Genomic DNA, 138122 nt, shown 5'->3' on the forward strand with positions numbered 1-138122 from the left:
AGTCTCCAAAGTTCCCTTTAAAGGTCATTGCTTCTAAGGTTGCTGATAACGAGTGGCGTTTATTGAGTATCTCCAGTGTACCAAGGACTGTCCCAAGTATTCACATTAATTGTTAAACCTCGTAATAACCTTATGAGGTCGTTTTGTAAATAAAAGAACAAAGGTGCAGAGAGAGAGTAAGGACTTAGTTGGAGCTGAGACAGGCTGGGACCTGGGGCCCTTTGCTGCAGTGCTTACACCTGGACACACATCTCCTCAAGCAACAAAACACAAAGAAACTATAAGGGACTAAAAATAACTGCATGCGTGTGCAGTTGGGGCAAACTCTGGACAAAAAGACCCCCAAAACCCAACCGCCACTTCTGAAGAGCTGGGAGCAAAAGCAGGGCACTGCGCATGCCCCCTGCGCACAGCACCACCAGTGGGGTGGGCGGAGACCACCTAAGCCACCCTTCCAGCTGGACCCCCGGACACACCCCCACCCTCACCCCATATAAGGAAACAGCTCAGCTCCCCCCTTTTCGGGGAGCAAGCAAGGGAACCTGTTACTTGTTTTCGCTCTCTCCTGCTGCAGCAGGGGCCCCAATAAAACCTGGCCTGAATTTCTTGTCTGACCTCTAATCAATTTCTATTGGTCAGGTAAGTCCAAGAACCCTGGTCGAGAACAGAGTGTCAGAGCCGGGAGTGTGTAACCCAGAGCCCCGGCTGGGCACCTCTGTGCCATTACATGGGCTTGGGGCGGGTGTCGTGCGGCGGGCCACCTCTCCCAGCTTTGCAGCGGGTCCCTGCTGCCTTCTCCTCCTAAACTCTTCACCTCCACGGGGTGCTGCTATGGGCCTGGGCGCCGGGGATGCACAGCGTCTTTCCAGCTTTCTTTGCAGCATCTCATTTGTCCGCTGAACACCTGGGCCAGCCTGGGAGGGCTGGGCAGGCCGACCCCAGCTTCCCGCCCATGGTCCTCAGCTACTGTTGACTTTCATGCAGCAGCTGCGCTCCCAGAATCGACCGTGTTTCAAGCCTTTGCCGGGAACAGGCGTGTGTTTGAGGCTGTCGTTCACACTTATCCCTATGGAGCGGCAGACGGAGTGGTCCCTTGTGCACTGTTGGCAGGAATGTGGAATGGTACAGCTGCTGTGGATAACAGTATGAAGGTTCTTCAGAAAAATTAAAACTTGGGACTTCGCTGATGGCGCAGTTGTTAAGAATCCGCCTGCCAAGTCAGGGGACACGGGTTCGAGCCCTGGTCCGGGAAGATCCCACATGCCACGGAGCAGCAGCTAAGCCCATGCGCCACGACTACTGAGCCTGCGCTCTAGAGCCAGCGAGCCACAACTATTGAGCCCACGTGCCACAACTACTGAAGTCTATGCACCTAGAGACCGTGCTCTGCAACAAGAGAAGCCACCGCAATGAGAAGCCCGCGCACCGCAACGAAGAGTAGCCCCCACTCGCCGCAACTAGAGAAAGCCCGCGGGCAGCCACAAAGACCCAACGCAGCCAAAAATAAAAATAAATAAATAATAACTTTTTTAAAAAATTAAAAATGGATAAATTCTATTAAGTAAGTAGAATTACCATATGATCCAGCAATTCCATTTCCCAAAAGAATTGAAAGCATGGTCTCAATATTTATATCCCCACGTTCATAGCACCATTAGTCATAATAGTAAAACGTGGAAGCAACCTTAGGGTCAATAGACGAATGGGTAAGCAAAACGTGCTCTATCCATACAACGGAATATCACTCAGTCTCAAAAAGGAAGGACATCCTGACACTTGCTACAACGTGAATGAACCTTGAAGACATTAAGCCCAAGTGAAATAAGCCAATTACAAAAAAGGAACAAATACTGTGTGATTCCACTTAGACCAGTCGAAATCATAGAGACAGAAAGTAGGATTGTGCTTGCCTGGGGCTGGAGGGGGGCCGTGGGGTCTTATTGTTTAACGGGAGTAGAGTCTCAGATTTGCATGATGAAAACAGCTCTGGAGATGGACGGTGGTGACAGCTGCATAACACTGAACTGTGCACTTAAAAATGGTTAAGGTGGTAGATTTTATGAGTACTTGACCACAATAAAAACTTGGAAAAAGAGGTTGAGGGGACAGCAGTGCAGTGGATTGCGGACTGGCCTTGGGGATGTCCAGGGCCAGGGGCCGCTCTCAGCAAAGAATTTCGGTTGCCAGTTCTGCTGTGATTGAGCAGAGATCTGAGAGACCATGCATTTTTTAAACTGGATCCTTGTGCCTACTTCTAATTATATGCTCTATTGCTGGCTTCCCAGGGTGGCTGAGACGGGCTTGCACGTGGGTGCCACCTGTCTTCCCAGTGAACACAGCCGCATGTTGGTGGTTGGCAGCATGCAGGCTTTCTGCGGGGGGGCGGCGGCGGGGGGGCGCAGATCGGGAGCCTGTAATAAATCATTGCAATAATAGGAGAAAGGAGGGGGCAGTTTTCCTTTCAACTTTTCCCATTTCCCCCTTTTCCACCTCTGCCTCACTTCCCTGCCCGGGGCATAACGTGTGTGTAGGGAGCCTCAGCTTCCCAAGGCTGGGGGTGGGGTGAGGAGGGCACCTGGGACCACAGTCCCAACCAGCCAGGGCTCCAAGGTGGAGCCAGTCTTGACGTTTTGTCCGGGTCTGATTCACATCTGACCACACAAAGCCGGTTCAGTGGGGCTTTCAGATGCTCCAGCACCCAGCCCCCATCACCCCCCTCGGCATCCACCCTGAGGGACTCCTTGACTCAGAGAAACTGGTGGCGGGAGTCGAGGGGAGGGGCGGTTGATGTCAGCAGTCACTTCTGGGCTCGCCTTTGGTTAGTGCGGTTGGGCAAAGTGCCGTCTCAATGGCAATTTTGTTGCACCTGCCCAGTAGTGGTGAGAGCACATTTATGGAGGAGCTGGGGAGCCTGAGGGAGGGAATGTTTGCTTTTCTTCCTGTACTTTCACAAAACCCCCAGGAAGCTGGCCAGGCGCCTTAGACTGCCTCTCGGATCTCCCACAAACTGGCCCCAGCTGACCTTTGCAAATTCATCTCTCATTGTCCCCCTGCAGGGACTCCAGCCCCCCAAATGCCTTTCTTTCATGACAACAGCCCCTCCTTTGCTCACACCAGCCCCGCCCTCCCCTCAATCTGGAATCCTCTCCCCACTTTTTCTCCCCTGCAGCTCATAACCGTTTTTCAAGGCTTGGCTCCAACCTCAAATGCTACTTCTTGGATGACACATGGTCCGCCCCACTCCAAATCTCCAGCGCCCATCCCTGAACTCCGATTAGATTCCTTGCCGTCGGAGGTACAGAGCTGGCCTCCCTTCAGATGCCGGCTCTGCGGTCAGCTCCAGCCTGGGCACCCTGCCGCGTCAGCTCAACTGGCCCTCCCAATTATCCTAAGTACTGCCACTGTCCCCTCCCTTTGCCAACGAGGATGGCTGAGTCAGAAAAGGAAAGCAACTAGCCCAAGGTCATGCGATTAGTAAATGGCCAAACTGGGATTTAAACCCATGTTTTCTAGCCCCAAATCCCCTTCTTTTAGTTTACATTATTTCCCCTCATTGCCTTAAACCATGAGAAATTCATTTTATTCATTCATTCATCCATTCGATAAACAGTACATGTTTACAACGTGGCAACCAAGAGCTAAGCTGTGGAAACACCCAGTCCCTACTTTCCAGGAGTTTCCATTCTGGTGCTGTAGTCAGACTTAAGATTATTATACAATGTGCAGGGAATATGGTAGCAGAAAGGAGGCTGGGGATTATAATTCCCATTTAGTAGACGAGGACCTGAAGGAAGGAGTGGTAAAACGACCCGCCGGATTACGAGCAAATAAATAGCAGAGCCCCAACCAGGGCGCAGGACCCGGAGGCGCGCTGAGAACAATTTGCATTTTCTCAGGATCTTGCCAAATGCATATTTGTAGACTCGGATAAGCGCCTTGGCAAAGACTCTACACACGTTTATCATTACCGGTGCTTGACTAACTTGGGAGGGACCGCTTGGCGCTTCCAACATAGCGGGATGGCGGGGGTCACGTGCTCCGGCTCGCCTTCCGCGCAGCGCTGCGCGGCACCGCCCCACGCCCGGGGCCAGCCAGGGTTGCTAGGCAACGGGTAAACTCCGAGACTCCGAGCCGTTTGAGAAGCCGGGAAGCCGGCACCGCCGCTCGGGTGCTTCCCCAGCGGCCCAGAGGCAACAGGAACGGACCGAGGGTAAGGGCGGGTGCGAGGAGGACGTCCGCGGCTGAACAGGAGAGTGGAGAGTGAATGGGAGGGGGAGTCCCCAAGTGTGAGAACCACCGCTAGTGCAAGAAACTCCTCGTGGGGCGTCCTTCGGGGCTAGCTCTGCCGGATGGTGGATTCCTGGACTAGCTCTCCTAGGGTCTCCCGCCCCATCAGTCCTCGCTGCCCTCGATGCTTCCCGAGTCACGGGACCCAGCAAGTTCTAAACACCCTGCCTCCTGCACCCCTAGCTGCCAGTCGGGTCCTGATGTGATCTGTCTCCTGGAGGGGACGGGAGACCTCTGAAGGGTTTACAGCTGAATGGATAGAAAATACAGCCTGGGGCTGGGGTGCCGGGAGGCTAAGCCCGTGAAGAGGAGAGCTTTCTGATAAGAACAGAAGACAGGGAATTATAGTGACTGAGCCCCTACTAGGGGACAGGCCCTCTGTATCAGTTTATTCCTCAACCCGGGAGTGGGCATACTTATGCCCCTTAGGGTATCACGCTCAAGGTCACACCGTTAGTTCCTTCTTCCTGCAACAGGTTCAAACTTCATCGTGGTCCCTTGAACCGCAGAAGGGCACTCTTCTCGAAGCTTTCAGAACCGGTGCTTTCCTCTCTTAAACTGTTACCCTTGCTGTGCTTTGCTTTTCAAGCCGCAAGAGGAGTGGAGGGAGAAGAGCTCTAGGGGAGAGACCTGGGGGATCGGGGTCACATCACACATTCAGCATGTGACACACGGAGTAGGGAGCCCCTCTCTGCACCAGGCACTGGGGATAGTGATGAATAAAAGACCTCAGTCTTCATTCAAGGGGCCAACACTGTGGTGGGCAGAGGATGTAGACAGAGTCCCGCATCACCCTCCGGTTCTGGGGACCTCCTCCCACTTCTGGCTATCCTCATCCTCCACCTCTTTTTTTTTTTTTGTAATAAATGTATTTATTTATTTGTTTTTATTTTTGGCTGTGTTCAGTCTTCGTTGCCGTGCGCGAGCTTTCTCTAGTTGCAGCGAGCGGGGGCTACTCTACATTGCGGTGGGCGGGCTTCTCATTGTCGTGGCTTCTCTTGTTGCAGAGCACGGGCTCTAGGCACGTGGGCTTCACTAGTTGTGGCACGTGGGCTCAGTAGTTGTGGCTCGTAGGCTCTAAAGCGCAGGCTCAGTAGTTGTGGTGCACGGGCTTAGTTGCTCCGCAGCATGTATGTGAGATCTTCCCGGACCCGGGCTCGAACCCGTGTCCCTGCATTGGCAGACAGATTCTTAACCACTGTGCCACCAGGGAAGCCCTATCCTCCACCTCTTGGAGCTCACTGCTGGTCGACCCAGTGTGAAACAGAGGAAGGGATTCAGGGAGATCAGCCTCTTTTGAAGGCGAGTGAGTCCCTTAGGACCGCAAATTCCAGAAGGAGAACAGACAGAAGAAAGAGGGCAGGAAGCCCCTCCCCCTGCAGTCCTTTGTCCAGCCAGACACAGCACAAAGACTGGGGGCTGTCCCAGGGACACGAGGAAGAGGAGACCTTGTTTCCTTTGTACCACCAGTGAGTCCCGTGGTGAGGGAAGGTGCCACCCCCCACCTGCCTGCCTGTGAAAACCCTGCACTGAACTTCTGAGCCACCCTCCACTCCCTCGTCTCCTTGCTTGGGAAACACACGTTCTCTTAAGCCAAAGGAAGTTCTTTTCCAGGAATTACTTTGCTCGCTATCACTGCACAAGACTAGTTTTGTTTCTATGTTTGGTTAAGGTTCTGATCTGACTGCCCCAGGATGCATATTTGACATTCAGATCGGCACGTCTCCGATTCTGTGCGTTCTTGTGTTTGAGATGCCGGTGGGTCTGAGGTTCCCACGGGTGGGCGATCTCCTCCCCTGCACTCTCAGAGGGCAGCGCTGCTGCTCCCGCCTTCCTTGGAAGCCCCCTCTGCAGACACTCCCGTTCAGGCGCTGCTTGGGGCCGCCCAGCCTCTGAGACTTGTCTCACCAGGGCGGGAAGAGACCTCCTGAGACCCCCAGCTCTGACCTCACCATTCATGTTCGCGCTCCACCAGCTTGCAAGAAAAAGCCCGCTCTGGGTCCTTGAATGAGCTGTCTTCCCATCACCCAGCCAGCCTTTAAATGTCCCCTCTGTCTGCCTCCAGATAGAAAACAATGCCTCTGTTCTCGCTCCTAGCTTGGCCTTAGGAAGCACCAAGAAGGAAATAAAGCTGTTAAGATACGACCTGGGCTAAAAGGATATTTTTGTCTTCCCGGGGTTTCCTCGTGCTCTTAAGACCCCTCGTGTCCCCTAGGAGCTAGCTGCCTCGTAGCAATTATCTTTTAACAGAGGGAGAGACAGGCAGCCTGTAATTGCCCACGTCTGGCAGTCCTTGGGGGAGGGGGCGGGGGGGGAGGGAGGGGGCGCAGGTGCAGCCCTGTCGTACTGCAGCAGTGTGCTGGCAGACAGGAAGAAGCTAATTGGATGTGCATCCTTTTCCGCGGGGCTCTATCTTGTCCATGTCAAATAACCCACGAGGGCAGCCTACTGTGACTTGTGCTTCCGTCCCCACCCTCTGTTCTCCAAGCCATTGTTTTAACCCTTCCCTGGGCAGAAGAGTTTCCAAACCACAAGAAAGAGCGGGAAATACTGCTCTCTGAGTCTGGTGCAGTTTGAGTTGTTCTGGGGCTGGGACTGGGCGGTTCGGAGGGTGGTATTGTCTTCAAGGAACAACATAGGTGGATGCAAAGGGACCTAGGGGTTAACCTCCCACCCTCGTCGCCCTGAGGCCTGGTCCCAGGCACGTGCTTCTAGGCTGTCACACAGCTCTTGGCCCTGCATCTCAGGGGGCAGCCGGGACCCACCTTTCTGGTCCTTTGAGGCCCTGGAGGTGGAGTCAGACACATACCTGGCCCTAACAGTCCTCTGGGGTGACTGTGTAAAACACACGTCGCTAGGCCTCCTCCCACACGTGTAAATCAGTGTTTGCAGGGGGGGGCCTGGGAATCCCTATGTTTTGAATGGACATCCCAGAGGCGAGAAACGTTGGTTGAGAGATTAAGAGCCCTCACTTTATTTATTTATTTTTTTAATTTTTTTTTTATTTTTTATTTTTTTTTTGGATGTTGGGAGTAGGAGTTTATTAATTAATTAATTTATTTTTGCTGTGTTGGGTCTTCGTTTCCGTGCGAGGGCCTTCTCTAGTTGCGGCAAGCGGGGGCCACTCTTCATCGCGGTCCGCGGGCCTCTCACTGTCACGGCCTCTCCTGTTGCGGAGCACAGGCTCCAGATGCACAGGCTCAGTAGTTGTGGCTCACGGGCCCAGTTGCTCCGCGGCATGTGGGATCCTCCCAGACCAGGGCTCGAACCCGTGTCCCCTGCATTAGCAGGCAGACTCTCAATCACCGCGCCACCAGGGAAGGCCCTATTTTTTTTTATTTTTTAAATTAATTTATTTGTTTACTTTTGGCTGCGTTGGGTCTTTGCTGCTGCACGCGGGCTTTCTCTACTTGCGGCGAGCGGGGGCTACTCTTGCGTGGTGCGCGGGCTTCTCACTGCGGTAAGAGCCCTCACTTTACATCGGTGGTTCTCACCCTTGGCTGCAGGCTGGAGTTACGTGGGCCGTTTGTAAAAATACTGCTGAGAGATGATGATTTAGTTAATCTGCAGTTCACCCGAAGCACTGTGATGTTTACAGAGCCCTCCAGGTGTTTCTAAGTGGGTAGCCAGGGTTGAGAATCATTGCTTCGGAGCCAGATGTGTGTGGGTCCTGGCTCTGTTTAGACTTAAGAACTTTGACCTTTGACCAGGTACTTTCTGAACATCATTTTCCTTACCTGTAGAATGAGAATTGTGATACCTCTTTGGGGTGTTGTAGTGGGCATGCAATGAGAGTGCCTGTAAGTGCTGTTCATAGCACCTGGGAACTGGTAGGTCTTTATTCTGGACACAGTCCTTCCTCAGATATATGATTTGCAAATATTTTCTCCAAGTCTATAGCTTATCTCTTTATTTTCTTTTTTTTAAAAAATAAATTTATTTATTTTATTTTATTATTACTTTTTTATTTTTGGCTGCACTGGGTCTTCATTGCTGCACGCGAGCTTTCTCTAGTTGCGGCGAGCGGGGGCTACTGTTCGTTGCAGTGTGCGGGTTTCTCATTGTGGTGGCTTCTCTTTGTTGTGGAGCACGGGCTCTAGGCGCGCGGGCTTCAGTAGTTGTGGCACGCGGGCTCAGTAGTTGCGGCTCACAGGCTCTAGAGCACAGGCTCAGTAGTTGTGGCACACGGGCTTAATTGCTCCACGGCATGTGGGATCTTCCCGGACCAGGGCTCGAACCCGTGTCCCCTGCATGGGCAGGCGGATTTCTAACCACTGTACCACCAGGGAAGCCCTCTCTTTATTTTCTTAATCTTGTCTTTTGGGGCAAGTCGAGAGCAATTCGTGGGAAGGGCCCACGGCCTGTCTGAGACTTCCAGTTAGCAGAGTAAGAAAGCATTGCCTAGCGTTGCATGTGAACCCTGGCTCTGCTGCTGCCCGAGATCTTGCATTTCACCTTCTCGGCATCCTAAGTGTGTCAAGTCTTGGAATGACTGGGTGGCCCAGCCAAGGTCAAGCAGCTGGTGAGTGGCAGGGCCAGAACTTGAAGTCAGGGTCCAACCCAGCCTGCTTTTCAATTTCCCACTGTGCTTTTCACGACCAGTAGCACAAGTCAGAAGGTTTCCCAAAGGTCTAACTCTTCTGCCTGCTTGGGAAGGGGTCTGACCCTCCGTCCTTCTCAGCTGGACTCCCAGCCCTGTCCCCGTTGGAGTGACGTGGAGGGGGAAGAGGTTTCAGTGGGGCTCCCACAGGGTGATGGAGGGTAGAATCCAGTAACCTAGTGGGTGAGCCTTTCTGGCAATCACGTGGTTGGATGGGAGGGTTTCCAGAGAGGCCTGGGGCTCAAATCTATATGCTGTATGATCAGGTCCAGTGTGTGGCAGGGAATTAAGTTCAACATAATCGCCATTAGTATTTCTTCCTGCCTCGCCATAAGCATACTAGCTCAGCAGAAACTGTATCATTTGGTGAGTAAGAGCTCTGGAGTCAGGTAGACCAGCTGTACCACATGTGAGCTATGTGATCCTGGGCAAGGCATTCTGGGTATCTCCAAATATCGGATTCCTCCAAAGTAAAACGGTGATTTTATTGTCCACTTCAGAGGGCAACAGTAAGAACTGAACAAGATGATGCTTAGCCTGTAGTCATCACTCCATAAATTATTTTTTCAAATGCAGATGCAGCATCTGGATAAATCCGTTAGGAACCCTCCCCGCAACCAGATTGGGAACCTGGAGCTGCCCCCGGTGGTAGGGTCCGTGGGGACCGGGAAGCAGCCAGCTGGGACCCCTCACCACACGCCCTCCCTCTGTTCCTGCAGCAGCTGGTACCATGGAGATTGTGTACGTATATGTCAAGAAGCGCAGCGAGTTCGGGAAGCATTGCAACTTCTCCGACCGCCAGGCAGAGCTGAACATCGACATACCGCCCAACCCTGAGCTGGCCAAGCAATTCGTGGAGCGGAACCCCGTGGACACGGGCATCCAGTGCTCTATTAGCATGTCGGAACACGAGGTGGGTCCCTGCCCCAGGGGCCGGGCCAGTGGAGGTGTGGTCCGGCAGGGTGGCTGGCCAAGGTAGGCAAGTGGGACTGGGTGACTCCATCCCCCTGGAAGCCAGTTAGAGTGGACCAGTGAAGATGCTGGAAGTACGAGGGCAGAACCGCTCCCAGACCCACCTGGGTGCCCAGGGTCAGGACAAGGTCCGGTACCAACCACTCCCTGGGCCGGGTGGATGTAAATCAAGATGTTCTCTCTCCCAGGGAATCTGGCCTCACCTCTAAGACTCTTACTAGAGTTGTTTTAGGCATTGGGTGCATCTGGGAGAGGTATCTGAGGGAGCCAGGGATTCACACCTATAGGACCTGCTTAGCTTGGGAAAAGGAAAGGGTCCCGTAGAAAGTGCCGGTCAGAGTGCCTCCAGGATAAAGGAACTGAGGGTCATGTCGCTGTCCAAGCTCCCAGATTTCTCCTGGTCTGTCTGAACCAAGTGATCCGCTCCTGATTATGTCAAGAACTGCTGGGAGAAGATTAGACCGAAGGGGTTAACACAACTGTCATGTCCCCGAGTCAACGGAGTGAAAGTCACACCGCTTTGGCCATCCACTTTGTGGACGGCTCCACTAGCTCACAGTTCAAACAGACTGAGTTTCTTGCTTTCCCAGGGCAAGCCACTGTCATGGGGACCAGGGTGGTTTTGTTCATGGTGTAGCCACCTAAACAAGATGGCGGCCATGAAGACCACACCACATCGGGGTCTCCTCTGTCAGCAGCTCCACCCTGTTGAAACTTTTAGCTTTTGTGAGAACTGGCTTAAAAAGGAAAAGGAGAAGGGGAGTGACCGCTCAGTGGGTATGCAGTCTCCATCTGGGGTGATGAGAAAGTCCTGGAATTAGATAGTGATCATGATTGTGCAACATTGTGACCCTTCTTAATGCTACTAACTTGTACATTTTAGTCAAAATGGTAGATTTTATGTCATGTGTATTTTACCACAATTTAAACGATGGGGGAAAACTGGGAAGGAGGAAAAGAGGTAAGTTTAAGGGGTCAAACTACATCTATGCCAACCTCCCTACAACAGAGAAGGGGCAAAGCAAGTCCACACTCTTAATCGTTTTTATGTTTCGATCCCTGTGACATTGTGAATGGTAGGGTGGAGAAAGCTTAGTCACGGTTTCCTTTGGGATCTCACAGAACCGATGGGTGGGCTCCTCCGGACCTTTAGGGGTGAGATCAGGTCAGAACTGGATTTTCCATAGCCACTGGCAGCATCTGCAAAGCTGCTAACTCCACAGGGGTGACACTTTTGTGGCGGCCTGTGACCACCTGAGGACCAGAAAGTTCCTTGCTGGACCTGAAAATATAGTGGCTTTGGCCAGGGGCACCTCACGGGTCCATCCCTGAGCACTCAGAGCCCAGGGACCCGGGAGCCCTGGGACACTGGTTTGCAGAAGTGGTCGGATGCTTCCACCGGGGCCAGGCGTCTTCTCACCTGTGGCTCTCCGTTTAGGCCAACACAGAGCGGTTTGAAATGGAGACCCGGGGGGTTAATCACATCGAGGGGGGCTGGCCCAAGGATGTGAACCCCCTGGAACTGGAGCAGACGATCCGCTTCCGGAAGAAGGTGGAGAAAGATGAGAACTACGTCAACACCATCATGCAGCTGGGCTCGGTAAGGCTTCCTTCAGCGCCAGTGGTCAGGGCCTCAGCCATCACTCTGCTTCCCCAGCTGCGTGTCAAGCTCAGCAACTGTGGCTCCTCGGGGAAGGACACAAGCTACGTTATGGAACCTTCTGTCTGGGAGCAGGCAGGCAGGTCCACACAGCAGACCAGAAGGTCCAAGGACTGAACGGGCTTTAAGAGGAATCCGAAAAGCGGGAAATCCTCTGGGCAAAGAGAACCCCAAGGAAGCCCACCCAGCAGCTACCTGCCAGTAGGGATCATTCATTCATTCGACACATTTGCATGGAGCTTCTAGTCTCTGCCAGGTGCAGTAGAGATTGCAAAAATGAAATTCACATATATTCTGCCCCAAAGAGTTTATAATCCATTGGGGGCCAAAAACAAATACAGAGGTATCACTGTATAATGTAGAAAGAAAGGCTGTAAGAGAAAAGATGCTCTGCCATTTGCCCCATAAGGAGGGAGAGTTGATTTCCTGCTGAAGGAATCACGGGAGTCTTCCTGGAAGAGGTGGCACTTGATCTTGAGCTTTTCCTTGTTGGACATTTGGAATAATGGGGAATGGCCTTCTGGGTGGAGGAAACAGGAGATGGATGCCATATATGGGGTAGTTACTAATTCTGTTTGCCTGGAGCAGTGGTGTTTCTTCACCTTTTTTTCATTGTTGTCCCCCAAGAAGCCTTTTTAGACATCGCCCCACCCCAATGAAAATGTAATACCGTAGGTGTACTATATATTTATGTACTGGATGTATATCTGTACTTTGTATAAAAAAGTAATAATATTTTACCCCCAAGAACCAATTTCCACCCTTTTGGGGGGTAGATGTTGCCCCCATTGAAAATGCATGGGCTGGAAGGATGGGAAAAGACTACTAGATATTTCTCGTCCCTCCCAGACTCCATCTCAGCCCTGGTCAGGCTGAAAGGACCTCCCTTTACTGCTAAGAACTCCCGCTGTATCCTCCTCAGGTCGTGGAGCACTGCATCAAGCAGAATAATGCCATTGACATCTACCAGGAGTATTTTGATGACGAGGATGCGGTGGAGGTGATGGAAGAGGCCCCTTCAGCTAAAACCGTCAGTGTTTTCAGGTACCTCTATAGCCAGGCAGGTGGCTGGCCAATTTCTCTCAGCCCTATGTGTGGGTGCTTCCAAAGGTGACCCCTTGCCAGTCACTCCATGCCATGGGTACAATGCCATCTGTGATCCGAGCTTAATAAGGGACAGAGCAAAATAAAACGCCCAGCAGACAAGTGGTACCTACCCTGAGGGCAGGCCTTGTTGGTGGAAAAGGAGGACAGAGTCTGGGGAAAGACTAAAGCAAATTTGCAAAGCTGTGTACAAGTGTGGTTGATTCATACGCTGTAGAGAATGTATCAAGTACCAAACGTCAGTGATCCGGCTGCACTGTGAGTAAACAAGACCCTTGTCCCAAGCTCTCAGGAGTGTGCCTGGAATAACCTCCAAGGACAGCAGAAATTTGACAAAAGAAATCTATCCCACAGACACATGTGTGAAGTCACTGCATATTCACTGCGGCAGGGTGTGTGCTAGCCAAAGACTGGAAGGAAGCTAAACCCATCGGTAGGGGGCTGGTTCCAACAATTCTGGTACGCCCACACTGTTGAATACCACGCAGCCATCAGAATGAATGAGGCAGCTCCTTATGTGCCTATAGAGAGTTTCCAAGATTTACTGTGTGAAACCAAAGCAAAACAAGGGGCAGAACAGTGTGCAGAGAGCACTACTTTTTGTTTAAAATACACCTATATGCATGTGTGCATGTATGTATGCATACGTGTATACGTGTGTATGTATATATATGCATGTGTGTGCACGTATACATGTATATGTATGTATATATGTGCGCGTGTGTGCGTGTGTGTGTACGCTCATAGATGCAGAGAATACCTGTGATTTCAGACGTGACTAGCCTCAAATGCCAGCTCTGGAGGATTCATTTTGCTACCGTGACCCACTGAGGGTCCAGGGAAGTGTTTACCCAGCCCCAGCATGACCAGTAAGGACTCGTTTCAAGTCGCATAGCTTATAAACAACAGAAATTTATCCCTTACCCATCTGGAGGCTGAAAGTCTGAGATCAGCGTGCCAGCAATGTCAAGTTCTGTGTCTGGTGAGGACTCACCAGACCCCCCTGCAGTGAAAGTGCTGAGTCCTAACCACTGGACCTCCAGGGAATTCCCAGGACTCACTTTCTAACTCAGAGACAGCCGTCTGCTTGCTGTGAACTCACATGGCAGAAGGGGTGAGGGATCTCTGTGGACCCTCTTTTATAAGGGCACTAATCCCATTCATTAGGGCTCTACCCTCATGACCTAATCACCTCCCAAAGGCCCCACCTCCTAATACCAGCCCATTGGAGATGAGGCTTCAACATATGAAGTTTGGGGGGATGCCTACAGCACACCCAAAGTTTATAGTTTACATTAGGTTTCACTCTTGGTGTCATACGTTCCAAATGTATTATACAGAATACTTTCACTGTCCAAAAATCCCCTATACTTTACCTATGTATCCCTCCCTGCCCCCAAACCCTTGCCAACGACTGATCTTTGTACTGTCTCCATGGTTTTGCCTTTCCCAGAATGTCATATAGTTGGAATCGTACAACATGTAGCCTTTTTAGATTGGTTTCTTTCACTTAGCAATGTGCATTAAGTTTCCACCATGTCTCTTCATGGCTTGATAGCTCATTTCTTTTTAATGCTGAATAATAATGATGTCTGGATGTACCACAGTTTATCCATTCATCTACCGAAGGGCGTCTTGGTTGGTTCCAAGTTTTGGGAATTATCAATAAACCTGCCGTAAACCTCTGTGTTCAGGTTTTTGTGTGGACATACGTTTTCAACTCAATTGGGCAAATACCAAGGAGCATAATGGCTGAATTCTTCACCCTCCCTCATGGTTTAATATTAATGAGAAATCAAGCCTCAGGCTCGGAACTTTCAGCAAACGAAGACATCAGGCTGAAATTTAATCTTTTATTTTCATTGTCTTAATGTTTATTAGTTTTTATTTATGGCTGGTGAGATCAGTTTTCCAATTAAGGGAGTCCTGTCAGCTTTGTTTTTAAAATAAATTTATCTGAGCGAATGTTTAAATATGTATGAATTCTTTTAAGAAAAACTTTAGCAAATACGAAATTTAGGGAGCCTGGGATTTCAGTCTTCTGCCCTCTCTCCCTCCCCTAAAGGGATCCCCAGGAAATTAAGCGGCCAGCCACACACATCTCCTTGCACCCCGATGGCAACAGGAAGTTGGCAGTGGCGTACTCTTGCTTGAATTTTCAACGGGCACCTGAGGGCATGAGCAACGAATCGTACATCTGGGACCTGGGTGAGAAGTAGAGGGGTCTGGTAGCCACAGGGAAGGATGAGGGAGTGCGGCAGAGACCTGTGAAAACCCGGGGGGAGGAAGGTAGAAGCAGCGGGACTCTCGTGGGGCTGGTCCCTCACTGGGATGTCCAGGGACCCAGGAGGAAGCCACTGTCTCATCCCTTTGCTATCTGGGTTCAGGTGCGGCCACGCGGAGCCAGACCAGAAGCAGGAACTCCCTTCATTTCCAGATCCCAGGGCATTCGAGACCAGACCACATGGAGACCCAACTCTGGGTCCCTGAAGAGCATATCAGAAAGAGTCCCCAGCAGACTGAGAAGTGACCCAAGGGGTCCTCACAGGGACGCAGGGACTCACCTCTGTCCCACCCGTCCTAGCACTTTCCCCTGATTCATGGCCAGTAGGGGCAGTGTGTCCATTCGGGAGGACGGACCACTGTTGACAGAAGGGCTCGCTCCAAGGGCAGAGTCCGGCAGGTAGCAGGTGATTGTGGTCTCCATCCATGCTCTCAGACGTCCCTCGTTGCTGTCGTTGTGAAAATAAACGTTAGCCTTTATTAGCAGGTGTAGGTGCCACGCACAGGACTGAGCACTTTACACTCCTGAGGAGCTCAGTGAGCTCTTAGCGCCGCCCCGTGGGCTGGACTCCATCATTACCCCTGCTGTACAGACAGGACAGCTGGTTCACACAAGTCAGGGGAGAGTTGACTTTTTGTAAAAGCCTTAAACCTCATTTAATACCGAACCTGGAAAATGGACTAGAATGACAATCACACACACACAATCCTGATTCCCAAAAATAAAACCAGTAGAAGAGCCTCCAGGGCTAGATGCTGGCCACTGAGGACCAGAGCTTACAGCCTGGAGAGGGGCTTCCAGGCTTCCCCCTGCCACCGCCCACCTGTAAAAGGGGTTAAAGTGTTTGACCCTGTCCTTTTTTTTCCAGGTCTGGTAGAATATATATATATATATATATATAGTTGTTGTTGTTGTTTTGCTTTGTAGAAAACCCCAACAGGCCAGAAATTGTCCTAAAGCCGTCTTCTCCTCTTGTCACCTTGGAATACAACCCCAAAGATTCCCACGTGCTCCTGGCAGGCTGCTACAATGGGCAGATCGGTAAGGAGGGACCCCCCCCCCAAGCCCGGCACTTAACCAGGAGTCAGCCCGAGTCCCCTGCAGGCTCTCAGGCAGCTTGGCCCCTGCTGCTGTCTGGCCAGGGCCCACCTGCCGGGCCAGGCTTGCCATGGAGGACAAAATGGGGTGGGGACTCCCTGCAGCTTCCAGACGTCAAGGTGAGACAGGTTTTGCTGATACCTCAGCCGTGTCTTCAGTTGTAGAAGTTCAAGTGAGGCTAAAATGAGTTCACAATAAAAAGTTAAGAAAATTATGGGCCACGTAAAGTCAAGAAACATTTACTGTATGCCTACCCTGAGCTAGGCTAGGTTAGCTAGAGGCAAAGGGGTTATGAGACAACTGGGGAGCTCCATCTCAGGAGATGCAGTCGGGGCAACCTACACGGTAATGGGTGTAAGTAATACCAGCTATATAGAGTGAGTCGGGGGGGGAAAGGAAAAAAAAAAGAATTATAGAACTAAAACAAGAGGTATGAAGACCATTTACAGGGGCATTCATTCAGTTTAGAAACTGATTCTATCAAAACTTGTTTAAAACCAGTTTACCATCTTGCTTGTTCTTTCATTAATAAGTTAAATAAACCTTCATACATTAAAAAATAAAAAAGAATGAATGGGGAAGTGTTACTCCTCTTCTGGTTTTTTTTGGAAGAGTTTGTGGACAGTTGATAGCCATTCTTCTTTAAATATTTGGTAGAATTCACCAGTGAAGCCATCTGGTCCGGGAATTTTTCTTATTGGTAGTTTTAAAGTTGAAAATTCAACCTCTTTATTTGTTACAGGTCTTCTCACGTTTTCTATTTCTTCTTGAATCAGTCTTGATAGTTTGTGTTTTTCTAGAATTTTTCCTTTTCATCTAGGTAATCTAATTTGTTGACACAGTTGTTCATTCTCTTACAATCATTTCATTTCTGTAAGGTTGGTAGTAACGCCTCCTATGTCTTTCCCAGTTTTAGTAATTTGAGTGTTCTCTCTTTTTCACTTGCTCAGTCTAGCTAGAGGTTGGTAAACCTTGTTTTATTTTCAAAGAACCGACTTTTTATTTTATTGATTTTTCTCAGTTTTTAAACTCTCCATTTCATTTATTTCCACTCTAATCCTTATTATGTCCTTTCTTCTGCTTGCTTTGGGTTTATTTTGCTCTTCTTTTTCTAAATTTCTTAAAGTGGAAGGTTTCATTATTGGTTTGAGGTTTTTAAAAATACAGATATTTACAGTTATACATTTACCTCTAAACACAGCTTTAGCCACACCTAAGTTTTAGTATGTTGTCTTCTCATGTTCATTCATTTCAAGGTATTTTCTAATTTCCCTTTGACTTCTTCTTTGACCCATGGATTGTTTAGAGGTATGTTGTTTAATTTCTCTATGTTTGTGAATTTTCCGGTTTTCCTTCAGTTATTGGTTTCTAGTTTTATTCTGTTATGGGAAGAAAAGATACCTTGCATGATTTCAATCTTTAAAATCTATTGAGACCTGTTTTATGGCCTAATGTGTGGTCTATCTTGGAGAATGTTCCCTGTGCGCTTGAGATGAATGTTTTCTGCCTGTTGTCATCTGGAACCAATAAATCTCCCAGACTTTGCTGGGAAGCTCTGTGTGCACACCTTCAACACTCAGCCAGGCATAGCTGTCAACTCTGCCTTATCCGCCGCACCGAGCCTTAAGGCCAGCCAGAGGTGAAAGCTTAGGGCCTTCTCAGTTCTTTCCTAAGTACGTGTGCAGCCCTGGGAATGCACACAGCCATACCCATGCATGTGACCTTCTAGGTTCCAGGAGCTTTTCAAAACTCCTATGGACTTTCTCCAGCTTCTCCTTTCAAGCTTTTCGGTTAGCTTATTGTTTGCTCCACTTGTTATCCACCACTGTGGGACACTGCAGAGTTAATCAGTTGTCTGCAATCATAATTATTTTCAAAATTGCCTTCTTAAACAGACCTTTTTCACTGGCCAAGCTCCAAGTCAAGGTGAATATAGACAACCTTGCAAGTAGCGGGGGGGTCTTCCAGGGAACCATCAGACAGACAGGTCAAATAATGACAATTCTTGGAATAGGAGACTTTGAAAGAGCTCCAGCTCCATTCTGCTCCATCCCTTGGCTGTCAGGCTAGTGGTTTCTTACCAGGGAGGCAGAATGTTATTTTTCAAGGCTACCATAGAACCGGAGAGTATAGGATCCTAACTAGGGCACGTCAAAATGCAACAGAACTTACTGTTCTTACCAGGATTCAGACGTTTTTCTCAGATAAACACTCTGATTTGCTGCCAGCCTTTGGCTAATTTCCAGAGTTCTGAAAAAGTTGATTCTGACCATTTTTGCCAAGGTTCTCTTGGCCTTTATGGAGGAGAGAATTCTCAGAGGTCTTTACTCTGCCGTTTTCGCTGGTGGGACACCCAGAAAACTGATGTCGGTATCCCTGGTGAGCTCAGAAGAAACCTGCCCACGTGGGCACTGAAGGTTTCTGCCTGCCCTTCACCTCTGGCCTTGAAGTAACCAAACAATTATTCCTCCTGTCTGCATCCCAGGCCAGACTCAGCCAGACATGAAAAGGGCTCCCCTTCCCTCCTGTCTTCACGAGCTCTCCTATGTTCCCCTCTCACTCCAGGAGTAGGGGCCAGAATGGCTGGGACTCCTCCCAGCACCTCTCTGTGGCCAGGCTGCCTCCTGGCCTCCTAGCCTCCTGAGGCCTCTGATCTCCCTCTTAGACCTGCTGCCTCCTCTCCAGGGGAGCTCCTGGGTTATGAAATAGACGTGGGCTCCCATAAACCTCCTGCAAATTTATCTGGGTGCCCAGGCTCTAAAAGACTGAAGCAAAGCCACTTGGCCACGATTTATTCAGGAGCCCTGCCTCGCTCATCATTCGTAACCCCTTTCAGTGGTTCTTCATGCCAGCTCAGACCAGCCCAGGCTCTAGGGCTCTGCTGTCTGTAAGAAAGACATGGTGGGACCCACCCTGGAGTACTGCTTTGCCCAAGCAGAGCGAGCTTAGCTGAGAAAACCTGGTTCTGGGCCAGACGGGTCCAGGGTCAAATGCCTTGGACTTGGATTCCATAAATCAAGACTTATGGATCGTGGACTTTTGTTGTTGCTTTACAAAACCAGCTTTGCTAGAAACAGCTCTGAGTAATAGGGTGGGTCCTCGCTATACACTCGTGGGAAAATGAAAACAGAATCCACTGGGACAAAATAATAGGTAAGCTTCGAGTCTTTCTTGGTAAAACAGAAGAAGCGACGTACTAATTATGGATCAGAAGAAAGGATAAATGTCCCTCTGTGTTTCTTTCCGATCAGATGCAGCAAAGGTACAGAGGCGAAAACGGAATGAGTGGATGCAGCAGGAGCGATTTGCATAGATGTTTTTACTCCCCAGAGCCTTTCCCTGGGGTGGAGGTGCTCTTCTCCCTTTGCCTGGCTCACTCCAACCCGAGGCTCCTCCTCGGTCTTAGTTCCTTCTCACTTCCTCCAGGAAGCCTTCCCTGACTGCCTCCATGTGTCTCCTCCTGGAGCAATCACAGCACGGGCTGTACTTGCAGATTTCCCTTCCTGTCTCCCAGGGACTGTGGCTGTCTGAATCCCAGTGGCTTCCCCAGTGCCCAGTGTGATGCTCAACACATGTTAGGGGCTCCGTGGAATGGATGAAGCACGCTTTGGGGGCTGGTAGGAAATTCAGGCGGGTTTGAACTTAGCCCCGCTTCTAAAAAGCCACATACCTGCCAGACCAAGACAAGCAGCATCCCTCTATCCCGTGCTCCCTGCACTGAGAAAGGAAGCCTGTGCCCCCATCACAGCCCCTTCATGTTTTTCCCCGCCAGCCTGTTGGGACACCCGGAAGGGCAGCCTGGTGGCGGAGCTGTCCACCATTGAGTTCAGCCACCGAGACCCTGTTTACGGCACCATCTGGCTGCAGTCGAAGACGGGCACCGAGTGCTTCTCAGCGTCCACGGACGGGCAGGTACCCACCAGCCAGGCGCTGTGGGGGGCGAGGGGGTGGGGATCAGAGCAGTTGCCCGGCCTCCCACTGAATTACCTAAGCATGTTTCCTTTTCATTCCATTTTTAAATTGAATAATAAGTAATACATGCACATGGAGCAAGATCCCAAAGGTACAAAAGGGCAGACAGTGAACGCCTTCCTCCCACCTCTACCTTCAAGCCTCCCAGTCCCCCTCCCTGTAGGCGCCCACCCACATCAGCCTCCAGGCTCCGCGTCTGCACACGGAAGCAAGCGTGTCTGTCTTCGCTCTCTTTCTGTACACCTTGCACGTTCATCTGCACTTGACGTTTTTTTTGTTTGTTTTTGGTTTTTTTTGCGGTACATGGGCCTCTCACTGTTGTGGCCTCTCCCGTTGCGGAGCACAGGCTCCGGACGCGCAGGCTCAGCGTCCATGGCTCATGGGCCCAGCCGCTCTGCGGCATGTGGGATCTTCCCAGACCGGGGCACGAACCCGTGTCCCCTGCATCGGCAGGCGGACTCCCAACCACTGCGCCACCAGGGAAGCCCTGACGTTTTTCATTTAGCATGTCTTGAAGATGATTTCCTATATCGTAAAGCGCTGCCCCATGCCTGCTAAGGACTTAATAAATTATGGGTATGCTGTAATTTGTTTAAGTGGATTTTAATATTTTGTAGTTACCAGAAAAGGTGGCAGAGAGTGTGTTTGTATATAGATTACCGCACACATGTGAAGTATACGTTCCTGGCGGTGGGATTTCTGGGTCAAAGCATGTGTGCATTTTGAATGTGGCTATATATTGCCCTGCTGTGAGGAGACTTTAAGAATACAGACTCCAGGGCCCACATCTGGCAATTCTCCTTCAGGAGGTCTGGGGTGAGGCCCTGGCATCTGGATTTTAGGAAGCTTGCTCATGACGCTGATAATTAGCCAGGCTTGGGACTGTGGCCAAAAGGAGTGATTCTCAAAGCATGTTTGTCCCCTCGGGTTGCTGGTAGTCTCTGTCAGACACCCCTTTGGCCCCAGTGACTGGCCCCAAAAAGGGGGAGGGGGTAGAGAAGGCAAAAGTCAGGAGAATTGCGGGACCTCAGGCCTCAGAGTTGGCCCCTCCTCCCATCAGGTCATGTGGTGGGACGTCCGGAAGATGAGCGAGCCCACCGAGGTCGTCATCATGGACATCACCAAAAAGGAACTGTTGGAGCGTGCCTTGGGGGCCACCGCCCTGGAGTTCGAGGCTACTCTGGTGGGTGTCCCTTCCTCTCCCTTCCCTGACTTCCACTGCCAGGGCAGCCAAAGCCAAGGGCAGACCCGTGGCTACTGTGTCAGATGGACCCTGAGGCTGCTTCTCACCTTGGGCACTGGACCATCCTCCTGTGGTCCTCCTAGACCTGTGTGGTCTTTACAACCACTTTCCAGCAGGGGGCAGCAGAGCAGAGGAAGGAGGCCATTCTAATTCACTCAAGAGTCGCCATTTGGCTAGTGTCCAGGCTGATCTGAAGGCAAGCTTTCTGAAAGGACAGGATTCCAGAGAGGCCCCGTTCTATGAGAAGAGCCCTGTCCACAACCAGCATTCACAGGCCAGGCTCCAGCTCTGTCCCTGCCTCACGTGGGACCCTGGGCCGGTGGCTTCACTTCCGCGGGGAAAGAAGAGCTGTTGGAGAGGAAAATGAGATCAGAGGAGGCTCCTTGGCAAACCAGAGCACGGGCCTATGATGGCATTTAGTAACTGAGAAGGAACAGTAAAGAACTATCAAAGTGGTAATGTGTTTGTGTCTGAGGAGGGAAGCTTCTAGAAACTGCAAATGAAGACTCCCTCCAAAGCAAGAAAACGACCTTTCCAGATGGCTCTTGGCCTGGCTCCCCCTTGGGATCGTCACTGGTTTGCTTCCAGGCCGTGTGACATCATTCCCAGGCCCTTAGGAGGTGGAGGTGTGCTGGCCTCACCCCTGCCCTGGGAGTCCCCCCACCCACCCCCCAGGCTGGGGGATCAATGTGGTGGATGAGGTGGAAGACAGTTTTACTGACCCCCTCAGCCCTGGGCATGGAGTCACAGTGGGGAGGACTCAGAAAAACATTCTGTCCTCGAATCAGAGATTTAGTCCAAGTGCTAGGTGCAATGACCTCAGTGCCACTAGCCCTCACCTCTCCCACACTGTGTGCTGGACCCTTGTCACTGCCTTACGTGATGAGCTTGTGTGATCACCCACGACCGTCTTGTGAGGTGATGTGATTATCCCTACTTTGCAGATAAACAACTTCATCTTAGGGAGGTAAGTCCCATGCTCTAGAACACGGGGTTGCTGGGGCTCAAACCGAGGGCTCTGACCCCAAGGCCCAGGCTCTCCACCCCGTGCCCTACCAAGGAGTCTGAGGCATGATGGACCACCGGGACCTGGGCAGTTTATCTCCCTTACTAGCTTGCAGAAGCCCTGGAGTTGACTTTATTCCTTACTTTTCTGGGACTCTCGAGCTGTGTCTCTTTCTTTTCCTTTTTTGTTTTGTTTTTTTGTTTGTTTGTTTAATTTTTATTGGAGTATAGTTGATTTGCAATGTTGTGTTAGTTTCTGCTCTACAGCAAAGTGAATCAGTTATACATAATACATATGTCTACTCTTTTTTAGATTCTTTTCCCATGTATGTCATTCCAGAGCATTGAGTGAGCTCCCCGTGCTACACAGAAGGTCCTTGTTATCTATTTTGTATATAGTAGTATGTATACATTAATCCCAAACTCCTAATTTATCACTTCCCCACACCTTTCCTCCTTGGTAACCATAAGTTTCATTTCGATATCTGTGAGTCTGTTTCTGTTTATAAATAGATTCATTTGGGTTTTCTTTGTTTTGTTTTGTCTTTAAATATTTATTTATTTAGGCTACGCCGGGTCTTAGTTGCGGCAGGTGGGATCTTTAGTTGCGGCATGGGAGCTTCTTAGTTGCAGCATGAGGACTTTTAGTTGAGGCATGCACGTGGGATCTAGTTCCTGACCAGGGATCGAACCTGGGCCCCCTGCACTGTGAGCACGCAGTCTCCCTAAATAGGTTCATTCGTATCATTTTTTAATTAGATTCCACATATAAGTGATATCATAGAATATTTGCCCTTGTCTGACTTACTTCACTTGGTATGATCATCTCTGGGTCCATCCATGTTGCTGCAAATGGTATTATTACATTCTTTTTAACGGCTGAGTAATATTCCATCGTATATATGTATCGCATCTTCTTTATCCATTCCTCTGTTGATGGGTATTTAGGTTACTTCCATGTCTTGGCTATTGTAAATAGTGCTGTAGTAAACATTGGGGTGCATGTATCTTTTCGAATATATGCCCAGAAGTGGGATTGCTGGATCATATGGTAGTTCTATATTTAGTTTTTTAAGGAACATCCATACTGTTCCCCACAATGATTGTACCAATTTACATTCCCACCAACAGTGTAGAAGGGTCTTCACTTTCCTTTGACCCTCCAATTTGTAGCCCAGTTGTTCTTTTTAATTGTAGTAAAAACAAAAACAAAATACACATAATGTAAAATGTACCATCTTAACCATTGTTAAATATACTTACATTGTGGGCTCTCCCGAGCTTTTTCATCTTACAGAACTGACACTCTGTACCTTTTAATCAACAAACTCCCCATTTCCCCCTCCCTTCAGCCCCTTCAACTTTCTGTGTCTATGAATTTACCTCCTCCGGGTACCTCATTTTAGTGAACACTTCCTGCGTTTGTCTTTTTGTGATGAGCTTTTTTCACTTAGTACAATGTCCTCTAGGTTTATCCGCATTGTAGCACGTGGCAGAACTTCCTTCCTTTCTGAGGCCAAATAATATTGCATTGTACGGGCAGAGACCACATGCCGCTCACATGTCGATGACACTTGGGTGTTGTGAATAAAGATGCTATGGACACGGGTGTACAATGTAGACCAGCTTTGCCGGGAGTAGTAGTTGGAGGCTGGAGGGAGCTCTTCTCGATCCATGTTTTACGTTATTGATTCAATCATTTACTTTATGTATAAACATTCAGGATCTTTATGGCAAAATGCTTAGTGGACACAGTGAGGCTCCACGAAGAGGGCTGGTGATGAGATTCTCCAGGGACCAGAAGAGTCGGGGGGGGGCTTCATTATTTGTGGGGCCCTTGGGCAGGTTTAAAGAAGTGTGGGATCTGATCCAGCGCGAGAGTGGGCGCAGCTACCGAGAAGGGGGCGGGGCACACCGCGAGCAGAGGCTTAAACTGAAGGCACGTTCAGCACCTTTGGACCCCCAGCTGTCCTGCCGCTCCACCACCCTGACTCCAGGAAACCACTCGCTCGCCTTGCCAGCTAAACCCTGAGCTGATGTTCCAGGGAGCCTTTCGCTCACGTGTCACCCCCTCCACAGCCGACCAAGTTCATGGTGGGCACGGAGCAAGGCATCGTCATCTCCTGCAACCGCAAGGCCAAGACACCGGCTGAGAAGATCGTGTGCACCTTCTCGGGCCACCATGGCCCCATCTATGCCCTGCAGCGAAACCCGTTTTACCCGAAGAACTTTCTGACCGTCGGCGACTGGACCGCCCGCATCTGGTCAGAAGACAGCCGGGAGTCGTCCATCATGTGGACCAAGTAAGGGGGGACGGGAGAGGGATGTGGGGGTTGGAGGGGACAGAGGGGGCCCAGCCCAACCCAGGAGTGCTCTGAGCCTCTCTGTGTCCACCCATAAAATGGAGAAAACACTTCTCCACGAACAGCCAAGCTTACGCTGGGAAGTGGCTTGATTCAGCCCCTTCCCAAAGGAAGGTGCTTCAAACTGCACGTTCATCTGTCGATGGACATTTAGGTTGTTTCCATGTTGGCTATTGTGAATAGTGCTGCAGTGGACATGGGCGGGCAGGTATCTCTTCGAGATCCTGATTTCAATTCCTTCGGCTAAAGACCCAGAAATGGGATTGAGGACCCTCCACACTGTTCTCCATAGCGGCTGCACCAATGTACACTCCCACTAACAGTGCACGAGGGTTCCCTTTTCTCCACACCCTCTCCAGCTCTCATCTTTTGTTTTTCTAATAATTTAGCCATCCTCACAGTTGTGAGGTGATATCTCATTGTGGTTTTGATTGCATTCCTCTGGTGATTAGTGATGTTGAGCACCTTTTCGCATACCTGTTGGCCATCTGTATGTCTTCTTTGAAGACCCATATGTCTGGGTCCTTTGCCCATTTTTTTAATCGGGTTATTTGGTTTTCTGCTATTGAATTGTATGAGTTCCTTATATATTTGGGATATTAACCCCTCATCGGATATATGGCTTGCAAATATTTTCCTTAGGTTGCCTCTGCATTTTTTAAATTTATTTTTTAATTTATTTATTTATTTATTTTAAAATGTTTAATGGCGTAGAGTTGATTTACAATGTTGTGTTAGTTGCCTTTTCATTTCGTTGACTGTTTCCTTTGCTGGGCAGAAGCTTTTTAGGTTGATGTAATCCCACGTGTTTGTTTTTGCTTTTGTTGCTCGTGCTTTTGGTGCCATACCCAAAAGGTCATTGCCAAGGTCATTGCCAAGGCCAATGTCAAGGAACTTTTCCACTACATCTTCTTCTAGAAGTTTTATGGTTTCAGGTCATACGTTTTAGCCTTTAATTCATTTCGAGTTGATTTTTGTCCACAGTATAAGATAAGGGTCCAATTTCATTCTTCACTGCAGAAATCATTGAAAATCTAGGTTAAACCAAGTAGGAAGTATAACACTCTCTTCATCTCAGTAGCATGAACTTTTCTGGGCAACTTTTCTTTCCTCCGACTCCTCTCAAGTGAGTCTCACGGCTGGGGGACTGGGCCCAAGCCTGTGCCCTGGAGTTGGCTATGGAAAACGCCAGTGACCAGCCCCTGGGAAGGACCCCACCCAAAACCCTTTATAGTGCAAACTGTGAGCTGTGGGTGGCGAGGCTGGTGTGGCTAGAAGTCAGACACAAGAAAGAACTTCCTGCCCAGCAATGAAACCCTGGAGCCGGGGCGGGGCTGGATGAGTAGGGCTGCGGCTCTCCATCCCTCCCAACCACAGAGGTCCCTGACCGGCGGCACCCGGCTCCCAACAGGTACCACATGGCTTATCTCACTGATGGTGCCTGGAGCCCGGTGAGACCAGCGGTTTTCTTCACCACCAAGATGGACGGGACCTTGGACATCTGGGACTTTGTGTTCAAGCAATGTGACCCCGCCCTCAGCCTGAAGGTCACGTGCACCTGCCTCCCCATGCACCCAGGCCCTCAGACTCTGTTGGCACAGCAGAATCACCTGAGGGGAATTAAAAAAGGAGAAAAGCAGATGCCCGGCCTTTCCTCCCGCCAGGCCTGTTCCTTCAGAAGCCAGGGCGCAGGCTTCTGGCAGCTGACCCCTTCCAGCCTGAGCTAACGTTATCCTATCAGCAAAGCCAGAGCAGAGACCTGCAGGCTAGGGCCGTGGAAAAGCGCGGGGCTGGGGAAACTGCAGAATGAAAGTGGGGCTGAAGGGACTTCCCTGGAGGTCCAGTGGTTAAGACTCCACGCTCCCAATGCAGGGGCCACGGGTTCGATCCCTGGTCAGGGAACTAAGATCTCACGTGCCCAACAGTACAGCAAAGAAAAAAAGAAAGAAAGAAAGTGGGGCTGGACTGAAGGGGTGGGTGAGGGGGGGCAGGCTGAGACGGAAGATGAGGCTGGGGGTGAAGGGTTTTACAGCCAGTCGTAGAGTGTGAACTTCATCCTGTGGGTTGAGGCTGGGGTCCCCCTCAATGGGGGGAGTCACCAAGGGCGTCTGAATGGGGCTGCTTGGCTAAGTCTCCCCAGGAGCCAGATAATCAGACCAACAAAGGGTGACATTGCTCCACTCTCCTCCCTCACCCGGGTCTGCCTGACCCTCCAACAGGTGTGTGACGAGGCCCTCTTCTGCCTCCGGGTACAGGACAATGGATGTTTCATTGCCTGTGGCTCCCAGCTGGGGACAACCACGCTGCTGGAGGTCTCGAATGGGCTGTGCACCCTGCAGAGGAACGAGAAGAACATGGTTTCCTCGGTAGGTGCGGGCCCTGGGTGAGGTGCGCACCAGCTCCTGTTCTGACCTGGCCCCCTGGCCGAGTGGGCCAGTCAGGGAAGAACAGATGCCCTTTTCTGTCACCTCCTGGGAAATGGATGGATATTTGGGGGTGGATCAGGAAATGAGCCCGAGAAATGGATGTTGGGAATGTCTGAATCCACCCTGGCTTCACTACTCAGTAGCCAAGTGGCCCTGGGCAAGTCACTTTACCTCTCCAAGCTTCAGTTTTTTTCAGCTGCGAATCCAAGTGGTTTGACTCGGTCCGTTTGTCTAGTTTCAAACAACATACCTTTGGGGCAGCAGAACCTGTCCAAGGAAGGCTTAGCAGAATGCCTGTAGAGAAGACAGCTGGAAGGGGACCGTCCTGGGGAAGGGGCCCTGGGGGCTGAGAGCCATCCACCCTGGAGGTGCCTCCCCAGAACCGTGGGGCACACAGAGAAATTGAAAACCCCTGGTGCCGAGACCCTGGGAGACCCTCCTGGCCCTGCCTGAGATTGTGGTCCCACCCATGAACTCGTCCTCTGTGGGCCCAGGCCGCCATGTTGCGCAGCCCCAGAGGTTGTTCTTCACGCCTGCATCCGTGTTCTTGGAATTCCTTGGAACTGAGTAACTTGGCACCCCTGCTCCTGCCTCCCAAGCCCCATATTTAGCCCCCCTTTCTCGCCATTAGCCTGGAGTACAGGCCTCTGTGTGGGCTGCTTGTAGTCAAGCAAGGAGAACCCACCTGGCGCCCGTGCTGGGAGCCAGCGCTGCCTGCCCGCCCCTCCCACGGCCTCTTTGTCCCTGTGCACAGATATTTGAGCGTGAGACCCGGCGGGAGAAGATCATGGAGACCAGGCACCGTGAGATGCGACTGAAGAAGAAGAGCAAGGCGGAAGGCAGGGAAAGCTACCCGAGCGAAGAGAAGCCTGCCTTGAGCCCGGAGCAGCTGGTCACCGAGGCCGAGGAGGAGTTCTTCAATGTTATCTTCACGGAGCTGAAGAGGAGGGAGGCGGAAGCCATGAAGGAGAAGCCCAAGCCTGTAGGGGCCTTGCGCGGGCTCGGGGTGGCGTGGCCGGGAGGGAGCCGCGGCCCCCGGGCTGCCTGCTTGCTGACCTCGGGCGACCGCGAGCAAGTGGCCTCACTGGGTGGACCTTCATTTGTGCATCTGGCAAGTGGGAGGAATTACCCCCTTCCTCCAGAGGAATCCTGAGTCTCCAAACACCCTTCCTCCAGAGGAATCCTGAGTCTCCAAACACCAAACACCCCAAAATCCTGAGTCTCCAAACACCCTTCCCTGAGCGCAGGAGCCGTACCCTGGGCTGCTTGAAATCCTCTCCCCACCACGATGGGGACCTTGAACGTGCATGTGACCCGGGCTACGTGAGCCATCAGAGATGAGGGAGCCTGGAGGCCCCGGGAGGAGGGGGCAGCGAGATCCGTGATGACCCCTCCTGGCATCGGGGGGGAATTTGTCCTGAGCTCAGCCATCCATGGCCCCGGCTCCAGGGCACCTTCTAGCTGTATCGCCCGGGCCCATCACTTCACTTCCTGGTTCCTTAATTTTCATCTGGAAACTGAGGAGATGGAGTGATAAAGGTAGTGTCACCTTCCAGGCCCTCTTAGGTACCAGGGGACGAAGAAAAAGGCATGGTCTGTCTGGGCCATTGTCTTTAGGGGCCCACAGATAAGACGCTAAGATGTGAAAGAGTGAAAGCACAACACAGAAGGGAAAAGAACAAGCGAGCGTGGGCCAGCGTCTGCCCTTGTAAGCAAGATTGGCTGCCTAGTTAGGGAAGGAAGGAAATCATGGGGCCCCCAGTTCAAAAGTATTGAGAAGTTCAAGGGACTTCCCTGGCGGTCCAGTGGTTAAGACTCCGCGCTTCCACTGCAGGGGGGTGCGGGTTCGATCCCTGGTCACGGAACTAAGATCCCTCAGGCCTCCTGGCCAAAAAAAAAAAAAAATGTTGAGAAGTTCAAGACAGTGGCAGCAGACACTAAAGCAAGCGTGGAGCCCTGGTCAGCAAAGGCCGCGTGGCCGCTCAGGGCGCCGGCCCATGAAGCCGGCCCGTGTGTCCAGTTCTCGGGCACCGATGGAGAGACAGGGGGACGGAAGGTGGGTGAGCACAGAGCAGCCCACCGGCTCCATCCCGTGACTACTCACCATTTCTGGCTCTCTCCCGCTGGGTCTAGAGACAGGCTGTGGTTTCTTTGGGCGCATTTTGCATTTGGGAGTACTCGGATCTGAGCGGCTCTATTCTCACACCATCTGGTGGTACAGTGGGGCTGAGGCGAGGCTGGAGTCCTGCCTTTCTGACCCACAGCGCGGGCTCCTCCCACCCATCCCCCCGGGCCCTCCAGCCCTCCAGCAGGTGATGCTGACACCGTGCAATGTGGCCACTGACTCCGTGTCTGCTGCTGGACAGCCCCAGATGTGCTCCGCACAGCAGCGTGAACACTGGATGGAGAAGCTGATCCTCAGGGGTTAAGCTACAGAACCTGGCCCCCTCCTTCTGCCCACCACACGCTTCCTGCCTGTCTCTGCGTCTCCGCAGTTGGCCAGACATTCTGGGGTCAGAGCTAAGAAGGCACTGCTGGGTCCTCACATCCATTATCTCTAATCCCAGCCACAGCCCTGCAGGGAGTCATGTCCCCTTTACAGGGGAGGGGACCAAGGAGACTCAGGAGGAACTAGCTCGAGGTGGCCCAGGCAGCAAGCGGCAGGTGCCCGAGGCCGTGCCCACCATCCGTACCCGCAGGTGTCGAGCGCCCGCTAGGCTCTCACGGCCGTGGTGCTGGCAGCGTGGTCTCCTGGGTGCCCAGCAACCCAGGCTCAGGGGTTAACCTCCCGGGTGCAGGGAGGCCTGCCCTCCACCAACAAGTCTATGCTGTCTTTCCATAGCTGAAACTACCAAGTCTGCAGACAGAAGATGAGGTGGAGGGAGAGGAACAAGGGGAGGAAGAAAGAGACGGTGAAGAGAGTCCAACCTTGGAAGGCCAGCCTTGATCGGAGCCCCGCTCACACACGTGCCTGCTTCCCACCTCTCGGCACTGCCCTGGTTTTACAAGTCGGGGTGCTGACGCCCTCCCTTAAAGGGTCTCCGGGGTAAGGGAGGGCTGGAGGAGCAAAGGGGCCCCAACCCAGCCCCCATGCCCCACAGATCCCCGGTCCCCGGTGACTCCCTGAGCCCAGCCCCAAGAGACGCCTCGGAGGGAGGGAAGGGGCAGGGTTCAATCCCGAGCTGGTCCCCTGGTCTCAGCCACACCGCAGCCAACCTCACCCAGGTCCCCCGGCCCTCCCTGTTCCCTTGGATTGAGCTTTGCAAGGGCTTTCCCGACAAGCGTCTTCCTTCACAAGCTCGCAAAACCTCCGCTGGGCTTGCCGTGGCCGTGGCCGGGCCTCGGGAAGGCCTGTGGGTGCGGGAAGCGGTCTCTCCTTCTCCCTTACTGACCTTCCGCACCCATACATGACTGGGGAACAGAAAGTCTGTCCACTTCTAAGACGTCTTCCTTCATTCTTGTAAAATTAAATTAATAATAATAGTGCTAATGGTTAGTGCTTGTTATGCCTCCCGCACTAAGAGCTTTTCATGTTATCTCGTGTCACTCTTTTGATAAAGTCCCTGGAAGGTTTCCCCTCTGATTATCCTTCCTCGGTTGAGGAAGAAACAGGTTCTGGGAGACATGTGGGGACTTACCCGGGTCACCGGACTCATGAGGGGCAGCACGGGGACAGGAGCCCAGGCAGCTCACTCCTGACACTGTGCAGGGCCCGAGGGGGCTCCAGCATGGGCAGTGGGACGCCCTGAAACCACAGCAAAGCAGAGCGTTTGGTGACCAGAAACGTTGGTAGGGCAAGAGGGCAATTCAGAGGCAGCTTTGCACCAGGAGAAATCCCTGACCGCCGTGCATTCTGTGGGTGTCAGGTGACCCCCACAGTGACCGAAAGTACTCTTCATTTTTAAATATTTATTTATTTGTGTATTTATTTAGGCTGCTCAGGGTCTTAGTTGCGGCTTGCAGACTTCCTAGCTGTGGCATGTGTACGCTTAGTTGCGGCACACATGCAGGATCTAGTCCCCTGACCAGGGATCAAACCCGGGCCCCCTGCATTGGGAGTGTGGAGTCTTACCCACTGGACCACCAGGGAAGTCCTGAAAGCGCTCTTTAAAAAATAAAAAATGACTGTGTTAAGAATCTTACTGGGGAAGGACACAGGGTCAGCCACCCCTTGTTCCCAAAGGGAAAAAGAATCCAGTGGCCACTGTGGCTAGACCTTGATAGAACAGTCATCGCAGGGCACACTGACCGAGCACTTGATCTTTGCATTAACCCCAGAAGGAGTGATATCACCACCTACAATCCCTGAGTCACAGTGTGCCAAGCAAGACACAGAGAGAGGGAGGGAATTGGCGAAGTCTCATGGGAGCAAGCGGCACAGCTGGGACTTCAGCCCACCGTCTGGCCTTGGAGCTTACGCCCATCTGCACCCCACTCTCAGGTGCCCCAGGAAGGGAAGTGGGCCGGCCCGGCTCCACTCCCCGCCCGGGGTTGCATCCAGGCAGAGGGTGCCGGCACATCCCGCCTCCTGCTTTGTAGGATCTCCTGTGATAAGGCCCCTCACTGTGGGAGGACACAGGGAGCCCCGGTCCTGCCTGAAGAACAGTGGTTTCTACTGGGGGTGGTGGTTGTCTCCAGCGGGACGCTTGGCAATGTCTGGGGACGTTTTGGATTGACGAAACTGGTTGGAGGGTGCAACTGGCATCCCGTGGGTAGAAGCCAAGGATGCTGCTAAAAATCCTATGGTGCACAAGACAGTCCCCCCCATAGTGAATTATCCGGCCCATGACGTCAGCAGTGCAGAGGTGAAGACACCATGACTTAGAGAAAAAACGTCTATTCAATGAAACGTCCTGGAGAAAGTCAGAGCTCCCTGCACTAGCCCCGGGCACACCCATGGACCCCTGGGTGAGATGCCGGGCTGATGAGCCCCAAGGGAGAACATTCTTTTGCTTTACTAGAATTTGGGCCTTTGGCTCCTGCTGGCAGGGGTTGGGCCACCTCTGGGGCCTCAAACCCTTCGCTGTAGTACAGAGGGTGCCACTGTGCCGGATGGCATTTGAGGAATGGGCGTGGGAGAGGCGGGGAGGGCCCCTCGGACATCGCGGGGCAAAGGGCGGCGTGAGCTCTGCGAACGCGATGCCCATCGCTGCCCATCCTCACCGACGACCGTCCCCTCCTCGTTCACCAGCCTCCTCTGGAGCCTGTTGCCTAGGCTTTCCCAGCAAGGAACAAAACAAAACCATAATGCATCACTGGAGACGCAGATGCTGCTGGAAAGACCCAGCACGTGGGCGTGGAATGTGGAACGTGGATGACAGGGCCTGGATGTGGGGACACATCCAAGCAGGGTCGGAAAGTGGCTGAAGCAGTGGCCGGACCCAAGCCTCCACAGCACAGTTAAGCCCCGCCCCCCCGTCCACGCACACCCAGGGGAGAGTGTGCTGCTCCCCTCGGACCTGTTCCACTCGGCTGCCTTCACTGGCTACGATGCCGCTTACTGATGACACTTCCGTTGCAGCTGCGACAGCCCCATGCGCTGCAGGGGAAGCACTGTCCCACGTTCCCTTCTGTGTGGCAACCAGATACCGTGGGCCCCAGGGCAGGACTCTGAAGAAGGAACCCCCTTTGCCCTTCATTAGAAACAAAAGAAAGTGCTCCCTGGGGTCCAGAGGCCCCTGGGATGCCACTGCCCCCCGGGGGAGGCGAAGGCGGCTGCTGGTAACCCAGCAGGGTCAGGTCAGCACCCCCTTTCGGCTCTTCTCTGTCTCCCAGAACCAGAGGCCCAGCACCGGCGTGCTGAGGGCCTGGTGGTTATACCCTCAGGATAGGAATGAGAATGGCGGACAGGAGCAGGGCTGTGTGGGGCTCAGAGGCAGGCGCGACGTCTGGGCTTTGGAGCCTGCCTCCAGCTGAGGCGCTTGCTGTCTGGGTGACGCCGACTTTGCTCCGCATCGCGCCCGGCCCCGGCCACAGGGCAGCAAAAGCAAAGAAGCCAGATACAGACCCTGCCCTCCCGGAGCTGGTACAGCAGTGGGAGAAATGGAGCCCTGACAAATACACAGATAAATGTAGAATGACAGCTGTGCAAAGTGACAGGGCCCTATGAGAGGGATAATAGGAGGAACTAACCTAGATTCTGGGGGGTGGGGGGGAAAGCACTGTCAGCAAGGCCTCCGTGAGAAAGTGACAGTGAAGCCGAGACCCAGGACGCGCGTGAGGCGGCCAGGCAGTGTGTGCGCGGGTGTGGGTGCATCCGTGTGCCCGTAGACACACACGCGTGATGGTGGAGGTGTACGATGGAGGGGGCAGTCGGGCCGAGGAGAGAAGTTGCTGGAGCTGCTGTCTGGCCAGCAGGCAGAAGTCGCTGTTGCGGAAGTGCGGTGAGCAAGGGCTGAAGAGACGGGGAGAGAGCCTGGAGGACGCGCGGGCGGCCAGGACCCTGACGGTCCCGGGAAGGATTCTGACCTTTCTCCTAGTATCTGAGAAGCGGGGGAGTGGTGTGATCGGATTTGGTTTTTTTGTTTTTGTTTTTGTTTTTTTTGCGGTATGCGGGCCTCTCACTGCTGTGGCCTCTCCCGTTGCGGAGCACAGGCTCCAGATGCGCAGGCTCAGCGGCCATGGCTCACGGGCCCAGCCGCTCCGCGGCATGTGGGATCTTCCCGGACCGGGGCACGAACCCATATCCCCTGCATCGGCAGGCGGACTCTCAACCACTGCGCCACCAGGGAAGCCCCAGATTTGTATTTTTACAAAATCACTGGGCTGCTCACGGATGATGCCGGGAGGGAGGTGGCCTGGACCCTGGTTGGAGGATATCAAGGTGTCCGGTGAGAGAAGGTCGCACCTTGGAGCGAGGCGACGGCTATAGACTTGCTTACCTCTCTGTATCTCTGTTGCCTACCTGGTTATCTGGGGGAGTCAATGAAATAACACGTCCACATAACACCACAGCTGGGTTCACCGTGAACGCTCCATTAGTGTCTACTACCCCTCCCGTGTAGAAGACTCTGGTGGCAGCCTTCGCCATGGGCAGCAAGGTCTAGGTCAATAAGAGAACCTACTAGGACGACGTGTGGAAATGGTTTGTCGGAATCCCTTCAGCAGCTGAACCCCAAACCTGGAAGGGGATGCTGGGGCTTCTTCCTAAGAGACAAATCCTCAGTGGGTGCTTCCTTTCCCAATGACTCTCCTTCATGTCCCCTCCCAAGCTATAAGTACCCTCGTCCAGCTCACAGGCAGGGGGGACTTTGATCCCTTGGGCCCTCGAGGGTGACAGGGCTTTAGAAAGTGCTCAGGGCTCATTGAAACCAGCGGGTTCCAACGGGGGTGGGTTTGGAGGACAGTGGAGAACGTCACATACCTCTGATTGAAAATACCGTCGTGTGAATTCCCTGGCGGCCCAGTGGTTAGGACTCCGCTCTTTCACTGCCAAGGGCACGGGTTTGATCCCCGGTCGGGGAACTGAGATCTGCAAGCTAAAAAATGAAAAAAGAAAGAAAGAAAGAAAATACCGTTGCTCCGTGCAAATAATAGTCATTGCCAGCGTCAGTACTCAGGAGGGCGGCGATGGCCTTTTATGCAGTGAGGGAGCTTCTGCCCACTGGAAACTTCAGGTGAAGGACTCAAGACCTCAATGAGCTCAGAAAAGCCAGAAAAGGGGGAGGGGCCCCGTGAGATGAGTTTTGAAGGCGGAGTTAGCCAGAAAAATACATGGAAGAGGGACAGCCAGGACAGAAAGGCAGGAACAAAGCCCAGGGGTGATTGAAGAGCGCGGCACATCCAGGATACTCCCCGTGGTCGAGCACGGCCAGAGCAGGGGCAGGAGGAGGGGACAGGCCAGAGACGGTGCGGGCAAGGCTGGGACTCCAGGCTAACGGGCCGAGGCCGTGTGGAAGGCAATAGGGAGCCATGGCGGGATCTCAAGTGAGCTGATGATACTGATCTGTCTCTTAGAACAATGATGCTGGGAGTGGATGGGAAGAGAGCAGAGCTGGAGGTAGAGCAGGCAGGTTGCTGCGGCCACCCAGATGGGACACTCTGAGGTCCCAGCCTGCGGGCAGTGGCAGTGGGGATGCAGAGGAGGGGCAGAAGCAGCAGGACTGGATGAGCGATCAGACCCCAGGGTGTATGGATTCCAGTACGGGGAGGGCATGTACTACGCGCTCACCCAGTGCCCGGGCCCCTGCCCTGAGGGAGCCTCCTTTGATGACTCTTTGAGGGCATGGAAAGGAGATTTGTGGAGCAGGAGAGGAGGGCTCTAATATGGAGGACAAACAAATTGAACAGAAGTTGGAAAGGGCGTAGCAGGCAGAGAGACCAGCATGAGCAAGGTAGGACCCAGCACCAGCATGTGTTTGATAGCAAACGAGCAGTCAGGACGGGGGGATGCAGACCAGTGTGTGGGTTGGCGGGGGGTGCGGGGGCTGGGGGCCTGAAAAGGGGGTAGTGGTGAGCGAGGTACCGGCTTCTACGTCCAGGTCAGAGCTGCAGCTTTCAGAAGTGGAGGAGACCGCAGGCAGGGGGCACAAGGGGCCATGATGCTGCCCAGGTGAGAAGAGGTAAAAGCTGGAGCCCGGGGCCAGGCCGGGGCAGGGATGGCCAGGAGACATGGAAGAGGAGATGCACTTGCAGAAGTAGAACCGCCAGGACTGGAACATGGAGAGGGGAAGTCAAAGATGACTTAGAGGTGTGGGGCTCTAAGGACGGGGGTGTCATTGACAGAAGCACTGGAGTCAAGTGGGGGACGTTTGAGAATAGAGATGACTTTGTGATGAGTCAGAATCTAAGTAATATGGGCTGGGACCACCCGCTTAGAAGGTCCTCTTATTTTTACCACCATGGGCCATCCTGAGTGGGATTTATGCATGAGGAGGAACAGAAAAGAGAGAGAAAATTAGCTATAGTGTAATTGATTGGAGGCCTCGTGTGTTGATCCAAATGGATCAGCCTCGGGGGTCTGAAATGCAAGCCTGGAGGGTGTTTTCTTTCCTTCCTTTCTTAACAAATTTTGGATTTTCTTTCTCTTTTTTTTTGCCTCACCGCAAAGCTTGTGGGATCTTAGTTCCCCGACCAGGGATCCAACCAGGCCCTCGGCAATGAAAGCACAGGGTCCTAACCACTGGATCTCCAGGGAATTCCCTGGAGGGTGTTTTCAACCCAAATGACACATCTTCAAACTTACCTGCTTCTCCATGCAGCTCGCCCATTTGCAAACTGGCCAGCCTCCGTGCGCAGAGCAGCCTGGGCCACAGAACGGGACAAAACGTTGGGAGCCCATGCTGGAGTGTTGGGTTTCCACCGAGCTTTACTGGGTTTACCTATTTATCAAATCCAAAGCCACCGGCGGCTTTCTGCCACTGTTTATTAATAACTATACCTAACACGAGCTCCTTGGGGTCAGCCGGGGAAGCCAGTCCTAGGACACAGGCTGGCATCATGTTCTGGACGTGCACCAGGCCGTCTGAGATGGCCGCAGGGGATAAGCGGCTCTTCCTGTACCCAGCTCCTTAAAAGGGAAGTGAACCCCACTGGACTCCCCTTGCCCAGTCTTTGCAGGGGGGCTGCCTGGCTCAGCTTCAGGGGGTGCAGGAGGAGGCAAGAAAGATGACGGCTTCTTCCATCAGAAGCAGGTGGAGCTCCACCATCACCCAGGAAACTAAGGCCCAGAGAGTACAGGAAACACTGACCCCACGTGGTTCTGCAAGTTGGATTCAGAGCCGGGACCAGAATCCTGTTTTCCTGGGGCCCCTGAGGCCAGGAATCTTTCCACTGTGCTCCCTGAGTGTGTAATTGCTGTTGTTCTCACCAAGAATGGAGGCCGCAGCGTCTGACCTGTACTTTCTTGAACGCTGTCGTGGCTGTTACAGCAGGCAGGGAGCCGGAAGGCACACTGACCCAACCATCTTGACCTAGATTCCGGGTTTACGGATCAGGTCTGGTTTGCTAGCGAGGTACACTGAGAGGCGGGCTCTTCTGTGACACAACCCAAGTGACATAGATGCTCCCCTGCACACTCGGGTGGGCAGCCGGGGCAAAGGGCCAACTCTTTGCCCGCTCTGTCATTGGACACGCGGTGGAGACACCACGCCAGCGACACGAGCCCACAGCCACGATGCACGCAGCGCCCATGGAAACACAAGGCTGCCAGCCGCCGCCCTGGAGACGCTGAGTCAGACAGACAGACAGACAGACAGGCCGGCAGAGGATGCTCGCGGCCCCAGCGGGAGGCAGCGTGTCTGTCTCTCGAGCCACGCGGCCGGACAGGCGACCCCTAGAGGGCCGTGGAAGAGGGGCCCAGGCCGCGAGCGCCGGGGCGCGAGGAGGGGGCGCCGAGAGCTACCAAACGGACGGACGCAGGGCCGCGCCGAAGGCGGGAGGGTCGCACAGGCGGACACTCGCCGGGAAAGCGGAGCAGCCTAGGGCGCCTCCCCGGCGGAGGCGGCCACCCCTCGGCAGCAGCGCGGAGGGGCGGGGGTGCGGGAGGCGGGAGGCGCCGTCGGGGCCCTCCCCCGGCCCCGCCTCCCTGTCGGCGGCCTCGGCCGCGGGCGCGTCGTTGGTTTCGGGTTGTCAGGCAGCAGCAGCGCAGGCGAGGCTGCGAGGGAGCCGGCGGCGGTGGGGCTGCGGCTCGGCCACGACCGCTGTCGCGGCCTGAGCCCTTCCACCCGCCGCCAGCATGAAGGACAGCGGGGACTCCAAGGACCAGCAACTCATGGTGAGAACCCGTCAACCTCCCCCTCCTCGACCCCATCCCTGGTCCCCCGAACCCACACCCTCGGGCGGCCTCTGGACCGTACTGGGTGCCCCCGCTAAGAGGACACTCAGGGTCAGGGGCTGGGAGCGTCCCGAGCAACTTGCTCCGAGTGGTGCATGTCAGGAAGGAGGGCATCATGGCCACCCTGCTAAGGCCTGGAAAGTTAGCCTGGCTTCAGTCCCACTTCCCCTTTACACCTTCCCAGCAGGGCCCCCCCACCCCCACCTGTGCACATGGGGCTCTGATACAACACTGCTCTCTGATCCCGAAAAGCCAGGGGCAGGGAGGGCTTGACCTACCTGCCCGGGGAAGGAAGGTGGGAGTTTCCTGGTGAACCAGGACATGCCAGCCCGGTGGCGTCAGGAGTTTAAAGGGTTTGAGGATCACAGGTAGGTAGACAAGAGGCCCCAGGTACCAGAGGAGCTGGTACAGGGTTGAAGGTAGCTGGTTATTGGGTTGCAACACAGATGCCGCCCAAGTAAGGACATTTCCGAGAAGTGCTGGAAGCAACCAAGATAGCCCCTCATAGCCCCGGGGACTGGGGCAGAGGAAGAGGTGTGAGTGGGGGGCACGGGAGACAGGTGGAGACAAAGACAGGTTTCTGATTATCAGTGGGGCCAGACTGAGTGATGGGGGGAAGACTCAGTGACCCCAAGGCCACTGCTTTCTCCCAGCCCCCTCCCCACCCCCTAACTTCTGAGATCCGGGAAAGGGCCGCCATCGCCAGCAGGTGGGTGGTAACGTAACTGGAGGATAATGAAGCCCCCAGAGACCCCCGCCTCTGTAGGGTGAGCTCGCGGCTCCAAAGACGAACCTCAGCCCCAGGCCCCCAGGCAAGCCCGGGGGGGCTCTGGAACATCCTCTCTGGCAGTTTAGAATTGTCTCTTGGGAAATGGCTTGTGTGGTGTGCGCCGTGCGCGCCCCGGGGGCAGGGGTGGAGGGGCCTTCCCTGCCACCCGTGGAGTTTGGCCGAGGAGGCCGGTGTGGGCGGCCTGACGGGCAGTGAAGCGCGTCTGAGAGTGAAGGGTTCTTACCTGGCGCGAGGGCCCGTTAGTTATACCCACACACCCCCCTTGGCGCCCCACAAGAGCGCTATTTCCCCTTGATTGGTAGAAGCAGCAGCGCCCCGTCTGGGGGGAGACCCAGGCCCAGGATGAAGACCCACCGTCTCTCTCTGGCGGGAGGATGGAGGGAGGTGGGAGCCTCCGACGGCACTGTCCTCGGGTGGGAATGCAGTCACTGGTTGTCAGCACGAGGAGGGGATGTCCCCTGGGCCCCCGTCCCACCTCCCGCCCACGTCGTCCACAGACTCACAGACAGGCCGCTCCGCTGCCAGGGGCTCCAAGTTCAAAGCCCAGGGGAGATGCAGGTGCTTAGTTTGGGGCGTGACTGATGCAGCCTGGCGGAGCAGACAGCTCTCTCCGCTGGGGCTCTCCCTGGGGCACAGGCTCCTGGGAAGTTCGTAGACTCAGACAGAGCCCACAGTCTGTGGACCTGGTACCCTCGACCTAGAGGGTAGCCTTGAACCACTGAGTTTTCCTTAAGATGAACCAGGCACGGATGGCTGAACAGAGAGGAACCCATGGGGCTGGTCCAGGGGAGGATTCCTGGGGTCCTCTCATCCTTCTCTCTGCGGCCCGGCACAGCCCTCTGCATCTAATCCCAGGGGTCTGGCCTTCCCTCCCAGGTGGCGCTCCGGGTCCGGCCCATCAGCGTGGCGGAGCTGGAAGAAGGAGCCACCCTCATCGCCCATAAAGTAGACGAGCAGGTACATGGGGCTGTGTGGCTGGGAGCTGTAGGGCAGGGCAGAGGTCTGCTCACACCTGGTCGGGGCAGGAAGGGCCCTTTCTCTACCCTCTGAACTCTTGGCTGTACTATTGACTACATCATCAAGGAAACCATAGTCCTTCTTCCAGGAAGCCTCCCTAGATTGATCCAAGGAGAGCTAAAAGCTTCCCTGGTCTGAGAGGGAGGGGGAGCTTGAGCCCCTCCCTCCAGCCCTGAAAAAATTCACACATCTTCCGTGTACCCATGACTTGACTCCCCCACCTTAGTGGGTCTGCTACCCGTAGAGCACGTGTTCATAGGGTCTAGAGCTAATGCTCACCTCCAGACTGTTCATGTTTTGCAAAGTCTTTGGATGTCTATTTGCTCTCTTGGTTCTCCTGTCAACATGATGAGGTGGGCAGGGCAAGCCCCACCTCCGTCTACACAGGAGACAAGAAATATTTATCAAGTGCCCACAACACACGCTGGGGACAGTGCTAGGAGCCGGGAAACCACGGTGAACAGAAGAGACCCTGTCCTCCCTCCGTTGCCAGTGCAGGGAGATGAGACTTAAATGAAAGAACTGAATCATGAACGTGTGAGTTTGTAGCCAACAAGGGCTGCAAAGAAATGTGTGGAGATATGAGAATAAGAGGGAACTTGACCTAGACCCAGAGGTCAGGGAGGGCTTCCTTGAGAAAGGGTGCTTGAGCTGAAACAGGAGGGATGAAGAAGAGGTCATTAGGAGTGTGCTGAAGGGACAAATTTCAACCAGAGGGACTTGCATGTGCAAAGGCCCTGTGGTGAGAGGGATTGTGATACACTTGGGTAACGGAGAAAAGGCCAGTGTGGTTCAAGCCAGAGAGAGAAGGGGCGAGAGGAGTGAGATGAGGTTGGCGGCGTGGGCAGGAGCCAGGCCGCACACTCTGTAGACCACGGCCAGAATGGTTTTTGGGGTAGGCAGTTGACTCAGGTTTGGGGTGGGGACGGGCACAGTGGTGGGGGCAGGCTTGCTCCCTGGGTAGAAGCATCATGGTGATATGGCCTCTGGGGACCCCGAGAGCAACCCCTTGCCTCTGCTCTGTGGCCGCTGTTAGCTTCTCCTGGGTGCCCAGGCTCACCCAGGTGGCTGGATGTGCTAGGAGGTCAGAGGAGTCAGGGCGGCGCAGTGCATTGCAGAGAGAGGCGTAAAGTGGGCACCTGCTGGCCTTGAGCCTGGCGGGCTGGACTCAGGAAGCCCAAGGGCCATGGTAAGAAGACCATAGGTAGACGAAACCCGCGATGCCTGCCTGCCTCGGGGTCCCTGGGGGCAAGTGCTCACCCCACCCAGCCTCTTCCTTCAGCCCCAGTGAGCTGTGGCCACAACAGAGCTGGGTAGCACCAGCCTCCTGATTTCTCTTCCTCCGCGCCCTGCTGGAAAAGGGTGGCCTTCCTCAAAGTCCTGAAGGAAGGAAGCGGGGGGCTGGGAAGAACCCATCTAAAGGCCTGGTGGGGGCAGCATGGATGCCCACAACAGCCGTGGAGTGTAGGTTCCATCAGTTACTGGCTGTGTGGCCTGGGCCAGGTTGCTTCCAGAAGCCTCAGCTGCCTCCTCTGTAAGTGGCGACGGTCACCGTAATGCCTCCTCTGGAGGGTCCTCAGCCGCAGATACGTGCACGGTGCTTCCCCAGGGCGTGGTGCCCAGTAGGCATTTAATAGCTGTGAGTTACCACCTATAAGTGACTGAGAGTGCCCAGGGCTGCCGGATTGGCTGATGAGAGGGGCCAGCCATGAACGGCCAGAGAACTCGAGAGGAGAAACCTCCTTCCAGGCAAGGCCACTCCCTGTTTGTCCAGCTTGTCCCCAAGGATATCAGGTCCTCAGAGGTGGAACAATGATGCCCTCTCTCTGGGCCGCTCCTGGCTCCCAGCCGGCGTGGGGGCTGACAGATATTAACTGATGCTGAGAGAAATGCTCTGGTCCCGGGCACAGCCCATTGTGTGCCCACGCACAGCAAACACTGGCTCCTTTCTGTCCCTGCCAGTGGAGAGGGAGGCCGAGCTGCGCCTCCGAGAAGGTCCCAAGGGCTGGGCAGTCCCAACGGAGCTGCTCCTTTGTCAGCTTAGACATGGAAAGAGTGGTCTGAGCAGTGTGGGCTCCAGGCCCTGCAGGGAGAATGCTAAGCTTCTGGCCCCCAGCATCTTCTCTCCCTGCTGGATTCAAAGATGCGCTTGCCTGGGACTTCCTTGGTCCAGTGGTTAAGACTCTGCACTTCCACGGCAGGGGGCCCAAGTTCGATCCCTGGTCGTGGAACTAAGATCCCGCGTGGGATTCTGCATGGTGGGGCCCAAAAAAACAAAAACAAAAACCCCAAAGATACATTTGCCTGGGCTGCAGTTTGGGAGAAGCCACAGCAAATGGCAGGCTCGGAACCTCCAAAAAACCAGCCGCCGCTCAGGTGCTCCGTCCCTCTGACCAGTAAGGTGACGTCCACAAAGTAAAATGGATAGCCTTGCCCTCTGGCTAGGCCCTGCCCCCTGACCTCCATCCTTCTCCGGTGACCCCCATGGCTTCTCTGTGGCCCAGGCCATCCAGGCTTGCGTCGCTGGCCCTGAGGGAGGCTGGGAGCTGCAGGCTTGGCCAGCCTCACTGATGGGCCAGCTGCTCTGGTCCTTCTCCCTGAGGTCTGGAGCCCGGTGGGCTGGCAGGGTGAGTTTGGGAGCATCCCCAGGACAACAGGGCCTTCGAGTCTTTTCCCAGCAAAGGTGCAGCTGGGCCCAGGCATCCGACACAGCACCCGGCCTCCGCTAAAGAGCTGTGTGCTTGGGAAGCGGATCTGCCCGTGACCCGCCGCTTCCCTTGCTCCCTTGGCTGTGGCCCTCCATCACAGCCCAGCCCCGCAGAAGGGCTCCCCAACCCAGCCTCTGCTGGCCTGGGGTTCTGGGCTCTGCCTCCTCTGTGATGCAGGGCTTACTTCAGCCCTGCTCCTGCTGTCCCGGGCTAGCGGGTCGGGAGCCGCCGAGCACAGCAGCCCCGAGGTCACTACTGAAGCCCGGCCCCTGGTGGTCAGCAGGGAGGCGATGCTACCAAAGCCCACCAGTCGGTGGGTTCTGAGCGGGCAGAGGTGGACCGAGGCCTCAGCCAGCCACTGGCTTGGGCCACTGTGCGGGGTCCTAGGACTGCCTTGCCTAGAGCTAGGCGTCATCCTCCTGCAGATGAGGGAGACACTGTTCCCCTAGCTTTGCAGAGGTGGACACTCACGTGGCAGAGTGTCCTCTGGGGACAAGAGGCCGGTGTGCCCGGATTCTGGGGAAGCCGGAGTTAGGGTTTGGATTTGTCACGAGGTGGTCCGGGTGCCTGTGGTCTTACCCACCCCCATCGCCCCATCTGATTCGGGATCATTGTCACGGCGCCGTCTTAGAAGTCTTCACGGGCTAACGCATGCCCAGTGCTTACCCAGCAGCTGGCACACAGTCAGCGTTTAATAGAGGTTAGTTTATCTCCAGGGCTGACACACGGGATGGTTTCAGGCCCCAGAGGTAAGTGAAACCCTGGTCCACCTCCTGCCCGCCCCCTTCTGGCTTCAGGGCTCCCTGTCTGGTGGTCCCCAATCTGTCACGGCCACACCTTTGTGTTCACGGAAGGGTCAGGCAGGAGCTTGGTCTCCTAGCATCTGGGCCAGGAATAGACCCTGACGCCAGACCCCTCAGGGATGCCACTGATGGCCACAGGGACAGCCTGAGAGGTCGCTGGGACCCAGAAGTTCTGGAACAGACGGCTCCCTTCCCTCCCCCCCACAGAGCCCGCAGCCTGCGGATCCTCCCCCCAGCCCTGCAGACCATGCTTGTCGACAGGATTTAAGTCACCTGACCATATACATGATCCCGCAGTTAGCCTTTATCTGTTCAAAGCCCAACTGTCACCCCCGCCCCGTGCCCCTGGGGTCCTATCGGAGGAGCCACCAAGGGGCTTCCGGATCCTGGTCTCCGTTTCCTCATCAGAAGACAGTATGTTAAGAACCTGCTCTGCTATTGGACTCCCCTTGTGACACAGTGGTTAAGAATCCGCCTGCCAATGCAGGGGACACGGGTTCAAGCCCTGGTCCAGGAAGATCCCACATGCCGCGGAGCAACTAAGCCTGTGGGCAACAACTACTGAGCCCGCGAGCCACAACTACTGAAGCCTGCGCACCTAGAGCCCGTGCTCCGCAACAAGAGAAGCCACTGCAATAAGAAGCCCGCACACCGCAACAAAGAGTAGCCCCCGCTCACCGCAACTAGAGAAAGCCCGCGCACAGCAACGAGGACCCTACGCAGCCAAAAATAAATAATTAATTAATTAAAAACGAAAGAAAGAACTTGCTCGACCCAGCCCAAGAGCTGTTGAGAGAGGATTAGAGGCAATCCTGTAAGGGAGAGCTGTGCCACGCAAGTGCAGGCTATTGTGAAAGGTGAATGAAGTATAAGGTGACAGATGCCGAGAGTCAGAGACTGTGAGTGTTGTGGGAGCAGCCCGGGCGCTTTCAGCCCCACTCACCTGCCCGGGGGCGGAGCCCCCCGTGCACACCCACCATCTGGATGCTTCTTGGTTCTGCAGCCCCAAAGGAGGGTGACTGGGAGAGGATTCAAGAAGTCTTTCCCTCCACCCTTAGCCACCACCCCGCCCATCTCCCCAGCCCCCTCCTGGCCCCAGGAAACCACTTTCCGTCTCTATAGATTCGCCCGTTCTGGACAGTTTGTAGAAATGGAATCATACAATACATGGTCCTTCATGTCTGGCTTGTGTCACTGAGCATCATGCTTTCGAGGTTCATCCATGTTGTAAGACCTTCCCTGGCGGTCCAGTGGTTAGGACTCCACGCTTCCAGTGCAGGGGGCGGGGCTTTGATCCCTGGCTGGGGCACTGAGATCCCCCAAGCCACGGGGTGTAGCCAAAAAGTAAAAAAAAGAAAAGGCTGCATCCGCCTTGTAGCCTGGGTTCGAACTTTACTCCTTTCTGTGGCTGGATACTATCCCAGGCTATGGTCACTCTGCATTTAGGTGACCCATTCATCAGTTGATGGGCATTTGGGTTGCTTCCTACCTCTTGGCTATTATGAATAATGCTGCCAGGATGCAAGGATTCTTCTGCTGAGTGCCTGAATGGGTACAAGGCAAGAGTGCAGGTTAAAAAGGCAGATCTGTGGGCCCAGTTCCCCAGAGATTTTCATTCAGTGAATCCGGGTAGTGCCTGGGAATCTGTATTTTACAAGCTCCCAGGGCGACACTGTAGGCCCATGAGAGATGCAGCCCTAGACGATCTTGGTCACACGTCCTCTCACCGGAGGCCTCAGGGTCCTCAGAGTCCTGTAGGCAGGTGGGGACCTGGCCAGGACATCAGCCAGGTGTGGCTCTGTCCTGAGCAGCCAGCTGGGCCTTGGTGGCTTTATGAGCTCAGCATTCGGGTCTTTTCCATCTAGCCTGAAGGCTGCCAGGGCCCAGGGACACCCTTCCTGAGATCAAAATCGCCTTTCTTGAGTACCCACAAGGTGGTACTTATACAACTAGAACTATGACCAGCCATAAATTTTCCTTCTTAAAGAAAAAAACAAAAATCTAGAAACAGCCTTACAGGGCTGATAGCCACCTCGAATCAGGCTTTTGTTTCGCTGTGTCCTGTTTACACCCTGAGAATACAGGAGCTATGGGCTCAGCTCCCGGGACTGGAAGTGATGTCTCCTAGGCTGGGGCCTCCCCAGATGCCCGTTCTCTGCTGGGGCTTCCTGAGTAGGCGAGGAGTGCTGGCATGATTTCTTCTCTCAAGGCTACAGTCTTGTTGGTCCTCCCAGACTTCCAACTGGGAAGCACTTGAGGCCCAGAGAGGTGGTGCAGTTTTCCCGAGGTCACGCAGCAGTATGGAGCCTGAACCCAACTTGCACATCCCCTTCCCCGGAGATCTTCGCTGCCAGTTTGGAGGCTTGAGGAGGAACAGTCTAGGTCAGAGGTTTTCAGCTGGGGGCGATTTTGCTCCCCAGGGGACATTCGGGAGGAGGCTGCGCCCTGGCCTCTAGTGGGTAGAGGCCAGGGCTGCTGCTAAACATCCTACAACACACCGGGCAAGTCCTGATAACAACGATCCAGCCCAAAGTGTCAACAGTGCCGAGACTGTGAAACCCTGGTCTCAGTTTAGCCGCTTGGAGGCCAGAAAGAAGCGGTTAAAACTGCAAAGCCGGTCAAAGCCCAGCAGCTTAGCGGTGTGCAGCGGAAGAACTCCCGACACGGTTTGTTCACGGTATTTCTCACCTAGGAGATGCGGGCGAGGAGCCTGGTCCCTAATGGGGACACAGACTATGGATGACACCCTCCCCCGAGCCTGAGGCCCCCTACTTCCCTTGCAGGTCTTGGGTTTCCAGGCCCAAAGCTAGAACCGCGGAAAGGTCACAGTCGGCATTGAATGAAAAACACGTCTGGAGGTGGAGGCAGTGGGGGCAGGGAGAGGGCAAGCCCGGGGGCCTCTGCTGAGCTAGCAGGCCTGGACCAGCGGGGACAGAGCCCTGCCGTGCGCCACCCACCTTCCCCACTCCCGGCCCTGCCTTCCACCATCCCGCCAGCATCGGGAGGGCCCTGTGCATCCTGTGTGGTCAGCGTGGCCCTTGAAACCTCCCAGAGTCAGGTGCCCAGCATGCCACAGGCATGAACATTTAAGATGCAGAGGGGCTTCCCTAGTGGCACAGTGGTTAGGAATCTGCCTGCCAAGGCAGGGACACGGCTTTGAGCCCTGGTCCGGGAAGATCCCACATGCCACGGAGCAACTAAGCCTGCGTGCCACAACTACTGAGCCCACGAGCCACAACTGCTGAAGCCCGTGCGCCTAGAGCCCGTGCTCCGCAACAAGAGAAGCCACCGCAACGAGAGTAGCCCCCGGTCGCCGCAACTAGAGAAGCCCGCGCGCAGCAACAAAGACCCAACGCAGCCAAAAAAAATTAATTAATTAATTAAAAAATATATAAGATGCAGGGAATTGTGAAAGAGAGCTCCCAGACTAGCCCACCCCCTCAGAGCTGAGGCAGGAGCCTGCCTCCAGTAGTGTATCAATTTGTAAGGCTGCTGGAACCAAGTACCACACGTTGGGCGGCTTAAACAACAGAAATACGTTCATTCGCAGTTCTGTGGCCAGGAGTCTGAAGGGCTGGCTCCTTCTGAGGCTGCAAAGGAGAATTTGTTCCAGGTCTCTGTCCTCGGCGTGCAGATGGCCATCTTCTCCCTGTGTCTCTTCCCGTCATCTTCCCGCCACGTGTGTCTGTGTCCAAATTTCCCTTTTATAAGGACACCACCAGTCCTTATAAAGGGACCGCACCCTAACTTAACCGATTATAGCTACAACCCTCTTTTTAAATAAGGTCACATTCTGAGGGACTGCGGGATTGGACTTTAATATTTGAATTTGGGGAGGACACAGTTCAACCAGGACAGGCCCCAGGAAGGCAGCTGTTGGTCCAGAGGCAGGGGCGGGAGGTCTGGTGGTTAGGGGCCTGGGTTCTGGAACCCAACAGCTCTGAATCCAACCAGCTCTGTACTTGGCAGTGCAGCTTTTGGGTACCAGTCTGATTCCTCATGATGATGCTGAGATGATATGAGCGCCTACTCTAAGCTGTGGGGGAAAATGAGAAAGTGTGTGCAAAGCACGTAGCACTGCATATGGTGCATTCAGAGCTCCCTCTGTGCAGCCTTATTGAGAAAACGTTCCTCGGGCACATGCTGGGTGCCAGCCTGGGTGACATTTAGGACGGACAGGAGCCTCCCAGAGCGGGGGCAGCATGTGCTCACAGAGGGGCCCCAACGTCTCCTTCTGTGGCCATCTTGGGTCTGTGCTGTCGAGATTCCTGGCAGACGGGACGGGAGGAAAAATCCCTGCCTTTCTCATAAGAATCGCCAGTGATTCGGAGCTGAGGCCGTCTGCCCACAGCCTGCCTCTCACCTCGTGGCCTTGCTAATGCTTTTCCCTCATCTGCTTTCCTCACCTCACATTCCTCAGCCAACTCTTACTCATCCTTTAAGACTCAGTGCTGGGGACTTCCCTGGTGGCGCAGTGGTTAAGAATCCGCCTGCCAGTGCAGGGAATACGGGTTCGAGCCCTGGTCCTGGAAGATCCCACATGCCGCGGAGCAACTAAGCCTGTGCGCCACAACTACTGAGCCTGTGCTGTGGAGCCCGTGAGCCACAACTACTGAAGCCTGTGTGCCACAACTACTGAAGCCCGCGCACCTAGAGCCCATGCTCTGCAACAGGAGAAGCCACCGCAATGAGAAGCCCGCGCACCACAACGAAGAGTAGCCCCCGATCTCCACAAATAGAGAAAGCCCGCGTGCAGCAACGAAGACCCAACGCAGCCAAAAATAAAATAAGTAAATAAACTTAAAAAAAAAAAAAAAGACTCAGTGCTGGTGCCACCTCTTCCAGCAAGCCCTCCTGCAGGGGAAAACCTGCATCACGGATCACATGCCCCTCCTCTGTGCTCTGATTGCCTCCTGGAGCCCGGCGCTTGTTATTACAATGATCTGCTCCCCACTCCACTGTGATGTCAGAGGCAGGAAACCACATTTCATTTGCTCTCTCTCCTCAGGGGCCCCGCTTAATGCCTGGTCCATAGAAGGTGCCCAGCAGTCGTGGTCACCCGGCCTGAACTCCCTGTGCAGCCCACAGCGCCCCACCCCACCCCAGCCCTCCGCGGCTCAGCTCCAATTCACCTGGCTGAGGGGCACAAGGGCTCCATTGTATGCCAGAGTGGACCAGGATGGGGGTGATGCTCTGAAGGGTGGGGCGCAGGCTGGGGCCCAGACAGATGGAGACCCAGACAAAGCCCTCTTTTTTTTTTTTTTTTTTTTTTTGCGTGGGCCTCTCACTGCTGTGGCCTCTCCCGTTGCAGAGCACAGGCTCCGGGCGCGCAGGCTCAGCGGCCATGGCTCACGGGCCCAGCCACTCCGCGGCATGTGGGACCCTCCTGGACCGGGGCACGAACCCGCGTCCCCCGCATCGGCAGGCGGACTCTCAACCACTTCGCCACCAGGGAAGCCCCAACGCCCTCTATGAGAGGGGATCATAGCAGCTGTGCTGACAATGTCCTGATTCAGGAGCCTGGATGTCAAAAGAACCAAATGCCGACGGTGCCATGAACTTGGCAGTGCCCAGAGGTCACTTGAAGGTGATCAGTGGGCGATGGGCATCAGTGCACACAGCTCACCCACTCCTGCATCAAAGGTCCCTAGAGGGTGGCCCTCAGGCCGCTGGCGCCGCCGGTATGCACAGGCGTTCTGGCACCGGGGGTGAGAGCTGTACATCTGGTCAAGTTCCATTGCGGTCCACTGGGACCCACACCTGGGCACTTGTGGGCGGGTGTATCTTCATTTGGGTCTGAAACTTGATCAGGGCTCCTGCTGCTGGCGTTAGGGCCTGAGCCTGGAACTGGATCCTGGGACAAGCTTACGGGGCACTGGGGCTGAAGCCCTGAGGTGGTGGCTGGGGACAGGTGGGCACGGCAGGTACAGCCGCAGGCCCCGACACCCTGCACTCAGCTCACCATGGCCACCCAGCCTCTGGCAGGCTGTGAGGGGGCCTCAGTCAGTGGCCTCATTCTTTCCCTGCACAAAGCCCCAGCCCAGCCTGTCTGGAGCATCCCCTCTAACTGGCTTACCTGGAATCCCATCTGATTGGATAAGACCTCTGGGTGAGGGTCCTGGGTCGGGCCTCCTAGGGAGCTGTCTTACCTCTTCCTTCTTCCCTCCTCCATTGAGAATCCCAGAAGGGGGCCCTGCTGGGACCCCAGGGGTCTTAGGCCAGTTTAGATGCAGTGAGCACAGCTGTGTACCTATTGGGAGGAGTCTGGTGGGAGTTCCAAGCCTGTGGTCCTCCCAGCACTGGGCCTCCTGAATCCTGGTGCTGGACGGGGGTGCACCGACAGGGACCCATGTGGATCTCCCAGGTCCATGGAGCCGGGCCGGGCTCCCAAGTCAGCCTCCTCTGTCAGTCAGCTCCCTCTGCCCCTCCAAGGGGCTGCCCCTCCTGCCTTGTCTGCTCTCAAGTCCTCTTCGGGCTGTCACTGGCCCTGGCTCCCCTGCCGACCCAGGAAAGGGGCTGCATCACTGTCTCTGCGACCTTGGGTGGCTCTAGGACAGCCCGTCCCCCTCAGTGCCTTGTCCTTTGTCAGGACTCAGTTTACCTCTTGGCCCCGGCGTTCCCGGACACAGAGCATCGTCCCCACTCCTTCCCATGTCTTGAGTGAGGAGGGGTGAGGTCAGTGGTCAGTGTTGACATTGGTATGGGCCTGGGGCTCCCGGGTGACCACCAGCCTCCCCTCGGGTACCTTTGCAGATGGTGGTTCTTATGGACCCAATGGAAGACCCCGACGACATCCTGCGGGCGCATCGCTCCCGGGAGAAGTCCTACCTATTCGACGTGGCCTTTGACTTCACTGCCACCCAGGTGAGGGGGGCCTGGGCCCAGGGACACACAAGATCCTCTCTCTGCCCTTTGACCCCCTCAGGAGGGAGTCCTTGGGGGACCCTGCCACCGACCTTCAGCCTTCCTTCCATCACTTGCTGTCTCCCCACACGTGCAAGTATGCGTGTGCCTGCGTGGTGCATTCAGATCCTCCTGCGTGGACACGCCCCGGTCAGCACGCAGAGGCCGCCCTACACGGGGACCCACACAGCACACCCCACAGGTGGCCCCTATGGGAGCTGGAGGAGAGTGCTTGAAGCCCATCTGGTGCTGGGAGGGGAGCTACGGGAAGCTGACACCCTCCCAGGGACCCCCGTCTTGCCCATCTGCGGGTGCTCCCAGCGGCAGATGTAATGCGTGCGTCCTCGGGGCTGGGGGCTGGGAGCCGGCTGTGGGGGGAGGCGTCTCAGGTGTCCTGAGCTGTCTTTCAGGCTGGCATCCCCCCATGGGGTGAAAGCAGAGACATCCATTCCCCACTTCCCACCCCCACTTCTCTGGGGCCGAGGGCTCCAGGGACAGAAGCTGCTTCTGTTGGGAGCCAGGATGTGCCTGTGGGCCTGTGTGCTCTGCCCTGCCTGTGCCCAGGCCCCTGACGGGTCTCCTCTTTCCTGCAGGAGATGGTGTATCAGGCCACCACCAAGAGCCTCATTGAAGGCGTCATCTCAGGCTACAATGCCACTGTCTTTGCCTATGGTCCCACAGGTGAGGGGGAGCCCAGCCCACGGAGAGGACTGTGTGCCCTGGTTGTCCCCTCTGAGAATCAAGCCCCCTTGCCCTCCACCACCGAGCTAGTCTGGCCCCAACCGGAGCAGGGTCCGAGGACGTGGCTGATTAAAACCACCCTCCCCCAGGGCGCTTTGGACCCAGAGCCCCATCGCCAGCCAGGGATGCCATCTTCTCCCATTCCCCCCACCTCCCTGGCCATCTGGGAGGGTCCCGCCTTGAGGACAGACCCAGGTTTGCCAGGAGCCCCTGCTCACCCGCCGCCCTGCTCTGCCCCAGGCTGCGGGAAAACCTACACCATGCTGGGCACAGACCACGAGCCCGGCATCTACGTTCGGACCCTCAATGACCTCTTCTGTGCCATTGAGGAGACCAGCAACGACATGGAATATGAGGTGTCCATGTCCTACCTGGAGGTGGGTCCTCCCTCCACCCTGTCCCGTGGGCTTGGACAAGAGGCCTATAGGACCGGGCTGGCTCACCTCCCTGTCACGGGGCAGTTTCCTGGGGTGCTCATCGCTGCTGCTCTCCCATGTGCACATGGTTGGCCTCACTTTATAAAAACTGAGGCTCAGAGAGGTTAGGCAACTAGATCGAGGTCACACAGTAAGTGAGGGAGCAGGGATTCAAACTCAGGACCCCAGGGCTTCAAAGCCGAGCCGTGCCCATTGTGCCACACCCCAAAGTAGCCTTGTCGCGGAGCACAGACCTCAGCCGTCCTCCCAGACGCCATCCTCCTGGGCACACTCCTGAAAGCCAAGCCTGTCTGCCCTGCCGGGCTACGTGCAGGCACTCAGTGTCTATAGGTACAGGTGGGAACTGCACGTACTCGGACAGGCTGGGACCTGCCAGCCTTCGCTCTCTTGCCACAGCCTCTGATGCCCACCTGTATGAGGGCTACCACCAGGCAATGAGGGGTCAGCGGGGGTGACCAGGCGGTGGGGGGGGACACACAGAGGCCAGAAGAGGCAGGAGAGCCAGCAGGCTAGACGCCATCTGGCTCCTGGCCTCTCCGGCTCCCTCCGGGAGCTGATAATCTCCCGGGTGACAGCTCAGGAAGGGCAGCGAGACAGTGCTGCCAGCAGCTGCTCCAGCCAGCGTGGCGTTGACTCAGCCAGCAAGATGCACTCTGGGGGCCTGCGAGGTGGGAGCAGGTGAAGGTCGAGTATGGGTTGCCTAGCAACAAACAGGGCTCGGCCGTGGGTCAGGCCCCATCCCCCGTCCGGGGCCTGGCCAGCCTGTTCCGTGTGGTTCTGATGCCTCTGCACCCTTGCCTCTGGCAGCCCCATGTTTCCCTCCGGGTGCTGAAGCCCCCTATGCCCACCCCATAGGAAGGAAGGGGTCTTCCTCCTTAACCAGGGTTTCCCTGAGAGGAGCCTGGAGCTCTCGGGAGGGACAGAGAACCTGGCCATTGCCTGAACCTCCTGCCCTTGGTCTCCCGTTAACATCTGTCCCCTGCCCCTCCCAACCTGGCCCATCAGATCTACAATGAGATGATCCGGGACCTGCTGAACCCTGCCCTGGGGTACCTGGAGCTGAGGGAGGACTCCAAAGGGGTGATCCAGGTGGCCGGGATCACCGAGGTCTCCACCGTCAATGCCAAAGAGGCGAGTCGCAGTAGGGAGGGACACTAACCTCCCGGGGAGGGTGGGGATGGGTGGGAGGGAGCAGCTTCCCGCGCAGCTGGGCTGGGGCTGGGGCAGACACAGACAATCCTGGATGACACGCCCCCAGCCACGCAGACCCTGGGGGCTGACCAGGCAACCAGCCTCCCAGTTTACAGACAGACCCTGACCTCCCAGGCCCCGCAGCACCCAGGGGGCCGACCCACCCCTGCCTGGGCCCCTTCCCAACCTCTCAGCTGCAGGACGTGGGAGCATCCTCACGGGTCCCCAGGAGTGGCCTCCCTCCCCCGTCCCCACCCACCCAGATCATGCAGCTGCTGTTGAAGGGGAACCGGCAGAGGACCCAAGAGCCCACGGCCGCCAACCAGACGTCCTCCCGCTCCCACGCCGTGCTCCAGGTGGCCGTGCGCCAGCGCAGCCGGGTCAAGAACGTCCTGCAGGAGGTGCGGCAGGGCCGCCTGTTCATGATCGACCTGGCTGGCTCGGAGCGGGCCTCCCAGGTGAGGCTAGCTCCCCTGGGGAGAGGCTAGCTGGGGAGAAAGCCTGGGGGGCAGGGCAGGGATGCTGGCCGCCCAGCTCCCCAAGGGGTGAGGGTGGGGACTGTCCCAGGGAGGGCGGGGATGAGGGGGACCCTGAGGGGAAGGGACTGAGGAATGTCTCCGATGAGCAAGAAGGATGGGGGGGGGACCCTGGGGAAGCACACAAGGGCTGTTTGTGGGAAGGGGCCTGGGAGCGTGGGGATTTCTCCAGGGAAGGAGACAGTGGCTGCCCCCGAGGAGCGGGGAACAGGCAAGAGAATGAATGGGCCCAATGAGGAGCTGGGGCAGGGGGGAAACAACGTCCCCCGACTGGGGGCACCCTGGGCAGAGCCCGGGAGGGGGCCCTTGCCAACCACATCAGGGAGAGAAAAAGGTCCATCACCCATTTCTCAGCATTTGTCCCCCATCACTAAGCCCTGTCCGCCTGGCCCTGCGCCTGGGCCCGGGCCCCCTCCTGCAGGCAAACTTGGAGGTTTCAGGGTCACGTGAGTGCTGGGGCTGCGTGATGTCACCGTTAGCACTGAAGCAAATGCAAGGGACAGGACAGCGCCAGGGAGATGTAACAGGGCTTGTGTTTGAACGTGTGGGGTTGGTTTAAACAGGGTGGGGTTGGAGAAACACACCCCTCTCTTCCAGTAAAGGCCTGAGGGCTTCCTGGAGGAGGAGTACAGGGGAGCAGCCAGCTCCCCGCGGGGGGAGAGGGTGTGCCCCGCGGCCACTGGAGTGAGTGGGTCCCAGCTTCATCAGGCTGGGCAAAGACGTCTCCCGAGGGCGGCTGTAGGCAGAGCCTCCTGGGACTTGACACTGTCCTGCTCTCACACCCACTTACATACAGCTCAACCCATTTCCTCACTCACAGACTTTCTTATACACACATACATGCTGTCACATATACACATGCAATTCACACACACTCACTCCCCCCCTCCACACACACACACAAACTTCCCTCTTCCCTCCCTGAAGCCTGGCGCACCCTCTAGAGCCGTGTGCCCATGGCCACGCCTGCTGCCATGCCCGTGGCCAGGCCGGCTCTCAGCTGAGCTGCCTGGGAAGCCACGACCCACCTCCATCGCATTCTCGGCGCTGCCTTAGTTGTGCCGCGGGGCAGACGAAGTGCCCGGGTCTCAGCCCTCAGAAGCCTCTTGTCCCCCGTCTTGTTCAGAGGCCTTCCGGTTCTCTGACCTTCTCGAAAGCCCTCCTTGACCCCCCCCCCCCCCCCCCGCCCCCGACAGAGGGCGGGACCAGGCCCTCAGCATCTCTCCCTTGCAGGGCCCCGGGGGAGAGGGAGGGGTTTACAACTCAGGATGGCCCGGGGCAGGGAGTCACACCCACTGCTCGCCACCCCAGACACAGAACCGTGGGCAGCGCATGAAAGAGGGGGCCCACATCAATCGCTCGCTGCTGGCCCTGGGCAACTGCATCAACGCGCTGAGTGACAAGAGCAGCTGCAAGTACATCAACTACCGTGACAGCAAACTCACCCGGCTCCTGAAGGTACCCGGGGCGGGGCCGCCAGCGCCACAGGAAAGACACAGGACGCCCGGCTGCATGTGAATTTCAAATAAACAAAATCTGTTTGGGTATAAGTATGTCCCATGCCACCTTTGGGACATACTTATACTAAAAAACAAAAAACAAAAACCCACTTGTTATTTATCCAAAATTCAGATTTCACTGGGTGTCTTGTATGTTATCTGGTGACTCTCACCAAAGACTGGGCAGCAGGGAGGGAAAAGGGCTGCACCTGACCCCCCACCCCAGGGCTGTGGGTCTAGGGGAACTGGGGGGTCGTCTGGATTTGGGGGTTCAGGTGGTCAGTCAGCATCAGGGCTCCCAGAGGCTGCTGTCGGGGAGGCCCCGCTCCTGGCTGGGCTCTGTGTTCGTTGTCTCAGCACCTCCTTCTCGGTCCCTTTCATCTTGTCAGCGAGTCTCAGTTAGGGGATGACTATTTCCATTTGCAGATGAGGAAACCGAGGCACTGGGAGGCTAAGTAACCTTCCCAAGGCCTCACACTAGTAAGTGCTGGACGTAGGGTCCCAGCAGAGGTCTGTCTGGGCCGATAGCAGAGCTGCAGGTGACTTAATCGGCCTGCCAGCATCACTGCACTTACAGCCTGGGAGGTAGGACAGTTAATTCCTGCCACCCTCGAAACCCAAGGAAGCTGAGGACTAGAGAGGTGACGGAGCTTGCGGAGTCGCCCAGCTGGTAACTGCTGCGGCCAAGGGCTTTGTCTCCCCCCAAGCCCGCAGCCCCGCTGTGCACTCTCTGTCTGTCCAGGAGGGCACGGCAAGCCCAGGGCAAGGGAGGCGGTGGCCACAGGCCAAATTCAACCTTCATGCAGAGGTCCCCATCACCCCCCTCACTCCAGCCAAGACAACAGCGCCACCAGCAGTCGGATAAAGGGGGACCTGGGAAGCCAGAGGGGATGGGGGAGGGGCCCAGGGCCCCATGGGGCTCTTCCCCCTCTGGTTCCCAGCCAGTCAGGGCCACTGCCTTTCCTCGTTCTCACGTATGAGGGGAGGAGAAGGGAAGCCGGGTAGACCCTGACCTGGATATGAACTTTGGCGAAGAAGCTGGAAGAGGGAAGAAGGGGGGACAGCAGAGGAGGAGGGGAGAGTCCTGTGATGCTTGGCACCAGCGGCTGTGAGAGTGTGCGCGTGTGAGTGTGAGATAGAGGGAAACACACACACACACACACACACCCCAAGGGCATCACGAGCAGCCTGGCAGGAGCAGCGTGCAGGAAGGCAGGACCCCGCTGACCACAGCCCGCCCTCGGCCCCATCCAGGATTCCCTGGGGGGAAACAGCCGCACGGTGATGATCGCCCACATCAGCCCAGCGAGCAGCGCCTTTGAGGAATCCCGGAACACCCTGACCTACGCCGGCCGGGCCAAGAACATCAAGACCAGGGTGAGGGACCCCTGGTCTGTCCCCCAGGGCCCGCCTTCCTGGGCCAAGATTCGAGCCCCTGGACTGATTCCAGGCCCTGCCACGGCCCCGCACATTCTCTGGAACCAGCCACCATCGCACTGGCCCCACTCCCCAGTCCAGTGTCACCCCTGTGCCCTTCCCTGTTGCCTGCCGAGAAGCCCACAGCCCTTGAGAGTCCCCTTCTTCTCATGCAAGGTCTGTGCGCCCCGAGCCCCGTCATCCCCTTCCATCTTCCCCTTTTCATCTTCAGATACCCAGTCAGACGTTTACCTTTCCAAAGCCCCTAATCCTAACAGACAGAGGTGACCGTTACTACGCACTTATGTTGGGCCCTTTATCAAATCATCTGATCCTCAAATGAGGCAGGCTCAGTCGAGGTTATTTCTGTCCCCGTTTCGCAGCTGAGGAAAATGAGGCTGAAGGGAGTTAAGTGACCTCCCTGTCCCAGGGCAGTGATGACGCTGAGACTAGAGCTGTGTCTGCCTGGTTTCCAAGCCCACGTTCTCACCCTCTCCGGTGAACGTGTCAGAATCCCCACTATCTGTTAGGACGTTTGTTTCCACCGTGTGGGTAGAGGGGTGGGAATTCTAAGACAGAATTTCGTGAACACTCTCCCGACACTACGATTCGCCAGCCATTGTTCCAGGCACTTTATGCTTTATCCCAGCCCTCAAGGAACTGAATGATGGGAGGAGACAGGTAATAATAATACTCTGAATTGATAGTTCAGAATATTATTAACAGCAGGAAATGATGCCAACGATCGGGGATGGGGGTGCTGGTGGGATCCCCTGTAGCTCTTTGGAGACTGTGAGAGGGAAACAGGATGGGGAGGAAATTTAGGAAGAGAGGCAGCAGTAAGGGTAGGGGTTCCAGAGGCAGGAAGGAGATGGTGTCGGTGGTGGGAGTGGGGCAAGTGGGATGGTTCCTCGGCTGGAGCAGAATGTTCCTGATGGAACAGTGAGTCAAAAGAAAATCTAGAGAGAGTGGGGGGGAAATTAGGGCATTCCCCCAAGCAGTAGGGAGCCACTGAAGGTTGAGCAGGGAAGGCAGCATTTTAGGAGTATGCCTCTGGCGGAGGCACGCAGTGTTGAGAGGTTGTAGGGTCAGAGGCAAGGAGGCCATTACTGTCAGAAAGATTAGGGGTAAGAAAGAGAAAAGAGGAACCCGCAGGCAGGCCCCGGCGTCCAGGTGACCGTACCTGCTCCCCTCCCGTCCCCACAGGTGAAGCAGAACCTGCTCAACGTCTCCTACCACATCGCGCAGTACACCAGCATCATCGCCGACCTGCGGGGCGAGATCGAAAGGCTCAAGTGCAAGATGGACAAGCAGGGTGGGCGGGGCCAGGCCCACGGCCAGCTGGAGCGGGGCGACATCTGTCACATCCAAGGTGTGTGGGGGGGTCTGTGTTAGTGGGAGCCCGTCTCCCGAAGCCCGTCCAGGCCGTCTCAAATTGCTCAGGGGTCAGGCAGGGCCGGGTTCAGACTCAGATTCTTTCTGGCTGGGTAGCCTTGGGCTAGTCATCAACCACTCTGGGCCTTCAGTCCTTCAATTGTCAAATGGAATCACGATCTCTGCTTCAGAGACTCGACCTGAGGGTTAGGTGGTATCACACGAGTGAGTGGCACGTGGGCATTTAGCTGTGTGGGGCGTCACTCTCGGGGCTGCAGTGTGGGGCTCCGAGACTGTGCCTGGCATCGCCAGAAGGGATACAGAGCTCATACACTTTCTGTATTTGCTATGATGATTTTCCAAAGTGTCTAAAGGGCACCTTTTATTAGTTGACAGAAAGGTGCTCTAAAGGCTGGCGGAAGCCCAGTTCATACAGAGAAGCTGGGAATCACCTTTGGGTCATCGCCTGAAGACGCAATGCGGAAGTGGGATGTGGGAGGGCTGTGGTAATCTAGGAGGTCTTTCTGGGGAGGTGCTTGCACAGGAAGTCTTTCGGGAAGAAAGAGAGGGGAGGGCCCCAGGTAGTCCAGACGTTCCTGGCCTGACCCTTCCTCCTCCACTGACCTCCCCCACCTGCCGTTCAATGGCCAGCCAAGGTCCAGCTGCACAGCGAGAAGGGTGAGCAGGCTGAGATGGGACAGCTGCGGGAGCAGCTCATCAGCGCCTTCCAGGAGCAGATGGACGTGCGGAGACACCTGCTGGAGCTGGAGAACCACGCCATGGAGGTGCAGATCGACACCTCCCGCCACCTGCTCACCATTGCAGGGTGAGCACCCCCGGCCTGGGGCAGGGGCTGGGAGCTGGAGATGCATGCCGTGCCTCCCACCGTGGCCTGAATCCCGGGTCTCCCTTGGGGGTGGGGCTGCGGCAGCTGGGAGCACGAGAAGTCACGCAGGGCACTCAAGTGGAGGGAGGAGCAACGCAAGGAGTCCTACACCAAGGACGACAGTGAGAAGGACTCGGACACAGGCGATGACCAGCCAGACATCCTGGAGCCCCCTGAGGTGGCCTGCGCCCGGGAGAGCATCGCTGCCCTGACGGGGGAGCAGAAGAAGCTGCGAAAGCAGAAGGTGCCTGGGGTTTGGGAGAGTGGGTTTGAGAGGCCCCAGCAGGAAGGGGCTGAGGGAGGCCTGGGAGCTGGGAGCTCAGGCCACAAATCCCCTGTGACCTCACTGAACTCCTTCACCTCTTTGTGCCTCTCTTACTCATCTGTAAGATGGGAGTAGTCAGCCCTAGTAGGGTTGTTGGGAAGATTAAACAGATGCCTTTCACATACCAAGGACTCAAAAAATGGTAGCCAATATCATAATTAGGATTTTCCAGACCTCTGCCCTCTGTTCTGGAGCATATCCTGGCCAGGGGGTTTCAGGGTACCGTGAGCCCTGAGGGCATCAGCTGGGCTGGGGCTCAGCAGATCCACGGAGCTGGTTCCCGGGACGGGTTGTGGTCAGGACGGCAAGAAGGTAGGCAGAGACGGGCCCCTCAGGGGCAGCCCCTGGTTGCAAGGCCCGAGAGGCAGCTTCGAGGGTGGGCCTCGGAACGGGGCTTCAGCCGGGAGCCCAGAGTCCGGGGACTGGAGGCGCGGGGACAGGCTCAGCGGTGGGCGAGAGCCCACCTGGCGCTCACCCTGCTTGGTCCCCAGCTGACGCTGGAGCAGCGCTGCCGAGAGCTGCGCGCGCGCGGCCGGCGCCTAGAGGAGACGCTGCCGCGGCGCATCGGCTCCGAGGAGCAGCGCGAGGTGCTCAGCCTGCTGTGCCGCGTGCACGAGCTCGAGGTGGAGAACACGGAGATGCAGTCGCACGCGCTGCTCCGCGACGGCGCGCTCCGCCACCGCCGCGAGGCCCTGCGCCGCCTGGAGCAGCACCGCAGCCTCTGCGACGAGATCATCCAGGGCCAGCGGCAGATCATCGACGGTAGGGCCCGCGCCCCGCGCGTCCGAGCCGCCCACGGGCCCCATCGACCCGCGGAGGGCCCGAGGGCACGCGCTGAGCCCTGCCCCTCCCCTGGCAGACTACAGCTTGGCCGTCCCGCAGCGCCTGCAGGAGCTGTACGACGTGTACGTGCGAGCGCAGGACGAGGGCAGCCTGGAGCGGGCCGCCATCATGGACCGCGTGGCCTCTGGGGCCCTGCAGGTGGGCGCCTCGGGCCTGAGCACGCGCACACGCGCTAAGGGAGGGGCCGATGGCCAGGGCAGTGCGTGCAGGTCGTTGGCATATGTTGGTGGGACCAGGCTGGCTGGTCCCCAGGGAGCTGACTCCTTCCTTCTTATCCCACCCAAAGGCTCGCCAAGCCTGAGTAAGCTTCCTTTCTCGGCGTATTCTTCTCTGGCACTTGTCCCCACCCAGGGTCTGAAGGTCAGGTTTGGCTATCTGAGATATGACAAATGGCCCCAGACGCCCTCCCAGGAGACCAGGCCACCAGGCAGTGCCACGGGGGATGCCTGGCCTACCACAGCTTGTCCCTCGGGACCGAGAACAAGCCCACTGCCCTCTGGGGCTCCCAGCCCCTATTACAGCCCCAGACACCCTGTGTGCCTTTGTCACCCGGTGCTGTTACCCGGCCCAGGACCAAGTCTTCTGACTGCCCCTTCCCCACCTCCCCAGGACAGCTCCTTGCCCAAAATTAGCAGAGCAGGAAACTTGCCGACCCCAGAGTCCGACCCAGAGAGCGTGAAGACGCTGAGCTCCGAAGCCCAGCTCCTGCAGGGCAGCTTCCTGCCTCCGATCAGCACAGAGAGGTGAGGCCAGGGGCCACTGTCTGCCAGTCCTTCCTGCCTGAGCCACCACGGGCTGTGTCCCAGAGATGCCAGCCCAGATTAGGGTTTCCTGGGGGGGATGGAGCAGGAACGAAAGGGGGGAGGTGACACAGGTCTGGAGCCAGGACTTTTGGGTCCTCTCTCCCTTTACACAACAGCTCCCCCCTAGGGTGGGGGTGGGACCGCAGTGGGACCAGCCTGGTCAACAGATGCCCATCCTCCTCTGCCAACCTCAGTGAAGCCAACCACGTGTCCAAGGCCAGTTCTGGGGCCTGGCAGGTGAAGAGCTCCTCTGTGCCCACCCCACCACCCATCCAGACTGGCAGCCTGGTGACGCAGGAGGTGAGCACTGAGCGCCGCTGGCCCGATGGGCTCCTCTGCTGCAGGTGGGAGCACCAGGGTGGACACCCAGTGGTTGGGATGGAGCCTTTCCAAAACAGCCCCCTGGGGACATAGGGTCCCTGCTGTGTCCAGTGGCTTCTCTTCCCAACCAATTCGTCTCACAGGCCCCCACTCAGGACAGCCTGGGCAGCCTGAGCGGCCGGATCAACTCCTCCCCTGACAGCAGTGAGAACCTGTCAGAGATCCCTTTGTCCTGCAAAGGTGTGCCCCCTGCCCACCCTGTCAGCCTGAGCCTGGCATCGTCCAAACTGCTCAGATCACCCAGCCCAGAGCCCCTTCCTTCCCTCTGCACTGCTAAGTACACCCATGCGTCGGGTGCTGACCGTCCTAGAAAGAGAGGCACCAGTGCCCAGAGAGGATTAACGACCTGCTCTGTCCACACAAAGCTGGGGGCACAATCAGAAACCGGAATGGGGAACACATGGCGTTTAGGATCGCGCCCCACCTTCCCACTCAGAAATAATTGTAAGAGCAAATATAGACCGAACCCCACGCCCTGGCCATAGGCTATGCCCGTTATCTCAGTTACTCCTCATAACCTGGGACTTCCCTGGCGGTCTAGTGGTTAAGACTCTGCGCTTCCACTGCAGGGGGCATGGGTTCGATCCCTGGTCGGGGAACTAAGGCTCGGCCAAAAAAAAAAAAAAAATCCTCACAAGCCAGTGGGGTTAGTTTACAGATCCCCAGTTTACAGATGAAAGTAAGGCTCCCCAGTTTACAGATGAAAGTAAGGCTCAGAAACTTGCCCAAAGTTTCTTAAACAGCAAGCAAGGGGGGATGCTTTGGCAGAGAAGGGGTGTTGGAGGTGCAGGAGGGGGAGGAATATGTGGCCTTGATCCCCGGTTGGGTGCTCCTTTGTCCCGCCGCAGAGAGGAAGGAGATCCTGACGGACACCAAGTGCATCTCGGTGAAGGCTGCCCGGCGACGCTCTCGGGCCCTGGGCGCCGAGGGGCGCCACCTGCTGGCACCCAGCATGGAGCGCAGCAGCCTGTCCCTGCACTCGCTGAGCGAGGCTGCCGATGCGCGGACCCCCGGCCTGCTGGCCTGCAAGCGGCCACCCAGCCCCATGCTGCAGCACGCTGCCAGTGAGGACAACCTGTCCAGCAGCACGGGTGAGGCCCCATCCCGGGCCGTCGAGCATCGTGGCGATGGCCCCGGGCCCTGGCTGCGTGGCCAGAAGAAAAGCCTGGGCAAGAAACGGGAGGAGTTGCTGGAGGCAAAGAGGAGGAAGCGGAGGTCACAGTCCTTTGAGGTCACAGGGCAAGGGGTGAGTCCAGGGACAAGGACTGGGGGGTCTGGGCCCCTGCCTTGCTGGTGGGGCTCTGAGGGCTGAATTGCTCCCGCGGCCCCAGGGTAGCCCTAGCTGTGCACCACCCTCCATGCCGTATCCCCCCAAGCTGGCATAGCTGCCGGGGCAGACCCCTGCATCAGATCCGCATGAGGCTCCCACCTCACGTCACTGCTCTTCAACCAACACAGCTCTCCCGCCCCAAGACACACCTCCTGGGGCCCCATCCCGCGCAGAGCATCTCGGACCACAGGGTGCAAGTGTGCGGGCACCCAGCCTCTGGTACCCGGCATCTGGGAAAGGTCTCCCTGCCTATGGCCAAGGTCAAACTCCCTCCAAGCCAGAACCCAGGTCAGTACCAGCAAAGGAGGGAATGGGAGGGGAGCGCTTGGTCAGCCCAGGGAGGAAGCATGTGGAGCTCCCTGCCCTATGGCTGCCCCTTGCTGGAAACAGGGTTCTTGAAGAATATTTGTGGGGCTGGCACCTTGGGGGTGTGCCCCTAGGGAGTTCAGAGCCACTGGGTGATCAGAGGGGACGGAGGGGCATTCCTCAAGCACTGCTCGTGGCCCTTCCCCTGTTGCAGGCCCTGGGGACTCCTCACCCCTCGCTGTCCCCTCCAACCCAGCTGGTGTTTCCCAGCGGGCTACCCGGGGGCCCCGCCTGCCCCATGGCACAAGCACCCATGGCAAAGATGGACGCTTCCAACATAACTGAGGGGCCCTGCCTGGAACCGGCCCTCCTGCCCCCAAGACTGAATGGCGTGTAGCAGGAAATGGGAGATGGAGGCTGGGCAGACGGGGGTGCCCTGCGAGCAGGAGCTCAGGATCTCAGAAGGCGGGGGCTCCTGAGACCCGGGAACGGTGAGGGTGCCTGCCCAACACTTCCGTGCTTGCGGTGCCACTGGGAAAGGGAGGTGAGCCCAGGAGGCACGGCGGGATGGCAGGGCTCCCTGGCCTCCCAGCCCTGGACAGAAAACCCTGCTGCCAAAACCCCGTTCCGAGACCTGTGGCCCGACTTGGCCTCAGAAATGGGGGGGAGGGAACTGTTAATGGGGCAGGGCTCCGGGGCCCACATCTGGGGCAGGAACATTCCCATGCTGTGCTTGGGGTCGGGGAGGGAATCTGGTTTTGTTACTTAGCAGTGGCTTCCGCCCCCACCAAGCCCCCTTTTTAACAATAAAATCCCGTTTGAGTCTTGATGGTTGTGTTGGAAACTAGACCTTGTCTGAAATGTGGGGTGGCCATGACTGATTGAGAGTCACCCCAACTCCCCCCCCACCCCCTAGTGCCCGGAAGGGCGGGGCTGTAAGGCCCATTCACATCCCCTCCCCCCAGCCTTCCCCCCTCCCCAGACCCCCTCCCAGGAGAGGCCAGAGACTTGGGGTGGTCCACAAGCCAAATGAAGTGGTTACCCCCTGCAAGTCGGGACTCAGAAGTTGCTCAGCTAAGCCCCCCAGCTTCAGGGTGAGAAGCTCCCACAGTGGTACCCAGTGCCGTGACCAGTTGGATGCTCTTACCTGCCCTGTTCCCTGTGGAGGTGGGGCCCTCAGGGAAAAGCTAAAGAAAGATGGGGAGCCCCTGACCTGTGCAGCCCTCCTTGGACGGCTTTTACCCATGAACTGGGTGGTTTAATCATCCCCTCGCCTCTCTGAGCATTGGTTTATTCTACCGCGTTACCTTCAAGTCAGCATGAAATCAGCTCCTGAAACCAGGCATCTGGTCTACCACCCCTCAGCTGGATTCCACCCAAGGGGCCAGGGTGGGCACCTCCACTGGCCATGCCACTCCTGGTCCCTCTGGCCCATCTCTGCTGGGCCTGTATTTCCCGATCCAGAGGCCTCAGGGACGCCGAGCTTCCCGCCCCGGGCCCCGCTTGGCTACTTGGGGGTCCGGATGAGGGGGTGGTAGACGGGCTTCACGATGAGGTGCAGGTGCAGGGCGTTCTCCACCAGGTACTCGGAGTTGCGCCGCTGCAGGTCGGCGTGCGCCAGGAAGTCGCCGGCCTCCTCGCTGCTCTGGTGAAAGCTGTAGGCGTGGCGGACCAGCAGGCGGCCGTGCTGGCGCGTCCCCACCAGCACGGTCTTCTGGAAGCTCACGCCCGCCGCGTCGCCGCCGCTGCTGGCCGGCGTGACCACGAGCCGCGGCCGGCCGTCCTCGGGGCGCGCGAGGGGCAGCGCGGTGCCCGCGGCATCCGCGTAGACGGGCCGCAGGCTGACAGGCAGCCAGCGCGGCGAGAAGAGCACGTTCCACGTGACCCGGCGGCCCGAGTCGTGGCCGCTGGGGCCCAGCTGCGTCTGGAAGCTGGTGCTGCGATCGTCGCGGGCCGGGTTGTTGATGACCCACGGGGCGCCCCACGCGGGCGCGAGGTAGTTGCGGGGCAGGAAGGAGCTGCCGTTGACGTCGAAGAACTTGGCATAGTGCAGCGGCGAGGCGGCGTGGAACTGGTAGGCCTGCAGCAGGAGGTCGGCCACCGCCGGGCCGTGGCGCGCCAGGGCTGCCGAGCGCGCCTGCAGCTGGAACAGCTGCGCCGGCGGGATCATGGGGTAGCGGATGGAGCGCAGTGCCCGCTCGGCCACGGCGGGGGGCGGCCGCGCGCGGCCCAGCCACGCCTCCAGCGCGTGGAACAGCTCCAGCTCGTCCTGCAGCACCAGGTCCGAGCGCGGCAGCAGCTGCGCCAGCAGCTCGGGGCTCACTGCGCCCCACTCGGCGCTCCCCGCCACGGCCGACAGGTTCCAGGCCAGGAACTGCAGGCAGCTCTGGCGCAGGGCCTCGTCCCCGGTGCTCACCGCGTAGTGGTACCAGCCCACCGCCGGACCCGCACCGCCCGCCAGGTGCGCGCGCATGTAGTCGGCCACGCCCCGCTGCAGGGAGGACACGCCGTACTTGGTGGCCAGCCTGTGCAGGGGGATGGCCTGCGCCAGCAGCACGATCAGTTCGCCGCAGTAGAGGTACCTGCCGGAGAGGCGCAGAGATGGGGCGCGGTCAGGGGGGGCGGGCCCACCCCGACCCCACCCAGAGCCGCATTCTGGGTCCAGAGGGCCCCGGCCTTGGTCAGAGACCATCATGGTCAAGGGCGCCAACAGAAGGGCCCTCCCAGGCCCATCCGACCTCATGGCCTCTTCTTTCCGTTTCTCGTGGGGACATGGAAATAGCATGCATGTATTGAGCACCTACTACGTGCCGAGCTCTGTGCTTGAAGAAGACAGATGTAGCGCCTGCCATTGCGAGGTTTACTATCTGGACTCCCATGCTGCCAGCTGCTCGCTATGAGAGTGGGCAAGCCATTTCACTTCGCTGTTTGCCTCTGGGACTAAAAGATGTTTCCCAGGCTCCCTTAGAGCGAGTGCGGGCACGTGACTGAATTCTAGCCAATGAGATGTCCGCAGAGGCACAGAGTGGGATTGGGGGAAGGCTGGTTAAATAGAACTGACTGGGGTGGCGGGGAGACCCTTTGGCCCTTCTGTGTTATCCCTCTTCCCGTTGCCCGGAAGTTGGAAGCAATGACCCGAATTCTGCAGCCATCTTATCTAAGCCGTCACATTAGGGTCACTTTCTCAGGCTAGAGTGTGAATGGTGCCCCACTAGCAGGAGGCAGGAGATGGGGCAGAGAGATGGCTAACGTTTTTAGCTCCCTAGCCCTCTGGTTCAAGACGGGGCCAGACACCAAAGCCACCCGGAGACATTAAAATAAGAAACGACTGCTTGGGGGACTTCTCTGGTGGTCCAGTGGCTAAGACTCTGTGCTCCCAACGCGGGGGGTGGGTTCGATCCCTGGTCAGGGAGCTGGATCCCACATGCTGCAGCTAAAGATCCCACGTGCCACAACTAAGACCCGGCGCAGCCAAATAAATAAATAAATATTTTTTTAAGAAAGGAAAGAAACGACTGCTTGGCCCAACCCTAGACGGGAAGCCCAGGACCCAGGGTGGGGCCCGGGAATCTACAGTTTTTAAAAGCTCTCAGGGCCAGATTTGGAAACAGCTCTGAGGGTAACTGGGAAGTGACATCAAACCACACAGAGCCTCCAGGCAAGGGCAGGGGAGTCACGCTGCATTTTGCAGGAGTGCAGTGGAAGGAGGGAAGAAGGAGGCGGTTGCACGGTCATCCTAATGACATCCAGGGAATGGGCATGATGTCTGCTAGGATCCAGGGCTCCCATCACCCTGTGAGTGGAGAAGCCAGGGGCTTGGAAAGTCCTGGAGTCTTCCCCCTGATCCTTCCCCACCTGATGAACTTGTCAAAGACAGCAGCACCGTCCCGGGGCTCCTGCAGCACCACCTCGCTCTGGTTACTCAACAGCTCCCGGAACAGCTCACTGTGCAGTCCCAGCAGCAGGCGGTGGGCGTGGAAGACTCGGACCTCGTCGGTGCCCGCAGCCTGGACCCGCAGCACCACGTCGCTGGCATTGCCCTGCCGCAGCAGCTCCTGCAGGCGTTGGAGCAGCGTCTGGGAGTGGTTGATGGAGGTGCCCGTTGACTCCCCGCCGACATCGGTTTTCTGGGCTGCAGCAGGAAGGAACACGGCACAGCCTGAGAAGGCACCCGGGCCCCGGGCAGCATGCTGGGGTTGCAGAGGGGCCAGCTGGACATGCATGTGGTTGGATGTGGGCAGAGAGTGGATGAGCCTGGGGAGGCTGTGTGCTCACATGTTTGTGCCCATGAAGTGCGTGGATGCACGTGTGTGCACACAAGCACATCCTGGGTGGGGAAGCTTGTAAACCTGACCCTGAGCAGACCATGAGAGGATGCTCTTGGAAGGTGGGCAGATTCCTGGTGGGGAGAGCTCGTGACCCGGCGTGGGACAAAGTGTCCAGAGCTGGTCTCCATGATGCCAGACCCCTAGGCGGGGGTCGAGGAACCTCTTGGTTCCCCCCCATCTCACCTCCTGAGGAACTGTGCACCTCACCCCTCGGAAGAGTTGTCCAAAGGAGTGCAGTCACTAACAAACTGAGCACTTACTACTAGCCAGACACGCTCCTGGGAGCTCAGAATAGCGCAGTGAACAAAACAAGCCAGCTTCTTACACTCGTCAAAGCACAAGCTCCTTAGACAGGCAACAAATACACAAGGAAGCACTCTAGCTTTCGATTGTGGTAAATAAGGGAGGTGATAGCAGTGGCGGGGCAGCTCCTTCAGGTGCAGGAATCAGAGACAGGCTCCCTGAGGAAGCGTTGAGAAGGAGCCTGCCAGAGGCCCTGGAAGAGGATGGGCTTGGCAAGCTGGGGGGTGGGGGGCCCGAGGATCCGCCCCAGCGCTGAGTGGGAGGGGAGGGCCTGGCTGTGAGAGGAGGCTGCAGCCTGCAGGGGAAGCTGCTTCCAGGCCCAGCAGCCCTCCTGGGTCCCATCTCCACTGGCCTGCGGGAGACCAGAGAAAGCACAGAGGGCCAGCTTGTCCTGGACAGGACTCTCGGGGTACCTGTGCCTTGAGGCTGGTGTTCCCGCCTTGCAGGCTGGGCGCGCTGGGCCCTTCTCGCATGTTTCCAGGGATACCGTGAGGGTCAGCTGGGGACATGCCCTCGGTGACAGAAAACTCAATGACAGAAAACACTGCCAGCAGCTTCTCCAAGCGGAGCACAGTGTGAGGAGCTGACAGCAGCAGATGGGCACACCTACCCCGCAGCGCACGCGCGCACACACACACACACATGCACTCACACACATGCACACACACGCACTCTCACACACACACACACACACACACACACACACACACACACGAGTCCCGAGGCCCATGTGCGCTCTTGGAGAGGACACTCACAGGAGAGCAGAGCATCTTTGTGTAAAGCAAGAGGGAGACAGGGAGGAAGAAAGGGTGAGAGGAGCCCGAGGTTATCTCCCAGCCTCGCCTCTCCAAGCTGTCACACTGAAGGCCCCGAATGCGGATGGCATCCCCACTCGCCTCTAGCTGGGCCCTGCTGCCTGGGACAATGGACAGTGGAAGGGTCTTCTTGTCGTTGAGACTCCTGCCTGCCTGCCCGCCCAGCCCTCGTCCCCTCGGAGGCAGGCTGCCCTCCTCCACGGAGCTGTGTGATCAAATCCACTCTGCGCCCGTCCTGGCTGGCTGGACACCGCCCCCTCCTGGCCGTGTGTGGCTAAAGCCGGAAGGTCCTGCCCCTTCTCCCTGCCCCCTGCCCACTCACCTGCACGAGCGACCAGGCCCACTAGGGTCAGGATGGCCCAGAAGCTGGCCCAGGACCCAGGTTTGGTGCAGCCCAGCCTAAGCATCTTTGTGCCCTGCCCCCAAGCCCACTGGAGGGAGAGCGAAGCCCAGACCTCTCCACTCACATTCCTCCTCCTTATATAGGGTCCCGCCCAAGGGGCTGGTGCCCTCCCTTCCCCGGCTGGCTTCCCGCCCACCACCCAGCCTCTGCCGTGGATTGGTGGAAACGGGCCCCAGCTGTTGCCCAGGCAACGAGTTAAGCCAGAGAGCAGCAGCCCCAGGGGCTATTGTGCTGCCGGTGGGCCCCTGAGGGGGACGGATCCGGCACCCTCCCCCATAGCTCCTACCACCTGGCACAGCGAGTCATTCCTCTTCTGGGAAGTTTAAGGCTCTCCAAAGGGCAGGCAGAGGGCTCCAGAACCAGTGGCCGCCACCAGCGCAGAGGGTCGCCGGCCCCCTCCCCGGATCCCAGGCTCAGCCTCCACCCTGGCACAGAGCACGAGCTTGCCAGCGTCACGGCTGGGGAGCCGTGGTGAGCCGGCTGCAAAGGAAGGGCCTGGAAGAGAAACACGGCGGCAGCTCAGGCTCCCACCCCTCCCCCTCTCCCATTTTGGGGTGGGCTGGCTCTCCAGAAAGGAGGGCAAGGGTCTCAAATAGGGGCCCGCGGGGTAACTGATAGCATTTTCGTGTTCTTCTCTGAAGAATGTTCCTGGGAGGGTGATGAGCCTTTAGGGAGGTGGGGGCTGTGACCAGCACACCCCTCACCCCGTGTCAAGGTGAGCTAAGATGGCAGGGCTGGGCATAGAGGAGCTGCACCCGAGCCTGTGCACCCCTGCACGGAGCACCCCTGCCCAGAGCAGAGCTGGCCACCTCGCTGGAGGCTGGTCCTCGGCAGGCATCCCACCCCCCGCCCAAGCAGCCCGAATGCAGGCATGGGGACTGGAGATGCCTGGTCACTTCCTTCCTGTAATTCACCTTCCCAAGAGGTCTCCCGTCTCTTGGTTCACCTTGTTGGAAGGCTTCTTTTACCAGTTTCTGTCCAACCTCCTAGTGTGATTTTTCCCATCTCAGAGTTCCAAGGAGACACACAGCAGACCCAGTACCCCACCCTGACAGTTGGAGAAACAGGCAGAGAGCTAGGTGGCCGTTTCAGCTGGGTTAGTACAGAGGAGAGCTCTTCTAAGGACAAAGGAACAGAGAGAGGAGGGTGGCGTCTAGAGCCCAAGGGTTGTGTGTTATGGGTGGGCAGGTGCTGGGGAGGCCTCACCTTTTCCAGAAGCAAGTAGGGCCTGGCCCCGATCTCCATGGGAGGGAGTCCTTCCAAGTTGATGAATTGAAATGGTGGAGGTGGGGTGCGCTCCTGAGAGATCCAGCTCAGTTTCTCCTGAGGCTGGGTCTTTAACTGGGGATGGGTGGGAGCCCTCCTTTGCTCTCTGGATGCCAGGGACCAGCTCCACGCATTGATTTCTGCCCCGGGCTGGCACAGAGAGACCCAACAGCTCCACCCCCCTCTCTGGAGCCACAGAGAGAGCGGGAAGTGGGTCTGGCACCTGCCTCGTCCGGGTTGGCAAACATGTAGCTGTCCAGCCCAGCGGAAACCCCTCCCGGCTGTCCTGACCTTCACGCCTGGTTCCCCTCGTCCAGATCCACCATCCCTTGCCCACTGGCTGCCTGCCTGCCCTTCCCGTGGGCTGCACCGCCTCCCTGGCCCAGCTCAGAAAAACAGAGCCTCAGTGTGACGGGGGTCGTGGCCTCTGAGGGCATCCCGGCTTCCATGTGCAATGCTCTCCGACAGGAATGTTGATGATAAAAAGATGACGCTAAGAGAACCCGCTACTCAGAAAATGGTCTTAACTCCAGCCTCCCTGAGGCGCTGCATCAGCCCCTAGAGGTGCGGCTGCCTGCACTGGAATCTCCCACACTCCACCTAGGAGCCAGGGCACCCGTGTCTTCTCAGCATCTCGGCGATTGTCATGTACACCCCCAAGCTAAGGTCTACCTGCTAGAATTACATGGATGGCATTTCAAGTGTGCGGGGATCGGGGAGGTCCCAGGTTACCAAGAAGACTCAGGAGGGTCACCTCTGACTCCCCATCTCTGAGAGGCTCCACCTCTTACTAGCTCTAACTTCTGTTATCCCTGAACAGAAACTTCTGATTTAGAAACTGGCTTTCCAGGAATACGCATCCTCCGTTCTCATTTTCTTAGTCTGAGGTTTTCTGGAGTGTGTGTGTGTGTGTGTGCGCGCGCGCTATGTATGTCTGCACACGTGTATGTGTGTGTGGTGTGTAGGTGTGCATGCGTGTGTTTTGTTTTGGCCACACCGCACAGCATGCATGATCTTATTTCCCTGACCAGGGATCGAACCCGTGCCCCCTACAGTGGAAGCGCGGCGTCCTAACCACTGGGCTGCCAGGGAATTCCCTGCATGCGTGTGTTTGTGTGTGTGGTGTGCGTGAGAGTCTTGGAGCTGGAGAGAAGAAGGAGGGCGTTCGCCCTGCCCAATCTTGGAGATGGAAGATCTGAGACAATCTGTTTCATTTTGCCCTGTCGATCTGGAAGCTCCATAATTCCTTGAGAGCAACTCTGAGCTAGAACAGAGAGCAGTGTCGCTTCCCACCCGAGGCAAGGGTATCTATAACTCAAGGGACTTGTCTGAGGTTTCACGGCTCAGAATGGGCAGAGCCAGGATTCAAGTGCTGCGTTGCTGCTTGACTTTTCTTTCCACAGCCCCATACTGTCTTTTCTGGGAAGCTACTGTGTTGGCGAAAAAGTTCATTCGGCCCTTTGGGTAACAGCTTATGGAAGAACCTGAACGAATGTTCAGTAGCCAATGTTTCAGTAGCCATAGGTGATCCCCGTGGGGCAAGGGATCTCTAGTGCTGGAGAAGCAAGCTTGGGGCAGATATAGAGTTTCTGGATCTGTGGCATGAGTGATCAGACACAGGACGGCGGAGGGGTGGGCTCCCAGCCCCAGCCCCACCCCAGCTGCACCTGTGACGTCTCCCTTCCTGAGCTAGGGAGCCCCCAAACGCTTAGATTGGGGATGAGCGAATCCTGAGCTTAGGTTCCAGGCCACGTGGATTCAGGGGCGCACAGCGATGCTACACAGGAAGGAATTGCGCCCTGAAGTAACTGACATGATACTGAAAGCTTCCCCTGAAGCCGGGCTGTCCCGCGGTGGCACACCTGCCTTCCTGCCTCCATCCTGCTGTCCCCCGACTGGAGGGCCTTCCGCATCTGAGTGCTGTCCGCCTGGCCCACTTCCTCTGCCCGTAAAGCCCGAGCTCACAGTGGCCTCGTGCTGCCTCAGCCCCTGCTCTTCCGGAGAGCAGATGGTGGGAGCGAGTGACCAGCGAACAGCTCTGGGGGAGGGACAAACCCACGTTCAATTTCCAACCTCCACTTGCTAGCTCTGTGGGCTTAGCGGAGTTGCTGGCCTTCTCTGAGCCTCGGTCCCCTCTTGTGTGAAACGGAGGTAACCTGAGTTAGCTTGAGGGGCTGCCGGGAGGGTGACACGTGTAGGACAGGGTAGGTCCTCAGGAAATGTCAGCAGAGACCCTCACACCCGGCTGTGAACGGCCCCCTGCTCATCCACAGCGTCCTGGCGCAGGGAGGTGGTGGCCTGAGGAATTACCTGTGCTCCTCGCACCCTCTGGGGCTGGAGTCCTGGACACTCTGCCTGGGGACCTGAGTGGGTAGTGCCTACTCTGGTCCCACTGTGCCACCCAGGGGACCTGGCCAAAGCCAGAGGGCTCTCGGAGGACTTCAGGGTCAGGCCCCAGCCAGCAGGGGTCAGCAAGGCCTCTGTGAGTTCCAGGGCTGCGCATGGAGGTGAGGCTGGGGGTGGGCGTCCAGGTAGCTCCAGCCCAGGAAGTGGGATCTAACGTAGGGAAACCAGCTCTGGGACGTTCCCAGAGGGTGAGCGTGGGAAGCGAGTGCTGGCTGGGCCTCAGCTCTCCTTGAGCCACTCCACACGTTGTCCCGGGTGCCCTCCGTGGGCTGCACCGGTCGCTCTTCCCCGCATGGGGCTGGGGAGCCGGCCGGGCACAGGTTCCAGCCTCTCCAGGGCGCAAGCCACGCCGGATGGTGTTGATCTGCCGGTGACTAATTTTCCTTAAAGGATGGTCCATTTCACCACGGCCAGGAAAACAACGGCTTGCAAGGAGCCGCTGGGTCTGGGTTTCCCAGCGCTGTTGGCAGCCTGGTCAGGCTTCCGCTGGCCTGGTCGTCACAGCCAGCACTGGGCATGGCTTCCTGCCATCCTTCCAGGCCAACAGCCCGCCAGGGTAGTCTCCTTCTCGTCCCACCACCCGCAGCCACCGCGGCACTGACTGCTTCAAATCTGGCCCATGGGGCTTCGCTCCAGATCTGGGTCCTGCCCAGGGCAGCCTCAGCTCTCCCTCCCCAGCACGGGTTCCCTCCCCCCAGCCCCCTCTGAGTCAGCTCCTGGAATCTGTCTGCCTTTCCCCAAATGCCTCACGCCCAGGGTTTGACTGCCAGACCGAGGCCAGGCCGGTTCCCAGAGTGCCCTGGAGCACGAGGCAGCCCAACCAGAGCCCTGATGCTACCCCCCGCCCCAAGGTCTGCCTCCCAGCCTCGCCCCTCCCCTGCCTGTGCACCCTCCCCATCCTGGTTTGCTCCGGGCCTCTGCCCCGCCCTCCCCTTCCCCCTCCTCCCTCCCCCCTCCACCCCACCTCCCTGCACCAACCGTCAGGCTCCGTCTGCACCGCTGGAATAATCCTGGGGCAAACAACCGCTCAGAGAGCCGGCGATGATGAGAGCGCGCTGCTGGGACCACCGGAAAAAGCCACGGGGTGACCCAGGACTCAGCACCCAGGAGCATGCGGCTTGCAGGACAAGAGACAGGTAAAGTGTCTGGGGCCAGGGTGGGCAGGGACAGTAAGGTGGAAGGGCCAGTGAGGAATCTAGAGTCCGGGAGAGGGGAGCTGGAAGCGGATATGGAAACGTCAAAAGCTGGAAGGTGGAACCTAGACTCCTGAAGTGTGGACTAAGAGAGGCAGGGACCAGAGCATGAGGAAGGTCCTTATCCCAGACTGGCCACCTGCCAGCTGCGTGTGACAGCAGGCAGGTCACCTTACCCCCTCTGGACTCAGTTTCCCAGTCTGAAAACCGGGGCCATTCCAGCTCCGATAGCACTAGGAGAGGGTGCCCTCGAGCGTAGAAAGGAGCAGAACTCAGTAACGTCTCTCCTTAAAGAGGGGGGTGGCTGTTGGCATAGTGCAGCTGCCGTGAGTTACTGTGGGTCAGGATCACCCGGGACGCTTTAAAAACACAGCTGCCCAAGCGCCGGTGCAGACCCTCTGGCTCAGGCCACCTGGAGCAAGGCCCAGGGCCCCACCCCCAAACCCCCTCCTGACCGTGACTAGCAGCCCGTTTAGGGCCCTGCTTTGCAGGCTGAAGACCCACCAGGAGCAAATATGATCGAGAAATAATCTCCGTGTCAGCAAGAAATGCCAACAAGTGCTTCCTCCCGCCAGCGGGGGAGCCGGGCCACTGCGGGGTGGGCTGGGGTGGAGTGTGCTTGGCTGGAAGCGTTACCGTTTGGCTGGGCCTGACCACAGGGTCTGCACAGAGTGGGGGTGAGTAAAGCCCTCAGGGTCAGGGGCAGGGTAGGGCTGCTGCCAGGCCAGGCTGGAAAGGAACCAAATGCTCTAACCCACCCTCTGTGCTTCCTAGCGGGCCAGCTACAGGTGACGCCAATGCTCACACCCAATGGCAGCGGGCTGAGCCAGGAGTTTGAAGGCCATTGGCCGGAGATCCCAGAGAGGTCCCCGTGTGTGGCCGGGGTCATCCCTGTCATCTACTACAGCGTCCTGCTGGGCCTGGGGCTGCCTGGTGAGTGGGGAGCTGGGTCTGGGGTCCTGGGGTTGCCCAGAAGTTGGAGTCCTCCTTCAATGGGTGCCAATCCTCTGGGCTGACCCCTGAAACCCAGGATCATAGACCCCAGGGCTCTCCTTGCCTTTGTGGGGTGATCTGGGTCACTGGAAAGCCAAGCATAGTGGGGAGTAAAAGTGAGGGGCCAGGAGTTGGGGTGCTCTATAGCTAAACCCAAGTTTTCACCACAGCAGACAGCCCCCTTCTACCCCCAGGAATGGGCACCTCCTAGGATGACTAAGTTTGTGCATGACCGCCCCCAGCTCCATCAAAAGCTTCCTGTACCATCCACTGCGTTCAGAGAGCAGAGCTGGGGGTCGGGTGGGGTGTGGATGCAGGAAAGGACGGGTGGAATTAGGGAACTGCCCATCCCTGTGCCCGTTGCCAGGGAAGCTAGTGTATAAGGCAGTGGCCTACGGCGCATGACTGGACAAGGCAGGGCTGATCTGATTACCCTTCCGGACAAAGTGAGGTTTAAGAAGTGTCTGGAAAGAGGAAAAGAAAAGCCAGAACCAGCAGGTGGGGAGGGACGATGAGAAAGCAAATCCGAGGAGCCCTTCTAACGCCTCTGACCTCTCCCCTCCCTGACCTCGGTTGCCATCAGTCAACCTCCTGACCACAGTGGCCCTGGCCCGCCTCGCCGCCAGGACCAGGAAGCCCTCCTACTACTACCTTCTGGCGCTCACGGCCTCGGATGTCATCACCCAGGTAGTCATCGTGTTCGTGGGCTTCCTCCTACAGGGAGCAGTGCTGGCCCGAAAGGTGCCCCAGGCTGTGGTGCGCGCGGCTAACATCCTGGAGTTTGCTGCCAACCACGCCTCAGTCTGGATCGCCGTCCTGCTCACGGTCGACCGGTACAGCGCCCTGTGCCACCCCCTGCACCATCGGGCCACCTCATCCCCAGGCCGGACCCGGCGGGCCATCGCTGCTGTCCTTGGTGCTGCCCTGCTGACTGGCGTCCCCTTCTACTGGTGGATGGACGTGTGGAGGGACGAGGACCCCCCCAGCACACTGGACAAGGTCCTCAAGTGGGCTCACTGCCTCATCGTCTATTTCATCCCTTGCGGCGTTTTCCTGGTCGCCAACTCGGCCATTGTCTGCCAGCTACAGAGAAGGGGCCAGAGCGGGCCTCGGCCCCGGGTGGGCAAGAGCACCGCCATCCTCCTGGGTGTCACCACGCTCTTCGCCCTCCTTTGGGCGCCCCGCATCTTTGTCATGCTCTACCACCTGTACGTGGCCCCCGTCTACCGGGACTGGAGGGTCCACCTGGCCTTGGATGTGGCCAACATGGCAGCCATGCTCAACACAGCCGTCAACTTTGGGCTGTACTCCTTTGTGAGCAAGACCTTCCGGGCCACTGTCCAGGAGGTCATCCATGACGCCCACCTGCCCTGCACCCTGGGGTCACAGCCAGCGGGCGTGGTGGCGGAACCTGTGCTGAAGCCTGCAGGACTGCCCAAAGGGGCAGGACTGTAGAGGAGGAGCCCATGCAGGGAGCTTGGGGCGGCTCACAGCCAGATTCCTGGGGTCTTTGTGGTTGCTTCCACAAAACTTTATCAGTACCCTACTTTGCAATCTGGGGATGAAAGGAGAGGCTCCTTCCTTCAGGGGTGGCTTCCCAGGAAGCTAAATTAGTGTTGGTTGAATGAATGAATGAATGAGTGAGTGACTGAATAGATGGATAGATGGATGGATGGATGGATGAATATGAGTTGTTTCCAGCCCACCCCTTCCTGGAGCCCACCTCTCATTCCCTGAGTTGATTACTTCTCCGGCTTCTAGTGGCAATGCCAGGGAGAAAGGGAGATGTCTGCTGGATTCCAGGCCTTTCCTGGGCTGCGGGAACCAAATGCAGGGGGCTGAACAATGGGAGACGGGCTGCCTGAGAAAGGGAGTGGTCTTTTTTTTTTTTTTTTGAAAGGGAGTGGTCTGAAGCAGATTCAATGCCCCAGCCCTGGGGCGACATAACCTCTGGGGTCTCTAGCATCCTGGACTGATTAAATCCCTGCCCTGGAGCCAGAACAGGTTCAGGGCCCCAGAACAGCCCTGGGGAGGCACTTTCCATAGTTGCTGAGGACCAGGACTAAGAAAGAAAATGTCCTCTTAGCTCAGGGGCCAGGAGAGCGGAAGGGGCCTCCCGGCCACACCCCTAAGCTCACTCCTCTTGGAGAAGAAGCCTCTTTCTCCACCAAGGGGAGGAAGGGAGATGGCTCCGCCGATCTGAGACTCTGAGGGGCTCTGCTTGGCCCCTCCCAGCCTCCCTCCTTTCAGCCATGCCAACCGGGAGAGGCAGCTGGGAGAGATTAGCAGACAAACCTCCCACCTGCTCCAGGCACTGGGTAAACACATTAGCCGTCTGCTCTCTGCTTTTAGACCAGATTGAGCTGACCTTTCCCCTGAACGTGAGGTCCAGGCGGGCCCCCACAGGCACGCAACCCCTTAATGGGATCACAGAAGGGAAAGAGCCAGTTCTGTGCTGGGCAAACAGTCGGTGCAAAATAAATGCACTTGGCTTTCCCCCTATCTTCTCTACTTCTCCCCACAGCAGAAATGTCCAGGAAGGGACTTTCAGCCACACCCAGAAGGAGGAAAAGGCAGGTCCCCAATCCTTTATCCACAATTCTAAACTCCAAAAACTCTGAAAACCAAGACCGTTTTCCTGAGTTTGCCACAAACACACCAGAATAGATACAAGACCACATATGTCTTGGTGTTGTCCCACTGCATAGGTTCCGCTGCAGACTCTCAGCGGGCGTGATTTTGCGACCACGCCCTACACCCTGCCGGAATAGAGATCTGTTACTTTATCTAAACCATACATTACCTTCCTCTATTCTGAAAAATTCTGAATCCTGAGACACCTCTGGTCCCAGGAGTTGAGAGAGAGGATTGAGGACCTGGAAGTCCCATCACTTTTGCCACAGCAAGGTCTCAGCTGGCCCTGAGTGGGTCTGGGGCATGGCAGATTCCCCCATGGTCACTGAAGCAAACTTGGGTCCGCTTGCCTGCTCACAGTCAAGCCAATCTACTGACACCCGGTTGTGGTGAAGGAAAGGGCAGCATTGATCGCAGGGCGCCAAGCAAGGAGTCCAGGCGGCTAATGCTCAGAAGGCTGCAACTCCCCGATGGCTTTTAGGGAACGGTTTTTAGACAGGGTGAGGGAGAAGGTTGCAGGGTGAGTGATCAGCTCGTGGACACTCTTCTGATTGGTGGGTAGTGAGGTAATCAACATCATCAACCTTCTGTTTCCAATTGGTCTGGAGTCTACATGCTTGTGGGCAGCATACAGTTAATTTCTTCCACCTGGTAGGGGTTTCAGTCTCTGCAAAACAGCTCAGAGGACTTGGCACAGAGTATTATCTATAGCCCTTGAGGAGGAACTAAAGGTCCTTGACTTTGCTTAACGATGAAACTATTATTATTTTGTCTTGTTTGACTGTTTTCTTTTTTCCAATAAATGTATTTCCTTGTAATTTAACATACCAGACAAGGAGTTCGGGCCTTTTAAGCCCTAGCTGCCTGGACTCCTTGCTTGGTGCCCTGCAATAAACGTTGCACTTTCCTTCACCACAACCAGTGTCAGTAGATTGGCTTTACTGTGAGCAGGCAAGTGGAATCAAGTTTGGTTTGGTAGCACTATGTGCGCACAGACGTGTCCGTGGGTAGAGCTGATGCACCAGAGCTTCATTCCTTGCTTAAGGGGGGGGGTGCAAGTCCAGGTACCCCAAGAAGGGGCACAAGAAGGTGAGAGGAGGCCTTCCCCAGCCCAGCCCCAGGGGCCAAGTCCACCCTACGGAGGATAGGTGCTTTTGATGCAGAATCAAATGGAATGTCTTGAGGGAGAGACCCCCCTCCCCCTCTATACGAAACCTGTGGGGCCCTGCAGGAGAGCTGCCCAGTACCAGGGGGTACCCTTGGCATGGAAGGCAACTGTGGTGGGGCAAGACTGGAAGCCTGGGACTTTCCTGGTGGTCCAGTGGTTGGGACTTTGTGCTGCCACTGCAGGGGGCATGGGTTCAATCCCTGGTCAGGGAACTAGGATCCCGTGTGCTATGTAGCACAGCCAAGAAAAATAAATGAAGATGGGAAGCCTCTTTCAACTGGCTGGTGGGCTGTCTTCAAGGAGACAGAAAGATTCACTCACCTGTCCCCAAACACCAGGGAAACCAGGTAGTTCCAGAAACAGGTGAGGAGGCTCTATTGAGGCAGGTAGCATTCTGCACTGGTGGGGGATTCAAGCCATGGGAATGTGGGTGTCCCTATTGATGTGACCTCACTTGTACCCACAGGCTGAAGCGACATCAGTGTTTTCAAATAACCCAGAATACTGAGTATTGCGACCATTTTACAGACAGAGGAAACGGAGGCACAGAGAGGTTCAGTGATATGCACGTGGCCCTAAGCTGGTCAAGAACACCACTGAGACTCAAATTCATGTCTACTGGTCCCTGTTTCCTTCTCAGTCCACCCGTCACCTTGCAGGTGGTCTCAGGTGCAGAAGATTAGAGGAAGGGCAGCTTCAGGGCTGCTTGCATCACTTGTAACTTTTTGGTTCTGGACTTAACAGATTCAGGAACAAATATCATATTTCTCTAATAAGATGCATTAGGTAGCAGTTCCTTTTTAATATTTTTGTAACTTTTTTTTTTCTTTTGTGGTACGCGGGCCTCTCACTGTTGTGGCCTCTCCCGTTGCGGGGCACAGGCTCCGGACGCGCACGCTCAGCGGCCGTGGCCCACGGGCCCAGCCGCTCCGCGGCACATGGGATCTTCCCGGACCGGGGCACGAACCTGTGTCCCCTGCATCGGCAGGTGGACTCTCAACCACTGCACCACCAGGGAAGCCCTATTTTCGTAACTTTTAATAAAAGGACGAGATCGTCACTGTGACAAGCATGTCACTGAAATGGGAATGAAAAGTATTCTTAAAACTGCTCTTGATGACTAATAAGAACCTGCAGTATAAACAAACAAACAAACAAAACAACTAATACTAAACTTTCTTTGGCTTATTTGTATAGAAATATGTTAATATAAATGTTTCAGACATGACATGAAATTTCTAAAATTCTTAAAAAAAAAAACAAAACTGCTCACGTTTCCTTTATGCATTTCTATTGTCAAACTCTCAATGGCTTCTGGAGAACAAGACAGCAGGGGTATGGGTTACCCTTCTCGCCTCCATCCCATCTGCTGAAATAGCTTGGCTAACGGAAATCCCTTTTGGAATTCTAAGTTTTTTCCTTACAGGTCGCCCCCCCAACCCCCACCCCACACACAATTTGTCAGTTGATCTTATGTTCTATTTTTTAACCCTTTGTTAATATTTAAAGACAATGATTTTTCTAGTGTCTTTCACATCTTTCCAAGTCTATATATGATTTTTGCTGTCTTCTGGTCTCTACATCCATGTGTATTTGTCTTCTAGGGCTGCCTTAACAAAAAAAAAAAGCCATAGACTGAGTGGCTTAAACAACAGAAATTCATTTTCTTAAGGTTCTGGACGCTGGAAGTCCAAGAGCAAGGTGCTGGCAGGTTTGGTGTCTTCTGAAACCTTTTCCCTTGGCTGGCAGGTAGCTGTCTCCTATCTATGTCTTAAAAAGCTCTTTCCTCTTTGCGGGCACATGCCTGGTGTCTCTCCTTTTAAGGACACCAGTCATATTGGATGAGTGGCCACCCTATTGGCCTCATTTTAACTTAATCATCTCTTGAAATTCACATTCTGTGGTACAGGGGGTTTAGGACTTCAATCTGTGAATTTAGGGAGACACAATCCGGCCCATACACTAAGGTTATTTTTCTTCTCTTTTCTTTTCTTTCTTTCTTTTTTTTTTTTTTTTTGGGCCGTGTCACACAGCGTGGATCTCAGTTCCTGGACCAGGGGTTGAACCTGGGCCTCCACAGTGAAGGCGCTGAATCCTACCCGCTAGGCCACCAGGGAAGTCCCCCCTGTGGTTAATTTAAAGAAAAATGTTAGTCTGGTGCATATCCAGCTCTTGATGAAAGGAATTTTTCTCTTAGCTTTATAGGCAATGTCCCTCCACTTTTCCTTCTGGTTGGCGTAGCAGGATTCAGCCTCAGTCTTGTATCTTTCAACACGACCTCTCCTTTCTCCCTGGATTCTTGGAAGATCTTGATTAAACCGTAATGAAGATGTATCTGAGGACAAGTGTCTTCCTTCAAGAAGTTTGCCCGGAGTCTGCTACAGAGCTTTTAAGTTCCACACTGAGAGTATCTTTTCGTTCAGAAGAATTTTCTTCACTTTCTTAATCGTGACTGGGTTGCTGGCCCCCTTTTCCCGCTACCCTCTTATTTGTCCTCAGGCGGGAGAATAAATGCCTTGTTTGCCACATTTCCTGGGTTCCCTTTAGTGCTCTCGCCTCCAATAGCGTTTTTTCCATTCTGCGTCCGGCTTCAAGTTTGCACGACCTGCGGGCATCGCCAAAGATTCCCTGTTATCTGCGCTTACTTCCTCTGCTTCCCCACACGATACCAGTGCTCCCAGGGGCTTCTGAGGTGCAATCTCACTCCCCCAGCGCCACCCCCACCCCGCCCCATTTACATTCCCGTCCAGCCCGCTTTGGGCTAGTTGGGTAAAGCGCGTCACAGCTGTCCACGTCCTCCTGGGATGGGGAAGGGTGGGAGGGGACAAACCGCCAGGCTTCTGGAGGATCTGCTGTTTTCAGCAACCTGGCCCAGGGGAGGGCCCCCCCGCCCAAGAGAACAAAACCCTACTTTTCCACCGAATTAAACGTTGAGCGCCTTGGTCGGCCAGGTTATAGATGTGCCGGCAGGGACAATGGGACAGTCTTTGACATGGGGGTGTCTTGGGGATCTTGGCTCCCCCAGCCCCAAAGCCCTGGCTCCTTTGTCAGTGGGGAAGCTTGGGCTCCTTAGAGGGGCTTACGGCCCGACTTCCCCCTTTGGCCTGTCGCTATGGGCTCAGACAGCAGAGGGCGCTGCAGGACTGGAGGGATGGACAGACTGGCCTGGGAGCCTGGGGGCGGGGCTTTAAGCCAGATTTCTAGGCAGATCCGAGTTACTGCAAAGAAACTGTGTCAGCCCCGGGAGCCACAGCCAGCGGGGAGCAGTTGGGTGGGACGACTCCGCTGTTCCCCTGGTCAGACCCCTCCACCCTGAAGCCACGAAGCCACGTGCTTCCTCCAGCTGGGGTTGGGGGTGGAGGCGGGCGGCAGGTCACTGCAGTTTTCTCAGATCCTTCTGGTGGTTGGAAAGGCTTCCTGCGCGAGGCACTCTATGAAGGGCCCTTTCATCACCCTCGTCCCTCCCCTCTCCAGGGGCAGGGTCCGGCCAGCCCCTCCCCCTGGTCTCAGGTTCAGCTGCCTGCCTTCCCCTTTGTGCGGAGCCCAGCCCTCCTGGGTTCAGAACCCCAGAGCTCCAGTCAGTCCTCTGGGGTCCCAAGTTCCACCAGCGGTTCCTGTCCGCGGCAACCACTTGGGCATCCTGCCCCCTGAGGGAGTTTGAGTCTTGCCACCAGCGGCACACGACAAGGATGGAGGGAAAGGGGCTGGGAAGGTGAGGAGGGAGGGACCCTGCCAAAGCCCACAGTGAGTCAGGAGCAGAGCTGGGACCCAGGGCGGAGGGAACCAGGGTGGGGCTCCAACGACGCTCCCTGCGCTCTAGCCAGGAGGACCTGGGGAGGCTCTGGGAGCATCTTTGGGGGCAGGAAGCCAGGCCTGGGCTGAGGGGCGCCACGCTGAGGGGAAGGACGAAGGGAAGGTGGGGGGCGAATCCGGAGCAACGTCCCCTCTGAGGCCAACTCCCAGGCCTTCACACCTCTACTCCAGGAGCCGGGAAAAGGGACCCACCCTGGGGAGAAGGGGGCCTGCCCGCCTGGCACTCCCTCACCTTCTCCTTGAAAGGAGAGCTCAGGCCATCCTTCAGGTCCTCCTGGAGAAAGTGGCTGAGGGCCTGACTCAGCCTCAGGGCTGCCCTCCTTGACCTCCTTTCCTCCTCTGGGCAGGAGTGGGGAGGGGGCGGTGAGGACACAGCTGGTCTCCTTCCCACAGGTCACCCCTGATCTCTGAGCCCAGGTCCCCATCCCCATGACTGGGTGTGAGGGGCTGGGTCCTCCCCCCGCCCCAGTCTGGCCTTGGGTGCCCCTCCCACCGGATTGCCAGTCCTCTGCCCCCTCCACAGCTGCTGGAGGTGAAAGAGTTAACGAGGTCTGTGGCCGTTTCCTTCCCGGGCTCCTCCTGGATGTATATTTAGCAGACAGGGCAAGGCCCAGGGAGAGGAATGCCCAGATGCCCTGGCACTGTAGCCCCTGATCTGCCACACCACTCCTGGGGGAGGGGAGGGGCGATGGAGGGGGGCAGGGATGTGTGAGTTGGCCTTAAATGGAAGGCTGTGGTCTCAGAGAGGACTTCGAGGCCCCAGTAGGAGAGGGCAGGACCTTGCTCTTTTTCCAGGGAGAAGGACTGAGTGACCAGGTCTCCCAGGGACACGGGAGGATTGTGGAAAGCGGGCTGGGATCAGAGGGCTTACTGTGGCGGGCACTGGGGCAGGGCTCGCTGGGAGAGTTCCTTCCACCTACTGACCCCCGTGCCGGCCCCGGCCAGGGGGCCATGGGAACTGAGGGTCTCTGGCAGGGTGCCCCTTCTGGTCCAGGCACCCACCCGGCTAGAGCAGAAGAGTTTTTCTAAGTTCTCCACGGAGAGCACTTCCAAGGACCCTGCCCTCGAGAGCGTGTTGTTGAGAATAACTGGAGGTGGGCTGCTGGCAGAGTATTTTGACTGAGAGGGTGGAAACGGTGAAGCAAGTTATCCAGTTCCTCCAAGAACCTCTGGGACGTTCTGTTCTTGGGAACTATATTTTGTCTGCATGTTTGTTCTTTTTTAATTGGAGTGTCTGCGCCCTTCCCAGAGACCCAGGGAGAATTCTGAAGATCTTTACCTCTCATCCCCAGGGCTTGTCACCAGGGGCCCTCCTTTCTTCCCCGGGTCAATGGAGCCGTCCAGCCAGATCCCAGAGAGCCTCCCACTTGTCCTAGAACTCAGTTCCCTGACCCACTGACACCCACTGAGGCCTGGGGTACGCGCATCTCTGGGTGGGGCCCCCTCAGCCAGCAGAGAAATGGGCCCTTCCAGAAAAGATCCAGGGGTCGCCTGCCATCAAGACATGCCGGTGGTTACAGGTCTTAGTCTGTTTGGATTCCCCTGACCAGGGATCACCACCCTTCTAGAACTTTCTGTGTCACGAACCCTCGTGGAGGTAACTAACCCAAACCCCTTCCCCAGAGTGCCCTCTCTACAAACCATGAGGACGCAGTTTGACCTGATAATTCTTTCTGGGGGAGACCGTAAAAGTAGGGAGATGGATGAAAGTGAGCTGGTCTGCTGTTTGATGCAAAGAGCACACAAGTGTTGCGGTGGGACACAGTGGGGAAGCCACAGGGCTGGCACCGGAGGACCTGGGTTCCAGGCCCTTCTCTGACACCAATGCACTGTGTGACTTTGGGAAAGTCATTTCCAACCCCGGGGGTCTCAGTTACTTTGTCTGTAAAATGTGGAGGTTGGACCAGATGGGACCAACGGTCAAGTCCATTGGCAAACTCCTGAGTCCTCCATGAACCTTAGTTCAGCGTAGAAGAGCCTGCTGGATGGGAGGCATCTCACAGAATAGGTAGCATCTTCTGAGCACTTTCCATGGACCAGGCACTAGACTTAACTTTTTCTTTTCCTTTTTTTTGCGGTACGCGGGCCTCTCACTGTTGTGGCCTCTCCCGTTGCGGAGCACAGGCTCCCGATGCGCAGGCTCCCGATGCGCAGGCTCAGCGGCCATGGCTCACGGGCCCAGCCGCTCCGCGGCATGTGGGATCTTCCCGGACCGGGGCACGAACCCATGTCCCCTGCATCGGCAGGCGGACTCTCAACCGCTGCGCCACTGGGGAAGCCCTAGACTTAGGGCAACATTTTATTTGCACCATCTCATAGACTACTCACAATAACCTGCAGGAGGTGAAACCATGTAACTCAGATTAGGACTTGAGCCCACGTTCTTTTCACTGAGATCACCCACCTGGTCTCAGGATTTAATGAAACTCCTGTTCTTGATGTCTCACCACAGAAAGAATTCAGTGAGAGACAAAGTGATAGGGAAGAAGTTGATTTATTTAGAAAGAAACACACTCCACAGACAGAGTATGGGCCATCTCAGACGGCGAGAGCGGCCCCAGGGTATGGGGTTGTCAGTTTTTATAGGGCTGGGTAATTTCACAGGCTAATGTGTGGGAGAAGTATTCCAGCTATTTTGGGGAAGGGGTGGGATTTCCAGGAATTGGGCCACCGCTCACTTTTTGACCTTGATGGTAGGCCTTAGAACTGTCATGGTACCGATGGGTGTGTCATTTAGCTGATGTGTTACAATGAGCATATACTGAGGCTCAGGGTCTAGTGGAAGCCGGCTCCTCTGCCATCTTGGACCTATTTGGTTCTAATCAGTTTATGTCGTGTCCTCAGACTATGTCATTCTTTCAAAGGTCATACCCTGCCCCCTTCCCTCCTGTTTCAGAGGCAGGAATTATTGCATCCATTTTCTAGATGGACATACTGAGGGTCAAAGAGTTAAAGCAATTGGCCTAAAGAACGTACCTGGTTAGTGGGGGAGGCAGGACTCGGATCAAGGCCCCTTTACCTCTGCATTCTGTATATCTAACCACTGTGCAAGGCTCAGGGAGACGCTTGAGTTAGCATGGAGCCCAGGTCCAGAAGGGAGGTACAGCGCAGTCTGCACGTCCAGACACACACGAGCACACCTCTCTTTACTCTCACTCTTGGAGTCAGGTAAGAACAGGGAGTATTAATAGTTTGGTGCAGCCGGAGACTGGTGGGTCGGGGAGGGGGCTGCCGGCAGTGAGAGGGGAAGCTGGAAAGGTGGGTTGGTGCCGGCATGGAGGCTGCTCTCTCTATGCAGGCTGAGCTCCTGAAGGTTCTTAGAATCAACTTCTAGAAAGATCCCACCGACGGCATTCTAGACAAGGGATCGATGAGTTAGGAGGCTGGATGCCCCTTAGGAGACCACTGCGATGGTCCAGGCTAGTGTGAGTCCAGGACAGAGGCCCAGATGCTCCTGCAGGATATGCTGAGTTCGGAGGAGACCCGGGGACAGAGGGAGGGAAAGCTCACCCGCTCTGTGGCCCCTGCAACACTTCTGGGGAGAAGGAAGGTTGTGGCAGAGGCTGGACGTGGAGGCAAGGAGGATACTTTGCCTGTGTTGTGACATAATCCCCCATAAGATGGTCCCTATATTACACCCTGGGTGTCCACCGCTACGTAAGTTGGGGGGTTCAGCTCTCTCCCCTCCGCACTGATCAGCCTGTGACTGTCAGGGCTTAGCCCTGAGTCCAGGCATTCAGAGGTGTCCCTCCAGACTCTGGACAGGTACCTAGAGGTGGTCTGAAGGGAAGGGATGCTTGGGGGTGAGCAGAGATCCACTCCCCCGGCAGCCCTGGCGGCCTGGCCTCCCCCCACTCACCTCCTTGCTCACTTTGCCACAGCTGGCATTTCTAGTGCCGGGGGCGCTGGGGTCTGTCCTTACAGGGCTCATGTGATGGCTACACATAAGGAGCCACAGGCCCGGGGGAGGCTGACCCAAACACCGTCCCCTTCGGAGCTCAGAACAGTGGCCTGGAGCAGGGCCGGCCGCTGCGATCAAGAGGCTGGAGCCTCTTCCCTTCTCTGAGCACCTCTCCTAGCCATGACCCTCTCCACCTTGAATCTTCCTACCTTACATGCCTAGAATTCTGGGCTCTTCAGAAGCCCAGAATTCCCCAACTCAGCCACGTTCCCTAGCTCCTTTGACCTCAATATGGGAAAAAACGAAGGCCACTCAAATGAGAGCAAGCAGAGGCTATTCATCCAGCGTGCTACGCAAGAAGTCGGCCGCCATCGCGGGACAGGGAGGGGAAAGGTGTCCTAGTGGGGCAAAGAGAAGGTGTCAGGGGTGCCCTGATTGGAGGCCATGGGCACAGGGAAGCTTAGGGGGCTCACTAGAAGTGGGGTGTCCTTGGGACCTCCCTGGTGGTCCAGTGGTTAGGACTCGGTGCTTTCACTGCTGGGGCTCCGGTTCAATCCCGGGTCGGGGAGCTAAGATCCTGCAAGCTGCAGGGCCGGGCGAAAAGAAGAAGAAGAACAGAAATGGGGTGTCCTATGGGACTGGTTAGAGGTGCATACCTGGTTTTCTCTGGTTGGTCCTAAGTTGGAAGCAGGGATGAGAGTCAGGGAAGCTGTCAATCATTAATCAGTTCTGGCCATTTGGGGCGATTGCTACAGGGGTTATCGTTCGGCTTCCTGGACCGGTTGTTCGAGATGGTGGTCTGATTTCCTGCAAGTCTGACTGCAGCTAGCAGGCCGGCTTCCTGGCTTGGTTGCTGTAAATTGTGGGTCAGAGTTCTATTTTTATAGATGCTCTGGCCATTATCCATCTGTACAGTCAGTCTCTCGACAACAACCCGCGAATATTACTCTGGTTTTTCAGGCAAACAAACTAGGAATCGAAAAGGCTAACTGACCCGCCCAAGTCCCAGAGCCGGTAAGTTTCAGAGCTTGGACTGGAGCCCACTGGTTTTGTGCTAATGTTTTCTCCCCTTCAGTCTTCTGAAGGCGAGGGTCCTGCCCCCTCAGCCTCCAGCTCCTATGCCAGTACTTTGAGCACGCTCTCAATAAATATTTATTAAAGGAACTCATACTAACGTTTGAGGCAACCAAGTAGAAATGCAAACAGAGAGTCGGGGGGCGGGGAGTTCCCTGGCGGTCCAGTGGTTAGGATTCCAGGCTTTAACTCTCACGGCCCGGGTTCAGTCCCTGGTTGGGGAACTGAGATTCCGCAAGCCATGTGGCGTGGCCAGAAAAATAAATAAAATAATAGAATTAAATAGTAAAGAGTAGGGGATCCTGGCTGAAGAGGCACCTGCAGTTAGAACTGCCGAGCTCTGGGTCATCTTCCCCTCTGGCATCCCACAAGCATCTCTGCACTCCCTGCTTGGAAGCTGAACCCACAGCTGGGCCAGTCGGACTGGGAGGGAACCGGCCTCTGGGAGACAAGAGCTGTCTGCCCACGGGCCTGTCCACCCCCCTGTTATAATCAGCGTACTGGGGGATCTGGTCCAACCTCGCTGAGTGAAAGGGACAGCCAAGAGCTGAGAAGGACACTTCCTCCCAGGAGCTGGCCTGGGGGCATGGCCAGGTGCTGGGGATGGGAGCCTGGGGCCCCGCTGGAGGCAGAATTCTAAGGTGGCCTCGTGATCTCCGTCTCTGTCCTCAAGAGTTATTCCATAATTATATCATGTTACACAGTCAGAGAGATTCCCGGTGTGGAGAGAACCATACCGCGGGGCAAGGGCAGCGGCCTGAGGGCGGATGGCCTGATGGGTCAGGTGATGGTGGTGGGGGGGTGGGTCAGGTGACCTGGCTGCCAGCGGGTTCTGTACTTGCCCTGACACTCCACCAGCCCTAGTTTCTGTATCTGTGAAGGGAGGCGCGTTGGCCTGAGTAATCTAACCTTACCAATTATGATCCAGATTCCTTTGAGGCCAGGATGAAGGCCAGCTCCCCTGGGTTACGCGGGTCAGGTGGGTGTAGGGGGCTCCTTGGTCTGGGGAAAGAGACAAGCAGATGAAATCATTTCCGGATGTGGGTGTGGTATCCGCAGGCCCGTGTGATTCCCTCAGGGCCCCTCATCCCCTCACCCCAGCCCCCCACCCCGCCCTCCGCAGCCTCAGTTACTCTACAACCTCAGGGTAGAAGGGCAACACTTAGGAAGCAAAAAACTGTGTGGCCATCGATCTTTCCCAGGGCTAGGTTCTGCTTCCTTCCCGGGCCCTGCAGGAGGAGGGGCGTGGTCACAACCGATAAAGACTTTCTTTTTTTGGCCACGCCTTTCGGCATGGGGGATCTTAGTTCCCTGACCAGGGATAGAACCGTTTACCCTGCGTGGAGCCTTAACCACGGGACTGTCAGGGAAGTCCCCTGATAAAGACTTCAGAATCCCACAGCCTGGGGAGTCTCCAGGCACCTGGCTCACTGCACACAAGGTTGTGCATTGGGAGTCTGAGCCCAGGCTGGGGAGGTGACTGACCCCTCGCGACCCTCACTCGCGGCCCTTCTGACTTCCAGGTGGACACAACTCACTGCAGGAGAAAGGGAATGGGCGGGGCCCTCCAAGCAGCTGCCTTTAGACATCTCAGTGGCTCTGCCACCTTCAGCTTTCTCTCTTCTTTCTTGTCTCCAGAAAGGCATCCCACAGAGGGCTTGGTCCCTGAAAAGCTAAGGAAAGAAAAAAGCATGCAACTAGAGATTATCATACTAGGTGAAGTAAGTCAGAAAGAGAAAAACCAATACCATATGATATCACTTATATGTGGAATCTAAAACATGACACAAATGAAAGTATCTATGAAACAGACATAGAGAACAGACTTGTGGTTGCCAAGGGGGGGAAGGGGGAGGGAGGGAAGGATTGGGAGGTTGGGGTTAGTAGATGCAAACGATTACATATAGAATGGATAAACAATAAGGTCCTACTGTGTAGCGCAGGGAAGTATACTCAACATCCTGGGATAAACCATAACGGAAAAGAATATAAAAACGAATGTACGTATACGTATAACTGAGTCACTTTGCCGTATAGCAGAAATTAACATTGTAAATCAACTATACTTCAATAAGAAATTTTTCTTTTTGAAGAAGAAAGAGAAAAAGTGTCATGTAGGCTGGGCAGACGGAGGAGAGACACAGAAAGCAAGCTGAGGATGCAGAGGGTGGAGTTCTGGGAGAAAAGGAAGTCGTAACCCGTTTAGCAGCCAGAGAGGCTAAGAGGAGACGGGATGAGAAGATGTACAAAGAAACTGGACTTGGGAGACAAACCTCTCCTTAGGCAGAGGAGCTGCTGCTTGCTGCCAAATCAGATTTGGCAAAGGGCACGCAGTCTTCATTACAGACCCAGTTGTGGATTATTGGTGCTGATGGAGAGAAGGGAGCCGTGGTCCACAGGCCTCTGTCACCTCTCCAGGCTTCCAGCAGTGGGTCCCCTGGCCTCTCTCCTCCAGGTGTGTCCCCTCCGCTCTCTGCAGCCAGAGTCACCTATTTAATTTTTTTAAAAAATTTTTTGGCCACGCTGCACATCTTGTGGGATCTCAGTTCCCCGACCAGGGATCGAACCCGTGCCTCCTGCAGTGGACGCGTGGAGTCCTAACCACTGGACCGCCAGGGAAGTCCCACCAGCGTCATCTTTCTCGATGCAGTCCTGACCCTGCATAGAGTCACGCACAAAGCCCTCTGCTGGCTTCCTGTTGCCTCGGGTGAAGTCCTGCCCTTTCCGGGGCCTGGCACCCAGCCTCTCGGCCCATCTCTCCCCGCATACTCCCTCCCAACCACACCTCCTCAGTGCCTGACAAATGGATGTTACTATCCATTAAATTCGTACCAAGTGCACAAATGATAACAGGAAGTCTGGCCCATTGGAGAGTTTCCTTTTCGTTCTGGAATTCCGTGCAGCGCAGGCGGCACCTGCGAGCGCACCAGCCTGAGCGCCTTTGCCGTGTTCCTCTGTCCGGTGACGCTGCAGAGAGTGTCTGGGCCCCAGGGAACTGGGCGGCCACCTGGGCCTCAACCACCCCCATCCCTTGCTGCCTGTCTGTCGCTGGCTGCCCTCCATGGGATCCCAGAGGAAAGGAAGGGCTGCAGGCCCAACAGATGGCTTTTGATGGGAGCTCTGGATTACATTGTTTGACTACCTGGACAGGGGCCCCTTTGAGTCCTCCAGGCCCTGAAACTCACCAACAGGAGTAGAGAGCAAGGTCGAATCTGAGGTGGGTCTGAGATGCCAGCTCCTGGGCGAAGGAGAAGTCTGCACAAGGCATCCTTCTGCAACGAGGGGCCCCAGCGGGGAGGCCTGCAGCTAAGAAAACATTTCTAGTGGTTTTTGCTGAAGGCACCTACATTCCTGAATAGCTAAAGGGGAGCAGGCCCCAGATGTTGGGGGCAGGGAGAGGCAGCTCACCTGGCCTTGCTACAAGGAACAGGCATTGAAAGGAGCAGAACTTCAGGGAAGCCTGGAGCCTACATACAGGGCCCAGCTTTCTCTTGGGGGGCAGAGAGCTATGTGCAATGTTGAGCTTCTGCTTGGGGGGGGGTGGGGGGTGGTCCCATCTCCATGAGGCTTTCAGAGAAAGGAATTTGCAGCAGAGGGAGAGGAGTGCCTTTCCTCTCTATTCCTAGATTCCAGAGTGTATCTGGAAAGAGCTGGGGCCAGGCACGTTGGTCGCCCGACCATGGCTGGGTGGAACCAAGTGGGGCAGCTCTTTGGCCAGAAGTCGAGAGTCTCTTTAGCTCCAAAGGACACCACTCTGGATCCCAGACCCAAAGCAACAGGCATTGTGGAAGGGAGAATTCTAAGATTTCCCCTGGGTGTTGCCCTTGAGATTGTTTTTCATTAAATGGCAAAAGAGATTTTCAGTGGAATTAAGATTACTAATCAGTTGACCTTCAAATAGAGTGGTTACCCGGGTAGGTCTGACCTAAATTGAAAGAGCCCTTTATACATTCATATATATATATTGAGAGGCGACTTGAGAGGCGACTTGAGAGGCGACTCTAGGACCTGAGACTCTGTCTCAGCCAGCAAAAGCACAGGGACCTCAGTCCTACAACCACAGGGAACTGGTCCTGCCAATGACCTAAATAAACTTGGGAGCGAATTCTTTCCCAGAACCTCCAGTAAGAGCTCAGCCTGGACAACTCCTTGATTTTGACCTTAAGTCTTAAGCAGAGACCCAGTCAAGCCCACCCCAGACCTCTGACCTACAAAACTGGGAGCTAATAATTGGGGTTTGTTAAGCCTCTAAGCTTGTGGTGACTTGTTACTTGGCAATATAAGTGCCTACACAGTGAAGGTTCCAGGTCATGCATGTTGACCCAAGTGAGAAGGAAAAGGCAGGATTCTGATTGCATCCACAACCTTGGGGTTGCAGCCTCCTCCTGCACTCTGGCTGTGCCCCTCCTCCACACAGAGGCATCGAAATCTCTGTCCATGTAGCCTCTGCCGGAGGACCAAGCTCCAATCACTGGGCTAGGAAGTTTGGGAACAAACTATTTATCAATAGACCAATTACAGGTGAAGGGCACAGCTTCTTAGGCCTAATTATCCATGTTTCTTATACGTTTGCTTCTCTGCTAACTTTTCCTATATTTCTGCCCATTTCTGAAACTGTTGGGTCTCTCAGTCTTTAACAAAAGCAAAATCCCTTCCAGCAAGTTATCTAGGACTCCCTGTCAGGACCCAGACTATTCTTCCAGAGAGTCCCTTAAAACTCAGAATGAATTGTTGTCTCTCTCTTGGTCCCATGACCTAAATGACTTGATTCATCCTGTGGCAAAGATGGTTAGCTGTCCATCCAAATCTCTGCTCCCCTTCCATAGTATAGAGTTTTCGCTGAGGAGCTGAGACTACATTTCCCAGCTGCCCTTGCAACTAGGTGTGGTCATGTGACTGGTTCCCACCAATAGAATGTGAGCAGAAGAAATGTATGCCAACCCCATAAGAAGCAGGGTAAGAAGCAGGTGTGCCTCCTCCGTACGCCCCTTCCTCTTCTGCCAGCTGGATTGTAGATGACAATGAGACCCTGGAGAACGGCAGAGCCCCGAGATGGAGAGAGCCTGAGTCCCTGGATCACCATATGGAGGAAAGCCACTGGCCAATAAATAATGCCTGCCTCGGACTTGCCTGGTGGCGCAGTGGTTGAGAATCCGCCTGCCAATGCAGGGGACACGGGTTCGAGCCCTGGTCCGGGAAGATCCCACATGCCACGGAGCAACTAAGCCCATGCGCCAGAACTACTGAAGCCTGCGTGCCGCAACAAAGAGTAGCCCCCGCTCCCCACAACTAGAGAAAGCCCGCGTGCAGCAACAAAGACCCAACACAGCCAAACTAAATAAATAATTAAAAAAAAAAAAAAGAATGCCTGCCTCAGTGTGTTATATGAGATATATGAGTAAGAAATAAATTTCTAAGATATTTAGACCATTATACATTTAGGGGTCTATTTATTACCGCGTTTTAGCCTACCTTTTACGATACACACCCCTCTACTAGGCCCGCGACCTGAATCAAAGTGCACAAGGTGCTGACTAAACTCCTGGGATGAAAACCTCCAAATATCCCTGTATTTCACTGCCTTTGGCTGGCTCCCATGCCTGTCCTGGTTCACACTGTCTGCTCCAAAGTCTGGCTGACTCACCTGGCCTGGGCCACCATCCATCTGCTGTCAGCGAACGCCTGGCTCACAGAAAAATGCACATTTATTCCCCCAAAACATAGGGTTCCTTTTTCAGCAAAGCTGGTGTAGCAATATATTTGGAGAAGCGAGCTACTCTTCAGCACCCGGGCCCCTGGTACTTTGGGACGCGCCAGGGAGCAGACATCTTCAGACCCAGCTCTCTAAGGAAAAGGTGCCAGAGCTTGGAGAAGAGGTGGACCAGGGTGATGGAGGGAGGGAGGAAACCAGAATGAGGTGACTATTCTCTCAGAAAGCTATTGAGCATTTCTTGGTAGCCTCAGGGACAAGCGCAACTTTTTGTACTTTTCTCCCGGGGAGGCAGAGGCGTGGGGGAGGAGAGCCTCTGTAGCCGCAGCTCTTGAAAACTCTGCTTCGTGATGTGGCATTGAGAAGACTCCGAGAAGCTCCCCGCAGAAAGGCAGCCCCACCCTGCCCTCTGCCTGGGGATGCCCGCTCCCGCACCAGCCGTGGTCTCGGGTATAAAGAGCCCATCCTCTGCCTGAAGCAGCAGCAGCGCGGGGAGCCCTGGGAGGGACTGCAGTGGGGACCGAGATGCAAGAGGGCGCCACCCACTGTCCATACCTTGAGTACAGTTCTGGATCCCCAGCCCCAGTAGACAGGACAGGCTTGACTGTGAACAGTCACGCAGCCTAGAACAGGTCCAATAGGACTGGGGCTCTATGGTAGCTCATGGATGCCACAGCCCAGCTCCCGTATGGGATCTAGATGTCCTGGAGGTCATAAGCTTACACAGCAACCCATGCTTCAAAGGGCTTCAGGATGACTCTGCCTCGGTAATATCCAGGGCAAATTTGCTTTTGATGTGAGTCTGGAAATAACAGTGGCAGACTCCCCAGGGCCCAGGAGTCTAGCCACTGGCTCCTCCTGGCTTTTATGCAACCGGATGCAGAGCCTAGCACAGAGGTTAAATGACAACAGCCCGACCTGGGCTGCCCCACAGATGCCCAGAACCCACTCAGAGACGGTCAGCGAGGGTCCCTTGGCCTCCCATACCTCTAGGTGGTCACACAAGAGCCCTGAATCCTCCATGTTCGGCCAAAGGGGCGCCCCTGCTTCCCATCCCAGGCAGCTCTTGGCACTAACCCTGAAGTGGTGATGAGCTGAGGAACCAGGGCTGGGCGCACCTCATGCGAGATACATTTAAAGATTTTTTTTTTTTTTTTTTGCTGCACTGTGCGGCATGCGGGGTCTTAGTTCCCTGACCAGGGATCGAACCCGCACCCCCTGCCATGGAAGCATATGCAATCTTAACCCCTGGACTACCAGGGAAGTCCCCGTTTAGAGATTTCAGGTGAGAATCTTTTCCCAACTTCCCCTGATTCCTTCATCGTGGCTCGCCACCCTTTCTGCCCAAAGTCCTTTCCAACAATTTAAATCCTGCCTTCTCTACACCCAGCTTCGTTCCCCTCATTCTGTCACTTCTAACTTTGGACTCTGCTCTCATTAGTTTCTTCCAAGTGTCCCCTCTCCGAATCTAGCTGGGTCCTTTCCATGCCTAGTTTGCAAACATGTCTGACCTGATCCTAACCTGCAAGCCCCATCTCTCCCAAAGGTACCAGGGGGCCGGGGTTTGACAGGTGCAATGATCCAGTGCACGGGTGCTGGGTGCCCACAGGGAATGCCAGAGACCAAGGTCTTCCCAGGACTGGCAGCTCAGATGGCTCCCGGGGCAGAATAACCTAAGCCGGCTGCCCTTTCCTTCCTGTGAGTGACTCAGCAAGAAGCTGGCAGGCGAAAACAAAGCTAGTCCTGGATCTTGCAGAAGGGGAAGCAGGCAAGGCCATGGCCTTAGGCTATGTAGGGAGAGGCACTGAGGCTAGCGGCAGAGCTGGATGCTGAAAAGACGCTCAATCTCACTTAGATTACGAGCAGTCAAATGAAAACTATACCCAGGGCTTCCCCAGTGGCGCAGTGGTTGGGAGTCCGCCTGCCGATGCAAGGGACGCGGGTTCGTGCCCCGGGCTGGGAAGATCCCACGTGCTGCGGAGCGGCTGGGCCCGTTAGCCACGGCCGCTGGGCCTGTGCGTCCGGAGCCTGCGCTCCGCAGTGAGAGAGGCCACAACAGTAAGAAGCCTGCGTATCGCAAAACAAACAAAAAACTATACCCAGGTCCAACGTTCCACAAAGCAGATTGGCAAATATCAAAGGTTTGATCACGCACTGAGTTGGCAAGGGGGGGGAAAGGATTTCTCATGCTTTGCTAGCGGGACTGGAAAACCATACAGCCTCCATGGAGGGTAATTTGGCAAACTTTATGTAATGCACAGATTCTTTGACCCAGCAATTCCACTTCTAGAAATGTGGCGTCTAGCTGTGCCTGTGCATTGGTGAAATGACAAGTGGCATTGTTTGTAAGAATGACAGGAGATTGGAGGTATCCTCCATAGGTCCGCACTCACGGTATGCCCAGGTGATGGAAGACAGCAGCCAGAACAAAGAATTAGAACCACAGGTGTATGGATTTGGAAACACACCCAGATGCACTGTAATGTGGGAAAACACAAGAAAAGCAAAGCAGAAGGAGAGCAGGTTCTGAGGCTACCTGGCTTCAATTCTCGATGAATGAATGAAATGGCACGCTACAATCTGGGTAAAAAAGGGTAAGAAAAACAGTATATATGCTTGTCTGTTGTATGTACCGAAGAATCTCTCTGGATGGATACCCAAGAAACTGGTTCCATCGGTTTTCTAGAAGCAAACATTTTCATTATATACCTTTTTGTAACTTTAAACTTTTGAACTGTGTGAGTATATGACCTATTGAAAAAGAAAATACAGTTGAAAGTATGTGCTCCCCACCTCCGTAATGGAAAGGAATAACTCCAGTACTTGAGAGGCAGCTACTAGTTCCAGGACAGCATGAGGTGGTGGAGGTCATTCTGTCTTATATTCACATGGTGTGTTATATTCTAATTTTTTTTTTTTTTTTTTTGCGGTACACGGGCCTCTCACTGTTGTGGCCTCTCCCGTTGTGGTGCACAGGCTCCGGACGCGCAGGCTCAGCGGACATGGCTCACGGGCCCAGCCTCTCCGCAGCATGTGGGATCTTTCCGGACCGGGACACGAACCCGCGTCCCCTGCATCGGCAGGCGGACTCTCAACCACTGCGCCACCAGGGAAGCCCCATATTCTAATTTTGATGAAGTCTAATTTGTGACGTTTTTCTTTCTCTGTATTGTGCAGTTGGCGCCACGTGTGAGAATTCTTTTGCCTATAACTCCAGGTCATGAAGATTTTCTCCTGTTTTCTTCTAAAATTTTATAGTTTTACGTTTAGATCTATGATCCATTTTGAGTTAATTTGTGCGCAAGGTGTGAATTTTAGGTCCCCCCTTTTTTTGCATACGAATGTCCAATTATTCCAGCACCAAGTGTTGAAAAGACCATCCTCTTCCAAGATATTACTTTTGCCCCCTTGGGTTTTTATCTGTTTCTGGGTTCTCTGTTCTGTCTCATTGACTGATGATGTCTGCCTGTTTGCTTACACCACATTTTCTTTATAACTGTGGTTTTATAATGTCTTAAATTTGGGTAGGGACTTCCCTGGTGGCGCAGTGGTTAAGAATCCGCCTGCCATTGCAGGGGACACGGGTTCGAGCCGTGGGCGGGCAAGATCCCACATGCCGCGGAGCAACTAAGCCCGTGCACCACAACCACTGAGCCTGCGCTCTAGAGCCCGCGAGCCACAACTACTGAGTCCGTGTGCCACAATTACTGAAGCCCGCGCACTTAGAGCCCGTGCTCTGCAACAAGAAGCCACCACAATGAGAAGCCCTCACACCGCAATGAAGAGCAGCCCCCGCTCGCCGCAACTACAGAAAGCCCACGCGCTGCAACGAAGACCCAACGCAGCCAAATAAATAAATAAATTTTTAAAAAACTGAATAATCTATTTAAAAAAAAATAAAGTTGGGTAGAAAGATTTTAAGTCCTACCACTTTATTCTTCTTTTTCAAAATTGTTTTGGCTATTCCGATTCCTTTGCCGGTCCATGTAAATTTTACAAACATCTTGTCTCTATACAATCTTTCCTTGTTTTTATAGATCTGGAGTGTTTCCAACACACCAAGCAATTCTCCAGTCCCCAGAGGACACCAACAGAGTGTCCTACAACTTTAGCTCAGTTCTGACATTATTCACCGGAAGATACCATCAGATCCCACAGCGTAAGGGTTCAGTCCCACCCCGCCATCCCCCCCCCCTTTAGACACCAATTGCAAGTCCATGTTATCACATGTACTTCTGACCATCCAGCTATGAATCCGAGGTTCCCATGACTCCCTTTTTGGGTTCGATTAATTGGCTAAAGCACTTCACAGAACTCAGGAAAAGTTTACTCAGTAGAATACTGGTTTATTACAAAAGACATTAGGAAGGATACAAATGAACCACTAGGTGAAGAAGTACATAGGGTGAAGTCCCGAAGGGTGCCAAGCTCCGGAGCTTCTGTCCCTGTGGATCTGGGGTGCACCATCCTCCTGGCACGCGAAGGCACCACTCCAGAAGCTCATCAAGTCTGTCGTTCAAGAGTTTTTCTGCAGCTGATCTCCAGCTCTGCTCCCCAGTGGTAGATGGGGCTGAAAGCTGCAACCGTCTATCCGCTTGGTCTTCCTGGTGACCAGCCCCACCCACAGGCTATGTAGGGATCCCACCCTAGGTCACCTCATCAGCACCAACTCAGTTGTGTTCCAAAGGACTTGTTATGAATCACAAAAGATACTCCTATCACTTAGGAAATTCAAAGTGTTTCAGGAGCTCTGTGTCTAGAACAGAAGAAAAAGACCAAATATAGTTATTATTATACCACCAGGTATAGACTTGTGATACCCCAACTCTCTTTGTTCTAGGTAGGACTTTGACACCAGACTTTGAGGAGGTTCTAAGGGTGGGAGAAATGCTAAATTTATAGAAAAACTCAAAACCAGACATTCGCCTGCTTCCCGGGAGAACAGATTGTATTTTACCTGAGGGACACAAAGAATGCAAATTTGCTTTCTTTTCTCACTGAGTTGGTAAGTGGTTACAAAAAGATTCACTGAATGCTCCCCTCTAGGCTGCAAGGCCAAGTCTATTCACTCTTTGGCAGCAGAATGATCACAGCACTTCTGACTTCACCTGCACGATATTACTTATCCATTGGAAACATGTTTTTCATCAAGGTCAAATAACTAAGGTGGAGTGGGAATCTGTGTGGTCTTCTGTGATTGTCAGGTCTGAATATACTGCCCTCCAATTCTCTGGTTTCTAGAATAGACAAGGCTGCCGCTCAACACAGAAGCTAAGAGCAGAGTTGAAGTGGGAGTAGGTCCCACCTGCTCCACTGGTCCCTCTGGAGTCCGGAGTCGGGACCACGCTCTCCCCATGGCCTCCTTCCTGGGACTGGAGGCCTCGCTGTCCTTCAGCCCCTCCACTCCCAGATCCTCTGCTTTCGCTGCTAGACCTGGGGCCCATGCTGCTCCCCTGTAAACTGTCCACTTTGCTATCGGACCTGCCCGTCTCGTGGAATTGTGGTGAGGTTCAAATGATCAAGCACAGAAAACATCTGGAAAGCTACGGCCCACACGGGCTTCTGCAGGGAATGGAAGGGGGAAGAGGGATCAGGGACACGCCTCATCTTCAAGCGACTCTGATCTTCTTTCAAATTTTTTTAAACAATTATGAATTCCTTTGTGATTAAAAAAAGAGTTTAGAAATGTTTACAGTGACTAAATATGTTACTGTAATAATGTATTGTGTGGGCTTCAAAAAGTTTCCAGCCTTGTTAAGCTGCCAACTACTCTTCTGTGCCTGTGTGTGGGTCGGTCGGCCCGGCCGCGGATGCCCGTGAGGTCAGCTGGGGTGGAACCTGGATTCCAGGGGAGGCGGGGGATAGAGGTGCGGCTCCATGTGGCTGTGAGGGTTCCTCCCTCCCTCTGAGCTCCCAGGTCTGGGACATGTGCTTCTCCCTGGCTGTCTGGCCACCCCAGCTTGCAGGCAGGAGCCGTGGTTCCAGAGAGAAGGATGCTACAGGACAGAATGGAGTCAGCACAGAAAACATTTTAAAAAAATCAATCACCGGGGCACCAGCCCACCGGAGTAAGGGAGCTGGGCGCCAAGGCCATCGTCCCAAGAAGCCAGCTTGCAGCTGCTGGTTCTCGGCATACTGATGGCTCAGCAGACGCTGGGGCCAGCCTTGGCCAACTGTATCCAGTGCCCAAGGGCACAGGCGGGGGCTGGCACACCTTCACCAGGCAGTGAGGAAGAATGGAGCCGTGTGCATTTGTACTTGTTTATTTGCTGTTTGAAGCTCCTCGCACGTTGGTGTGGGTGTGAATTTCCCCATGTGGCTGGAGTCCGCCCAGGACAAAGTACTACCTTGCTCACAGCCCCTCCCAGGTCTGGGAAAGTGGCTGGGGGCACGGTCCATGGAGAACCCCGGAGACCACAGGAGCAAGAAAGGGACCTGATAGGAGACTACGGCTGTTCCTAACAGGGGCAGTCCCTACCCACCGTCACTCTGCCTGTGAAAGGAGGGCAGGTCCCCAGGATGACTCCGAAGAAGTGGGAGAGAGGCAGGGTTGGCAGGGAGCCCAGGTCCCTCCAGCGAGCTGAGTACACCAGGTCACACTGAGCTCAAGTAACAGTGGCTCTCACCCCTCCGGAATTTATCTCCTGCCCCTCAGGCTCCGCGGTCATTTGGGGGCATGGGGGCCGGAAATTCTTCACGTGCCGGGAACAAGTTCTATCCATTCCTCCTGGGCTGCCCAGGACCTGGTGGACAGAGGGAACCAGTGGTTCTCTGCTGGGGACTGCGGCTGCCCAGTGACCAATGGCTCAGGGCAGGAGTAAAAAACAACCCAGGTCCTGAGTCAGCACCACTTAAGACCTCAACCTGCTCTCATTCTGAACAAGTCCAGCCCATCAGGTTGGGAGAAACACCCAAACATCCCCTCCAACAGACTGTCACTTACTCGAAACACAAATCTCCTCTATCAGCTCAAACAGAAATCATCATGCAGCGGGCAGCTTGAGGGCTTCCCTAATTCAGGAGCCAACAGTTTGTTTTTTATGGTTTTTTATAAATTTATTTATTTTATTTTATCTTTTTGGCTGCATTGTTCTTCGTTGCTGCACGTGGGCTTTTCTCTGGTTGCGGAGAGCGGGGGGCCACTCTTCGTTGTGGTGCACAGGCTTCTCACTGCAGTGGCTTCTCTTGTTGCGGAGCACAGGCCCTAGGCACACAGGGTTCAGCAGTTGTGGCACATGGGCTCAGTAGTTGTGGCACACAGACTCAGTAGTTGTGGCTTGCGGGCTCTAGAGTGCAGGCTCAATAGTTGTGGCACTTGGGCTTAGTTGTTCCGTGGCATGTGGGATCTTCCCCGACCAGGGCTCAAAACCGTGTCCTGCATTGGCAGGCGGATTCCTAACCACTGTGCCACCAGGGAAGCCCGCCAACAGTTTTTGTAAAGGGCCAGAGAGCAAAGATTTTTGACTTTGTGGCCACGTGGTCTCTGTCACAACTACTCAACTCTGCCATTGCGGCATGAACACAGACAGACAATGCATCAGCAAATGGCTGTGGCCGTGTTCCAATAAAACTTTATTTATAAAAACGGGCCAAGGGCAGGATTTGGCCTGCGGAGTATAGTTTGCTGACCCCTGCTGTAATTCACCAGACCCCTGCTCGGGCAGGTCTGAGCAGCCTTTAAGACTGACATCCTTCCTAAACTCTGGACCTGCAGTATTCCCCGAGAGCCCAGATGTCCATCACTGCAGAGAGGAGAGTTTGTACGGGGAGAGAGGAAGCAGATGTTTGCTGAGCTGAGCCCTCCACCGCGACCCCAGAAATCATTTCACCTTTGCCCAATTTAATTAAACCTGATCAGATACCTCCCCAGTGAACAAGTGTTTGTGGCTTGTCACAGAAATCACCAAGGTAGGCCCCTTACTTACAGGGATGAACAAGGAGTGGCCCTTCTGCAGGGGGTATGTGAGTATAGAGAAAAAGCTGGAAGCCTGAGGAGGGACCATGGGGCTTCAGATCAGGCTGCTGTGGGAAAAAATGGGTTCAAGTCTCAGAGCTGCTGTCACTCACTAACCAAATGACCTTGGGCAAGTTACTTAATCTCTCTAAGCTTTATACTTTCCTTGATTTATAAAATGGAGATAAAAACAGTCCTTGGTTCCTGGAGCCCTGAGGTTTAGATCAGATAACACATGCAAAGCATTTAACACCTAACATTTTGGGGGCAGGCCCGTAGCTGCAGCTATGGCTGTTAACTTACTCAGTGGGCATCTTCCACGTGTCAGACTTGTACTAGGAACTGCTAAGTTAAATCTTATTTAATGCTTATAGCAACCCTATGAGGTAGCTCTTATTATCTGTATGTTACAGGTAAGGAAACCGAGTCTCAGAGAAGTAATAATTTGCCCCAGGGCATACAGAGTTAGTTATAGTCAAAAGGGAAGTGTGAAAAAAGAATCTGAAAAAAAAATAGCTATATATGTATGTATAACTGAATCACTTTGCTGTATACCTGAAACTAACACAACACTGTAAATCAACTATAGTTCAAGAAAAACAAATAAAGGTTTTTTTTTTTTAAAGGGAAGCATGATATACACGAAGACATGTACTAGAAGAAAAGGATGGGAGTGGGCAAAGGAGCTGCAGAACGTGTGCAGGCAGTGGGCAGGGAAGGAGCTCCACTGGAATAACTGTGTTTTCACTTTCTGGGGAGGAAGAGGGAGTTGCCTCTGAGCCCGTCTCTTGTACACCTGCCAGTCTTTCCCAGGAAAGGACAGATTCTTTGGGGGTTGTTGGGTGTATATCCCAGTGCACCCGTGTACTGGGTTGGATGGTGTCTCTCAAAAATTCACATCCACTCACCTGGAAACCCAGGTCATGACCTTATTTGGAAATAGGGTTTTTACAGACAAAATCAAAGTCAGGATTGGCATGGGATCAGACTGGATTAAGATGGGCCCTACATCCAATGAGAATGTCCTTGTAAGAACCGGAAAAGGAAACATGGCAGGCGACTTAGGGACCATGGTGATGTGGAGATGGAGGCAGAGACTGGAGTGATGTGCCTACAAGCCAAGGATTGCCGGCAGCCTCCAGAAGCTGGGAGAGGCTGGAAGGATCCTTCTCTAGAGGCTTCAGAAAGAGTGTGGCTCTGACGACACCTGGATTTCAGACTTCTGGCCTCCAGAACTGTGAGAGATTAAATTTCCGTTCTTTGAAGGCTCCCAGTTTGTGAGAATTTGTTACAGCAGTGCAGGAAATTAACACACCATGTGTGAACTTTTGAGGGTAGTTCCTGGTGTCCAGGTGCCCGGCACACTCTGAGGTCCACAATGATGTTAGTAGGATAAGAGAAGGGACAGGGAAAGGACGCAGGAAGGGGGAAATCCACCGGTGGGCCAGGGTGGGTTTGGAAAGCCAGGGAGTATAATGCAAGTTTAAGGTAAACCACGGCTAGGAGCCAGGAATAGGGGTGAAGTCAGGAAATAAATGGGAGGTGAGGCTGGCTGAGCGAGGATCCATCTCCTCTCTGCCTGAGAACTGCAAATAAACGGGGCTGGTGACAAGTTCTTTATTAAAGAAAGATGGCGCATTCAATGAATGCATTGTTTGGTCGGCTTCCCTCTTCCACTTCAAGCTGCCCTCACCACCCCCACATCAGGGCCTGTGCCTGCACAGCTGTCCAGCAGACAATCTGAAACCACTCCCACGAAGCCATTCAACTTCTAGGTCAGAGCTGTGGTCAGGACGTGGGAGTAAAACCAGGCTAGATGGTGGCCATGCATTGGCCTCTATGTTGTGACTCTGATCTTGGTGCCCCAGGGCCTGTGCTCTTCCAGGATTCCCGTTGTCCAGGGCAAGCCAGCAGCACCTAGGTGACAAGGGAGGGGACTAAGGTTTCCCAGTAGCTTTTCGATTGAGAGGTTTCTTCCTGTCCCCACACTCCACCAAAGGCTCTTGTCACAGCAACAGCCCTTCTAAGCTGGACAGCTCAGGAGCCTGAGTAGTGGGACTGTCCCTTAATCTGAGTGGTAGCTTGTCTCAAAGATGGTGACCAGGGACTTCCCTGGTGGTTAAGAATCCGCCTGCCAACTCAGGGGACACAGGTTCAAGCCCTGGTCTGGGAAGATCCCACATGCCACAGAGCAACTGAGCCCATGAGCCACAACTACTGAGTCTGCGCTCTAGAGCCCTCAAGCCACAGCTACTGAGCCCGCGTGCCACAACAATTGAAGCCCACGAGCCTAGAGCCCATGCTCCACAGCAAGAGAAGCTACCGCATTGAGAAGCCTGTGCACCACAACAAAGAGTAGCCCCTGCTAGATGCAACTAGAGAAATCCCGCGTGCAGCAAAAAAGACCCAATGTAACCAAAAATAAATTAATTAATTAACTAAAAAAAAGATGGTGGCCGTCAATTCCTGCCCTCCTATGTTCATACCACTGCCCCATTGGGAGGTAGAGTCCATTTCTCCACTCCCTTGTAGCCACACTGCCTTGTGACTGCTTTGACCAAGAGAATATGGCAGAAGGGATGCTGAGCCATATCCACACCCAGCTCTTGAGAGGACTGGCCATTTCTACCTGCTCTTGGAGTTGTGAGCTGCCACTTAAGAAGCCAGGGACAGGAGATCGTTTCAAGACGGCGGAGTAGAAGGACGTGTGCTCACTCCCTCTTGCAAGAGCACCGGAATCACAACTAACTGCTGAACAATCATCGAAAGGAAGACACTGGAACTCACCAAAAAAGATACCCCACATCCAAAGACAAAGGAGAAGCCACAATGAGACGGTAGGAGGGGCACAATCACAATAAAATCAAATCCCATAACGGCTGGATGGGTGACTCACAAACTGGAGAACACTTATACCACGGAAGTCCACCCACTGGAGTGAAGGTTCTGAGCCCCACGTAAGGCTTCCCAATCTGGGGGTCTGGCAACGGGAGGAGGAATTCCTAGAGAATCAGACTTTGAAGGCTAGTGGGATTTGATTGCAGGACTTCAAAAGGACTGGGGGAAACAGAGACTCCACTCTTGGAGGGCACACACAAAGTAGTGTGCACATCAGGACCCAGGGGAAGCAGCAGTGACCCCATAGAGGACTCAACCAGACCTACCTGCTAGTGTTGGAGGGTCTCCTGTAGAGGCGGGGGGTGGCTGTGTCTCACCATGAGGACAAGGACACTGGTAGCAGAAGTTCTGGGAAGTACTCCTTGGCATGAGCCCTCCCAGAGTCTGCCCTTAGCCCCACCAAAGAGCCGGGTAGGCTCCATTGCTGGGTCACCTCAGGCCAAACAACCAACAGAGAGGGAACCCAGCCCCACCATCAGCAGACAAGTGGATTAAAGTTTTACTGAGCTTTGCCCACCAGAGCAACACCCAGCTCTACCCACCATCGGGAAGCTTGCACAGCCCTCTTAGATAGCCTCATCCACCAAAGGGCAGACAGCAGAAGCAAGAAGAACCATAATTCTGCAACCTGTGGAGGGAAAACCATATTCACTGAAAGATAGACAAAATGAAAAGGCAGAGGACTTTGTACTGGATGAAGGAACAAGATAAAACCCCGGAAAAACAACTAAATGGAGTGGAGATAGGCAACCTTCCAGAAAAAGAATTCAGAATAATGATAGTGAAGATGATCCAGGACCTCGGAAAAAGAATGGAGGCAAAGATCGAGAAGATGCAAGAAATCTTTAACAAAGACCTAGAAGAATTAAAGAATAAGCAAACAGAAATGAACAATACAATAACTGAAATGAAAACTACACTAGAAGGAATCAATAGCAGAATAACTGAGGCAGAAGAATGGATAAGTGACCTGGAAGACAGAATGGTGGAATTCATTCCTGCAGAACAGAATAAAGAAAAAAGAATGAAAAGAAATGAAGACAGCCTAAGAGACCTCTGGGACAACATTAAACGCAACAACATTCGCATTATAGGAGTCCCAGAAGGAGGAGAGAGAGAGAAAGGACCCGAGAAAATATGTGAAGAGATTATAGTTGAAAATTTCCCTAACATGGGAAAGGAAATAGCCACCCAAGTCCAGGAAGTGCAGAGAGTCCCAGGCAGGAGAAACCCAAGGAGAAACACGCCGAGACACATAGTAATCAAACTGGCAAAAATTAAAGACAAAGAAAAATTATTGAAAGCAGCAAGGGAAAAATGACAAATAATAAACACAGGAACTCCCATGAAGTTAACAGCTGATTTCTCAGCAGAAACTCTACAAGCCAGAAGGGAGTGGCATGATATACTTAAAGTGATGACAGGGAAGAACCTAAAACCAAGATTACTCTACCTGGAAAGGATCTCATTCAGATACCACAGAGAAATCAAAACCTTTACAGACAGGCAAAAGCTAAGAGGATTCAGCACCACCAAAAAAGCTCTACAACAAATGCTAAAGGAATTTCTCTAAGTGGGAAACACAAGAGAAGAAAAGGACCTACAAAAACAAACTCATAACTATTAAGAAAATGGTAATAGGAGCATACATATCGATAATTACCTTAAACGTGATTAAATGCTCCAACCAAAAGATGCAGGCTTGCTGAATGGATACAAAAATAAGACCCATCTATATGCTGTCTACAAGAGACCCACTTCAGACCTAGGGACACATTCATACTGAAAGTGAGGGGATGGAAAAAGATAGTCCATGCAAATGGAAATCAAAAGAAACCTGGAGTAGCAATACTCATATCAGATAAAATAGACTTTAAAATAAAGAATGTTACAAGAGACAAGGAAGGACAGTACATAATGATCAGGGACCAATCCAAGAAGAAGATATAACAATTATAAATATATATGCACCCAACATAGGAGCACCTCAATACATAAGGCAACTGCTAACAGCTATAAAAGAGGAAATCGACAGTAACACAATAAAAGTGGGGAACTTAAAATAAAATAAAATAAAATAAGATTAAAGAAAAAGACCCAATGCAGCCCAAAATAAATAAATAAAAATTTTTTAAAAACTAGCGGGGAACTTTACCACCTCACTTACACCAATGGACAGATCATCCAAACAGAAAATAAATGAGGAAACACAAGCTTTAAATGACACAAGAGACCAGATAGATTTAATTGATATTTATAGGACATTCCATCCAAAAACAGCAGATTACACTTTCTTCTCAAGTGTGCATGGAACATTCTCCAGGATACAACACATCTTGGGTCACAAATCAAACCTCAGTAAATTTAAGAAAATTGAAATCATATCAAGCATCTTTTCTGACTACAACGCTATGAGATTAGAAATCAATTACAGGGAAAAAAACATAAAAAACACAAACACATGGAGGCTAAACAATACTTTACTAAATAATCAAGAGGTCACTGAAGAAATCAAAGAGGAAATAAAAAAATACCTAGAGACAAATGATAATGAAAACACGACGATCCAAAACCTATGGGATGCAGCAAAAGCAGTTCTAAGAGGGAAGTTTATAGCTATACAAGCCTACCTCAAGAAACAAGAAAAATCTCACATAAACAATCTAACCTTACACCTAAAGGAACTAGAGAAAGAAGAATAAACAAAACCCAAAGTTAGCAGAAAGAAAGAAATCATAAAGATCAGAGCAGAAATCAATGAAACAGAAACAAAGAAAACAATAGGAAAGATCAATAAAACTAAAAGCTGGTTCTTTGAGAAGATAAACAAAATTGATAAACCATTAGCCAGACTCATCAAGAAAAAGAGGGAGGACTTCCCTGGTGGTGCAGTAGTTAAGAATCCACCTGCCAATTCAGGGGACACAGGTTCGAGCCCTGGACAGGGAAGATCCCACATGCCACAGAGCAACTAAGTCCATGTGCCACAACTACTGAGCCCACGTGCCGCAACTACTGAAGCCCGTGTGCCTAGAGCTGGTGCTCCACAACAAGAGAAGCCACTGCAATGAGAGCCTGCACACCGCAAAGAAGAGTAGCTCCCACTCGCCGCAACTAGAGAAAGCCCTCACGCAGCAATGAAGACCCAACACAGCCAAAAATAAATAAATGAAAGAAAGAAAGGAAGGAAGGAAGGAAGGAAGGAAGGAAGGAAGGAAGGTAGGAAGGAAGGAAGGAAGGAAAGAAGGAAAGAAGAAAGAAAAAGAGGGCGAGGACTGAGATCAATAAAAATAGAAATGAAAAAGGGGAAGTTACAACAGACACCACAGAAATGCAAAGCATCCTAAGAGACTACTACAAGCAACTCTATGTCAATAAAATGAACAACCTGGAAGAAATGGACAAATTCTTAGAAAGGTATAACCTCCAAGACTGAACCAGGAAGAAATAGAAAATATGAACAGACCAATCACAAGTAATGAAATTGAAACTGTGATTAAAAATCTTCCAACAAACAAAACTCCAGGACCAGATGGCTTCACAGGTGAATTCTATAAAACATTTAGGGAAGAGCTAACACCCATCCTTCTCAAACTCTTCCCAAAAATTGCAGCGGGAGGAACACTCCCAAACTCATTCTATGAGGCCACCATCACCCTGATACCAAAACCAGACAAAGATACTACAAAAAAAGAAAATTACAGACCAATGTCACTGATGAATACAGATGCAAAAATCCTCAACAAAATACTAGGAAACAGAATCAACAACACATTAAAAAGATCATACACCATGATCAAGTGGGATTTATCCCAGGGATGAAAGGATTCTTCAATATACACAAATCAATCAATGTGATACACCATATTAACAAACCGAAGAATAAAAACTATATGATCACCTCAATAGATGCAGAAAAAGCTTTTGACGAAATTCAACACCCATTTATGATAAAAACTGTCCAGAAAGTAGGCATAGAGGGAACCTACCTCAACATAATACAGGTCATATACAACAAACCCACAGGAAACATTATTCTCAATGGTGAAAAACTGAAAGCATTTCTTCTAAGATCAGGAACAAGACAAGGATGTCCACTCTCATCACTATTATTCAACATAGTTTTGGAAGTCCTAGCCACGGCAATCAGAGAAGAAAAAGAAATAAAAGGAATACAAACTGGAAAAGGAGAAGTAAAACCGTCACTGTTTGCAGATGACATGATACTATACGTAGAGAATCCTAAAGATGCCACCAGAAAACTACTAGAGCTAATCAATGAATTTGGTAAAGTTGCAGGATACAAAATTAATGCACAGAAATCTCTTGCATTCCTCTACACTAATGATGAAAAATCTGAAAGAGAAATTAAGGAAACACTCTCACTTACCATTGCAACAAAAAGAATAAAATACCTAGGAATAAACCTACCTAGGGAGACAAAAGACCTGCATGTCATAAACTATAAGACACTGTTGAATGAAATTAAAGATGATACAAACAGATGGAGAGATATACCATGTTCTTGGATTGGAAGAATCAATATTGTGAAAATGACTCTACTACCCAAAGCAATCTACAGATTCAATGCAATCCCTATCAAATTACCAATGGCATTTTTTGCAGAACTAGAACAAAAAAATCTTAAAATTTGTATGGAGACACAAAAGGCCCTGAAGAGCCAAAGCAGTATTGAGGGGAAAAAACGGAGCTGGAGGAATCAGACTCCCTGACTTCAGACTATACTACAAAGCTACAAATCAAGAAAATATGGTACTGACACAAAAACAGAAATATAGATCAATGGAACAGGATAGAAAGCCCAGAGATAAACCCACGCACCTATGGTCAACTAATCTATGACAAAGGAGGCAAGGATACACAATGGAGAAAAGACAGTCTCTTCAATAAGTGGTACTGGGAAAACTGGACAGCTACATGTAAAGGAATGAAATTAGAACACTCCCTAACACCATACACAAAAGTAAACTCAAAATGGATTAGAGACATAAATGTAAGACTGGACACTATAAAACTCTTAGAGGAAAACATGGGAAGAACACTCTTTGACATAAACCGCAGAAAGATCTTTTTTGATCCACCTCCTAGAGTAATGGAAATAAAAACAAAAATAAACAAATGGGACCTAATGAAACTTAAAAGATTTTGCAAAGCTTTTAGGCAGAAGACCTAAATAGACATTTCTTCAAAGAGGACATACAGATGGCCAAGAAGCACATGAAAAGCTGCTCAACATCACTAACTATTAAAGAAATGCAAATCAAAACTACAATGAGGTATCACCTCACACCATTTAGAATGGACATCATCAGAAAATCTACAAACAACAAATGCTGGAGAGGGTGTGGAGAAAAAGGAACCCTCTTGCACTGTTGGTGAGAATGTAAACTGATACAGCCACTATGGAGAACAGTATGGAGGTTCATTAAAAAACTAAAAACAGAATGACCCAACAATCCCACTACTGGACATATACCCAGAGGAAGCCATAATTCAAAAAGACATATGCACCCCAATGTTCATTGCAGCACTATTTACAACAGCCACGTCATGGAAGCAACACAAATGCCCATCAACAGATGAATGGATAAAGAAGATGTGGTACATATATACAATGCAATATTACTCAGCCATAAAAAGGAACAAAACTGGGTCATTTGTAGAGATGTGGATGGATCTAGAGACTGTCATACAGAGTGAAGTAAGTCAGAAAGAGAAAAACAAATATCGTATATTAATGCATATGTGTGGAACCTAGAAAAATGGTTCAGATGAACCGGTTTGCAAGGCAGAAATAGAGACACAGATGTAGAGAACAAATGCATGGACACCAAGGGGGGAAAGTGGCGGGGGGGGGGGTGGTGGTGGGATGAATTGGGAGATTGGGATTGACATATATACACTAATATGTATAAAATGGATAACTAATAAGAACCTGCTATATAAAAAATAAATTAAATAAAATTCAAAAATTGAAAAAGGAAAAGAAGCCAGGGACATTAAGAATCTGCCTGCCAATGCAGGGGACATGGGTTCGATTCCTGGTCCAGGAAGATCCCACATGCCACGGAGCAACTAAGCCCGTGTGCCACAACTACTGAAGCCCGCACACCTAGAGCCCGCATGCCACAACAAGAGAAGCCATCGCAATGAGAAGCCCGTACACTGCATCGAAGTGTAGCCCCTGCTCGCCTCAACTAGAGAAAGCCCGCTCGCAGCAACGAAGACCCAACACAGTCAAAAATTAATTAATTAATTAATTAAAAAAAAAAAAAAAGGAAGCCAGGGACATACCACTGGACAGAGAGGCCACGTGGGGGAACCCTGAGCTTCCACCTCAGACATCCAGCCCAGTTGGGCTTTCAGATGACCACAGCCCCAGGTGCTCTCTGATACAGCTGCACAGAGGCCCCACTCCCATGGCCGAGGAAGAATGGGCCAACTGAACCCCATCAACCCACACAACCATGAGAGATAAAAATATTGTTTTAAGCCTCTACATTTGGGGGTAGTTTTTTTTGTTTGTTTGTTTGTTGCAGTACGTGGGCCTCTCATCGTTGTGGCTTCTCCCGTCGCGGAGCACAGGCTCCGAACGCGCAGGCTCAGCGGTCATGGCTCACGGGCCCAGCTGCTCCGCGGCATGTGGGATCTTCCCAGACCAGGGCACGAACCGGCGTCCCCTGCATCGGCAGGCGGACTCTCAACCACTGCGCCACCAGGGAAGCCTGGGGGGTAGTTTGTTTACGCAGCTCTCAGAGGTAGGAATACTCTGAAAGAGTTACCCCAGTCTTATTCACTGGCTACTTTGGGGCAACTGAACCCCCCACCCCCACCCCATACTCCAAGTCCATGATCCCTCATTGATGACTTGGCCCAGTGGTCTCCCTGGTAACCGGCCCTGGTTACGAGGCTGAGTTGTTGGCTGGTGTTGCTCCTCCTAGGATTGATAGAGGAAACCTTTACATTAAAATCAACGAATAGGGCTTCCCTGGTGGCGCAGTGGTTGAGAATCCGCCTGCCGATGCATGGGATGTGGGTTCGTGCCCCGGTCTGGGAAGATCCCACGTGCCGCGGAGCGGCTGGGCCCGTGAGCCATGGCCGCTGAGCCTGCGCGTCCAGAGCCTGTGCTCCGCAGCGGGAGAGGCCACAACAGAGAGAGGCCCGAGTACCGAAAAAAAAAAAAAAAACAACAAATATTTGTAAAGCAACTGGGAGGTCTGTGGCGCTCTGAGGAGCTCAAAGAGACATACAACACTTTTTGTTTGAAGAGCATTAAATAGCTTAGCAAGCATGCTAACTTACTGAACATCATCTTCCCCGTGACAACCATGAAAGCGCAAGGCAGACATCATTCCTTTTGTTCCTGAACAGGAACGTACACAAGACCACACAAATAGAAGCAGCGGCGCCAGGGCTGAGAGCCAAGTCACCTGGCTACCTGTCCACAGCCCTCCTTTGCGCAGTACCATGATTGTCCCCAAACCATCCAGATAGCAGTCTGGGGCTCGGTCAGGCCCTTTTCCCAGGTCAGAGGAACAGAAAACTGGGGGAGAGAAAGTGACCACAGATGCAACATATGTGTTATAATTATGGGCCCTAAACTTACTTTCCTGGGTTCTGCCCTTAGTTGTAATAACTTGGCAGTTACTTACCTTGCTGAGCCTGTCTCTGCCCCTGTAAAGGGAGATGCACTTCTGCAGAGAGCTGCTGTGAACCCAGGGGGAGGGCGGGCTTTTGCGACTGTCTCCAAGGACAGAGCATGTGGAAGTGGCCCTTGGCGATTCTGGAAGCTAGGTCAGCAAATGCAAGCTCTCCGCCTTGCTCTGCATGAGGAGCGTGACCTCCGCTGGCAGCCATGCTGTGAGGAAGCCCAAATCAGCCCACATGGGGAGAACCGCCCAGCCAAGCCTTTCCCGAATTCCTAACCCAAAGAAACCATGAAAGATAAGATGGCGGCTGTTGCTTGAAGTCACTACGTTTGGGGGTTATTTGCTGCACAGCAATAGATAACTGGAAGAGACTGGGTTGGTGGGGGGGCAGTTAGTGGGTTGAATGGTGTCTCTACCTCCCCTTCTCCCCAGCCAAAAAAAACACCAAACAAACAAGAAAAGATACATTCCTCTGGAACCTCAGAATGTGACCCTATTTGGAATAAGGGTCTTTGCAGATATAATTAAGATAAAGATCTTGAGGGAGTTCCCTCGTGGTCTACTGGTTAGGATTCAACGCTTTCACTGCCGTGGCCTGGGTTCAGTCGCTGGTTGGGGAACTGAGATCCCGCAAGCCCCACGGCACAGCCAAGAAAAAAGACAAAGATCTTGAAATGAGATCATCCTGGATTGGGATGGGCCCTACATCCAGTGACAAGTGTCCTTATAAGAGACAGAAAAGAAGACACAGAGACACAGGTGCTGTGAAGCCAGAGCAGAGATTGGAATGAGGCTGCCACCAGCCAAGGCATGTCTGGAGTCACCAGAGCTATAAGAGGCAAGGAAAGAAAGAAAAATAAATTTTAAAAAAGGCAAGGAAGGGGGCTTCCCTGGTGGCACAGTGGTTGCGAGTCCGCCTGCTGATGCAGGGGACACGGGTTCGTGCCCCGGTCCGGGAAGATCCCACATGCCGCGGAGTGGCTGGGCCCGTGAGCCATGGCCGCTGAGCCTGCGCTCCGCAACGGGAGAGGCCACAACAGTGAGAGGCCCGCGTACCGCAAAAAAAAAAAAAAAAAAAAAAGGCAAGGAAGGATCCTCTCCCTAGAGCCTTCAAAGGGAGCATGGCCTTGCTGACACCTTGATTTTGGACTTCTAGCCTCCAGAACTGTGAGATGATACATTTCTGTTGTTTGAAGCCGCCCACTTTGTGGTACGGCTTCCCTGGCAAACTCATACAGCATGTTTACATCTATTCTTTGATTTGCTCCTCCCAACTGCATGTTACTATCTGTGATGGTCAGCCTCCATGATGGCCCCAGCGGTCCCACCTCCTGGCATTCACTCCTCTGTGTAGTTCTTTTCCACACTGAATAGGGCTGACCTGTGTCACTAAGCAGATAGGGTAGGGGGTCCCTGGAAAAAGAGAACCAGGCATGGCTTTCTTGACAGAAGAGAAGCCATTTAAAAAAATTGCTTTTAATTAATTTATTTTTATTTTTGGCTGCGTTGGGTCTTTGTTGCTGTGCACAGGCTTTCTCTAGTTGCAGTGAGCAGGGGCTACTCTTCGTTGCTGTGTGCAGGCTTCTCATCGCGGTGGCTTCTCTTGTTGTGGAGCACGGGCTCTAGGCACGCGGGCTTCAGTAGTTGTGGCACACGGGCTCAGTAGTTGTGGCACACGGGCTTAGCTGCTCCACAGCGTGTGGGATATTCCCAGACCAGGGCTCGAACCCATGAGTCCTGCATTGGTAGGCAGATTCCTAACCACTGCACCACCAGGGAAGTCCAAGAAGCCATTTTTGGTCAAAGCCATTTCGTGATCTAAGCCTGGCCACAGTGCTTACCCTTGAACAGGTCACAGTAATTAATGGTCTTAAGGGAACAAAAGAATGCAGAGACAAAGAACTGTTATCAGGCAAGAGAATTAACAATAGTAAAGATAATATATCAGTTGTAAAGACTGCCAGTTCTGTTTCAATGGTAAAGATTAGCCTGAGGTGCTCAACCACCAAATCAATGGCACCTAAGGGGTGACGATGACCTTTCGTGACTTCTATCCACTAAAGCTTGGACTCTGTCCGCTGCCCAAGCCCTTCATGAAAATCCGTGTACCCTTAGCTTAAACCTTCCATAAATTTGCTGTCCAGAGAGACACTGCTTTGGGAAAGATCCTTGGTGTTCTCTTTACTTGCCGCAGGTAATAAGTCCTTTCTTCTCCTGATCTTTGGCTTGGCCGTGTCTTTCGGCTTGAACATCCACCAAGAGGCGAACCCGGTTTTTGGGTAACATAACCAATAAGATCTCGTGCAAATAGCAGTGCGTGCCTTCCATGATCCAGTCACTATGTTCAGTTTCTGCCTTGCCCTCTCTCGGAACACTTGCACTGGGAAAAGCCCACAGCCTGAGGCCACTCAAACAGTCTGTGGAGAGTTCTTGTGATGAGGAACTGAGGCCTCCAGCCAACAACCAGCTCCATGTGAGGGCGCCATCTTGGAAGCAAATCCCCCAGCCCCCGTCCAGTTATTTATTTATTTCGCTGCTTTGGCCCTTAGCACTCGGGATCTTTTGTTGAGGCGCGTGGGCTTCTCTAGCTGTGGCGCGTGGGCTTAGTACCCCAACCAGGGATCAAACGTGGGTTCCCTGCGTCGGAAGGCGGATTCTTAACCACTGGACCGCCAGGGAAGTCTCCCAGCAGACATGTTGGCTGCAGCCTCATGAGACACTTCAAACCGGACCTCCCAGATAATCCACTCCCTGATTCCTGACTCCCAGAAACTGTGTCATAATAAATGTTTATTGCTTTTGTGCCAATACATTTCACGGTAATTTGTTACGGAGCACTAGGTAGCAAATATGTGTTTTCCTATCTCAACCGAGGCAGTGCGCATGGTAAGTTAAGAGTACAAGTTCCGAAAAAACAAAAAAGAGTGCAAGTTCTGGAGTCAACTATCACTTACTAGTTATTGACTCTGAACAAGTTACTTTGGCTTCTTTGAGTTTCCTCATTTTATAAGCATGTAGAACAATTGTATCCACTTTAGAGACTGTTGGGAGGATCAACGGAGTTAATGCATAACTTTTAACAGTCCCTGGCACGTAGTAAACATTAGCTATTGTTATTATATGGGTGAGAAAAGAGCTGCTCGGGGCGGCTGGGCTGAGTCCTGGACCCAGGTCTCCTGACTTCCTGCCCAGTGCTCATAGCTTAATTGAATGCCTGGGGATAGATGCCCCCGTGAGTCTATCATTTCTATCATTCTCTCCCCCTGCAGCTGGCCGTTCTAGCTGCAAAGCCCTGTCAACAGCTGGCTGCACACATTGTGCTGGTCGTGGGGAGACAGCCAGTAGGAGTCAGACTGTGAGCCAGCCCCCGGAGAGAACTCCTCAGCCTTTGCAGGAGGCGTGTTAAAAAGGCATGCAAGAAGGATCCCTGGCGGTCCGGTGGTTAAGGCTCCACGCTTCCAATGCAGGGGGCACGGGTTCAATCCCTGGTCGGGAAACTAAGATCCCATGCGCCGCGCAGCAAAAAGAGATTAATTAATTAATTTTAAAAAAAGAAAGGCATGCAAGAGCAGGCAGCAGCAGGCTGGGCACCATCTGAGGGGGCTGTTCTGGAGCACATTGCGTTGCCAGGGTGGGTCCAAGAACAGGAATGAGCTTTGGTTAGGAATGCCCAAGAGAATGGACAACCGTTTTGAAATGCAATACAGTATTAGGACGAAAGTGTTGTCAGGGGTAAATCTCTCTGCACGGCTGCTTTCGTTTAAGCAGATCAAAATGACCTTGGAGGGGCTTCCCTGGTGGCACAGTGGTTGAGAGTCCGCCTGCCAGTGCAGGGGATACGGGTTCGTGCCCCGGTCCGGAAGGATCCCACGTGCCGCGGAGCGGCTGGGCCCGTGAGCCATGGCCGCTGAGCCTGCGCGTCCAGAGCCTGTGCTCCGCAGCGGGAGAGGCCACAACAGAGAGAGGCCCGCGTACCGAAGGAAAAAAGAAAAAAAAAAATGACCTTGGACAAGCAGAGGCCAAGGAGCCTTAAGTCTGTGGCTCCTGCCCCACATCTGATAATAGGAAACAGTGAATGCCTGCAGTAAATGAGGCAATGGGGAAAAAAATCAGAAATAAGAAAAAGCAGCGGCATGTGAAGTTTACCTTTGAATGAGCAGTGTCACCTATGAAAATTGGACGCAAAGAATTTCCAGGTGTGCTTGTAGCTTTCCAAAGACTCCTCGTGGCAAGTGTAGCCATGTGGAAAATATCAAGTGAGGTTACCGGGTGTGGTTTTTCCAAAACTGTCACTGAAGCGTGGTAGAATACGCCGCCCCAAAATATGCTTCTTAGGCGCAAGGATTATCTTGAGAAACAGCACACAGAGGAGAAACTCTAGAAGCAGAGCCGCAATTACCCTTTGGTAAGAGAAATTGACATTGATAGGGGACATCTCCATTTGTAGTGGTGTCTCCCACTCTGTGCCAGGAAAAGAAGGGTGGCTCTAAATCCTGACAGTCTTATCAGTGGAGAAGGTGTTGACAGAAATCTTCATAACCTTACTCTTGTTTATCACAATGCTTTTCCTTTCTCCCCCCCTTTTTTTTTTTTTCTTTACCTTTTGGCCATGGCACGTGGCAAGTGGGATCTTAGTTCTCCGATCAGGGACCGAACCCACGACCCCTGCCTTGGCAGCGTGGAGTCTTAACCACTGGACCACCAGGGAAGTCCCCAACACCTCTCTTTTGTCTTAAGCTGAAGATGGTATCTAAGTCTGAATTCTAAGCCACCTTTTTGAGTTACTCGCTTTTCCCCTGGTTATTCCCCATGTATACATGAGGTAAACATGTGAATAAACATGTTTGTTTTTCTCTTGTTAATGTGTCTTTTGCTACAGAGTTCCCAGCAGAGAACTTAGAAGAGTAGAGGGAAAATTACTTGCCCATAACAGCACCCAAGGCCCTCACTTCATCTGACCTGCATTTTCTCTGGAGCTCTACCACGTCCACAAAGAGGAGTCTGGGTGAGAAGGGGCAAGACCAGACATCAACGGAAAATAATTCAAGATAACTGCCTCTGACCTCCAGGGAGAGGGAACCTACAAGGGGTCAGCTCCTGAAAAATGTTTCTGAGGGCTGGTCTTTGGGGCTGGCTCACAACTTTCTTCTTGAGCTCTGGTCCCCCTCCCACCTCCGGGACCCTCATCTTCCAACAGACAAGAGTCTGGGGGCTTCAGATTATGGGTCTGCCCAATGCCTCTCACTGCAGCATTGCGCCCCTGAGGACTCCACATTCTAACGCACTCTCATTACTTCTCTCTCCATGAAAACCCCGCTGCCGGGAGTGTGTTCATTTAATCACGCTGCTCTCCAACCACTCACCCTCCGGTCGGCTACTGTTCCTCGGCCCCAGTTCTTTTCATCACTTTGCGTTCCTGGGAAGCGTCTGCTTGTCTTCAAGATAGATTTGTATTTCGGTGACTCTCAAATTCTATGAGACACAAGCATCGCTTGGAGAACTTGTTAAAATACAGAATCTGGGGCAGATTCAGAAAATCTATAGTCTTTTCTAAATTTTTATTTTATTTTATTTATTTGGCTGCCTTGGGTCTCAGTTGCGGCACACGGGCTCCAGAACGTGCGGGCTCAGTAGTTGCAGCGCAGGCTTAGTTGCCCCGCAGCATGTGGGATCTTCGTTCCCCGACCAGGGATTGAACCTGTGTCCCCTTCATTGGAAAGCAGATTCTTAACCACTGGACCGCCAGGGAAGTCCATTCATTTTTATTTTATATTGGAATATAGTTGATTAACAATCTTGTGTTAGTTTCAGGTGTACAGCAAAGTGATTCAGTTATACATATACATGTATCTATTCTTTTCCAAATTCTTTTCCCATTTAGGTTATTACAGAATATTGAGCAGAGTTCCCTGTGCTATAGAAAATCTATAGTCTTGATAATAAGCTCTAGGTTATGATGAGACTTGAACTCCGAGGAACCATGCCCTAACTGGGATGATTTCAGACCAGACTGGAAAATATTTGGCAGCCAAATTAATAAAGACAAAGGAAGAGAAGCCTAATAGTGACTTCCTGATCCTTAGTCATGCCTCCAACACAGGAGGGCCAAAGAGTGGATGTGCGAAGGAACAGAAAACTGCAAGGCTCTCATTTCCTGGAACGCATCCCTTGTGGGTCTGTTCTGTGCTTCCCACCCTGGCTCCACCCTTATGTTGCAGGAAGGGGGACCCCTTCCAGGGCTCGAGAGTGGGCTCTTGTCTAACACTTGGAAATGAATTGTCCGAGGAGACACACGTGCTGACAAAGCAAGAGACTTTTTTTTTAATCTATTTTTTAAAATAAATTTATTTATTTTATTTATTTATTTTTGGCTGTGTTGGGTCTTCATTGCTGCGAGCGGGCTTTCTTTAGTTGCGGCGAGCGGGGGCTACTCTTTGTTGCAGTGTGCGGGCTTCTCATTGCGGTGGCTTCTCTTGCTGCGGAGCCTGGGCTCTAGGCGTGCGGGCTTCAGTAGTTGTGGCGTGCGGGCTTCAGTAGTTGTGGCATGCAGGCTCAGTAGTTGTGGCATGCGGGCTCAGTAGTTGTGGCTCACGGGCTCTACAGCACAGGCTCCGTAGTTGTGGTGCACGCGCTTAATTGCTCCGTGGCATGTGGGATCTTCCCGGACCAGGGATCAAACCCATGTCCCCTACACTGGCAGGCAGATTCTTAACCACTGCACCACCAGGGAAGCCCAAAGCAAGAGACTTTAATGGGAAAGGGCGCCCGGGTGGAGAGCCAGCGGGGTAAGGGAACCCGGGAGAACTGCTCTGCCACGTGGCTCGCAGTCTCAGGTTTTATGGTGATGGGGTTAGTCTCCCGGTTGGCTCTGGCCAATCACTCTGACGCAGGGTCCTTCCTGGTGGCTCGCGCATGGCTCGGCCAAGATGAATTACAGCGAGAAGGATTCTGGGAGGTTGGTAGGACATATGCACTGGCGTCTGCTCTCTCCTTTTGACCTTTCCCAAATCCTTCCAGTTGGTGGTAGCTTGTTAGTTCCATGTTCCTTACCAGGACCTCCTGTTATAAGATAACTCATGCAAGTGATTACTATCTTGCCTGGTCAGGGCAGGTGGCTTCGGTCAGTGGTTCCCCCAACACGCTCATCCTCCAATGGCCCTCATTCCCCAAAAAGCAGGGAAGCTGCCCACCTGGCTGTGACGACACAGAATCCTTCACGGGCCATCCGCGCCAGTTGTGTTTTTCCACCTTCCTCTCCTCATAGGTGACTTGAACGATTCTTGGTTTGACCTTGGTTCTCAAGGGCAGTGTGCATCATTAATCATATTTGGCAGTGGGGAGAGGGGATTTTTACAGACAGCCACTTAGGCTTCTTCTTGGCTAGAGACTCAAATTCCATAGCCCAGAATGGAACCGAGAAATCTGCTTTTTAAACAAACACAACAACGGACCCTGAAGCTGTGCGCTGACGTTTGGGAAAGCCTAAGGACAAGCTTGTTTCCATTTTTGTGAGTTGCTTTCTCCCTACACAGACTGGCAGCGGAGGAAGACGAGCCTGGGACCGGACGGTCCCAAATCACTGGTCACTCCAGCCAAGGGTTCTCAGATCCGTGGTTTCATGTAATCTCTGCAGGGGAAGAGGGGCAGGGATTATCACCTCATTTTACAGATGAGCAAGTTCTGTGCTCTTTGGACAACTCTGTTGCCCTTTCCAGCTCTAAAAGTCTATGATTTCATGGCAGGAGATCAAAACACCGGGCCTAAGCTTTACGTCCATCACTTGTGACCTTAGGTAGGCTCTCTTCCCAACTTGGCCTCCAGTTCCCACATGAGGATAATAAAACCAGGCATCATCTCAGGGGCTTCTCTGAGGGCTCTCCCAAAACAGGTTAATCACGGGGATTTAACTTTGTTGTAAATTGGGTTTGATTATGACCCTAGTCTTTTGTCACCCAAACTCAGTTTTCATACTTGATAGTTTGCACTGCAGAATCAGATCTTCCCATCTCAATTTAAGAAGGAAGGGAGGGAGGGAGGGAGGGAGAGAGGGAGGGAGGGAGGGAGAAGGCTCTCAGAGGAAATCCATCATTGGATTTAAATGTGAGGGACTGCACCAGAATGCCAGTGGATGGGTTAATGTGGCAGAGTGGGTATGAGGACAAACTGTAAAACTAAAGGAAAATGACTACAGGTTGTATGGTGTGAGTGACAGCAAGAATGAAGGCTGTTGTAGCCAAGGGCTGAAGTATAGATTGTTTATGGCCAGTCCCCACTTTAGCAAAACCACAACTGCTATTAAGACACTCAGATGCACCATCAGTGGTTCTGAACTTTGTATGATGATTTGAACTCTGCCTTATCATCGGAGGGAAAGCAAACAGCACGTCTACCAAAGGGGCTGAAATTTCAGCTGCTGCCAGGCGTCCCGGAGCTCCATCACAGTCCCAGAATAGCGCAGCTCGGTTCCCAGCAGCCTCGGGCTGCACCGCAGCAGCTGGGCTTCCGGCAACGGAGCTGGAGTCGAGCCTCAAGCAGCGGCCGGAACAGCTGGGACCGAACTCCACCCAGATGCCAGCTGGCTGGCACTGCCCTGCTGGAGGCGCCATGTCTGGTGAGTGCAGGCAGTTCTGGCTCTCCTGTGGCACCCTGACTCTCCCCCTGTCCCCTTGGGGTCCTGGCTGAGTTTGAGAGGACCCTCAGGGTGCCCCCAAATCCCAGGCGAAGGGGTGGGGGCAGAGACCGTGTCTTTTGAAGGCTTTGGGTCATCTAGGCTGGTGGCTGGCGAGGCTGATGAAGGGCAGAGCCGTCCTGAAGGTGGGCACAGAGAGGACGTGATCACAGCGGGCTGGCGGCCACCAGGAGAACAGGGCTGAAGAAGGGAGAAAGGGCAGAGAGGGAGACACACAGCCCAGCCACAGGCCAGGCAGCTGCCCAGTGCAGCGCTGTCGTGAGGCTGGCTTCTGAAGGCGATGGGATTGTTGGGAGTAGGGAGAGGGGCTGAGAAGGAAGGCTGCGGACTAGACAGCTGGTCAGCTCTGTTTCCAATGTCCTTCTCCTGTACTGGCCCATGCAGAACCTTCATCTATTTACTCCCTCGCAAATTTTTTTTTTTTTTTTTTTGGCTGCGCTGCACGCCATTCGAGATCTTCCCCGACCGGGGATAGAAAGTGTGACCCCTGCATGGAAGTGCGGACCGCCAGGGAAGTCCCCCTGGCAAACACTGATCGAGGCCCTGTCACGGGCAAGGATGGACAGGTACACATCTTTCCCTCAAAGAGCTTACACCCTGGTTGAAGACATGAGACAGGTACATAAACAAACATTCGTAGAGCAGAAAATGAGCTACATAAGAGATATGAAAGCGCTTTGGGACATAGAACAGCGAAGTTAAAACCAGTCCAGCAGAGTTAAAACCAGTGGGTTCTAATCCAAGGCTAGTCCCTTAGCCTTTATGAACCTCAGTTTTTTGGGTTTTTGGGATTTTTTTTGCGGTATGCGGGCCTCTCACCGTTGTGGCCTCTCCCACTGCGGAGCACAGCCTCCGGACGCGCAGGCTTAGCGGCCATGGCTCACGGGCCCAGCCGCTCCGCGGCATGTGGGATCTTCCCGGACCGGGACACGAACCCACGTCCCCTGCATTGGCAGGCGGACTCTCAACCACTGCGCCACCAGGGAAGCCCGAACCTCAGTTTGAAATTGAACTCCTAGGGTTGTCAAGATCAAATATATATAAAAGACACGGAAAGTTGTACAGTGCTACACAGAGGTATAAACTATCATGGGTGTTGTTGCATTATTAGATGAGCCAGTGTTTGTGTGTCTCTGAGCTTCTTGGCCTGGGATTCTGGGAGGCGGGGATCTGAGTGTGGAGCTCAGGACAGCAGCCAGGCCAAGCCTAGACCCGGAACCCACCCCTTCCCCCTAGAAAAGGCTGACAGCATCCCTCAGGTCCTGGCCCATCATTCCACCCATTTTATTATAGGTACAGAGCAGTATCCTGGGGGCTGCAGGGAAGGCTAGGCATGAAATCTGCTCCTCACTGAGCCTATCATGGAATTACAGAGGCCAGATATCTATGTATAAAATATAATTAACTGTGCAAAGCAGCACAAGATTGGCAAATTCATGCTAGAGGGGAAGCTTTGGGAGGGCAGAGGGAGGAGTTGTATGGGGCGGGGTCACCAGCAAAGGCTTCTGGGAGAAGCAGAGGCTTTAAAAGGGGAACGGTTTAGAGAGGCCGGGAAGGGGCACCCTGGATTGAGAGTGGGGGACATTGTGAGTGAAGCCACAGGAAGGTCAGTCCGGTGGCCAGACCCAGAGCTGACCTCTCAGGCTGCAGTGGCCGTTTCCTGTGGGGAAGAGGAGGGAGAGGAGGTGGCCAGTCCAGGTTGAATGCAGGCTGCAGGGGCCTTAAATGCTGGGCAAGGGAGTTAGATCTTTTACTCAGAGGGAGTGGGAACCAGTGACGATCTTAGGAGCCGAGAATGCCAGGGGGAAGTCAGTGAATGTCCCGCAGCAGAGGGGGTTTGCAGGTGACTGGAGGTGTCAGGGAACGGAAGGAAGACTGCAGGCAGGGTGATTAGGTTGTGTGTGTGTAACCCCTGTGGGAGGGTGCGCCTGCCCTGAAATGTTCTCACAAGGGGGCGTGGGGGGGGGGTGTGAGGGGAGACTCTTCCTCAAGGAAGGGAAGGGGGACTAAACACTGCTGTGTACACATTTCTTTTCTGTTTTTGGAAGGGGCGGGTTGAGGGGCCTGAATCCCTGGACCCTGGTTCCTAGATTCACTCAGTCTATTGACGGAGGTTCTCCAGACCTGGGCAGCTCAGAAAATGCAGCTCTCTCCTTCTAACAGGGAGCTGGTTAGTGGCCACTGAGCCATGGGCAGGGAAGGGGGGAGAGGGAGAGGCAGGTTTTGTGGTCACCATGGACGGGCTCAGCGTCAGGTGACATTCCGGCAGGTTCTGCCCTAGGCCCGCTTCCGGGTACCCTCCCAGAGGGGTCATCCATGGGCAGCGGTTGTGGCGAATGGGTGTTTGTCTCACCTGCTCCCTGGCCCCTGGCTTCCTGCTTCTTAAGGGGCCACCGTGGTACCTGGGTCCTCTCAAAATGCCAGGTGGTATCAGGCTGCTCCAAGCCGGCAGTCCTAGGAGCTGAAGAGAAGAGGAAACTTAGCCAGACACCGCAGCCTGGGCAGGAACCAGTTAATGCGGAGCCTGGGAGCAAGGAGAGGTCAAACGCAAAATCTGTTTACCAGCTGGTTTGGGTACACCCAGCTGCCGAGTGCAAGATTCCAGGCACCTACCTGTCAGGGGGCCAAGAGCCTCGCCCTCAGCTCAGCGAGGGACTACGTCTGCTCCACGGGGGCCAGGGGGTCAGGCGGCAAGATCAGGGGCACTCAACCCTCTAGGGAGGGAGAGCCGGCCTCCCAGTCCCCGGAGGAGGAAATGGCTCCTGAAAGAGATTCTGCACACTGAACCGGCAATCCAGGACCCCTGCTACCCAGGCAATAGGGAAGCCCCTCTAGGGAGCAGAACTGACCTCGAGCACCCCCGGGGCCAGCTCACCTGCTCCTCCAGTGCCCCAAGTTGGGTTGCCAAGGCCCTTACCCTGCATTCTAATGCAGGGTGTTGCCGGCCCAGGGGAGGTGGTGTCTCCAGCAGGTACTGGGCTTGCCTGCTTCCCAGGAAGGCCTGTGGCCAGTGGGCAAGGCAGGCACGGCCCTGTTTGCATGGTGTTTGCAGTGGTCCACCCCAGGGTGATGGGGAAGGTCAGCAGGGGGCTGCCCTCCAGGGGCCATGTCTCAACTCTTGCTGCTAGGGTTCAAACCATAGAATAAATGGATCTTCCGAGTGTCAGGTTCGGTGCCAGATACCGGGAACAACACAACGAGTGAGACGTGTCCCTGCTATTGAGAGGACAAGAACTGAGAAGGCTAAGATACACCGAGATAAATGATAAATAAACAAATGCATACTAGGCTGTGGGTAAACAGGGCAGCTCACAGCGGTTCATTCTGGGGAAGGTGAGGAGAGCATGGCAGAGAAAGGGACATTGGAGCTGAGCTTTGAGGCTGGGCAGGTTTTAAAAACCTTTGGTCAGACAGGGAAAGGGGGTTGGGGGAGGAAAAGAATAGCACAGGAGAAGCCCAGAGTATGGCACGGCGAGGCTGCTACAAGAGTTTGGATTAAACACTGCTAGAACTTTTTTTTTTTTTTTTGGCCGCGATGCATGGCTTGCGGGACCTTAGTTCCCTGACCAGGGATTGAACCCGCGCCCCTGGCAGTGGAAGTGTGGAGTCCTAACCTCTGGACCACCAGGGAATTCCCACTGCTAGGCCTTTTTAACTGTCAGGGGACTAAGGCTCAGAGGGGATGGACCAGGAAAGGAGAGGTTGATCACTGAGCATCTGAGTGTCAAGCTTGTGCGAGGCCCATCGTAGACATGGCTTCGTTCCAAGGATTGGGGGTGGTGCTATCCTGACCTCTTTATAGTAGAGGAAAGTGGGGCTCAGAGCAGTGAAGTGACTTGTCCAGGCCATACAACCGGCAAGTGGCAAAGTTGCACCCCACCCTGGGCCTTGTCACTAGCTTAGACTCATGCGGCTCAAAAAGGAATTGTTCCAATGCATAAAGGTAGTTTCGATCAGCCGGCGGCCAACAGGAACTCACACACCGTGCTGGGAAGGAGGGGTACAGACGCCGTCCACACAATCCATTGATCCAAGATCTATCTGAACAGTGGGAAGGCAGTGTCCCTATGGGACCGCTTCTCAAAGTGTTACCTTTCAGGGAAGATGGGAGTTCATAAAGGCTTACGTGCCGATGTATTATTACATTGGGCGAAGGGTACCTGGGGGCGCAGATGAGTCTGCGGTTGGAGTCTTTGACGCAATGGCGCCTCCCACCAAACTTCTCTCCCGGCCACTGGCCGTGTCCATCGGGACCCACAGCCGTCCAGCTCCCAGGGCTGGGGGTGAGGCTCTCAGGATCTCCACCCTCCAGTGTTCCTGCTATTGACAGGCCCTGGGGGATTAAAGCCAAGGGCACCAGGGATCCTGGAGCCTCAGAAGCCCCAGGTCGTCTGCCCCGAGGGCCTTCCTTTGTCTTGAAGGCGTATCCTGTTCCAGAGTGAGATGTTCCAGAGTGAGATGGGGCGGAAAGGGGGAGAGCAAACCGTTCTCAGAAAACGGCCCTACATTTCCACTGCCGTCATGGCACAGGGCTGGCTGGGGGCGGAGCTCATTCACTGAGGTGTCCAGGCCTGTTTCCAGTACACTGCCAGTGGGTGGCCAGGCACCGGATACCCCAACCTGGCCCCTGCCTGGGCCCGGAGGGAGGGGTGAGACTTGCCTCATGGGAGAAGTCTCTGGAGGGTGAAGGGGTTCTCCACGATCGAGACAGATCCCGAATTCACCTGTGTCTCCCTGAGGTCACTTGTATCCTGGTCTCCCCACCCCTTTCCCAGGCTCCTAGATCTGGCTTTAAACATATGCTAATGAGGGACCCCTCCCAGCAAACTTGTTTCAGCGTTGGTTGCCCAGCTGATGAAAACTAGTCAGAGGTTAGAGTGACTGATCTGTTTCGGGAAGGTCTGACCTGCTGCTCCCCCTTTCAGGGTGGGCCCCCCACTGCCTGGCCCTTACACAGGTCTGCACGTGCTCACGTCCGGTGTGTGTGTGCGCGGGGTCGTCCCTGAGATGCAGGAGGTGGAGTTATTAGGGGAAGGAGACCAAAGGCACAGCAATGCGCTCTTCCTCTCAACATTGAAAATAATTGAAACAATTCAGTCCTCACGTTTTCCAGGCCAGCCAGAGAGGGCCAGGCGCAGGAAGAGATATAGGGTTCTAGAAAAGCAGGGCCTCACCGCCAGCCCAGGCTGCTAAGCAAACATTCCCTCCAGGAGTCCGAAAACTGGTGTGCGAGGGGAGGAGCCAGCGTGGGGTTTCTCGCTCCGGCAGCTCCGGGTGATTCAGGGAGTTTGACTTCTGGTTGTCATAGATGGAAGCACGCAAACAAACAAACCGGGAGGTCCCCTCCCCTCTGCCTGCGCCCTCCCCCACCTTGCTACCCCCAGCCCCAGACCAGCCGCCTCCCCCCACGATTCCCGCCCTCCTCCCGGGCGCTCCGGGCAGAACCAACACGCCCAGCCGCCCGCCAGGCCACCGGCTGACTCCGACCGCGCGCCGCTGGCGATCCCCCAGGCAACTCGGCGTCACGAGAACCAGCACCCCGGAGACCCGGCGCCCGGCCTTGCCTCCGCGTCCCCTGGGCCCCGGCCAGGCGCAACAAGCACTCCCTTCTCCGTGCGCCGCGGCCCCTCCGGGCCTCCGGCGCTTGCCAACTAGGCCCCGCTGCGTAGCCCACCTCCCGCGGAGCCCGCAGCCCTGGGAGAAGGCAGCGGGAAAATCTCTTGTTTACTGGGCCGGGGTGATCCTAGGTTGGATTCGCTTCCCCATTTCTGCAGTTCCCCTTCTGCTGATTCCTGGGACCGGGGAGGAAAGGGGGGCAACCCGCTGACGCACCCCAGGATAGGGAGTGAGGTTGGGGTACGGGGAGGGGGGAACTCGAACTCGTGCAAAAGTCCCCGGGCGGCGGCAGGGGCAGGACTCGGTGGCCAGGCCGATGTGTCACGGAGCGCAGAGACCGCGGGGGCCGGGTTAAACACTGTACTTCGGGGAACTGAACCGTGAAGGCTAATTAGGACAGGTCCGAACAGGGAACGGGGACACGGGGAGGGGAGCGCGCGCTAAGGTGGACCGTGTCCCGGCGATCGCAGGAAACCCAGGCGCCGGGTAGTCGGACCCAGGGCGACTTCTGCCCACGGTCCCGAGTGGTTCTGGGCCCGGCCCACGGCGTTAGGGGCGCGCGGGGTGGCGTTCCCACGCACACTTGGTGAGCCGGGTGCCGGGGAAGGATCGCGCGTGCAAGAGGTGGACGCTCGGTGTGTGGTGTGTCCACGTGTGCAAGCTCGGGGAGGGCAGAAGGCGCGACAAAGACAGACTTTGTATCTGAGTGTGCGCCTCGCTCTAGTCCGGAGCGGCGAACTGTGCCCCGCGTGTGTCTCACGGGAGAGCCAGGACGAAGGTGACAAAGACTAGGTGTCCGCCCCAGAGAGACGCACCAAGGTGGCCCCCGCGCGTGTTTGTGTGCGCGCGCGCTGGGACTCGCGGAGAGGGAGAGCCCGCCCGCGAATTGTGTTGGGCTGCACCCCAAACCGCTTTCCGGAGAGAAAACCGAGTCCCGAAAGTAAGTGCGCGTGAGTGTGCGCGCGCCCGCGTGCGGGGGCGTGGCAGTAAACAGCAGCAGCCCACAAGCCGGCCTGGCCAGAAACTCCGATCTCCCTCCCCTGCCGGAAAGTGCGTCTAGTCGCAGCCTGGAGGTGAGTCGGGGATGGGTGGGGGGAGGGCCGGCCGGGCTTTGTTACTGTGTAAGCGGATTGCACGTACCTGGAGCGCCGCGGGCGCCCGATAAGCTCCTCAATGGAGGTGATGTCACGGTGATGCAGGCGCCGGCCCACCCTCGCTGCGAGGAAGGAGCCGAGCGCGGGCAGAGGCCAGCGCGAGGGCGAGAGACGGAGCGCAGCCAGCTCCGAGTCCCGGGGAGAGGCAGGCCCTGCGCCCCGATCCCCCGCCTGAGCCCCGCCACCTCAGACCAGGGTTGGGCCTGGCCCCGCTCTCTGCGCCGAGTCCCTCCCACCCCCGCTCGCGCCCCGCCTGGACTTGGCCCCGGACGCCGCGCCGGAGCTGGGCCGGCGACGCGTCCCAGGTAAGGGCTGCAGCCTGCTCGCTCCGCCCTCCCCTCGGCCGCCGGGAAGAGTGGGGTCGGGCTGGTGGGGAGTGGGCGAGGGTTGAGGCCCAGGGGTGGCGAACCGGGGCGCGGAGGACACCGCTTCTACTTCGCTCGCTCGCAGAAACTTTCCAAAGCGGAGCAGGCTGGGGACTGGGGGTGTGGGAAGCCCGGCGCTGCGGCTCGGAGTTGGCGGCGAGGGAGAACTCCACGATCGGGGTCTCCAAGGACTACCCCCTCCTCCCTCGCAGCCTCTCTGCGTGACTCCGCGGCCAGTAGTGACTGGGGGGCCGGCGTCCTCTCCGCGGCCCGCTACCGTGGATGGGGAGGGCAGGTTTCTGGGACCTGAGGAAATGGGAGAGAGGTTGGCCCCCTGCTCTTTCTGTTCCGCCATCCAGGGGAGCGTGGGTGTGGACCCCGGTCCCGGCGAGAGGTATAGGGAGGGGAGGGCTTAATCTTCCTGCGGGAAGTTCGGAACTTCGGTCAGTCGTAGGCCCTCTACCTTTGGCGGCGTGGCTTCTAGATCCCTTCTCTTTCCCCGCTCCTCCCTCACGCCCCACGGGGTTTCCTGCGCGCTTCCCAGCCGCGGAGGTACAGTTGCGCCTCTCCAGCCCCAGACCCACAGTTTCAAATCCAGCAAAACGCAGTCATTGAAAAAACCCCACGCTCTTGATCCTAGAGCTCAGGGACCCGAATATGTTGAAATAGGGTTTTGTGCTCTTGGAGGTTCCCTGCCTGGGCCTTTATCTGTGGCTGGGGAAGGGCGTGCCGCTGGGGGGTGGGGCGCATTCCGGAGTGGCTTTCCAGAGCGGACCCTTGGGTTGAGGACTCACGTGTTTCAGACTGTTCAGGGAACTGGGAGCCGAATATCCACCCTCGGTGTGAAGGTCTAAGCCTGGGGTTCCTGGAAGCCCTCTACCCCACCCCCCAACTTGGGCTCTGAAGTAGCCCCGTACAGGTACAGGCATCTCCGACCCCTCTTCTTATTGGTTGGTTTAAACACCAGAGCCCCCTGAACAGAGGAGTAAGACGGCAGGACCTAACCGGGGGCGGAGAGGAAGGAGGAGATGGATGGGAGAAGGGGAGGATGTGGGAAGGCTGCCAGTGGGTCCATCCGTCTCTCTTCATGGGCTGCTGAGTGGCGGCAGACCCGGCAGGAAGGAGGCTCCTCTGTGGCTCTGCTTAGGCGCCTCGGAGAGGGGCCTCTACATGGTCGTGGCACCCTTGAAGGTCCCTGGCTGTGGGTCTGTATCTTACTCTGTCCCTTTGAGCCCAGGAGACAGACCAAGGCTGCAGTGTGAAGCTCGTGTTGCCCTTTTCAGGATGGTTCTCAGGCTTTCGTGTAGATGGTCGGGGAGTGAGGAAAGGTGAGAAGGCCTGGCTGCCTCATCCTTGCTGGGTGAAGCCCATTCAGGGCTGGCTGGGCCTCTGAGCCACCACTCTGCTGAGGTCTCTCTGCCTCCCCTGGGAGAGGGAAAGAGGGAGGAAGGGGATTCTGGAACTGGATTGGGCTGACTCAGACCTGAGCTGGGGACTGAGTGGCTGAGCCTAGGGAAAGGCCGATTTCAGAGGTGATTAAAAATACTTGTATAACTGATTCCAGGGAGGTGAAGCAAAAGGGCCCCTTTGTCCAGAAAATAATCTGCAGCTCGGCTGGGCTGCAGCCATGGTGTGGGGGGAACTCATGGGACTGAAGGAGGTCCCCCTCCTTGGTCCTACTGAGAACCTTTTTTAAAAAAATATATTTATTTGGCTGTGCCAGGTCTTAGTTGAGGCACGCGGGATCTTTAGTTGCAGCACGCGGACTCTTAGTTGTGGCATGTGGGATCTAGTTCCCTGACCCTGGATCGAACCTGGGCCCCCTGCATTGGGAGCTCGGAGTCTTAACCACTAGACCACCAGGGAAGTCTCCCCTACTGAGAACCTTAAAGCAGGAGACGTGACTCTAAAATGAAGAGGGCGGACTGGGACGGGGAGACATGGGCACCAGATCCGTTCAGTGAATGCTTTTCAAATGCCTACTGTGTTCAGTGCAAGACTAGATGTTGCAGGGGATGCTAAGAAAAACAAGTCTTGTTCACTCCCCTCAGACCTTACAGCCAGGTAGGGGAGACGCCTACGCACACAATTCTAACGATCGAGGGTCAGAAGACAGCCTGGAAGTGCAGGCTCTAGGGACCCGCAGGAGGGAGAGTCTCAAGGTAGAGCTGGTCTGTTTCATCCAAGCCCTTTCCCCCTTGGCCGCCATCTTCAAACACAGCATCCCTTGGCTGGCTGAATCTGCATTCCTGGATGTGGAAGGACACTGGGCTGAGCTTTCTTTAAGTCTCCTGCTGGCCTCCAAGGGTCGCTGTCCCAGGCATTGGACAAGAACCAGGCCCAATGGGTCCGATTTCCCCACTTGAGTTGGTGTCTGGCTGTCTCTCCACTCCCCCACTTTGAAGTTCCCATGTTGGTGGGACCGACAGGCTTAAAGGGTAAGGTCCAGGGCCAACAGCAAAGTGAGAAGGAAATTGGGGTGCGGGCTGTGAAGCTTCTCTGGCCCTGGCCCAAGCTCTTATGAGGTGTTGGATTCTCGCAAGGTACAGGCAGGTATGGCTCTAAGAGCAAGACAGACCAAGAAGAGGGATTGACACAGTGGTCGCAGGCTAAGTGGGAGCGGCCTTGGTGCTTTGTAATGACGTGGCTGTTACAAGATTTGAACTTGCAGCGTGGACTTAGCATCCTTTCCCCCACATCCAGCCAGGCCTTAGACTTTATCTGGGAAAAGATCTCCATTAGGCCTTACCTTTGGCCTTGGTCTTTAGCGGGGGATGAATGTGTCCTCAACAAATCGATTGCCTATGCTTTTTTTCCCAGACTTAAATCTTAAAGCACAGCGCTGGTTATGCCCTCATCATTTAAAAAACAGCCTTCAGTGGCTCCCCACTGCCTTTATTTATTTATTTTTTTAACATCTTTATTGGAGTATAATTGCTTTACAATGATGTGTTAGTTTCTGCTTTATAACAAAGTGAATCAGCTATACATATACATACATATGTTCCCATATCTCCTCTCTCTTGCGTCTCCTTCCCTCCCACCCTCCCTACCCACTGCCTTTAGAATCAAGCCCTAAACTCCTTCCCTGTAGTGTCTCTAATCTGTAGCCAGCCAGCTGCAACCTCCCTTTACAGACTCAGTTCATATTTGGTGAATTTGATTAGAAACTAAATAAAATGCTGTTGGGAGGTGTTCTTCACTCTGTCCTTTCTGACCCCCTCAGCTGGGAAGAACTTCCTCCTCTGTGTTCCTGTAGCACTTTTCTCTCCCCAGAGGTAAATTCTTTTGTGTGACACTTACCTTATTCTTCTTTGGGTAGTTTTCTTGTAGACCTACCTTTTGGACTGTGTTTGTTCATCTTTGTATTTTCCACTGTGCGTCTAGGGGAACTACTGGGCCCGGTCCCCCTAGACGCACAGTAAATATTTGCTGATTTGGAATATTTGTCTGTTCTGACCTGGGGACCCGGCGGAGGGAGATGGGATGAGCAGCTCTTGAAGATGTGCAGATTGCCGGAGGCTAAGTCTGAGTGACCATTCTCAGGGTTCATACCACATCTCCAGCTTCACCCCAAGGTCTAGCTGTTTTGCTGTGAGCCAGAAATACTCATGAGGGAGTTGAGTGCCTAGGACCCCATAGCACGGTATCCATTAATTATCTCCCGGAGTGGTTCAATATTCCTTATCCATTAGCCCTCTCCGATTCCTCTTTTCTCTTCCCAGCCTTTGTAAATAGAGTACAGTTTGTGCTTTATTGATTTACTGTTACACAAAGTCCCCTGCAAGAGCTTATTTAAATCGTGATGGAGGGGAAACATGCTTTTGCATTGGAAGTCGAGAGAAACTAGCTGCGTTACAGTTCACAGGAGTTCACAGGAGTGTGAATTTATTAAAAGTTAATGGTAAGGCTTCCCTGGTGGCGCAGTGGTTGAGAGTCCGCCTGCCGATGCAGGGGACACGGGTTCGTGCCCCGGTCCGGGAAGATCCCACATGCCGCAGAGCCTGCACATCTGGAGCCTGTGCTCCGCAGCGGGAGAGGCCACAGCAGTGAGAGGCCCGCGTACCGAAAAAAAAAAAGTTAATAGTAGGTGTTGTTTGGGGAAAAGCAAGCTTAATTGGCAGACGAGGTTGTAGTTGGGAAGGCTGAGAGACCTAAAATGCTTTCAAGGAGCATATGTAGAGGATATCTTACAGGACTTTGAAAGTTGTTGATCTTTATTCTGTCAGTTTCACTTAATTTTGAGTTTTATTTCCTCTGACTTAGTAGCAGCGTCCTTCCCTTTCTCAATCATGGAGAGACAGTTCTGTTTACCTGTTATATATTAACTAACCAGGAATGGTGAAAACATTAAGGGCTTAGCGGTGTGCAAATCTACACTCCACCTCCTAAAGGGAAGAAAGAGAGGTGGTGGGGAAGTTGGATCGTGCCATTCCCCTCCCAGCCACTAGTGGTCACTATCAGCCCAGGAAAGCTTGGTTGCTGTCTTTCTGGAAAGTTCCTGGGTCCAAGAGGTGAGAGAGGAAGAGGCGGGGTTACACCTAGTTACTTGAACATAATAAGGGGTGATTTAAATGTGGAGTCCCTGCATTTCATAGAATTTTGGAATTTATGACTTGCTTTTTAGAGCATTTAAATTTTCTGTCCTCCAGGTAAATTTAAAGTCTTTGAGTAGAAAACTCACTGTTTTGGTCTTTAATTTCTCTTAACCTGCCACACTCTTTACCTCCACTTCACACAGGGAAAATCCAGCTGGTACTGAAAGCAGGGGTTTGGTTTTCTTTGGTGCCAGTCTACAGCATTTAGTAAGGCTACTGTCCGGGACCGGTCCAGTGAGTCGTTGCAGTAGTAAGTTACCTTCCTGGTGTGAATAAAAGACATCTTTCTTGCCTTCTAGCTACAGTGCCTCAACTGTAGATGTGCCTCTACACATTATAGATTAATTTCTTCCATTATAGATTAATTTCTTTGGGTTTTGCTTTGCCCTTGCCTGGTTCTCGCTTTTAAAATGTTAATGCCTCATAGGAGGATTTTTGCATTAAGTCATTAACTCCCTAGCTGGGAAATTCGTTGTTTTTTTTTTTTAATATTTATTTATTTACTTGGTTGCTCTGAGTCTTAGTTGTGGCAGGCGGCTCCTGAGTTGAGGCACGCGAACTCTCAGTTGCGGCATGCGTGTGGGATCTAGTTTCCTGACCAGGGATTGAACCCAGGCCCCCTGCATTGGGAGCACGGAGTCTTACCTACTGTGCCACCAGGAAAGTCCCAGAAATTCGTTGATTTTATTCTTGAGACTCTAGCAACTGAGCTTCCAAAGAACTTTGGATTCTGAGGAGAAGCGTTGGCACTAAAAGCCGTAAAATGAAGGGCAGAAAAGGGCAGTGGTAGGGAGGCGTCAGGGGAAAAGTGTTGATACATACAACTTTTCAATCATCTCTTCACTTTCTCTGGTTGCAGTTTGCACCTGTTACAGGTGCTTGTGAAATACTCACTGAATGAATGAATGAGTGGCTGATTTGCCGTAGACTCAGGCGTCACAGGGACAGAGTGGAGGGGCGTGGTGTCTGGCCATTTGAACTCTGGAAGTCCCGGGACAGAGAGGAACTGAGTGCTGAGTGAACTTGCTCACAAACCTCAGCCCCCAGCCCACCTGCAAGAGCTCAGGGAGTATCTGGGCCCAGGTTATGATTTGGGGGAGGAGGAGGGGCCTGAAAATTCAGCACAGTTTCCTCCTTTTCCATGACCGGGAACAGGGATCACACTTGGGTTTCATCTCATTTGCCTCTCTGGTCACTTGGTACAAGGCCCAGGAATTCTGTGTTAAGAACGATTCTGAAGCCCAGAGGCACAGACAAGGTCAGTGTGCCGTGGTTCAGGATGGGGGCGACGGCACCTCGTGTGTCAGAGTTTGCCCTGGAGGACTGATTGTGCCTTTTCTCCCCTCCGTCTCTAGGGACCCAGCTGGGGCCTGGCCTGGGAGCCAGGATGGCCATCCAGGAAGCGGTGCTGATATGCCTGGGACTGCCTCTCTTCCTACTCCCAGGGGCCCGGGCCCAGAACCACGCCCCAGCTGGCTGCAGCCCGGACCTCAACCCCCTCTATTACAACCTGTGTGACCGCTCTGGGGCTTGGGGCATCATCTTGGAGGCAGTGGCGGGGGCGGGCATCGTCACCACTTTTGTCCTCACCATCTTCCTCGTGGCCAGCCTCCCCTTCGTGCAGGACACCAAGAAGCGGAGCCTGCTGGGGACCCAGGTGTTCTTCCTGCTGGGGACCCTGGGCCTCTTCTGCCTCGTCTTCGCCTGCGTGGTGAAGCCTGACTTCTCCACCTGCGCCTCTCGGCGCTTCCTCTTCGGGGTCCTGTTCGCCATCTGCTTCGCCTGCCTAGTGGCTCACGTGTTAGCCCTCAACTTCCTGGTCCGGAAGAACCACGGGCCCCGGGGCTGGGTGGTCTTCGTCGTGGCCCTGCTGCTGAGCCTCGTGGAGGTGATCATCAACACGGAGTGGCTGGTCATCACGCTGGTGCGGGCAGGCGGCGGCGAGGGTGGCCCTCCGGCCAACGGCAGTGCCAGCTGGGCCACTGCCTCCCCCTGTGCCATCGCCAACGTGGACTTCGTCATGGCGCTGATCTACGTCATGCTGCTGCTGCTCTGCGCCTTTACGGGGGCCTGGCCCACCCTGTGCGGCCGCTTCAAGCGCTGGCGGAAGCACGGGGTCTTCGTGCTGCTCACCACGGCCACCTCCATCGCCATCTGGGTGGTTTGGATTGTCATGTACACCTACGGCAACCGGCAGCGCAACAGCCCCACGTGGGATGACCCCACGTTGGCCATCACCCTCGCCGCCAATGCCTGGGCCTTCGTGCTCTTCTATGTCATCCCTGAGGTCTCCCAGGTGACCAAGCCCAGCCCGGAGCAGAGCTACCAGGGGGACCTGTACCCCACCCGGGGCGTGGGCTACGAGACCATCCTGAAAGAGCAGAAGGGCCAGAGCATGTTTGTGGAAAACAAGGCGTTTTCCATGGACGAGCCAGCCTCAGGTGGGTCATGGGACATCCTCCCCAGGTGCCCTTTTATTTTCTTTTTTTAGTTTTTAAAAATTGTTGGCCACACCATGCAGCCTGTGGGACCTCAGTTCCCCAGCCAGGGATTGAACCTGGGCCGCAGCAGTGAAGGTGCCAAGTCCTAACCACTGGACCACCAGGGACCTCCCCCCAGGTCCCCTTTTATTCCAGGTGGTTTACTGCAGGACAGGGGACTGGTCTCCTGGGCAAAATGGGAGGTTCCTGAGATTATCCAGAGTTTTCTGCCTTAAAGTCCCTAAATTGCATATTTTAAAAAAAATTCTTTATTTCTTTTTGGCTGCGTTGGGTCTCTGCTGCTGCGCACGGGCTTTCTCTGGTTCCAGCGAGCGGAGGCTACTCTTCATTGCGGTGCGCGGGCTTCTCACTGCGGTGGCTTCTCTTGTTGCGGAGCACGGGCTCTAGGCACACAGGCTTCAGTCGTTGCAGCACGTGGGCTCGGTAGTTGCAGCACGCAGGCTCTAGTAGTTGTGGCGCGTAGGCTCAGTAGTTGTGGCTCTAGAGTGCGGGCTCAGTAGTTGTGGTGCACAGGCTTAGTTGCTCCGAGGCATGTGGGATCTTCCCGGACCAGGGACTGAACCCATGTCCCCTGCGTTGGCAGGTGGATTCTTAACCACTGCGCCACCAGGGAAGTCCCCTAAATTCCATTTTTTTAAGGATTTTTTTCCTATACTCGCGCAATTCATGAATATATTTTCATTGTAAAATTTTACACATTACAGGTAAAATTTCCCTCCACTGTCAGTTCTACCCCATTCCCTCCTGTTCTGTCCCCAGAACTGATCACTGTTGGCTAATATTTTCCTGCCTCAGTTTCCTCATCTGTAAAATGGGGATAATAATGGTTCCTGTTTCATAGGATTCTTTTGAGGATTCAATTAATGCATCTTCTGGCGCTTGGAAGATACTCTAGAAGTATTAGCTATTAGCTCTGTCAATATTATTATCCTTCCAGAGCTTGTTTTTCCATTATGTACATATCCATAGTCTTAGTTTCCTCTTACAGTCTTTTCAGTTCAAACTTTTTTCTTTTTCATAAAATCGCGTGTGCCACATGCTGATCTAAGCAGCACCCGGTATCCAATAGCCAGCTTGTCCCCGAGCTCCTGCCCCGGCTCTGTTAATGGGATGGGGCTCTCCTGAGGTGCTAGGCAGCCCCAGAGCCTTGGTGGTTGGAGCCGAGGGCGCCTCGGAGGTGGAAGCAGCAAGAAGGCAAGAGAAGCCCCTGCAGCCTGGGCCGAGCCCCCGTCGGAAAAAGCTTGGGAGGCAGGAGGGGGTGGCCATTCTCCAGGAGACTCGGTCAGACGTGCTCCCAGCTCCCTAAGGAAGGAGCCTCTTTCTGGCATTTGTTCATTGTAAGGACCACTAGCGTTCATTGAGCACACACTGAGTGCCAGGCACTGAGCCTTTCCGGATGTGCCCTGTGGCATGCGTCTCACGTGCTTTCTTAGCCGGCTGGATACAGCCCCTTCGTCTGCTGTGACCCGGAAAGCCTGGACGCTGACCCCCTACTCTGCTGATCGAGGTGTTGGGGGCTTAAGACTTGACCTGCCTGATTGTTGAGCACTACCTCTGGGACCTCTGCCAGGGGTCAGAGGCAGAGGCAGAGGCAGGGGAGGTTTCAGAATCGGAACTCTCTGCCTTTTTTTTTCTCTACAAGCTGCGATCCCTGTAATCTCCGCCTTGGGGAAAGGAGTGATCCTCACCCTGCCAGGCACTGACCTTTGACCTGCCCAGTGGCGTGGCCCCTGGCATCCGCACAGCCTGGTGCCAAGTGAGGGGGGAAGGTGCAGTTGGTGAGGCTTGGGGACGAATGTTGGGAGGAGCCTCGGCGGCCCCCACCTTTGCTGTCACCCGCTGGCCAGAGAGCCTTTGTCCTCAAGGCAAACACTTCTGGGGCTGTAAGGGTTTTTTTTCCTTTTATTTTATTTTTTCTAAATGGAAAAATCAATTGAGTGAGCCCAGCACTTAGGAAGCCCTATAGAGTTGTAGTCCCTTTAGAGCCACAGGGCCATCAGCCGGCAGGAGACGGGCATCCGCTGCCCCGGCCGTCGCGGCTCAGCCCTCTCCCCGGCCCCCAGAATTGGTCAGCAGCTTTCCTCCGACCCAGCGCCCAGCAGCGTAGAACAGATCGGGAAATCGACACCCCGGAAGGCACAGGGAAGTGTTCCCAGAGCTGAAAATAGTTCTGGAAACTTGCCAGGGGGCCACAGGACCGGATGTGCCTGCAGTCCCCCCGGTGGAGCTCTGGGTCCTGGGCAAACAGCACCCAGCCCTGCCCCATGCAGACTCTTGGGCAGTGGGGTCTCTGCTTATTTACCCTGGCGCCTGGCAGCTGGCCCACAGCAGGAGAGGCCAGAGCTGGAGGCTGGCCATCTTGGAAGGCGGCCGAAGGTCCATGTGCCCCTCTTGGCCTCTGGCCCCAGAGGGCGGAAGGGGATGTGAAGGTTGCTGACGGGACGTTTTTTCGGTGGGAGGGGGTCTCATGCTGCAGGGAAAGCCCCAGGGGAAGGCGAGCATTGTGCTCTCTGTGCATCTAAACAAAGTGATGCTGGGCTCCACGGGGTGGGGTACACCCGCAGCCTCACCCCCAGGGCTGGCCTAGCCCCCTTTTCCCTCTCCCTGCCTCCTGGGGAGCCTTGCCTGAGAGCAGGAAAGGGAGCTTAAAGCCCAGCCCGGAACAGCTGCTATGTCTCCTTGCAGCTAAGAGACCAGTGTCACCGTACAGCGGGTACAACGGGCAGCTGCTGACCAGTGTGTACCAGCCCACTGAGATGACCCTGATACACAAAGCCCCGGTGAGTGGGGTGCCCGGGTGCGCAGGGTGGGTGGCAGCGGGAGGGAGAAGGCAGGCTCTGCATCCGATGCGTCAGCCTTCGGGAGCCCGGGACCCCAGCTCCCGAAGCCTTCCTCCTGGGGTTGATGCTCCTACTGCCTTTCGCGACACTGTGGCGGGACCTGTCTGCCCCATGTCATCGGGGTGTCAAACACCCACTGAGGACAGCTGCTCAGAACAGTCTCTCTCTGAGCTGGTGGGAGCTGCCAGCTTTCCCCTAAGCAGCTTAGGGAGGGACAAGGGGGGGCCTCAGCCAGGTAGGTACCATTCGTGGTGGACCGAGGACCACAGGGCAGGTCTGGGTAGGTATTAGCTGCTCCACCACAGCTGTCCCAAGAGGCTCTCCTGCTCCCTTCCCCCCACCAGCAGGCAGCAGCTCTCGACCTTACACCTCCCCTGGGCTCTGGAAACCAGATGCTCCATTAGCCAAGGGAGGGCGGGTGGGAACAGGAAGCCAGTGGGTTAGTCTTACTCACTCCTATACGTGCCTCCTCCCCGGCTGGCTGACAGTTGCTCTTGGGGAGACCCCTCGCTCTCCAGAGCCTGAACCTGCAGCTAGGTCCCAGGAGAGGGAGGCTGCGGCCAGGAGCGGGAGGCTGCGGCCAGGAGCCAGGATAGGCCGAGGAATGAATCTCTGAAGGGCACAAGCACAGTTTGCCGGCCCCCAGACGCCCAGGGTGCCCCACCTGGCCACCCCTCACCTGTGTGCATGGAGTCGTGCTTCTTCAGGAAGGAGCTGAACTAATAGATATTTTCTCTCACGGAGGCTCCAGAAACATGGTCCCTCGACCCCCAGCGTTACCATCCCCCGGGAGCTTGCTAAAAAGGCACAAGGGCCAGCGGTGTGATGGAGCGAACAGTTAGCATCTCTTCAGTGATGTCACCTCGATAACTTGGAGTTATCCAAGGCATGATGGGAATAACCGCCCACAGAGATCTGCCAACATTACAGATCAGGGTCGTGAAACATTCACCAGCTCACCGCGGGGTGGGGCCCCCTAGGCATGGCTGTGGCTTCATAAACAGTCAGGTGATTCTGACACACAGCCAGGTTGGAGAACCCGTCCTCGATCTAGATGTTCCAGGAGCTACAGGGGGAGGGGGAGTTGGAGATGGTAAATGGGTTGGGAGGACCACCCGGGTCTGAGTGGGTTCAGAAGGCAGCTTGGGGCCCTGGAGCTGCGGGGGTTTGGTGGCAGCTGTGTGCCTAGGGATGAGGCAGGTGAGGCCTGGAGCTCACCTTCCCTCCAGGGTGGGACCTGGGACCCATGCCCCAGCCTCACCCACACAGGAACAGAAGCAACGCAGCTCCGACCAGGATCCAGGCAGAGACTTTGGATTTTAAGTCTCCAAAACTTAAAACTCTCAAACCCCAAACCATTCGGGGTTTAAGTCTCTAAATCAGACTGCTGGATGAGAAACGGGTGACACGCCTGGGGCCTGACAGAAGGGTGTTCTGGGCCCGGCACACCAGCCAGTGATGCCGTTGGGGGGGTGTAATGCCACCGGGGGTACTCAGCTAAGAGTCTTGGAGGAAGGGGGCCTGGGAGCGTAGCCGGGCGGGTCACAGAAGCCCTGTGTGTTTCACTCTCTGTTGGGCCCCAAGGTTTAGGGAGTGGGACAGGGCTTGAGAGGAAGATCCTTTTGGAAAGAGCCGTCCACTGTGTGAAGCCCCAGGACCATCGGAGGTGACTGGGAGCCTCAGTTCCATGCCCAGAGGGTGGCCCTCTGCAGGGTGAGATAAGGGGCTGGAGGTCAGAGGTCAGCTCCTCCAT

General features: G+C 54.5%; 6 protein-coding genes across 15 annotated transcripts in view; 4 read left to right on the forward strand and 2 right to left on the reverse strand.

The window, feature by feature from the left end:
* The first annotated feature begins 4115 nt into the window (after positions 1-4115).
* DNAI2 (dynein axonemal intermediate chain 2) lies at positions 4116-30438 on the forward strand. Of its 2 annotated transcripts, none has more exons than XM_060290622.1 (13): positions 4116-4210; positions 9607-9800; positions 11298-11459; positions 12442-12563; positions 14689-14831; positions 15835-15948; positions 19778-19917; positions 21038-21160; positions 24305-24528; positions 26000-26135; positions 26808-26954; positions 27769-27996; positions 29857-30438. In XM_060290622.1, exons 2-13 carry the CDS (start codon positions 9618-9620, stop codon positions 29959-29961), a joined length of 1827 nt encoding a protein of 608 aa, XP_060146605.1. In that variant the 5' UTR covers positions 4116-4210; positions 9607-9617; the 3' UTR covers positions 29962-30438. The 2 variants fall into 2 exon arrangements, with proteins under 2 accessions (XP_060146605.1, XP_060146606.1); XM_060290623.1 differs by having other exon boundaries at positions 26844-26954.
* A 6552-nt stretch (positions 30439-36990) lies between these two features.
* Positions 36991-62895, forward strand: KIF19 (kinesin family member 19). Of its 8 annotated transcripts, none has more exons than XM_060290194.1 (20): positions 36991-37728; positions 39455-39535; positions 49860-49970; positions 50603-50690; positions 50991-51127; positions 52193-52318; positions 52642-52836; positions 54226-54372; positions 55668-55790; positions 57036-57201; positions 57855-58029; positions 58135-58333; positions 58906-59176; positions 59274-59395; positions 59867-60000; positions 60177-60360; positions 60525-60621; positions 61290-61687; positions 61900-62059; positions 62292-62895. In XM_060290194.1, exons 1-20 carry the CDS (start codon positions 37690-37692, stop codon positions 62420-62422), a joined length of 3084 nt encoding a protein of 1027 aa, XP_060146177.1. In that variant the 5' UTR covers positions 36991-37689; the 3' UTR covers positions 62423-62895. The 8 variants fall into 8 exon arrangements, with proteins under 8 accessions (XP_060146177.1, XP_060146178.1, XP_030693415.2 ...); XM_060290195.1 differs by having other exon boundaries at positions 62334-62895; XM_030837555.2 differs by having other exon boundaries at positions 60255-60360.
* A 175-nt stretch (positions 62896-63070) lies between these two features.
* BTBD17 (BTB domain containing 17) lies at positions 63071-68204 on the reverse strand. The gene is made up of 3 exons (XM_030837556.2): positions 67846-68204; positions 65933-66209; positions 63071-64659 (listed from the first exon to the last, which is right to left on the reverse strand). Exons 1-3 carry the CDS (start codon positions 67928-67930, stop codon positions 63585-63587), a joined length of 1437 nt encoding a protein of 478 aa, XP_030693416.1. The 5' UTR covers positions 67931-68204; the 3' UTR covers positions 63071-63584.
* A 4435-nt stretch (positions 68205-72639) lies between these two features.
* GPR142 (G protein-coupled receptor 142) lies at positions 72640-78819 on the forward strand. Its single transcript, XM_030837557.2, is given in 4 exon segments — positions 72640-72681; positions 72683-72734; positions 73566-73724; positions 74368-78819. Coding segments are annotated over 4 exon segments (1125 nt in total). The 3' UTR covers positions 75240-78819.
* Positions 78820-116387: 37568 nt separating this feature from the next.
* On the reverse strand, positions 116388-126785 carry LOC115842716 (adenomatous polyposis coli protein 2-like). Its single transcript, XM_060291218.1, has 6 exons — positions 126302-126785; positions 126052-126127; positions 125363-126020; positions 121649-121756; positions 119347-119475; positions 116388-118233 (listed from the first exon to the last, which is right to left on the reverse strand). The coding sequence occupies exons 1-6, from the start codon at positions 126783-126785 to the stop codon at positions 118183-118185; spliced, it is 1506 nt and encodes a 501-aa protein (XP_060147201.1). The 3' UTR covers positions 116388-118182.
* The window catches only part of GPRC5C (G protein-coupled receptor class C group 5 member C), a 13364-nt gene continuing 783 nt past the window's right edge, over positions 125542-138122 (forward strand). Inside the window, exons 1-3 of one of the 2 annotated variants that reach the window (XM_030837560.3) lie at positions 125542-125984; positions 132384-133469; positions 136215-136309. In XM_030837560.3, the coding sequence (XP_030693420.1) occupies positions 132416-133469; positions 136215-136309 (1149 nt within the window). In that variant the 5' untranslated portion in view covers positions 125542-125984; positions 132384-132415. The other variant, XM_030837558.2, reaches the window with a different exon arrangement.

The sequence above is a fragment of the Globicephala melas genome, chromosome 20, assembly GCF_963455315.2.
Source record: "Globicephala melas chromosome 20, mGloMel1.2, whole genome shotgun sequence".
NCBI classification, from domain to species: Eukaryota; Metazoa; Chordata; class Mammalia; order Artiodactyla; family Delphinidae; genus Globicephala; species Globicephala melas.

Excerpts from the sequence above, each read along its gene's own strand:
- DNAI2 (XM_060290622.1), top strand. The coding sequence starts at position 9,618 with ATGGAGATTGTGTACGTATATGTCAAGAAGCGCAGCGAGTTCGGGAAG. Across the intron at positions 24,529-25,999 it reads TCGTCCATCATGTGGACCAA|GTACCACATGGCTTATCTCA; the intron begins GTAAGGGGGGAC and ends GGCTCCCAACAG. Across the intron at positions 27,997-29,856 it reads TGAAGGAGAAGCCCAAGCCT|CTGAAACTACCAAGTCTGCA; the intron begins GTAGGGGCCTTG and ends GTCTTTCCATAG.
- LOC115842716 (XM_060291218.1), bottom strand. The coding sequence starts at position 126,785 with ATGGCGGAACAGAAAGAGCAGGGGGCCAACCTCTCTCCCATTTCCTCA. Across the intron at positions 126,128-126,301 it reads CAGGCGGGGCGCGAGCGGGG|CGAGGGTGGGCCGGCGCCTG; the intron begins GTGGGAGGGACT and ends CCTTCCTCGCAG. Across the intron at positions 118,234-119,346 it reads CAAAGCCTTCAAAAGACACG|AGATTACATGAAACCACGGA; the intron begins GTCTCTGCCCCC and ends CTTCCCCTGCAG.
- KIF19 (XM_060290193.1), top strand. The coding sequence starts at position 37,690 with ATGAAGGACAGCGGGGACTCCAAGGACCAGCAACTCATG. Across the intron at positions 52,837-54,225 it reads GCTCGGAGCGGGCCTCCCAG|ACACAGAACCGTGGGCAGCG; the intron begins GTGAGGCTAGCT and ends TCGCCACCCCAG. Across the intron at positions 55,791-57,035 it reads CCAAGAACATCAAGACCAGG|GTGAAGCAGAACCTGCTCAA; the intron begins GTGAGGGACCCC and ends CCGTCCCCACAG.
- BTBD17 (XM_030837556.2), bottom strand. The coding sequence starts at position 67,930 with ATGCTTAGGCTGGGCTGCACCAAACCTGGGTCCTGGGCCAGCTTCTGG. Across the intron at positions 66,210-67,845 it reads GGGCCTGGTCGCTCGTGCAG|CCCAGAAAACCGATGTCGGC; the intron begins GTGAGTGGGCAG and ends TTCCTGCTGCAG. Across the intron at positions 64,660-65,932 it reads GTCTTTGACAAGTTCATCAG|GTACCTCTACTGCGGCGAAC; the intron begins GTGGGGAAGGAT and ends CCTCTCCGGCAG.